The 144,179-nt window shown below is 38.8% G+C and overlaps 1 protein-coding gene across 2 annotated transcripts; it reads right to left on the bottom strand.

Moving 5' to 3' along the window:
* Positions 1-4,808: 4,808 nt before the first annotated feature.
* Positions 4,809-80,529, bottom strand: ELL2 (elongation factor for RNA polymerase II 2). 2 transcript variants are annotated; one of them, XM_082650460.1, is made up of 12 exons: positions 80,280-80,529; positions 60,947-60,994; positions 34,858-34,979; positions 29,732-29,895; positions 22,357-22,616; positions 19,515-19,639; positions 19,265-19,352; positions 16,935-17,502; positions 14,284-14,350; positions 10,801-10,972; positions 8,795-8,839; positions 4,809-8,703 (listed from the first exon to the last, which is right to left on the bottom strand). In XM_082650460.1, exons 1-12 carry the CDS (start codon positions 80,424-80,426, stop codon positions 8,587-8,589), a joined length of 1,923 nt encoding a protein of 640 aa, XP_082506586.1. In that variant the 5' UTR covers positions 80,427-80,529; the 3' UTR covers positions 4,809-8,586. The 2 variants fall into 2 exon arrangements, with proteins under 2 accessions (XP_082506586.1, XP_082506587.1); XM_082650461.1 differs by lacking the exons at positions 60,947-60,994; positions 80,280-80,529 and having other exon boundaries at positions 30,047-34,965.
* Positions 80,530-144,179: the final 63,650 nt, after the last annotated feature.

Below are 144,179 nucleotides of genomic sequence, written 5' to 3' on the forward strand. Positions count from 1 at the left end.
CCTGGTTCTTCAGAAAAGGGCTCTAAGCTGCTAGTTTCCTGCCTGAAGAGGTCGGGGGTGTGCTGTTGGAGATGCCCTGAAAACACCCTGAGAGGCTGGAGAGCTCAGCAGGGTGCTGTCCCAGGCAAGGGGGACGGGCTCTGACAATGCCTAGAAAGCAGCCAAGGGCAGATTTCAGAGGCGCCGTCAAATAGGCCTTTTCCTTCCCCTTATGCCTCCCCCCTGCCCTCTGTTCCTTCAGCCCTGGGAGGTGCCAAGAGGTGGGAGGAGGGGGGAGGGTGGCAAGAAGCACTTGGCTTCCAGCCTAAATCAGGCCGAAGCTGGAAGAAGGGAGAAGATTTAATTTTAAATGCATTTCAGAGTTTTGGCTATTACACCAGACTGGACTTACTAGTTCCTGAAATGAGACCTATGCTAAAAGTGACCACAGGACTTGACCATCTAAGAGTAGCTGTCCTAGAGGAATTGTGAGACTTGCCAGAGATCTCATCTCTGGGGACAGAGAAACAGCCACGAAAGTGGGTTTGTGAGATTGCCCTACCCAGTCCCTCTAGTTGGATGCAACAATCTCTGTTTCATTCTAATATAACCATGGTGTGTAGATATTATCCCAACCTACCAGTGATGATGGAAGGAAGATTCAGGAGTTTGGGCAAATTGCCCTGGGTCTCAGGTTGGTAATCTCAGAACCAGGTCTCAGCCCCGGGGTGTAGGACTCCATGTTCCATTTTTGGCTCTCTACGCTGCAAGGCATTTTCAACTTTACTTCCAGACTTTGCATGTCTTGCTTGTAGGTCCCTGGTTCTGAACTGGCCTTCTCACTATTGATAAGCCAAGTCATCGTTAACCAAAAACAGAGAAGAAATGGTAATACGTGCAGGTTAACAGAAGGGAGGGGCCATAATAGATCATTCAGGTGAGAACAGTGAGTTAAGAGAAGGGAAGTGCAGGTGGGGATGTGATAACTGGCTACCGCAGCAACAAAGGCTTGTCAACAGGGGCCGAGAGGGGAAGGGAGCAGAACGGGGACAGGAGGAGCTTTGCCCACTGTCCCTAGTGCCCCCTCACACTTGTTCTCAACTGCAGAGTCTGTAGCTCCGGTGGCCATGAGAGCCCTGGAGACCCTCTTGGCACCCCTTTGACAAGGCTGCCTTAAATGAACTCTATTCCTTGGGAGGAGAAGGGAAAGCTTACAGGTTTAAGAGGGAGAGTCATTTTCACAGGAGACTTTTCCCCAAAGCATCGGAACTGAAATGAAGCTTGTTAACCCCCTCTGGTAACTAGATGGCAAGAAGCACTTACAGACAAGGCTCTTTTAAAAACTCTCCCCTATGAAGACATGTGGAAAAGAGAATTAATAGAGAGACTATTAAAAGTTAAGCTTTAGTCTGGAACAAATGCATCAGCACTGTAAGTTACTGGTAGCGGTGATGTTAAGAGAAGCTATAATGTGGTGCTTGAAAAGTTCACAGAGAAAACATTCTGCAGAGCAATCAGGAGCAGAGACTTTGAAATGCTCGAGGTTGTGTTTATCTACCACAGGGACTCAATCACGGTTATGCGAAAATCTAATAGGGTTTTCATTTCTGGCTGGCTGTTTGTCAGGTATATTGCTACAAAACTCTCCAAGTCGAAATAAAAGATGGAAAGAAATAATTAGAAAATAAACAGCAAAAAAATACGTATAGAAAACTTACTAGGTGTCAAGCACCACTCCACATATATGTGATCACAACAACCCTCGGAGGCAGGTTACTACCCAACTCAGGGTGGGAAGCTGAGGCTGGAGGGCTTTGCAGGCTCGCCCATGCTCTGCAGCCTGACTGTGCTCTGAACGGCTGGTGGTGTGACGCCTCTAGTTTGGCACTTTCCCCCTCCTCCCTCCCGAAGTGTCTTCGTATCACTTGCCAGCAGTGGTTGCTGGGCTGTTCTCAGCTCCTCCCTAGGAAGAGTGTAAGATCCTGAGGTCTCCTCCTGCTCTGGTGGCTGTCATTTAAACATCTTCATTTCATCATCTACGAAATGAAGACAGTTGTTTGTTCTAGGTGCTGTTGACGGGCCCTGCTAGCTCTATCACTGCAGGAATCCCAAAGTCCTTTGATTATCTTCAAAATGTCAACTGCTTGGAAGGTTATGGAAGTGCTAGGCATTAAAAAAAAGGTCAGGAAAAGCACATGTCAAATTTAAAGGAACATCAGGCTAGAGACGCTTAGACTGCCATCCTCTACCATGTCCCTAAGCAGTGGGGAAATGAAACCAGAACCTATCTGTCAGTTATGATAAACAATAAGTTTTTAAACCATTTCATTTTATGTTCCAAACCATTATAGACCACGTAGATGCTCATATTCCAGAGGTGACTAGAGGTATGAATGCCAGTGCTGGAAAGAGCTGTACCTTTTGAAGGTGTCCAGTTAGTTATTCAGGGCAAAGGGATTCCCAAAGTCAATCTGCCATCAGTAACTCATTCCTTAATCATGACTTCGGGAAGATAAAGTGGCAAGGCACACAAACCTGAATGATACAGCAGTCTTTCGCAGTAATCCAAATCCTCTGGCCACATGAATTTTAAATGACATATATGGATAGCCTGCCTCATTCATTCTTTCAGTAAATTACTATTGAGCACCTTCTCCATGCCAGGCACCAGGCTAGGAGCTGGGGACACACCAGTGAACAGGGCAGTCTCTACTCTCATGGAACTTATTTAATTAATAATACAATTAGTATTTAATTATAATTGTGATAAGTGCCGCAAAGGAGAAGCATAAGATGAAAGAGAACATATACTAGGGTGACCCAAGTTAGTCTGAAAGGTTAGAGAATGCTTCCTGGAGAAAGTGATGTTTAAGGGGGAGATCTTAAGGGTGAGGAGGCCTTAGCTAAGTGAGAGAGGGATGGAGGGTAGAGCCGGTGGTGCAGAAGGACTGCAAGCGCTAAGTAAGGCCTGGGGGTGGGCGGAGCAAGGGTACTGGAAACCCTGAAGGCAGGCCCTTGTGACTGGCATGGAGTGGGAGTGGCAGGAGATGAGACTGCCTATGTGCACCACAGTGGAACTCTGTAAGCCCCGTGGAGTCCACGAAGTATAGAAAGGCAGTCCGTCATTTCTCAAACATGGTGGCCGATAATGTGGGCTCAGGCTTCAGGAAGCACTCTCCCGTATTTCACAGACCAGATAAGGAATTCTTATCATCCTTCTCCAGATGCCCAGATTGTCCCAAGTATCTAATTACAGCAAGACAAACCAGCCTGGCCACCACACTGAATTAAACAGGCAGGAGTTGTAAATAATAACACATCTCCACCATCATACAGCAGAATCATCTGACCCCAACTGGAGAATTAAGCAATCATAAAATATCAGAGCCACCTAGTGCCACAGCCAGCCTCCAGCCCCAATCTCAGAAAGGTAAAACGAGTGGGGCAGGTACGTGTAGGTCTACATCAATAAAACCCCAAACGCTCCACCTCGAAGACTTAAGCTTCTCTCAACCTTTGTCCCCTTTGTAATCAATCAAAACAGACTCCTCCTCACCTAGAAAAATAGTGCTCCAACAAACTGTCCCTGTTGCATTCAGCAGATTGCTGGTCTTCAGAACTCCCAAGTGCTTTACAAACAATAATTGAGCCTCTTCCATACCCCAGTTAGAAGGCATATTTTCACCCTGTAGCTGAGGAAAGAAGTTGAGTTAAAAGACAAGTACAATGTCAAATGTCCAGTGGGGGAGGGAGGGCTGCTGAAGTAATTGCAACATTGGGAACCTCATTCACTCCTGGGGCTCCTCATAAACCCAACCAGAATCATGGCTGGCACTGAGCATTCTGGGTTTTTAATACTAGCGCTTACTTGAGGCTCGCTTCCTTTCCTCCTCCATTAGTCATTCGGAAAACTTGTAGAGACTGCATGCTAAGGATCCAACTAGAATGTTCTTATGTCTGATTCACACTGGATACCCCTTAGAGCTGGAGTCTTTTACTGAGACAGCCTTTTAATATGAAGAGAAAATGATGTGATTCCAAGACTGTAACCCTGCTTCTTCTCTCTACCCGCACTGCCCCGATCTCCTTCCAATAGCCCACTGTTAAGATAGCACACATTTGAAAATAAAGGACACACACGTTTTCTCAAAAAGTATTTTGGCATTCCTTCAAATTTATCATTTCTGACAAAATCAACTCACTGAGAATGATCCATTAGGTATCACTCCAACACCCACATTCTAGTCTCCGTTGAATCAAGAGTCTAGCCCTGTGTGGTGTTACTGGACTTGTCACTTTGTGATAGTTACCCTAACCCTAAATAGGTACCAATATATGAGTGGCAGTATGGAAAAGTGGTTAAGAACAGATACTGGAGTCAGGCTTCCCAGTCTCCACTGTTTACTAGCTGTGTGATGGGCAAGTGTCTTAACTTCTCTAAGCCTCAGTTTACTTGCGTATAAAATGAGGATAGCAGGGTCGTGCTGAGGAGAAATGGGACAATACATACAAAGCGTGTAACCCACAGAAAACCCTCAATAAATGGTGACTGTGATTATTGTTCCCCTAGGAGATACTGCCTTTGGAGGGGATGTCCTCCACTTGTAAAACAGGCAGCAGGGGGTCCTGGAGCAAATACCCTGTGTTCCCACTTCCTAGAGTCACCAACAAGTAATAGCTCTGTCCCAGGAAGATCATTTACATTAGGGCATCAGAGAGAACTTTGTTGTGGCATGTTTTTTTCTAAGACAAAATTAAGAGCCTTGAAATGAGACAAAGGAAAAACGAGTACCAGAATTGCAAAGTTAACATTTTTATTGAACTGAAATTGGTGTAGAACAATAGGGGCCACCACAGCTGCTGAGCTCAGTTAACTGAAAAGTCTCTGTGACATTTTACCTTGCTAACATGGTTTGGGTAGAACAACTGAGAAGCAGCATAGATATATATGTATATATTTTTAACACTTCAAAATATTTTGAAATGAGTCTCATAGCCTTGTTCAGTTGTCAGGTTACAAAGAACATTGATAACATCTTCTGTTGCCTTCATTTAGTCGTGTCAGTTAATATCTTTTCCCAAAAGATTCCTCTCAAACCTGGCTATAATTTTTCCCCATCTGGTATAGAATAAAAGGATTTAGTAACACTTAGGAAGTAATAAACAGTAAGAACTTTAAAAGTAGTAAAGGCAAAAACCACTCATATGTGACTCAACACTCACACGGCTGGAAAGACAAGGAACTGGCTGAAGAGTTTCAGCCAAGTTCCAGAAACAAAGGACGCACTAGTGGAAGGGGTAAGGCAACCAAGCAGAGTGTCGGAACTGATGGACCATTTGTGTCTAAACCTCATCTCAACACCTTGCTTCAAACATGAAAATATGCATTTGTTTTACAGAATAAGGTGAAATATTTTAAGGGAAAAGAAAACTATTAAGGTTAAAAGATCAATCAGAGATGAAGGAAAATTAATACTGGATTTTTATAATCAATGCATGGAGCTATGATATCAACTGACCACACCAATTACTTTTGTGAGAGCAAGTACTGAACATCTATCACTACTTACAGTTGAAAGTTAACCCCTCTAAAGTATTCCAGGGGAAATAAATAACCAACGAGATAGGAAGTGAAGTCCTCACATAAAACAAAACCACATCTAGTTAATGTTATTTTGGGTTTGTATTAAATCAGCTGCTCGCTCATTCTGGAGTTAATTTATGGTTGTTGGTAAAAATCATCAAGAGTGCTTCAAATTACTTAAGATGAAATGTGATGAGCAAATAATAACACAACTCATTGTCTCATCTTGACAATGCTATTTTACACTTACTACTTCTCTCAAAAAACCCCCCAAAAAACAAAAAACTAAATAAATTCTACCAGAGTAACTGATACTAAGTGGCCACCCATTCCTGCAGCAATTATTGGAGAGAATCTAAAAATCTTGCAGTAGGAGATGAAGAATGATTATAAATATCTTAATAGGCTCACGCCCATCTTTAAAAGAGATGCAGCCTTAGGTAATAGCAGAGGCAGAGATTCACAACTCTCAAATTTGCAACTGATGATAGATACACATTTTGCAAGGATCTGCCCAATGTACACGACAAACATCTAAATTAAGGCTTTTATAGGTAGGTGGTCGAGTCTACGGGTGTGCAATGCTGGATTTTCATGAAGCATCTCCAGCTTCCATTATTACCCAATTTGTAAACCAGAAGATGTGCTGATGTAGATGGGTAGGAGCTCCAAGGGCTAACAATTAGCCAACTGGAAGGTTTGGCTTGTTTGTAAACAAGTTCTAAAATAAGCGTTAGCAGTGAAACAACTGAGAGGGTGCCACAAATGATGTAGAGAGGAAAAGTGAGTTGCACCTGCTGACAGGGAGGGGCTTAAAAACCAAAGCCAATAGCCGAACCTCTTCAGTTCAAGACTCTGAGATTTAGAGACCTAAAGGTTTATTGTTACTTCCAAGCCAATTGTTCTCACACTTTAGCTTGCAAAATCACTTGGAGGATACTTATGAAAATGGGGCTATGTGGGCCCTATCCCCAGAGATTCTAATTTGGGTGATGCAAGTGGTCCAAGCACCTTGCTTTTGAGAACCACCACTCATAGCAAGTAGCAGCACACTATCTTTGATTAAAAGGCCATGATGTCTAAGAAATGACACCGATGAGGTCATTACCTACAGACAAATCCCTCAGGAGACTCTACCATATGATATGAGGACCAAATTTATCCCCAATTAAGTTTCCTTTACTGCTTTTTTTTTTTTTCCAACGGAAAGTTTGATATCAGTGAACGCTTAGTAATGATTGTACCAATTCTGAGGTAAAAGGAAGAGCACCAGGGATCTCAATGCTAAAAGAAAATCGAATTCCCCAGGAGGTCCATGCTACGTAGAAATCAAATTGCTGTGGTAATGTTAGAGTTATAGTGCACAGGGTCTTGTTTCAGTCTTTGTAAAGTATACTTTTGTATACTTTTACTATATTACCTACTCTTTCCTGTTAATGTTTTAGAAGAACTCCGAAGAGTAAGTTTCATCTACACGCTCTCTCAGGTTTTCTGGACACCAACATTTTCTGGTTTACAGTGATACACAACAAAGTTATTTATTTTTTTATTGTTTTGGATGCTGGAGACAAACATCTTTATTAAAGATACCACCAAAATTTTGGCAAACATTTCAAAACATATTTGTAAACATAATGCTTCCCTTTTAAACTGGCAGCACTTTGAAAAACAATACGATAAGACAACACAACTTGAATCAACATTAGTTCAAAATCCTTATATTTTTGACCACATAACTTATGTTCCCACATGATAAAACAAATGATAGTTTAAATCAACGTCAACAGATAAACTCCATGAAATGAAAGTTTGTGCTGTTTGATGAATCACAGTATGTTATGGTTAAATATATCCACTCTTTTTTATATTCCTGGCACCCAGGATGAAAAAAAAAAAAATCTTTAAATATACATTTCATGTAGGTAATAGCTTCTTTGCATATCTCTCTTCAAAAAATACTTTATAGCAGTATATAAATAGGTTACCTACACGTTTAATTTTATAATTTTGCCCCAAACTATAGATCTGTTTCATTTTCATAACATATCAATTTTGCCCAACATTAATAAAGTTGACAAACTGTTGAAATGGAAATGCTTTTGTCTTCCACGATAGAAGTAGCAATTTGATAGGAAAAAAAAACCTACAGTAACACTCATCAGTTGTTTCACCTGAGCGTTTGGCCTACTGAGAGTAGCAGCTTTTTTCCTTCACGCACGCTCACATCCACACCACCTCTGCACACATACAGGTCGAGCACACGCTTTCAGACGCTGGTAGGCCACAATGTGCTTCCCATTGCTCGAATCAAGTGGGAAGCAGTGTAGCTAATGATTAACCACACTAGGTACACAACTAGCAAACACCTTAAGGCAACCATTGCAATGGGGGGTTAATTTGCAGGGCAGATTTACTGTTCTAGATCAAGTCAGACTATATATACACATGTGTATATAGATCTATACACATACACACCTTTCTATTTCTTAACCCTCCAAAACAATGTTTTAAGTTTTTTTGTATTTTGTGCAAATTTCTAAATGTTCTACCATTTAAGGCAAAGAGTTCATATTAAGAAAGGTCAGAAAATAGGCTTATGTTTATCCAAAAGCATTTCACCTTGTACATTACTGTTTTTTTTAAACACACATAACTTTGAAGTGTGGACACTAGATCCCCAATATCTAAAAAAAATCATTTCTAATGACAAACACAGTTTTTTAAGGAAAAAAATTGATTTGAAGTACAGACACTGGATCCCCAATATCTACAAAAAAAATTATTTCTATTGACAAACACAAGTCTTAAGTAGGAAAAAAGGACCAGAAAAAAGCAGCTTCAAAAATGCAAGGAAACAAAGTAAAATGCGGCGGGGGGCGGGGGGGGGGGAAGGTAACTCAAGTTTACTAATACTGAAACTTCCAACAGGCAAAGTTTCATTTTTTAGAATTTGAGAGCAATTCATTTGGAATTTTAAATAAATAAGCTTAAGTTTATTCACATCTTCTGGTCCAAGCAGAGCTCTAGTGCCATGACTCTGCTTGCTGTTGGTCAAATTCACCTATTAGTCTTTTGATGTGAGCCAGCTTGTTATGAAGATACTCGCATCTGTATTTTTCTTCATGGTAATTGGGACTAGACTGTGGATGAAAAAAAGAGTGAGGAGTAAGACTGTGGAATTCATAACACTTCTCAACTAAAGGTCAGAAAACTAACAGTGATAATACCTACCTGTTTTATCTTCTGATATTCTTGTAAGACTTCTTCATGAACACTCTAGAAAATTAATAATTAGAAATCAGAAGGGAACTTTTTTCTTTGCAATGTAAACAGATAACACACAATTGGCAAGGGTGTGGGAAATATTAATGATGGAACTGTAGATTGGTACAGTCTTTAAGGAGGGCAATTTGGCAACTGCCGTTAAAATGGCAAATGCAAAACTGACTCAGCACTTATACTTTTCTTTCAGATTTAATTGTGAAATGACACATGTACAGGGTTACTCACTGTAGCACTGTTTGTAAAGCAAAAGAAAGTAAACAAAATCTAAATGTCCATTAATCCATACAAAGGAGTACTAAGAGGCCATTAAAAAAGGGGAAAGTGCTTTATGTGCTTACATAAAAAAATTCTCTAAGATATACATTGTCTAGTGAAAAAAGCAAAGTACAGAACAATTTATAAGTTTGGTATCATTTGTGTATAAGGGAGAAATAGAATATTATATCCTAGGAATTTTTAATGAGATCTGATAAATAATGTATCATACCTTAACTTACTGGAACGTAAGACAATGGTGGATCTTATAAATGATGACATCTTAGATTCAATTACATATGGTATATTTGTGAATTTGCTTGTGTATATATATCTTATAGTCAAACAGACCTCTGAAAGAATACGATGGAAACCAGTAATACTGATTGCCTCTCGGGAGGAAAATTGGGTGGTAGGGGAAGAGAGCTAACCCTTATGTACTACATAACCTGTACTATGGATCTAAGCAGTTTCCAAATGCTAACAGTTATTCTGCACAACTCTATAATCACCTCACTTTATGGATGGGGATTTTGAGAATTTTCAGTCAAGTTAAGTAGCCTGCCCAAGGTCACACAAGTAGAGCTGGGAATCAAATCCAAGCAGTCTGGCTTCGGAGCCTGCTCCCAACCACTAAGCAATTCTTAGAATTACATTTTAGTTTAAATATAATCATGGTATACAGGTAAATAACTATATAGAAAAAAATAAACCCAAAACCATATCACTGACCTCTTGCACTGCCAACCACTCACTCCTCTGGCAAAGTTTTCTATAACTCTAGGCAGCTTGTTTAAAAGATTAAGGCCCACTAATAGAAGACATAATGAATCTCTAGGGCACGGATGCTCCCAGGCTGTTTCCCCATTGTGGGAAAACCCACCCCATTTTCTCATGTAGGTTCCTGTCAGAACAACAGTGGGCTAGGAAGGAGGCACCATTTGCGGCTGTGAAGTGTGACAAAGTTATCTGTCATACACAAGGAGGGAAACATCCATTTATATCAATCCTTTGGCTAAGAACTCTAAGAACAATCAGTAGGCAGGTCAGGCTTCTACTGCTCTTTGTCAGCTGTAGTAATATTACCACTTAATGTAGGCAAGTGAAAAGAGATTAATACCTGTTAACAAATGGCAGTCTCGGGAAGCTGGAAGCACCATGCTTTTCTTCACTTAAACCCCAAGCCTGAGTGGTATTAAGCCCCCTTTATATTCTATGCCAGACTGAGGTTTAAAAAAATTTTTTTTAAAAATTTACTCGAAATAGTAATTTTGGGAAGTAGCACCAGATGTAAGAGCTATAGTCTAAGTTGAGTTGGCAATGCGGTCAAATATTTTGATGCCAAACCTTGCTTTTTGTTTTTCCTATTTTGTTGTCTGTATTTTTCTCAATACACTATATATTATATTACAGTAAGTATGTAAGTATATATTATACATTTTATACATATCATATTGTATGAAAATATCGTTTTTTCACTGGAGGACATATAGGCTCATCATGTTTACTTATTTTCAGGAACTATTTCCAGTATTTATTTTCCTAGCTCATTTTAAATGAAGGCCAGAAGCTGCAGAGAGGCTGGTCTGAGAGAGGACTTGCTCTGAAGGCTAGGAGGGTGGCTCGGGATGGGAAGGGCAGAGAAAGAAAGAAGGTAAAATACAGAAGTCAGTCCATCTAGGAACAAACGTGTTTACCTGATACTCTTTTGAGCCTGGAGAAAGGCGCTTTCGCTGTGCATCCAGTTTGATAAATCTTCTAGCCACCGTCTCCATCCTGGCATGCAAGGCCCTATACTCATCGTACTCAGCATTGAAGTCATCCTTGTAATTCTGGCGTTGCTCATAGGAGACAATAGCAATATATTTTCTAATAAAAAAGACAAACGATAAATGGAGAGGAGCTACAGAATAAACATGATGCAGAAGCCTGAGATTTAAACCAAATATTTAGAAACTATATCTATGCGTGTTTCCCTAGACTGAATGCCGCTCTGCCACTGCTTGCTGCCTTGTCACTCCTTCAAAGACCTTCCTGGTAAAATTATCCCACAGGAGAGTTTAAGAACTTCAGTGAAGAAGAATAAATGTGAAAAAAAACATGGTGGAAATGGAATTAAAGTGCAACTAGAAGACAACACTTACACACATGTAGCTTCCTAAACCTTTCTCTACCCCAAATAATTTACTACCATGCTAGCGGCAGAGGCCAACCCATCTGTTACGAGTCACATGGGGACAGAAGGATTGGAGGGGTAATGTGAAACCGGGAGAATGTCACAGTCACTAAGTGCTGAAGTCAAAGCTCTTTGTAGACCTGCTGCTTTGTTTTATCATTTTTTAAAAATGAGAGACCAGAAAAAATAAAAAAGGGGAAAAAAAGGTATTTCTCTAGTTCTTTTCAAACACTTAATGTCATACTCTGTGTAACAGAAAGCCAGTTTTATAGTATTAGTTTATTTTCTTAATAAAAAGGCCACAAATGTTTTACTTCAGGGTGTGAGTATCTCTCGGGACCTAGTGAATGAAGGCCACCTTCCCAGAGTGTCAGTTTATTCAGTGGTGGTAAGTCAAAACAGCATTTTAATATCAAAGTTAATATTATTTGTTTGTGGCTCTGGGCCTGGGTCTTTTTGTACTCTGTGCTCCTGTCATGGAATGCAAAATTCCCTTCACTTTTTGAGATAAAAATGGAGATTTCAAAGCAATTTCAGGCAGGTGGCAGGAGCTTCAGGGTGCTCCAGTGGGTATACACATACTCTTCATTGTGGAAAACTTTGGGAGTTCAGTCCTCTCCAAAATTGTTTTAGACATTCTTACCAGTTTTATTTAAAATGCAGTAGCACAGATGCCTAGTTGGAAATGTGAGAAAAGTGATGCAGTGAGCAACCTTAATGTCCTCATTAATATTTTTATTCATGCTGAGTTAGACAGTGTGGAGGTTTAATTTTCTAAGTGTAACTGAGACAGTGGTAGTATGCTGATTTAAAGCTGCCCTGCTAGTGTCCTTGCTATAAAAGGAAAACCACCAGCCAAGCAGTGAAACAGGCCTCTCTAGACACGGGCTGTCCTGACTGCAGACCAGAGAGAGCCCGGGGTGGGGGGTGGGGGGGGGGGCGGAGAAAGAGGTTCCTGGGGATAAGCATACATAAGCAAAATGGCTAAACTGATCGTGAAACTCAGGTTCAATTTGTTATATAAAATATGTATCCCACTTTCTCAAAATCACACCTGAGGCCATACCCTCCATATTTTATTTAATAATTCTCTCAGGGAAAAGTACCAAACTGGCCAACAGTTGTGTTGCTGTTGTAGAAGATTATTTGGTTATACTGGCATTTGAATGAAAAGCATGTCACTATTTTTAATAAAAATTGTTATGGTTCTACAGCTGGCTCTTAATGTAGTGATGGAATAAAATGTTAAATACTTTGGATAATTCACAACCACAAGTAACAGAAGTATTCTTATTATATAAAAATTAGGAATACTGTGGTTAAGTATGAATTATTCAGAGGTTGATCATTAAAGGTTTTATAGTATGTCCTTTTGGTTTTCTTAAGAAACAAGTTTAAGTTCTGTATTTTTAGTGATTTTTCTGAAAATTCATGCTTTCTCATCATTTTAAGAAAATTTGCAATGTTTATATAAGATAGCTTTTGTTAAAATAAATTGCTCTTAAGCAAACAATCACATAGGTTATGTACTTTCATGATTTTAAAAGAGCTAGAAAATGACAAACATACAGAAATGCACTGAGGCAGATGCAGCAACCATCCGTAGATCAGTACGTTAAAAACAAGTTATTAAATAAAGAATTAACTGCTTAAGTTGACAAAACACGGCAACACTGAATCCGTGGGGGGAAGGTTAGAATCATTTTTCAGTCTCCCCACATGATTTTGTCCTATGTAACAAGTATACAGCACTATTACAAAAAAGAGAAATTCAAATTCCGTCATAAGAGAATGAGAGCACAGTACTGCAGCTGTTATTTGAGGGGGCCAACTTTCACAAGACTTTTAAGGAAACGCATTTGGAGAGGTGAATGCCCACGTCAGTGGAGCCAGGCACTGTCCCCCATCCAGCCCTTCCGGGGCCAACGTAGTGGCAGCAGCTTTTCCAAGCTCCCCGACAGAACTCTAAAACCATACACCACCTCAGATGAGAGAGTACTCAGCATGGTTTCTTGGGTTCCTTTTAGTTAAGAGATGATAACCAGCATTACGGTTTCATGCTATATCATTCCCCAATAAGTATAGCTTTCACCACTACTGTTAAGCAAAAGTAACACACTTTTAGTATAAAATGTTCTCTACTCTGGAAATGAACATTTCATGGGACATGGAGTGCTAAACTTCATAGTTTAACTTTGTCCACCATGAGATGCTACTGATAGAGAAAAAAATGTTCATACAGCCCAGATTCCATTTCCAGTCTACATTTAAGCTATTTGTATATTTGTTCATTTTCAAAGCTATTGGTAGGCAAATCTGTTTGCTCTTTCACTCTCCATTTTTCCAGGCTTTTGCAACTTAATTATTTTCTTCTTACAGAAGCCTCTGAGTCTGTAAAAAAGCTAGAATTGTGTGTCCAAGTTATAATTTCTGCGATAACCAGTTACAAAAAAGTCCCCAGCTTAGCACTGAGCAACTTGTTGTCATAACAAGAAAAATACTATAACCGATATTAAAGTGAAATGATCAAATTTTACTGCTCCTCTTAAAGTTAATTCGATGGCAAAGCTTTATTTAAATAAAAATCCATCTGTCTCTACTTGTGTTAACTGCAGAGGTTTAAGTACTTTATCACTAATAAACTGTCCCTTTGGGGGGCCCAAGTGAATGACTGTGCATTGATAAACTGTTTGACTTTGAAGAGTCAGATCCCTGAAATCTTCCATAATCAAACGCTTGGCCTGGCCCCGGAACAAAGGACAGGCTTCTCTATACTTAAAGACCACCGAGCGGAGCTCACAGCAGGGAAAGGCACAACCTGCTCAAGCCAACACGGGTGGACTGGGGACGAGCAGGCTTAATGGCAGCCTTTCAGTTGCAGGGGTGGCTCCAGGACTCTATTTCTGGAACTTCCTACTTTTCTGATTTGCAAATTATGAGAAAAGAATTTGCAAACTTTCTAAAATTAAATAGTTCTCTCCCATCAGCAGACATCTGAACTTACATCAAATAATCTGGGAGTTCAACTGTTGAAGAAGCTTCCGTGGAGGCAGTGCAATCCTCTTTAACTCCTACAGAGAAAAAAAATTCAAGCGTTCACCAAAGGGTATGGTTACAAAATGCCTATAATTCTAAAATAGATCAGAAACATCTGGAACACTTTTCCTCAAATTCTATTCTTCCATCTCAATAAGCAATAGTGAGCAAGGAATACAATTGAACAAGAACAATAGAGGCCCTATGACCAGCGCCAGCAGAACCGACGCCAGGCATTGAAAGCACCCTGGCTACTGCAGTGTCTGCACAATAAAGGAATTCCATCTTAACCCAAGGTCAATCTTCTATTCTTTCAACAACAGTTGTGGCATCTGCCCAGCAATTCAAAGATTGTGGTGGCAGATGCAGCCAGACAACGGAAGATACAAACTTTACATCAACATCTACTTTTCATAGGATTCAAACAAGGCAGATAAGATAGTGAAGTCAGGTAGCAGACTATTTCGATGGCTGTATTTTTACTGCTATTCTTTTTGTATGAAGACAGTGGAATTGGGCAGGAAGTTTTCCTATCAGTTTAAAGTAATTCAAAATAAGTTATTAGTGAACACCAATTTTTACTCCTCTAATCTCTAACCCTCATAATACTGCACAGATTTGTTTTTAAGAGGACAAAATAAAGTGCCAGTTGCTCAGGAGTGCACTGTGATAGTGTATAAAACCCCTCAGTATTCCATTTGTTCGAAGGTACCACTTTCCAGAGGGTATGTTTAGACTTTTTTATGAGGTTAATTTTTTATCATTCAAAGTAGAATTAAATTAATAACTCGAACCCAAACCCTGCCTGCTAGCAAAACATACATGTTCAATATAAAACAAGTGAGAATTTAATAATTTCTTGGTTTAATATTTTAAAGGACAAAGCGCACTAAACAAATTATGCAGACTCTGTGGGCTTATTTTGTGTGCGTGCGTGTGCGTGCGTGCGTGTGTGTGCGTGTGTGTGTGTGTGTGTGTATTTGATTCAGGCTTAGGTAAAAGCTTGTTTTTACAACAGCCTGAGCCTTAAAGGAAAAGGCATCAAGTGCACATCACCTGGCTTCTCCTTTGCCATAGACACCAGATAAATTGCAGTAGAGCAGAGGATGTAGGTCTGAATCTATCCTCAGTTTGTGATAATCTCGATTGGCTTTGAAAGGTACTACATCCTCAGTGAAGGATTCAGAGACTAGGCCTGCTTCTCTCGGTTTCCAGCTCTGAGAAAACTCGAACTCTGCTATAGTGCTCAACATTCTGGGATCCAGTCTCTGACTCAGGATTACCATCTGATGGTGGGAAGTGTGGAGAGTGGGGCATACCCAGGAATCTGGCTTACTAACTCCGAACATGAAGTTTTATTATCTCTTTTTCTCTTCCTGATCTGGCAAATTCAAGTACGATAGTGTTTGAGGGAAAAAGCTTACACCTACCTCTTGGGCCACTATATACTACCATTCTGATCTACATATTTCAACAGATATGCTTTGACAAGCAATATCCTCAATCCAGGTCAATAAAGGTACTGCATCATACTATTCCATAATCAAAGCTTCTCTCCTATGGTAAAAATGGTCAGTTAAATCTAAGGATTACAGACTTTCAGTACTGTGGGCAAATTACAGAAAGATAAAATTCCTTAAAGTCTAATCATTAAGGTACTTTTTCTGAAGTTGTATTTTCCTGGGAAATTTTACCTTAGTTATGCTGGGTTTAAAATGGGCAGCAGTCCTAAATGATGGTTTTGAATCTTCTGTATGTTGGTATGCAAGACATTAAGTTCTATATATATAAAATAAGAGAAATCTAATTGTGTCATTAGGTTTTAAAGATCACTACCCTCAGGTAAGCAGTCTTTCTACTGATTAGCTTTTCTTCAGAGGTAAAGCATTATTTTAGGCTTCTTTGGGTCTCTAGATATTTGGCTTTGAAAGCTTCCAAAAGCTTGAAATGGTTAAATTTATTAATAATGGTTGATGTTTGCTAACTAAAACAGTGTTCTCAAAATTGAAAAAAAAAAAAAAAAAAACCCAAGATCGATCAAGCTAATCACCAACAGCCTTGCAGAAGACAAATTGCTTTCACTCTGAATGAAGATGATGTTATGGATCTGCATATATAATTTTACCTCGCCTGTTTTATAAAGAATTTGACATTTCCCCTGTGCTATTATTAATTAAAGCAGGGTTGACCCTGCTTCTTGGTAAAGAAGGACCTGAGTACTTTTATTGCTAATTGTGTGTCTGGTTAAATCAGTTCAAGAATGGCATATAATAGGTCATGTTGAGGTTGCACAATACTGTGACAGCTCTGGAAAAGCACAACAAAGTTCACCTTCTAAAAGGGGGTCTTTGGAGGATGACAGGGTCATTTTCAAATGTCACCATCTTAAGAAACATAGAAACTATGTTTAATAGTTGGCTAAAAAGAGACAGAAAATGACTGCTGTAAAATGCAAGAAAAAAATTTGCTCAAAAGGACAATACTAAGATTAATAACTAAACGGAAGGTCATTTGATAAAAAAGCATTACTAATTATAAGCAGCATAATCTCATACTCAGGATAGTCTGCTCTTCCCATTCATTTAACCCATGTAGTTGGTTTTTACAAATGCAAAATACCTTCATTGGAATCCAGACTGGAGTTGTTCAGCTTGGCAATTTCCTCTTCTCTTTTAAGGTCCTCTTCCTTTTCCTCAATCATCTCAATGTCGTGCTTTTTTATTTGGTCCTTTTCCTTGTGTCTTTTAGACTTCTTCTTGGACTTTTTGTGAGACGAATGGTTTTCTTCCATAAGCTTTGGACATTTTAGTAGAACTGAACCAGGTGGTAAGGTTTCCAGAGAAGTCCTAGAGGTATATTTGTCTTGCTGGTCCTCATAGATACTACCGTTTTGACTAAAACTGTCAACAGGTAGGTCTTGAGTCCCCCGGCCTTCTGGAGTGCTAGGGGAATTGGAGTGAGAATTTACAGTCTGAGGAGGATTGGAGACAGGCAGGTGGGTTGAAGGCAGCGGTGGAGGCGTGGGGATGGCAGCGGCTGCAGGGGGCAGCGGGGGGCCTGCAGCAGATTTTTCACTGGTGGGATTCAAATGACCATTTAATGTTGGCGGCACTCTATTTGTCAGGTGAGATATTCGAGCTTTTTTATTCATTAAAGGATCAATGAAATCTGAATCTAAAAGCCGTTTCTGGGGTGGGGGGGGAACAGGGAAAACAGATGAGCCAGTTTGCACTAAAATTCAATACATGTGTCACTCGTTACTAGAAGAACAACTGAGTAATTTTATTCATACTTAAATTTATAACCAGTTTAAATTCATTACCAGCACTGTGTTAACCATCCTCCAAGCTTAAGCACAAACAATCTACAATAAATTTTCATGTCTAATGTAAAAAAGCAGAATCTGGCAAATATGTTTCTTGAAGTACTTATACTTTCTGATCATACAGCTCCACCCTAAGTTCCTTGAGACACTAGGCCAATTTATGTGGATTATACCACTCAGGAGTATATTAAATAGAGGTGGCCTCCTTCCTCTGCTGGCCACAGCTGACCTAGTTATATTCAGTGAGAGGAAGAAGCAATTTTTAACATTATTGGTTGTCAGAACCAACAAGGGTTAAGTACAGGGCAATAAGCCTACACTTACTTGATCTCTTCGAATGTGCTAACATGCTCCAGTTATACATATTTTGGCTGTCTTAAGATGGCAACAACCAGCACATTCAGAATAATTTCTCTACATATCTCTATCATTGCTGAAATGCCATCCAATTTTTTCTCCCTTAAATATATCTTTTCACTGAATTGGAAGATAAGTCTGAATAACTAGTCCATAAAAATTATATGGAGTTACTATTTCAAAAAATTTCAAAAATCATGCTAATATTAGCCCAATCCAGCAACAACAATAACAGTATTTAAAATAAAAAGGAAAGTCAGATATTTGAAAAGTACAAAGCATACATCCAATGTAATACTGTGGCTAAAACTTCAGCTTGAAAGAAAATAATAGTTAATCATCACATTAATTTATTCTGTGTTGAATTTAGGGCCACTGATCTCACACCTAGTACATAATTAGATCAGAGTATAAGTAGCTTTATAGTAGTTGGCATTTGAGGCTTCTGTAGACAACATACATGCAAGGAAAGAGCTGCTTTTATTTTGTTCCTCCTCTGTTCCTCACAATAGGTTTCTAACATTTTCTGACACGTGAATAGCCTTTTGCCCAGGGCACGCTTACTGTTCTCAACACATCTGTCCTGTCTCCCTAAGCCTTGGGAGGGGGGTCCAGAGAAAGGAGCACTCTGTCAACAGCACTGGGGTAGAGCGGTTTGTCTCACTGCCAGTCTCAAAGACCTGAGAGAGTTCAAGGCTGTCTGAGAACCAGGTGGGCTTGACCTCTTATGTCGCCCAGGATCTCCCCACCTTTTTCCAACTGAATCTTTGGGGGGAAACTCTAAGCTGGAATGGAGTCGCACTGGAATATTCTGATTGGGATCTAATCAAAAAGTACTTTAAGAAAACATATGGAAATAGCAGAGTTTTTTATTTGCTTATTTTAAAAACATTTTTCCCCAAGAACGTGCTTCAGATAAATTTAAATATCTTCTATTTTCTCTATAATCTAAGACTGGATATGGGACTGGATAAGTTAGTGATCAAATGGAAAAGTAGATAATCTTACAACAAAACGTGAACTTCAAGGATTGAAAATCAGAGTAGACATTAAGTACCTTGACTTAATGTAGTGTTATATGGTGAAAAGGAGTTCTGGGCTGGGAGCTGGGACCTGAATTCTAGAGTAAGCTCTGCCGTGAACTTTGGGTAGGGAAGCTGTGCGGCTTTTCTGGGTCTCATTTCTCTCACGTATAAATCAGAAAACCTGAACAAGGTGTCCCCTAAAGTCCATTTCAGGGCTATGATTATATAATTTTATGCAATACCTGAGGAGAAGATGCAGCGTCTCTACTAGAACATACAGGAGATTCTGAACGGCTGGTGCTGGCAGCATTCTGAGATGGATTTAGTTTTCTGGAAAGGACACACATGTTCCAGTTAGGGGGACAATTTTCAAATGTTCATGATAGAAAGCCTACCCTTGCTTCGTTTTTCCCATCTCAATACTAAAATAACAATGACTATAATAATTACTTATTTGCATAATTTTTAAAGGAAAAAAAAATAAGAACGTACCTCGAGAGCACTGACTCTAATGACCGTCTGTCTATTTCATTATATCCAGGCCAATCTCTTTGGAGCTCTTTAAAAACATAATCCTTTAAGGTGTATGAGAGGTCCTTAGGATTCAGATTGGCTACCTGGTACATGGTGTGAAAAGAGAGCATTAGTTCTTTTTGCTATTTCTTAACCTAAAACAGGCAACCTTTTGGATTTATACTGAAAATAACTATATCAAATGGCTCCAAGGGACTGCTAGCTTTGCATATGCCAGATCTCAATAAATGCTTTTTGACTTCATTTGGGGAATTAAATAAAACTTTATATACATAGTTAAATATTTTTTTCCTGGATGGCCACTGCATTTGTTAAATAGTAATCCTACATTATGCAAAAAGTGGAGGAAGATTTTTTCTTTTAATCATTTTTTTTTCTAGTCAAAGGAATCCAAAACAGTTTTCTTAACATCTTCATTATTTATTTCTGGCTATTAATTCCATTACTTTTGAGTTACAAGTCCTTGATCACTTGTATTAAGTAGAAACCAAACAGTGCCCATATGTTGGTTTACAAACTTTCCTATCCAGTAATCAACAGAAATTATCTCCATAAACAGTATCAATTCTGATAATCTTGTCTGTCATCTTCTTGGCTTGCTAAGCTTGCTCGTTATAGCTGCCAGTTCTCCTGAAGAACCACTCTTTCAAAGTCCTTGAAATTCCCCCAAACCAATAAACGGAAACAGAAACGAAAATAACCCCCACATTACTGTTATTATTTGCAAGTGTAATCTTTTCTTATCCCTTAACTACGGTTCTTTGTGTATCCAGGCTCAGGCTCCATTAACAACATGAATGTATGGATTCAGGGGCCGAACCACGAGTCATTTTCAATGCTGGCAGAAAGATATTCTTTTCATTCCCTACTGGAATGGTCTTTTTTAATAACTTCACTTCTTTCTGTGTCTTCTAAAAGTACTATAAAATATAATATGATAGTTTATGCTTTTCCCACAGCTCAGCTGAATACTAACATTAATGTTGATATACAGTAGAAAATGATAGGTTTATCTTAAAATTCAAATTTGCAAATAAATTAACATGAGATACAACCCGATTTCTCAAAGTGGAATAAATACAACCATCTTACAATCTATATTCTGCTAGCTCCTAAGTTATAACTCTAGCTTCAACTGTCCTCTGGACACCAGACTCTTATATATATATAACTACCTACTGAATATCCATCTCCATTTGGATATGTCTAATAGACATCGTCCAAATAGTGTGTATGTAAGACAGGATTCCTGATTCCTCTGCATACTCTTGTTCCTTTTCTATCCCTCCCCATCTCAGTCAATGGCTCAATATCCATTCAGTTGCTCCATTTAGTTGGTCTGGGGCGAAATCCAGGAACTGGCATTTTAAAAAAGTTCTCTAAGGGATTCTAATATGGAGCTAGGATGAGACTATGCTCTAGATTCTATCAAATAAACAATAGTAATGATACTCATATCCCACTTGCTCAGGAATTAAGTATACTTACATTTAAAAATTATATCTATACACATATTCATGATCACATGACTACTGACATACATCAGTAGCAGCCTCTGGGTGAACTGCCTCTGCCATCATTTTGCCCTCTCATCCTCTAACCTAGGAGGTAATTTACAACCTTTCTGGAGATTCAGTCACCAAATATTTTGACTTATAACCTGAACCTCCCCCCTTCCCCAAATAAAAAACTGAACACACACACACACACCTATACCCTCATCCTCATTCATTCTTTCATCCTGTCTCTTGAGCTCTTAAAACTGCTATGTGACACATGGGTTTAAATTAAGTGTTTCCAAATAGTGCTCAAATGACTTAATAAGATCCCTGAAATTGCCAAAGATACCTTGGGGATTGGTTAACCCAGAACTGGAGATTATGGTTTTACTCTTTCATGACATTTGATATCATGTCTTGAATATAAGAGAAAACAGATGAAAAGGACTTAAAAATGTTATTCTTTGAATAATACATGAAAACCTGCAGGTTTATTTTATTTTATTTTTTAATGACAAAATTTAAGAACAACTTTGGAAATGTTACTGCTTTAGAAAAAAATAAAGAAAGCAGACTTCCATTTCTGGTGGACTTGAATACTAATCAACATTTATGACACAAAGTCGTTCTAAAAAATACAGGAAGCTACAGTCTGATGAACTGTTGATTTTAACAAAATTACTTACTTTTATACTTAAGCTTGTGATTATACGGTAACTGATCAGTGCTAATACTTTACATATTCATATCCTTTAATGAAGACAGGTGACTGATTTCAGCATACCCAATGGTTGAAAAAGGCAGAGTATTACAGGCGAAAACAGCATGCAGGGCAAGACACATCCAAAACTATTTAGCAGGTAAAAATAGTCTAGCTTATACCGACCAAAGACTGATAAAAACACATTGTATAATTTCACCTACATAAACCAATAAAAATTATGGCAATAGTTTAGCGGATTCAAGACTAAAAGCAGATAACCAAAACTTCATTTACTTTTTTTTAATGGAATTTCAGGGCAAAGTTTGTTTAACCCAAATGAAGATAATGACTCGAAACTTGATAATTCAGAAGGCTCTAACTTATAAAACCTAGTATAAATGTCTACATTTCAATTAGTTTTTAATTAAATGTTTAAGTCAGGATGATTTAACTTAATATTCATATACCATTGATCAAAACGATCCTGAAATTTCTCTACCTCAGTAATAATGATAACAACAATAACGGCAACAAGCCTTCTTAAATGAACTCCCCAACAAGAAAGTAAGCAGAAGGAACTCTCTCCAGCCGTCCTCACCTGTTGCAGAATTGCTCCGAGGGAGTTCTTGTCTTTCTGATTGACACCGTCTTTCTGCAGTCGAGCTAGCAGCTCAGGTTTCTTATAGGCCTTCAGTGCCAGTAAGTGAATCACCCTGTCCCGATATGGCCGCTGGGAAACACTGCTGCTGCTATGTGTCTTTCGAATGGTATTTGCAGGGTTCATGGGGGTTGATCTTTTCCTCTCAGGCACTGCATCTGAAACAGCTTGAGGTGCTTTCCGAATTTGCACTCTTTTCCCTAAAGTCCAGTAGAAATGACATTGTTACACATTTGCGGGTGATAATATAATGCGCATCTCAATTTCCACAACTCTGATTTAGGTACCTCTTCATTCTGGAAGGAATAAAGACTTCATATTTCAGTTTTCACTTTAAAAAGATATGCAAACAGAAAGCATTCTGAATAAATGGCCTAAAATGCAGATTCAGAACTTTCTGACAGAAGCACTTATTGGAATAAATATGTATTATAAAACTATTTTGGCCACTTAGCTATACACATGGATAATAATTAGTGACACACACCATAGCAACACACTGGAAATTTTAAGGTTGTAGGCATTTGATGTTAAGTGGAAATAAAGTAATCTCCATACTCACCTGTGCTACTTACAGAACTTAAACCTACATATTGTATGTCATTTCGTTGGCAGATAGGAATACAACGAATATGTGAAATGTGAAAAATACCTGTCTATCTCACTAAGGACACACTGTTGGCTGAGCTCAGTCATTAGCTTAATTTCACAGATTCAGAAGCCACAAAGAGGAGAGTCAGGCATAATTTGGGGTCAACATTCACCAGGGCATTCATGAGTGATATTCCTTTTCAACAGATATAACATACTCTAGGAGTCAAAAAGCAAAAACAAAACCAATCAACCAACCAACCAACCACACAGTCTAAGAGGGCCAGACAAGCAGATCTCTCCTCTGTGGTGCTGAGACTACAAGGTGAGTTAGAGGAATGGAAAGTGCTAAAAGCAGGCATTCACACCATTTCTGCACAGGCCAGTGCCATTCACATAATTAACACACTTTCTGTTCAAACTTAACAATGACAAGTGTTTGGCAAGTGGCTATTTCTAGAAAATACTGTGGGCTGTAGTGACCTAAATACTATATGGATGTGTGAAGCCAACAGTACATGGCTGGTCACTGACAATACCTGGTAACCATTCCTTGCTGAAGAAAGAGAGATTAGAATGAAACTGTATTAGACCCTCGCTTTATGATTTCTGAGGTGAAATCTCATACATCACTACTAAAGCTTCCAACTCTATGCCCATTGGTTAAAGAGGGGGAAGAATTGGTAATGACATACAAGGTGGAACAACTGCATTAGGGACAATACTAGCAATTAGAAACAATGGATAAGTAAAAGCAGTCTCTAAAGCGCTGTTGGCTTGGGTGAAAACAGCTTAATGGGGCAGGAGCTTTACTGAATAGTAGTTCTGTCCATGCTGGGTTCCCAAGGCCTGGCCAGAGGGGCTGTTTGTTTGATACAATCCTACCTAAAGGAGAAAGAAAGGTCTCACTGGCTCTTATATTTCTTTACTATCTGGAGGTAACCAATTGTAAATATCAGATCAAAATACTGCACAACAAAGGAACTCAACATTAAAGGGTCACTGCCCAGTGGTAAGAAAAGCTATTAAATTAAGGTACAATTAGAGATTTGGAGATAGATTTAGATCTGTTTTCTGTATTTTTCTTAATTCAGAGATAGTTAGATCAATGTCAGATGTGCAGGGAACTAATATCTACCTTGCACCAATTATGGGATGGAGGAGGGACACCGTGCTAAGAGCTTTACACACATAAAGTCTCATAAAGTAACCTGATGAGGTAGGCCTTGGTCCTATTTCACAGATGAGAAAACTGAGGATTTCAATGGGATAAGCTCAAATAGTAGAGTGCTGACTTAGCATTTGGAAGGTTCTGCGATTAATACCCAAGTTTTCCTACTTGTACTTCTTTGTTGGAAAGGTTTTATGAACAAATGCCTAATGTCTGCCCTTGCTTCATGTTAGGCTGCAAGCTTCCTGTAGGCAGTGCTATGGCTGCTTTGTCTATCAGCAGACCTAGATTTTGATGACTTGCAAAGTGAAATGACCAGCAAAGTGTCAAAGTGAATGACAGCAAGTGAACAAGCAGACAGCAGAGGAGCAGAATCAAGGTGGCCTGTGCTGTATTTTTGCACATTACCAGGCTGCCAGAGCCTGAAGACACAATGAAATTTCTAAAGTGGCAATTGCAAACCTTCCAACCCACCACTTCTCAGTTGCAATAGTGTTAGCAAACAGTACTACTTCCTTGAAATTTCAATAGGAATTTTTGGAAAGAAAGAATAGAGTTAGGTCAGACAAGTTTAGGAAACGCTATCAATTCCACACTCCCCTCCCCCTTGAAACCTGTTTAACTTCTACTTCCCCAAACCAAGCTGACTATGGATCCCTCTCCCACACTCGTCTCTAGGGAGCGGGATGAGCAGAGAATGGTTTTTAACTAAACTCACATACACCATGACTGGTCATTTAGAATGAATTCAGGCCAGCAAGGAAGGCAAATACAAATAAAAACAAAAACAGGACTATCACTGTGTTGCAGGCTGCCCTACCTCTTCTGTAGGTCTCACCAACCTCTGGTCCACAGTCTCAGGAAAGCCCCTAGGTCTCCTGAGTTTACCCCACCCTCCCAAAGTAGACATAGGGCTACCAAATAAGGGAGGTTCACTTTGCCCTTAAAAGGGGTCAAAGTATGATGGCTAACAAGAAATTAGAATCTGGACAGGGATGTGACAGCATTGGAGTCTCACCTGGGGCCTAATGCTAGGCTATCATTGGTCCATGAATCTCCTACCCACAAAACACTCACTTCACCTTTACCTCATTTTAAACAGCAAGTTGTAGGGTAACCCATTTCTTTCAAATGATGAAAGAAGAATCCAGCCACACTGGGCCACAGAGTTTTGCACAAAGATCACTTGCTCCCTGCCTCCCCATCAATTTGTGCCTATTCAACCAGGAAGGAGTCCTCTGATTTAAGGTAAGAAAGGCTATAAATGAAGAAAACATTAGTACTCTAAGCAGTTACAGAATTGAGATGCTAAAGCAAAAAAAGAGCAGGAAAATGTGGTTCAAAGTGGGCAGAAGAAAGGTTTTATTTTTATTTTTTACATTTGCCTCAGAAAAGCCCTTTTAATAAAGCCTGTGGGAGAACCTAATTCTCTTCCCAGACCCAACTGCTAATCAATTCCCTGGGCTCCTTATATAAACAGCAGCAGCGGGTCGGACAGAGTTGGGTAATCTGGGACTACATCTGAACCGTTTTGTTTCATAACAAGGAGTCCACTGCTAGCTTCTCCATTTAATATGAGATGGTAAAAGTACTTAGCCCTCCGTCTAATGACTCTGAGTAAACAATCTGAAAGGAAGGTGTTAAAACAGACAATCAGAAAGAGAGCAGGGACGGCAACCGTCTTCTGCAGTTGTTTTTCTGTTCTGTGGAACCTAACTAAAAACCCTGGCAACACTGACCCAAGGTTTTAAAAACACTGGCAGGACCTTGACAGTGGTGTGACTCTGTCATGGTTAAATACATAATCCACTGCAATGAAATCCATCTCCACTACTTAGCATTTGAGATCACTTCTTCAAAAGGTTTACTATCAAAACATATATAAACAAGTCATAGACTGCTAGAACTACAAAGGACCTTAGATGTTATCTAAGTGCAAAACTCCTTATTTATTTTTTATTTTTTTATAAGTTTATTTATTTATTTATTTATGGCTGCGTTGGGGCTTCGTTGTTGCAGGCAGGCTTTCTCTAGTTGTGGTGACCGGGGGCTACTCTTCGTTGTGGTGCCGGCTTCTCATTGCGGTGACTTCTCTTGTTGCGGAGCAAGGACTCTAGGTGCACGGGCTTTAGTAGTTGTGGCGCACGGGCTTAGTTGCTCCGTGGCATGTGGGATCTTCCCGGACCAGGGCTCGAACCTGTATCCCCTGCATTGGCAGGTGGATTCTTAACCACTGTGCCACCGGGGAAGCCCCAAACCCCTTATTTTAATATTTGAGAAAATTAAGGTCTCCAGGTGTTAATTGATTTGTCCAAGGTCACTCAAACATGTACTAACATCAAAAATAAGGAGGATGGGGGGAAAAGTTGGGAAAACTGGAAAAAGGATCCTAGAAATCAGGTTGTTTGGGTTATTTTATATACCTAAATAGATATTAGGTATATAAAATAACCAAAATTTACAATTCAATAAATTTCCAGAATTTAGATAGGAGTCAGTGAGCAGACTTAAGATACTGGTAAACTAGAAGTGATAAGTTTCTTTTTTCTTTTTTTTAAACAATGGGGAAGGATTATAACAACACAACAATGCTCATCATTGATATCAATGGCATAACTAGAACTGGAAATATTACTGAAGAAATAATAACAATGTTTTCTAGGTTAAAGCTTCTCCTGTGCTCCTCTCCAGGCAAAACAGGCCTTCCCCCATTCCCCACCCCAAGCCCACTAGAAGGTCACAGAAGCTCACATTCCTGGTTGCCTAGGCAAGCTGACCCCTAAGAGCACAGCCTTCCCTTCCTTAAACTGGGCTTGTGCCCTAATTCAACTATCAGAGGACTGGATGATGCCACCATACCCCCCACAGTGAGACCAACATTATTCCTATTTGTCCTCTACTCGGGCTGACACTATTAAAAGAAACCTTGCTCTGCAAAGGCTTCTAAGCTGGCAGAGGTCAGCTTTTGGTATCATTTTATATGATATATTCAATTAAGAACTAAAGAGGTATCTCCTGTTGTATTATGAAAGAAACATAACTTGTTAATGAGGCCAAACTCTTATCATTTGCTATTTGCTGATACCAACAACTTGATATGTAAAATGGAGAGGCAGTCATAACCCAGCTCATGCGGTGATTGTGAGATTTAGATGAATAACTACATGTGAAGTGCTAACCAGTGCCTTGTGCATCGCAAGCACTCAGGAAGTGCTGAGTAATATTAGTATTGAAGGGTGACTGACTAGCGTTTTAAAGAACTAAATGGGTCAGTTTTGAGATACTGAAAAAAGCAGGAGGATACAAACTGCCTGGAAGGAAAGAAACATGGTAAAGGCCTGGCAATGGATACAGTTAGAAGAAAAAGATCAAAACATGCCATAACAAGGAAGAGTAAAAAAATCAAAAAGAAACACCAGAAAAGCCAATCCAGATACTAGTCTTTTGCTCTACTGTATTCAGAATTGATTAGTCTTTTCTTAGGAGTAGTGTGTGCAGTTTGGAATTCTGAGGTGAAGAACTGGAGGCAGTCCAGAGGAGAGCAATAAAAATAATTAAAGGCTTGGGATACAGGCCATATTAAGGAAAGTTAAAAGGAGCTGGGGTTACTTGACCTAGAGAATAAAGGGCTGAGGAGGTTAATGACAAGATTTAAGACCAGAGAAGAACACTGCTGTGATGGTGAGTAGCCCAGGGCACAGAGGACACAGCACAGAGGAGAAGGTTAAACAGAGCACTTGTCTGGCAGAGGTCACTGTGGGGCTCTGCAGGGGGGGAACATATGTGTGCTCTTCTTAAAATGGCATAGATGTAATCTGGTTCAGATTTAAATTTAGATAACCTCAAATTCTATGTGGTCACTCTAAAAAATGTATATAAATTATCTGTAGTGCCTATACGAAACCCTGCAAGTTCCAAAATTCCCATACCATCAGGGCATGTATGGCCTGTGTAATTCTGGGTGTTGAAAAGTCTCTTGTGTAAGCTGGGAATGAACTGTACCGACCCTATCAAAACAAACAAAAACACATGGACATAGGGGACGCCCAAGGATCTTTCAATGGAAAAGTACGGTGATCATTGCTAATTTTCAAGCTTTGGAGTAAATCAAGGTGAAGGTTTTCAGATAGTTATATTGGGAAGAAAAAAGAATCATTTTGATTGCTGGAGTCTTCTATTCCTTTGTCAAACATACCAATTTGTCTTACTGTTTATAAATTGGTAGTATTGGACTTAAAAAACACTCTCAAAGCAACAGGGACGGCAAATTCATAGCGTGCACTTAAATTTAAGAGCAGCAGATCTTGTACATTTTTAAAACAATTTGAGATTTAGCCTACTAAAGTTAATTAAGTTACCTATGAGAATAAAGAAAGAAAGAAAGGAGGTTGGAAGTTGTTACCTCATTCAGCAGGAAAGAGAAGATGAAAAATCTCACTGCTAGTAAGTTACTGGGCAGAAACTGGGCCCCGTGGGTACAGATACCTGGGGAAGCCATGAATTGTTGTTAAACCAAACTAAATGTATCTAAGCTAAGCACCAAGTCCCAGGAGCACTGGCTCTGTTCCAAAGAAATACTTATTAAAGATACTAGTGGAGCTTCTCAAAGCTGAATGTATTGTAGCTGGGTCAGCAATGGGAAAATACAGAAGTAGAATTATACCAAACCATGGAAAGATATTGATTAAGGGATCTGGTTATTCAAGAGACTTTTTGTTAGCATTTACATTTTCAAATTAATATCCTTTCATCATTTACTATCCAGTGACTTGTGTTATTAAACTGACCGAGGCCTCATAGAGCTCATCTTCACTCTGCGTGACTCTATTACTGTTAATAGTCACTGTGAATTAACTCTTTAAAACTGTCAGGGTCACTGCTCGTAAAGGAGAGACTCAACTTGCGGGTCTGGTCTTAATTCCCCTCGATTTGATGGATATTTGAGTGAGCTGATGATAAAGGTGATGGGGGTAGCGCAGGTTCTTAATTAATGGAGAGATGAGGATGAGGATCCATAATTGAGATGACATCACAATTGAGGTACCAAAGAGGCATCACCCTAATGCTTTGCTATAAGCACGTTTTAATACTTTTGCAATAAAAACTCCTTGTTGTGCAAAGATCCTTTGAAATTCTGCTAATAGAAAACTCATAAGTTCTACTAATAGATTTTACTATAAAAATAACTCTCCAGAAGTACAAAATAAGAACTATACTGTCCACCACTGAAATTACATCATCCAGTGACAAAGAAAACACAACAGTACCACTATCACAATCTCACATAATAAAGTAACTTGAGCAGATCCCAGGATTGTAAAGTAATAACAAATGGCCAGTAGAGGATCTGGGATTTATGAAAGAAATAAAACTTTTCAATCTCTTCAATTTATCAGCAGTATGAAGAGAATAAATGACTTTTGACCATGTTTTTCAAAGTGTTCTGAAAACTAATTTCTGTGTTTTCATTAAGTAATATTACCAATATTTACCTAGAGTGATCTTGAATGATTCCAATCAATCAGCAAGAAGGAGAAAGGTATCTATACAAACCTACATATGGTCCACCAGGTTTGATAACTTTTGTGCTTCGGTTGCGGGATTCCTCCTCTGCCTGGGTCATTCTTTCTCGTGTCATCTGATACGAGTCATTTGTTGCACACACTGTAATTTTATCTTGTATAAATCCCAGGCAATTGAGCTGGGATGCTCCAGAGCTGTCAGGTAAGATGGTGCCTTGTTAGATATGTCCCACATTTTGCATAATAAAGGCAAGCAGAAATTGTATAATCCTAAAACCAGCAGCTTTAATAATAACTTTGCAATTCAAAATAACTAATATTAGTCATTTTAAAATGTAAAGCTTACTTAAAAATTTTTAAGTTTCTCCTCTTCATTTGATATCACATTTTTTTTTTCCATATTCTGGATAGAATGGGTGAAATGAGATCTCAGAGACCAAATCCATGAAATGTTGAAAAAAAAAAAAAAAAAAAGAATCAGTACTTGGAATGAAGACCAGAGTCTTGATGGGGACTGTAGTTCTACTGTCATTTTTAAAAGAATTATCTACCACTGATGTGAGAAATGTTAAAAGTTTACTTTTAATGGAACCATAATATGTATGCTTTAGAACTGACTAGATGAAACAGACCCACCATAATAATGCCTTTTATTTTTAATAAGATATTAAGTTTAAGGCTAAAGTACTGCCAAATATCATAGTTTAATTTATTACTATTCACCCAAATACCCTAAAAAATTGTAACTTTATATTTACCATTGTTAAATCTCTATAAGATGATCTTTTGATATAGCAAATACTGAAAAATACTGGACAGGAGATTTTTGCAGAAATATTAAAAAAAGAAACCTTTTATTTACACAATCACGAATATTAACACTGGCCAGGAAGACGGCTCTGTATTCAAAGTATTATGCTAATATTAGGGGATTATGGTAACAGTTATGCTAGTATTTTAAAAAGAAATTATTATGGCCTTAAAACAGACTAGAATGTAGAAGTAATGAAAATGTCACTACAGCTCTGATATTCTATTTCTTAACTTAATTGGAAGTAGCTTTGTTATGATGCTAAGAAATAAGGGTTGATAAAATTTTTGTAAGTTGCTAATAACTGTCTGTACAAATGCTATTTTAAAAAAATCAGTTCGTTCTTCTCATAAATATTTATTGGGCAGAGAGACTGTGTGCCTGGCAATGTGTGAGGTACCTGGGCTGTGACAAGGACTGACAGATGCGGTCCCTCCTTCAAGGAGCTCTCTGTCTAATGGGCGACAAGGATGAGCACACTGGAAATTATGATGCAGTGTGACAAGTGACAGGGAACAGGGAACCCCCAGGAAGGTACTTCACCTGGACTTGTGGGCAAGGCAAAGGCTTCCTAGAGGAAGTGGTGATTGAGCTGATCTAGAGGGATAACTAGACAAGGGGGAAGAACAAAAGTGTTCTAAAGGGATAACCAATGTGTGCAGGCCCAGAGGAACAAGGAGGAGGTTTTCAGCTTGACCAAAGGGAGCTGGCAAGAACAATTAGAGGTGAGGATGAAAAGAGGGTATAAGAAGTGCATCACACAGGGCTTTGGAGGTCATAGTATAAATTTTGGACTTTTCCCCAAGAATAACAGAGACTGAAAATAGTCTTATTTATTCCGTAGAAAAATCAATCTGGATGAAGAACAGATTGGAAGGAAGGGGGCACTCTTGTGAAAGCAGACCAGTTAAGAGGCTACTGAACAATTACAGACAAGAAGCAATGGCTTGAACCAGGGTAGGGCAGTGTGAATGCAGAACAGTAAACAGATTCCAGAGATAGTGAGGAGGCAGCATTGACAGGATTTGGTCAGAGATTAGCCATGGCCAGGGGTCGGGGGTGGGGGTTGGGTGGGTGGTCGTTAAAGACTGTGCCCAAGTTACTAGGTGTGTGGAGCTGCCATGTGAGACACCGGAGTACGGATGGGAGAGAGAAAATGAATTCAGTGTTGGACCTGGTTGGTGACTTTGAAGAAGTAAGGAGCAGTCTCAGGAGGGAATGGACTGTGAATAACACTAATATTTAAAATAATCAATAGGAAGATAAAAAGACCACAGGAGACCAAAGAGGTAGAGGGAAATTAGAAGAGCAGTGTGTCATGGAAGCCATGGGAATAGAATACTTCAAGAATCAGAGAGTGGTCCACAGTGTGAAATGTTGGCAACAAGTCCAGAATAATAAGGAACCAATAAGCATCCCCTGGGTTCATGGGCAAGGAGGTAAAGGCTCTCTTCGAGAAGCATATTTCAGTGGAATGGCGGGGACTGAAGCCAGACTTCGGGTCCAGAAGTGAGTATAAGGGAGGCGGGTTTGGGTTTTTTTTGGTTTTTGTTTTTGCGGTATGCGGGCCTCTCACTGTTGTGGCCTCTCCTGTTGCGGAGCACAGGCTCTGGACGCACAGGCTCAGGGGCCATGGCTCATGGGCCCAGCCGCTCCGTGGCACGTGGGATCTTCCCGGACCGGGGCACGAACCCGTGTCCCCTGCATCGGCAGGTGGACCCTCAACCACTGCACCACCAGGGAAGCCCGATTTTTGTTTTTATTGTCTTTTTTAATGAGGCCTACTTGAGCTGAAAATCCAGTGAAAGGAGAGAAAGGAAGGGGTAGGGAGGGAGGATGAGTAGGAAGAAAAGACTGCAGTAGAGAAAAGTCTGCAGTGTGAAGGTCTGGTGGCAGGAAGTTTGAATTTCAACATCTCCCCTTATGATTTACTAAGTAATTTACATAGTGAGAATAAGCTGAACCTATTGCCAATCACAATGAAGATACAGTTTTCACCATCCAAGGTCAAGAAACAGATCTTTACATGAAAACAAAATACAGCTATAAACCCTGTGGGCAAGAAGGTACTCTCCAGAATTCTCCACTCATCCCTTTTGAACTTAGTTACCTTAAAAGTTTAAATACTTTGACATATGTGCATAAATGTTCCTACAGTCCTTCTCTAGCCTAGCTCACTGTTTCCTATACTTGAGTATGCATTATTTACAGAGCTGTATTATGTATTTTCACTAGGCCTGTGAATGGGCAGATTCAAGGAATTTTTGAGTGTGGGATTTCCACCATCTTACATATGAGAAAAGCGAGGCCCAAGGAGATTTAAAAAGAAAGATAAGAAAGAAGACTAATTGATATATATTTTTTGAACATCTATTTATGGAGCTCAGCCAACACTGTAAGACTGGAAAATGAGTGTAAGAAAGCCCCTGCCCTTAAGGAGCTTGCACAACTGTAGGAGAGACAAGATATATGGAAAATAAAAAATCAAACTGAATAGAAAAGGTGGAGCCAGATTATAAAAAGGTTTTCTTGCCAGGATAAAAACTGAAACTCTGAGTGCTTTTGTTTTTATGATGGCAAATTTCAATTTATATTCATACCACACTTGGATCATACGAATGTATTTATGGCAATGTTCTCACAATAATTGTTTCTTTTCTGTTGGCACATCATGTGTAGTTTTATAAACTGACCTTAAATCTTTCTCCAAACAAGGTAGAAATAAACACACAGGGTATCTGTGATGTAACGGAGAAACCATATTACCTATGATAGGCCTGGTTTTGAAGAGGGAATTAAGTTCCTTAATGAAATTCCTAATGGGACATAGTTCAGTTTGATGTCAAAATGTTCTCACTGTACTAAAATAATTCTCTTAAGACAAGTGTTACAGGTAATGGCACTATTAGAAATCGGTGTGCCCTGTGGTATGTAAAGAACACTGAAGTATGAGTTAGAACTCAGTTCTCATTCAGCCCAGTCACTAACCAACCAGCTATGCAACCTGTGAAGTGAAGGGGTGGAACCACACAATCACCGAGGACCCTTGTACTTGGTGATTCTATGATCTATTACAATGCTGTCCCACAGAAATTTCTGCAATTTAAAATGTTCTGTGTTTGTGCTGTCCACTATGAGAACCACTAGCCATGTGGTTATTTAGCCTATAATATGTAGTTAGTATGAGTGAAGAACTAAATTTTATTTCATTTTTATCAACTGAAATGTAAATAGCCCCATGTGGCCAGTGGCTATCACTGTGGACAGTGCAGAAAAGTCTACAGAGTCTAAAACTCATGCAATTTATACCAAAAAATGTAAGTTTGGGGGAAGGCAATTTTTAGAAAGCAAAATTAACATATACTCAGGGAAAATGGCAGATTAAGATAAAGCAAAAAGTTATTTAGTCACCTTAAATGGGAGAAGAAATTTAGACCTCTCTCAGTGAAGTGTCTTATTTTGTATCTCTGCCTTCCCTGCTTACTTGGAACACAACTTTCCCTTCCTTTCTCCCACACACAGCAAACACTTAAAGTTTCAAGTACGACACAGAGGAGAGATAGGGATGGATGGCCCTGGGGGCCTTGGGGAACTTTCGGCCAATGTCAGTGTTTCTCGGGAGGTTGGGGGCTCTAAGGCCTTGTCTTTATCCACAGGCAGAACAAACTCCCATGAGGGGCCGTTCTTTAATCAGAAACAACCACAGCAAAGAAGAGTGTAACAAGTAGCTTAGTGTTTACAGAGGACCTAAGTAGATAAGGGTTCCAGTGGGTACCCTGGGCTATGGGTGTGTATTTTTGTCTTCCTCCCTCCTTTTTTCCCCTGAAAATCAGAAATGACTGCTATTCTGGGGTTAATTTCTAGTTTCCATTCTGCTGCAGAATAAAGATTTTTAAAAACCTATCTTAAAACAAGCCTTGCACAGCGAAGGAGGAAGGGGATATATAAGACACACGTATATTTTCCTCCTTTATCTATGAGTGTGAGTCCTGAGGATACTATAAACACTCTTATTTATATTCAGTGAATAAAAATTTAAAAACCCCTCAAACTTGTCTTTAATTAAAATAAACAAAATAAACCATGTTTTATAGGTATAAAATCTATACCTTAAAAATTCCTCAAGGGCAAAAATCTTAAAATTTTTGTGATTGTATCCTACAGTGACAAATATAATTTCTAGCACATAGTATGTGCTCAATATTTCTCAAATAAATAAATAAGCCCTACCATTCAAGTCAGTAAATATTTACGGAATGACTACCATGTATTTTATTGTAGAATTAAAAAAGAAAACCCTCAAAGAAAAATCATTTTCCCTTCAGCATACCTTGGAACGCACTTACCTGGAGAAGGTTTGCTGGATGCAGTCAAAGCTGCCTTGAGGGTTGTCTTTACCCACATTTGACAAATAGAAGTTAAAGGTATGCACTTCGTTGGGGGGATCATTTTTAGGGATTTTGACAAGCTAAAAGGGGGACAAAGAGAGAAACACTTCAAATTATAAATTTGCTATAGAATGATCTGATGACTGACTTAACTGTTTTTCAAGCGACATTCATTTTTTACCGAAGCCCTCTTGAGCATCTAAATTTATAGCATTTATATTACCAAATCATTCAAGGAATCTGACAAGCATGCTTTAACTCACCACGTTCTTATTTCCATTTTCTATCCTAAAGTGTCAGTAATCATATCGGCTCAGTAATTAGTTTATAAGAGGAACCCCCTTCTTTTCAAACTAGAAAATGGTTACAGTTCACATGAAGAGTTATTAGTGAACTCGCTAAAAAGCTCTTCCTCTTTTGAGATACACAGGTTCTGCCTTTGGCTACATGACCCGCTGCTAAATAGCTTCTAGATATTTAGATGGTCTCGAGATAGAGTCCATATCCCAATCTTTTGCTGTCTTATTACATACGCATTTCATTTTAATTCTTACTTCTTGGAGCAATATTTTTGAAGAATAACTAGCAGCATAAGGTGACTACTATAATTACATTCCCACCAAAACGCAGCTGGGTGCTTCTCCCTGCCCTATGATTCTTGTACTCATCCTCATGTTTACAGAACAAGGTCAGCAGCCTACAGAGATTATTCTGCAGGGCACTCCAAGGCTGAGCCCCAGGCAACACTGTGGAACAGGCAGATGTTTCCTATGCTCTTGCTCAAGGTCTGGTTTCTCTGCTAGATGGGAAGCCCCAGAAGTGAAGGGACAGGGTTGCTCTCGATTACTGAACCCCTGTACTGGGTACATTTTCCTGGCACATAGGAGGAGCTTAATAAACATTTGTGAATAAATGAGCTGGAAACTTCTGTCTTTCAACTGCTCCACTCTTCCCAGCTCCCAAGACCTTTCTTCCCTTGGGTCTACAGGGGCCACCATGGTGTTAGATAATAATTATGAATAGGATGCATTGGAAAGAAAGTAAAATATGACTTCCTGCTCTCCAGCCTCCAAATACATGGTCTTGGCAATTCAGTAGACAAGCAAGGAGGGAGAAAGTGTTTTCTAATTCTCTTTTGTCTCCTCCAAATCTGCCCTTTACATCAATGGAAGATTAAGACTCAGAGCTAACTGGCTGCCAGATATATATATATATATATATATATATATATATATATATATACACACACACACACACACACACACACATATATATCACTCATGAATATGCTAGTAAGCATAAGCGTGTATGAACTCTACTTGGCCCTGAGGACATCCTGCAACTCTGATTTGCTCACTCTAAAAAGACTCCTAATGTTTTATCTACAGAAAATAATTTAAAGCCACCAACTCCATCCCACACCCCTCCCCCTAAAAGAGTGAAGAAAGCTAAGAAGGGAGACAATTTGCAGTGTCTGGTACATAGCAGACATGCAATAAATGTTTGTTGAAGGAATGAACGAACAAGGAGAAGAAAAAAGAAAGAAGTCAAAGGTAAACATCTTTTCAAAGGAGATTCATTCAGAAGACCCATGTAGAGTTCGAGAGCCTAAATTTCACCAAAAATGTTGAATATTAGATAATACTCCATAGATCCTCCATCACTCATGAATTTAAACTATCTTTGACTCCCTTTTTAAATTAGTTCTAATTGCTAGAGTAACAAGCTTCTACATTAATTATCCACTCTATAAATTATATCTCTGGGGGGCCCTAAAGTTACTCTTTTATTTCCCCAAATTTCCCCTAGTTCTAAAATGCTGGAACTTTGTGAACAAGTCTTAATTTACTCTGTAAGTATTCATCAGGCTGTCTTATTGGGCATGCAAACTGAACACCTAGTCAGCAAACACACACTGGTGAAATGAAATGGAACGTTTTACTTCTTAATCCTATAGAGAGGGAGCAGAGCAGGAGCCAAAGGAATGCTTGTGTGAGATGCAAGGGAACAGCAAGTCTGTCCACAGGCTGGTGTAACAGCATTCACTGACGTCTGCTTTTGTTTTCCTAATAATAGCAGGGCTCTGCTGTCAGAGAAGGGATGTGCCCGGTAGCCCAAAGCTTCCTTAAGGTCTAGGACAGGAGGTAGACAGGTAATGTAGGTGTGAACACTTGAATGACATCCCTTCCTCAGCCATGACTGACTTAACTTCCATTCACTTTCCCCCTCAACTGTCCCTGTAGATCTGCAGAACCTGGTTGGGGAGATTTTCCACAGTGGTTGTAGGCTCATCTCCAGGCCAGGCTCTGGCTTCAGTTTAGGCCTAAGGTCTTCCTTCCTGTGCGGCTCAGGTCTGGGAATGCAGGAGCACTTTACGTACCAGAGTATGAAAGACTGTCCGTTTTGGGAGATTCTAAGTTGTATTTTAAAAGAGTAGAAGCATATAGTTTTTTTGTATTTTGCAGGAGTGACTAGAGTCTGTACTCAAATTCTACAAATGTTCGGTATTCTTTCACTGAAAACTTTTAACTTAATTACTGGAGTCCTTAAGCTCAGACATCTACTAAACAGAGCATTTTATTCAGGAAAGTTCTTAATGAACCTTTATAATATTTAAATGTAGATTTTTCCTTTCTTATCATCTAAATTGTGATTCCTCTTAAGTAATATTTATACTTCTAAAGGTGAAAAATTATCTTCCTATACATTTTTTTCATTTTTAAACACACACACACAGAATGTCTTTGTGTAAATTTGGAGGATTTAATAACAAAAATACCTTGTATGAATTAATTACTGTGCACACCACTCAAAGCATTAGGGTCTGGCCTGATGGTGGGCATAGAATACTTTCATATTCTTATTCTTTAAAAGAATCTTGAATAGAAAAAAGCTATAGTCATTTAAAAAATATCATAATGAACAGAACAGGAAAGAATCAGATCATACAGAAACAAAATTAAAAAAAATACACAACCCATGCTATATACCCACTGAAGTGTTTGAAAGTTTGTATCCCACATAGATTAGAACAGCAGTTTTCAACAAGGGGCAGTTTTGCCCCCCGGGGACATGTGGTGTGGGAGGGTGCTACTGGCATCTACTGGAGGCCAGAGACAGTGCCCAACACTTTACAGTACACAGGACAGTCCCACAACAAAGAGTTACCCAGTCTAAGATGTCAGTAAGGCCCAAGTTAAGAAACTATGGATTAGAGCTAGAGGTAGAAAAGAAGTCAGGGAATTCTGACTTTATTGACTTCTGAAAATTAATGAAGAAGTGGAGGGGGAAATGGTATCTTTAAAGAAATAAAAGTACCCGTTTAAGAAAAAAAGAGGTAATAGCATGGAGAATGACAGCAGGACTTCTCAGAAGTCTCTCCAACCCACTGTCCCACTCTGTGGTGTGTACGTGAGCAGTGAGCAGATAGGGGCAGGAGCAGGCATCAGGGAAAATTATGTTCATCATGGAACCCAAAGGTGAATCTTGATGCATATCATGGTATTTTTCTCCAGCTGAGGAGCTGGGGTGGGGTTGGAGGTTAAGGAATGATGAGAACATGAAGTTCTGAGTTGCCACAACTAAGTTTCTACATCTCCTTTCCTCTGTGGTTTTCAGATCAACAGCAATGCAGATGGTACAGCCTGACCTAATCTCAGGCTTTTCCTGTAAAAGATCTGAGAGCAAGATGTTGCCTAGCAATCTTCATATCTTTAAAATTTCAAAAGCTTAAATTATACGGTCTATAGATTTAGTATATCTAATTTCCTGAAGGAGATGGTATAAATTAGATACAAATTTTATTTGCATTAATATCTGAATATACTCTTCAGAATGAAATGTATGTACAAAAAGTACTCATGTTTATAGCTGGCCTAACAGTTTGGCTCCTTGGGCAAAGCCTTAATGGAAAGAGCAGGTTGTGTATGACAATTAGGGCAGGCAGGAGGGGTGAAGGAGTGGGGGCTTCAGAACTAAACTATGGGGACCTCTGAGTGGACCAAAGCCTGTAGGACTGCTGAGGGTCAGAGCTAAAGTGGGATCAGAGTCCCCACTTCAGAGACTAGACTTTCAGAGGAACTTGTGGATACTTATTGCTCCTCTCTCTAATATACAGGAACCTATTCCACAGCTTGTCTAGATAGTGAAATAGGAGTCAATCGTTTCTTCCAGAATGGTTACGAAGCATTTTCTTATAAACTGGCCTTTGAATATGGAATATGAAGAGAGGGAGTTAAAATGAAATGACTGTTATTGGCGGGCACAGGATCAGCTTCTGGAGACAGGACTAATCACCATGGGAAAAGAAATTCTGAGGTCTGATTTAGAAACAATCGTGGAGGAGCATCCCTTTGTACGATAGGAACTTCTCAATTTTAATTATAATATTTTGAGCTTTTCCTATAAGTCAGTGGGAATACCTTTATATTTAGCAACCCATGGTCTACTGGAAATTCTTTTAGCTAAATATCTTAAGAATGAAATATTATTTTAAAAGTATCAGACTATGATTCTAAACAGTTTCCTATTCACAATGAAAAATATAAAAATATACTACCATGTTCTGGGCAACTCGAAATGTAGATTTTAATTTTCATTCCAAATATGAGAGCCTGAAAATCAAAGGCTTAGGACCACAATCCACAACCCTCCTCCCAAACTCCAGTCTGTCTTTGATAAAAAGCTACGAAGACAAAGTTTCAGGAAACTTTCAGACATTTATAATTAACATAAACACTGTATACCAAGATGTGTAAGTCAAAGCTTCTAATTATTCTGAGACACAAGTTCAGGCATGTGGCACTGGGATCCTGCCTGAAAGGTCATTTCAATATCAAGTCACAGACCTCCTATTTACGTAAGGATATAGGACAAAAGTGCAGTGTGCACACTGCTGCAAATTTCTCACAGAGGCATGCTAACATCTGCTTAAAAGCCACTGGTACTTTTACTGCAGAGGTTGCTCCACTGGACTGAGGTACACACTAGATTAAAAATAGGACCATCAAGCAGAGAAAGCTTTCGACAAAATTCAACACCCATTTATGATAAAAACCCTGCAGAAAGTAGGCATAGAGGGAACTTTCCTCAACATAATAAAGGCCATATATGACAAACCCACAGCCAACATCGTCCTCAATGGTGAAAAACTGAAAGCATTTCCACTAAGATCAGGAACAAGACAAGGTTGCCCACTCTCACCACTCTTATTCAACATAGTTTTGGAAGTTTTAGCCACAGCAATCGGAGAAGAAAAGGAATCCAAATCGGAAAAGAAGAAGTAAAGCTGTCACTGTTTGCAGACGACATGATACTATGCACAGAGAATCCTAAAGATGCTACCAGAAAACTACTAGAGCTAATCAATGAATTTGGTAAAGTAGCAGGATACAAAATTAATGCACAGAAATCTCTGGCATTCCTATACACTAATGATGAAAAATCTGAAAGTGAAATCAAGAAAACACTCCCATTTACCACTGCAACAAAAGAATAAAATATCTAGGAATAAACCTACTGAAGGAGACAAAAGACCTGTATGCAGAAAATTATAAGAAACTGATGAAAGAAATTAAAGATGATACAAATAGATGGAGAGATACACCATGTTCTTGGATTGGAAGAATCAACATTGTGAAAATGACTCTACTACCCAAAGCAATCTACAGATTCAATGCAATCCCTATCAAACTACCACTGGCATTTTTCACAGAACTAGAACAAAAAATTTCACAATTTGTATGGAAACACAAAAGACCCCAAATAGCCAAAGCAATCTTGAGAACGAAAAACGGAGCTGGAGGAATCAGGCTCCCTGACTTCAGACTATACTACAAAGCTACAGTAATCAAGACAGTATGGTACTGGCACAAAAACAGAAAGATAGATCAATGGAACAGGATAGAAAGCCCAGAGATAAACCCACACACATATGGTCACCTTATCTTTGATAAAGGAGGCAGGAATGTACAGTGGAGAAAGGACAGCCTCTTCAATAAGTGGTGCTGGGAAAACTGGACAGGTATATGTAAAAGTATGAGATTAGATCACGCCCTAACACCATACACAAAAATAAGCTCAAAATGGATTAAAGACCTAAATGTAAGGCCAGAAACTATCAAACTCTTAGAGGAAAACATAGGCAGAACACTCTATGACATAAATCACAGCAAGATCCTTTTTGACCCACCTCCTAGAGAAACGGAAATAAAAACAAAAATAAACAAATGGGACCAAATGAAACTTCAAAGCTTTTGCACAGCAAAGGAATCCATAAACAAGACCAAAAGATAACCCTCAGAATGGGAGAAAATATTTGCAACTGACAAAGGATTAATCTCCAAAATTTACAAGCAGCTCATGCAGCTCAATAACAAAAAAACAAACAACCCAATCCAGAAATGGGCAGAAGACCTAAATAGACATTTCTCCAAAGAAAATATACAGACTGCCAACAAACACATGAAAGAATGCTCAACATCATTAATCATTAGAGAAATGCAAATCAAAACTACAATGAGATATCATCTCACACCAGTCAGAATGGCCATCATCAAAAAATCTAGAAACAATAAATGCTGGAGAGGGTGTGGAGAAAAGGGAACACTCTTGCACTGCTAGTGGGAATGTGAATTGGTACAGCCACTATGGAGAACAGTATGGAGTTTCCTTAAAAAACTACAAATAGAACTACCATATGACCCAGCAATCCCACTACTGGGCATATACCCTGAGAAAACCATAATTCAAAAAGAGTCATGTACCAAAATGTTCATTGCAGCTCTATTTACAATAGCCAGGAGATGGAAACAACCTAAATGTCCATCATCGGATGAATGGATAAAGAAGATGTGGCACATATATACAATGGAATATTACTCAGCCATAAAAAGAAACGAAATTGAGCTATTTGTAATGAGGTGGATAGACCTAGAGTCTGTCATACAGAGTGAAGTAAGTCAGAAAGAGAAAGACAAATACCGTATGCTAACACATACATATGGAATTTAAGGGAAAAAAATGTCATGAAGAACCTAGGGGTAAGACAGGAATAAAGACACAGACCTACTAGAGAATGGACTTGAGGATATGGGGAGAGGGAAGGGTAAGCTGTGACAAAGCGAGAGAGAGGCATGGACATATATACACTACCAAATGTAAGGTAGATAGCTAGTGGGAAGCAGCCGCATAGCACAGGGAGATCAGCTCGGTGCTTTGTGACTGCCTGGAGGGGTAGGATAGAGGGTGGGAGGGAGGGAGGGAGACGCAAGAGGGAAGAGATATGGGAACATATGTATATGTATAACTGATTCATTTTGTTATAAAGCAGAAACTAACACACCATTGTAAAGCAATTATACTCCAATAAAGATGTAAAAAAAATAGGACCATCAAGGTTTTTTTTCCCTCATTTAATATAAACACTTTGTTCTTTTGTGGGTATTACAAATGATTTAAACTTCCATAAGCTTTTATTTGACAGCAGTTCTATAAGTTCTAATATCCAGCCTTTTCTACTAAGGTGACTGCAAATGCTCAATGGATGTTCATGACCCAGCAAAACCACAGAGTTTGACATGACAACTCTCGGTCCTTAAAGCAGACCTGCTGGCAGGGCCTTTGAGATCATCTAGCTGAATGTCTTCATTTTACAGATTTGAAACAGAGAGAAGTTAAGTGACTTGCTCAAGGTTACGTCTCTATATAAAATTGTAACCCCTGTACTCCTGACCTCCTGACCCTGGCTCCATGTTTGTCTAAAACACTTAGTACCTGCACTACTTACAGATTTTGTTTGTTGTCTTTCTCTTCTGGCTAGAATATAATCCTTAGAAGGACAGAGGCTTTTGTCTGGTTTGTTCCCTGTATTGCCAGCATCTTGAATAGTGTGTGGCATAGTCACTCCATATGTACTTGCTGAATGAGTAAAAATGGTGATTAAAGCCTCAGACAGGACTAGAACTGAAGTGTCTGCTTTTTTTCCACCAATATAAAGCATGTTGAAAAGTTTCCTTATATTAAAAAGGGGTTCTATCCTCAAATAAGTTTGGGAAATGCCAGCTTAAACAAAAGCATTTACTTTGCTGTAGGTTCTTTCATACTGAATAGCGGTTTCCCAATTTTTATGACCTCAAAACCCACTTCTTCCATTCCTATAGTATCTTAGGAGGCCAGCCTGTCTCTTAATATTATTTGACTAAAATATCTATTATTTTACTATAGATAAACTATATATCTTAGTTTGGATACAAAAAGTGCTACAAACACTTAAACATTAGAATTCTCCATTGTTCTCAAATCCTTTCCTGACTTTTAATCTGTAATTTCTGAAAAAAAAAATCCTGTAATTTCTTAATAATCTAGAAAATTCGGCTTAGCTAGAGAAATGTATTGATATTTGCATGTACTGTTCAGGTTCCAGAGTTTAGGGACAGAATAAACCTAGAATCAGAACAGAAAATAGAAATCTCAACCTGAAAGCCACAAGTCCTATTTTTCAAACTAGAGCTGCGGTTATGAGTTTAGGCCTAACATTATGGGTTTAGGGAAGGAAAAAAAACCCTCTCGGATCAGTCCAGATGTAGAAACCAATGCTGTGGTGGAGGTGGGGGACTAGGGAGGGGAGGGGAGGGTATCTTTCACTGGCAATTGATCAAGTTTAAGTATTAGAGAAATCAGTAAGAGATAAATATTCCTATTGACAAGGAATGACAGGGAGTGGAGAAGATCCCACATATATCATAAACATCTGAAATTTCCACATGATAGAGGCTTTACTGAGAGTAGTGCAAAATGCTAAATTTATCTGCACAAAGGGAACTATCGGCAGTTATCCAAAAAATGCAGGCCATGTACCAATTAATATGAATATTTCAGGACAAAATAAGTCCATTTATCTCCTTGCATTCTTCCTCTTTGGCAAGATGTATAGTATTAAGGAAAAAAGTAAAGTAGCATAGCTTTTCCTATTAAGCTTCATGTAGCTCCTTAAATCCAGTAATAGAACTTATTAAAAAATTCTCGATGAAAGGGTACAGTATAGGCCAGTAACGAGACTTCTTGGTTCTGTTACTTCCATAGGATATAGTCTTATCAGAAAACTCATTCCTTTGAACTGCATTCTCATCCAAAATGTATTCTTTTATATTTATGGCTGTTTTGGGGATAACATCATTGATGGCAACATTTCAAAACTAATTTTAATTGGTTACAAGTAAGCAATACCACCTTACAGGAGTAAAGTGCTAATTTTTAAAAGTCAAATACACCCAAGCTGCTATATAACTGAAACTGAAGAAAACTGCCTTGAGTAATTTTTGGCTTTCTTAATATGGTTCTCTTTAATATGAAACCAACCTTCTAAATGTTGGTATATCCAACATATGTCAATGTCATCCAAGGTGACATTGATTGATTAATTTGTTCATCTAATTCATTTATTCCACAAATATTAACTGACTGCCTGCTGTGTCAGGCACTATTCTAGGTTTCTGTGACACATTAATGAATAAAACCACAAAGATCCCTGCCATTGTGGCATATATGTACAGAAATTCAGGAGCGAGATGATGAGGGCTTCGAACAGGAGATGGGGAAAAGTGGAGGAATCGGGATATATTTTGCACACAGACATACTGACTGTGAGGAATGAAAGAAAGAGAGAAATCAAGGATGATACCAAGGCATTTTCCCCTGGAAGAATGGAGTTGTTTGAGTGTGTGTGTGCATACACATATACATATATACATGTATGTGTATATATACTCATGTGTGTATGTATGTGTGTGTATATTTATTCTTGGATATGATGATGAGTACCTTAATGTAACTGAATCCATACTAGCTAAGTGCACTAAAATACAATTGACCAATGCTGGTTTCACCAGCTAAAAAGGGGCTTCAAAATGAGTTTTGTTATGACTCATTTTGTAACTTCACAGCCAAAAATTATTTAAAAGGGCCCAGGTGGCTGGGTGTAGTTGGCTGGTAGCTTGGTATTTCCAGGAAAAAGGGGGGGATGACAGTTAGTGGCAGGGGAAAGATGCAAATAGCAGATACTAGAGAACAGGGAAAAGGTATACAGACTATGGAGTGTGAGAGAACAGAAAATTTGTATTTAAAAATGACTGCAAAATTGAGCTAAATGCCAAAGTACCTTTTAGAAGAAAAGTGAGAGAGCCACCAAGAGAATCTGAGAAGTTTGTTAAGATTTCATAGGACACATGTGGTTCCTTCCCAATAGACTTGGGCCTCACTCTCCACCTTGTATTTGATGTCTCCACTTCTTGTCTTGGCTTGCATTAGCTTATCCCTTGTTTAATACTCAGCTCAGGAGCCTTTCCCTTCCCCAGTGAGATGGGCTCCCTTTTCTGTCCCCAAAGCACCTTGGGCTCACTTCCACTGCATGCTAAGTACTTGTTTGTGTCTTCCTCCCCACTAGACTATGAGTTCTTTGGAGGCAAGGACCATGGTCTTACTTTCATACATATCTGGAACATGACAGATACCTAATAAATATTTGTTGGATTAATCTGAAGAAACTTGGGACTTAGATTAAATTCACTCTGAAGTGAATACACCAGGACTACTAAAAAATTAGAGATATAACTGAAGTAGATCAGAGGAAAACCAGGGCTCTGCAGAGCAGGCAAAATAAATAGCAAAATGAAAGGAAGAAAAAAAAAAATCCCAAACAGCATGCACTGTGTGGTACAAACATCAGAAAGAAAAAGTTTTTTTACCTCCTTGTGCTATGTTTAGCCCACAAACCTAGGTCAAGTGGTTGCCTGGTTTGTGGAACTTAAATTTATTATATATTATACATTTTTCTTTTTTTAAAAGTATCTCCATCTTTATAAAAATACTCACAGAATACTCTGGCCTTACCAAATTCCATTGAAAATATGATCCAGCGTCTTTAAAACCACTTTGCATTTTAAAGGACTTAGGGAAACCACACTAAATAATTCTAAACTTAGCAATTCTCCTGGTCAAGTAGGAAGCAGAATTTTGTTTAAAAAAATGGTTTGTTTCTCAGAAACAAAGTCCAAACCTGAATTCTGCAAGGAAAAAAAAAAAATCTTAAGTATGAATGTCAATTTCCAAATTCATTGCTAATCTCTCCTTGTTCTACTGGAGTCTTGAGAAAAGCTTTCTGTAATATGCCAGGAGGAAGTGCTGGTGAAACATGGGTGGAATAGAAGTCATGTATGGCAGTCAGCAATGACTGTTTAAACCTAGGAAGGAATACTGGTACTTGACAGATGTGAACACTCAAGATTAACATAAATTCGTAAAAGTGGCCCAGGCCTTAGAGTTTGCAAAACACATGGTTTCATTCCAACTCAATCAATGTTGCCATGAAAACTTATAAGTTCAATAACATAAATTGTATTTAAGTCTGAAGAATATTTCCATATAGATTTGGAAATAAATTCAATTCTTAATTTTCTGTTTTCAACATCAACATATTAAAAAAAAGTTTTTAAGCTACAGAATGCTTTTTTCAAAGTAAATCTTATGGGGAAACCCACCATGTATTACAAATAGAGTCAGAGCCGCTCTGGTTGAGCGGACTGGGACTGGGACTGCTGAGGCAGCCACTGTGGTAACATCACAGAACCCAGGCTCTGGGGACCAAAGACACAAAACCATGGCTGCATGTTAAGGAAAGAGAAAGAGCAACAAGATGTATGATAGTCAGGGGATATCATTTTATTAATTACATTTTAGTCACATCTTAAATGACAATTACAAAAGAATGTGTATAAATATGAGGTCTTATGTGCCATTTCTTGATGGGAATTAGTGCCAAATATTTGAAGGATACCAAAGATAGGAAATGGTGTCCTTCTGCCTTATTCCCTTTCCTTTGTATTTTATTTTATTTTTTTAAAAAAAAAATTATTTGTTTTATTTATTTATTTTTGGCCATGTTAGATCTTCATTGAGGTGCGCGGGCTTCTCATTGCGGTGCGCGGGCTTCTCATTGCGGTGCGCGGGCTTCTCATTGTGGTGCGCGGGCTTCTCATTGAGGTGGCTTCTCTTGTTGTAGAGCACAGGCTGCAGGCACGCAGGCTTCAGTAGTCGTGGCTCATGGGCTCTAGAGAGCAGGCTTGGTAGTTGTGGTGCACGGACTTAGCTGCTCTGCGGCATGTGGGATCTTCCGGGACCAGGGATTGAACCCGTGTCACCTGCATTGGCAGGCGGATTCTTAAACACTGCACCACCAGAGAAGTCCTCCCTTTCCTTTTTAAAATGCTTTCTTTACAATTGGATCCCTTTGTATTTCCAGTTCTAAGTTGGGTATACCTCAATGGTTTGAGAAGAAAAAAGTGAGAACTTCTCTTTTACACACAGATGACAAGGGAACAGGGCAATCAGACTACATCTAGTATTCTAGATTACAGGCTCTGGAGCAATCCTGCCCAGTTTCCAATGCTGGCTCTGGAATCTACCATCTGTTACCTTGGGCAAACAACTTAACCTCATTAATTCTCAGTTTCCTTATCAGTAAAATGTGGAAAATGATATTATTCACCCTATATGATTGTTGGAGTTTAAAGAGATAACTCATCTAAAGTGCTTGCAAATAATGATGCAAATAATGATGTATTCCTCAGCAAATAATGATGTATTTGATTTTTAAAGTAATTTTAAAATGGTAATGGACTGATAAGCGCCCTGTGGATAATCAAAAAAGTTGATAATATACTTATTCTGAATTCTTGGTATTTACAAAAGTAAGGGGCTAGAAACCTTCAAGGTCAAAACTTACGTGTTAGCTTAAATAAAAGCCAAAGAAGCTATCTGAGAAAACAAACAATCCAAAAGACTAGCAATATTTCTAATTGTTCCAAACTCAACATACACAGAGATAAGGTACAAGAATGAATCAGCCACAACAGGTGTCCATGGAAGGCTGAAAAATTACAGATGCCTGCTGCTACTCTAGAAGGGTAGCAAATACTCCTTGCTTCCCAAGTGCCCTATCCTTTAAAAATATGCTGCCTTCAGTAGCTATAGCACAACAAAGAAACAAAATAGAATTAAGAGTTCTTATGGAGCCATTCACTCTTCATAAATGCAAACAATATTTTAAAGTTTGTGGGGTTTTTTTTTTGTGTGTCAAAGCTATAGATAGTCTTGAAAAATGAATAAAACCTATAGTATTCTAATTTTTATAGATTTCTTTCCAAGCATCTACCCTGAAAATACGTTCCTAAGGTAGGATCCATTTCAATAGAAAATTTTTCTTTTCAGTTTTCATACATCAAATTCACTTGCTGATTTCCTTCAAGCCTTCAAGAAGTTTAACTATTTCTGATTTTACATTGATATGCACAGTAGATCAAAAACTAAATTAGAAACTGCAATTCTCATTTCTAAGAGACTTAGTTCTGATGTAAATAAGAGGGCCTGTGAAGTCTCTTAGATCAATTGATTTATTATTGTAAGAAATACAGGACAAAAATGATTCATTTTTAAGGATGGTATGCCTGGGCCATTAGCAAAGCCAGAAAACCCATCCCTTCAAACAGAGAAAGAGACATGTTGGTAAAGGAAGGGTGAAGATATTTTACATATGAACAACTAAGGTAATTACTGTATTTTAATAATGTATATCATAAAACTGTTGATTGATTATCTTCTAGATAGTTATTTGATTCTGCTAGGAGGCAGACAACATGGGTCCCTCTAGAACAATGAAATTATACAAGGTAGCAAAACATTTTATCCTCTTGGCAATAATTCATTGCATTGCCCCTTTAAAAAGATAACCATATCACTAGGTTTCATGAGACATTTGGCTCCTCATGACTCAATCGCCTTAAATATTTTTGAAAAAAGTTATATATATATATATATATATATATATATATGTATGTTACAGATTCTGAAATTGTAAAGTTTAAGACTTTATCCAAAATTAATCCTGGATTCACAATTATCTTATTTTTCAAGTTCTCTAAGGAAGGAACAGAACACTATCTTCCTGAAAAAGTAAAACAAAACACCAAGCATCCCTAGTAGAAAGTTTTTCTTTACAGCCAAATACAAAACGTTTAAACAGCTGTGGAAATATGTCAGCATCATCTTACTGTTCAGTGGAAATGGAACACCTCAAGTTCCTGTCCCTCCTTCCTAATCTGTGAAAACTGACTTTAATGAATTACTAATACAATGAGATTAAGAGAAAACTAAAATGCATTCAGATTAGTATTAAGAATTTCTTAGTATTGATTAGTAGAATATTACTATATTCATAAATACGGCTATGCCTTACATTCTCACTCTAAAATAAGATATCCCCAATATAACTTACTGAGTGATTACTAGACACTCTCAACTTTTTAAGTTCTATAAAAGATTGCCCTCCTCCTATGGCTGCTTAATTAAGTACCAACCCTCTAACACTGTGAGCCCAATTTAGCTATCTTTAATCATTCTCTATTGCATTCTGAGTTTTATTGCCTGAAGCTCCCTAGGAATCTTATCTTTTTAAATTCAACTGACTACTACTATTCATTCCCATAATCTATTCTTTCTAGACTGGACCCATTCCCAGGACACTTCACAAGACCACTGTTCCAAAATGTCAACTGTTAACTCAGAAAGGAAAGTGGCCTCTTCTCCCCTGTTCTTGATAATACCAGGAACTCTGCCTTTACCTTCCTTCCGCTGGGGAGACAGATCACAGAGGGGAGAAAACTTTTTTTCTCCACTGATAGATGACAAAGCAACTCATTAAGTAGTTGACTAGAAAGATATTTAGCTGGTGTCTAGGTACAGATAACTTTGAGACCTGCTTTCTCTTTTTGTCAACCTGTTTTGAAACCTTGAATATTCAGCCTTTCTCCTAGATTCTTGACATATTTAAACTTGGCATCTCAAAACATTTCTTTTATGTTTATAGAACAATTAGGAAATATAGATAAACAAATCTATCTCATTAGTAGGGTAATTAGTAAAGCAATGACATTCTGGTGTATAGCATTTCATTTTTGCAGATTTCTATTTGTGTTTGTGTATTTATTTTTAAAATTACTATAATGGTATATATAATATCTTATTATTAATTAGGAAGAAGAAATGACAACTGCAAAAGTTTCCAACCTAAATCCATGGACAGTCTTGCCATTTACCACTTATATATTCTCTTATACCCATCAGGAAAGTATTACAGCTCTTTAGACAGAATAACTTGACTACACTTAATATTTGGTATTTTATAATTTTTTGTTGCTACCATAGATGAGATCATTTTTACACTGAAACTCCTAATTGCTAGTGCTTAGGGAGGCCAGTGATTTTTAAAAATTATATATATCACTTATTGGGCACTTTCTGTGTGCCACTTTGCTAACCTCTAAGATAAGACTTTGGCCTAGGTGTTTTGACTTTAGGTTTGAGATACGGCTAAAGAAATGGTTTAACAAACAATAAGAATTTCAAAATCTGCACCCATATACATACCTTCCCACTAGCTACCATACAAGAACTTCCTTTGCTCGTATCTAAAGCCAATCTCTCCTCTGAGCAATTAGACCCCATCTCTCCAACCTACTCGAGGACATTGCTCCAGCAAGTCTTGCTCTTTCTCATATCAACTTTTGCTTTCTACTGGATGACTCCCATCAGTTTATAAATATTCTGCTATTTCTCCCATTTTAAAAGAAACTCCTCTTCACTCCACCCTACCACTATTAAGCCAGTGGTTTTTAAACAGTTATTTCTGAACTGACCACCTTACTGAAGGAAATACTGTAAGTTTTTATAGTTTTTCACTTGGTTTATCTGCACATACTGGCAAATTTGCCCCCACTTATCTATTATCCATAGCTTTTAGTTAATTTTCTTTTTCATTACATTAATGAGCATTCTCCAAACAATATTAAACTACAGAGATGAGAGTGGCCATGTGTATTTTATTGCTAACATTAAAAAGGATATTTCTGGGCTTCCCTGGTGGCACAGTGGTTAAGAATCCACCTGCCAATGCAGGGGACACAGGTTCGATCCCTGGCCCAGGAAGATCCCACGTGCCGCGGAGCAGCTAAGCCCACGTGCCACAACTACTGAGCCTGCACTCTAGAGCCCGCGCTCTGCAACAAGAGAAGCCACGACAATGAGAAGTCTGCGCACTGCAAAAAAGAGTAGCCCCCGCTTGCCTCAACTAGAAAAAGCCCATGCGCAGCAACGAAGACCCAACACAGCCAAAAATAAAAACAAACAAACAAGCAAATAAATAAATAAATAAATAAAAGGATATTTATATTTCTGTTGTCTAATTATTAAGTATGCTAACTGGCTATTAGATAAAGATAATTTTCATCATGTTAAGAAAGAATTCTTCTTTCTATTCCCTACTTAACTAAAGTTTTAATCCAGATTTAATATTGAATTTTTATCAAATGCCATTTTGGCATCTATTGAAATATGTTCTGGTTTTTCTCATTTAATCCATGAAGATGACAGATTATAAATATACAAGTATATATATTTATATTATTATATTTAAAGTTAATGATAACAAGAACTTTATGTAACATTTATTTCTTCAAAATCAATATAGCCTGTTATGAAGCTTGACGACATAGTGAACACCTGTGAATTCACTGTCCAACTTAACATTAGCAATAATATATCTACCCATTGCTCCTCTCCTATCTCTTCTACCTGCCTTTCTCTACCAGAGATAACAACTATTCTAATTTTTGTGATTATCATTCCTTTATTGTTTTTAATAATTTTATCACGTGTGTACCCATACAATATATTGTTTGACTTCGCCTGTTGTTAAATTTTATAAAAAACGGTGTCATACCATACATATGTAGTCTTCTACCCAGAGTTTTCACTGCCATATTGCACAGAGCTCTAAGTCACTGCTTTTCACTGTTGTGTACTCTTCCACTAAATCAATATGCCACTGTTTATCTCTATTAGCCTGCTATTGTTCTTAACTAGTGTGAACAAAATTTGGCAAAAAGGGCTTCAAATCTCCTAAATGTTAAGAAGTAAAAAGTATCAACACTCATAAGTATTCACAACTAAACCAGTATTCTTAGAAGTCTTTAAATAGAGCTTTATAACAGAATTCCACTATAAATACACTTTTTTTCTTCTCACTACTGGACTGCCAAGTATAATTAAATACTATAAAATGTCCTTTGGAGCAGTTTCTTGAAACTCCTTTTGTTCCAAATCCCCCAATACCAATGTCTCCTGGACAGCTCCATCTTGATAGAACAAGGTATGGAGTTATTATCTGAACACCTCATGGACATCATGTCCCAAACTAAACACCCCATGAGTTCTGCCTCAGTCTGTTCTTTCATCTATTTTAGATCTTGAATAATGGCCTCACCATCCAACCAAATGCTCATCATAAATATGGTGCCATCCTCAACTCCGCTATTTCCTTTCTCCCCATACAGAAGGAATAACTAAGTTAAGGTAGCTACTGGATAAACACGTTAAAATGCAAATCTGATCACATGACTCCCTGGCTAAAATTTCTAAAATTAAAAAAAAAAAAGATGGTCATCTCCTGTAGTGTTTTTTAAAGCACAGACTGTGACCCATTGGAAGGTTATGACGTTATTTTAGTGGATTGTGATCAGGATTCTTTTAAATTGAAATAGAAAATGTCAGAGTATACTGGCAAAGGATAAATACTGTGCTGTGAAACTTATTTTAGCTGTGTGATGTGTACACTGATATCTGTAAAGGGTCACAATGTAAAATGTTTTTTCTTACTCTGACTTGTTACTAAATGTGTTTGAAAGAATCTACTGTAGTCAGTGGTCCCCTTCAGAAAATGATGAAAATTATGAACCTTCTCCTGAGAAGAGAATGTGTACATACCTACATAAGTGCATATTCTTATCATATTCTTAATTATAGTGAACCTAGCTATTATAATGAAATCTAGGGGGAAAAATTTTAAAAGCCAGACTTCCAGACCTCATCATAGACCCCCAGGGAGACTTTATAGATAAGAAGCACTGATCTCCAAGGTGAAATTCAAGCTCCTTAAGAAGGTGGCAACTTTTGCCACACTTGCTTACCACCTCTCTGAGACCTCCCTGACTGTCCTGCTTCCTCTTGCTAGCGGGGGAGATACTCAACAAATGTTCGTACGAATGTCAGAATAAAATGCCCATTGAACATTTATTATAGGCAGGTAAATCAGTGTAGTGATGAAAACAGGCTCTGGAACTAGATGCCCAGGTTTGTGTGCTGGCTCCTTTACTCACTAATTGTGTGAGCTTTTACAAGTGGTTTAACTTCAGAGCCATAGTTAACACACTAGCAGAACAGGAATATCTGCTTCATGACATCCCTGTGAGGATTAAATGAGAATAATATATATAAAGTGCTTAGTATAGGATTCTTAGCACATAATAAATATTCAATAAATTTTAGTTATACTTATTGAAAAAAGTTGGAATCTATAAGCAAAATAATAGATGACTGTGCATTTCTGGTAAATACAGTACAAAGTATAAGACCAATTAGAGAGATTTGAAAATTCCTAGCCTGATAAGGGCAAATTCATTAGCCTCAAAGCATGTCTATGAGCTTTTTAAGTCTTTTAAGTCAGTAAAACTCTTTTCTTCTAAACTTGTTTTCAAAACAAATTACTTTTGTAAGGTTTTTAGCCTAAAAACAAATTTGAGAACATTTTAATTTCATACTCTTGTTCCTTCCAGTTTTAATCACAAAAATAGTTATAAAAATTTACCTTCCCTATAAATTCTCCAGATTATCTAACATATGGAGCTAAAAAGCAAACCAGTCAAGGGTGGGGTCAGGAAAGAAAACTTTTGAAAAGATTCTAGTTAGATAAAATCTTATTGCAGGATATAGAAACTCTCTAAATACTTCCACTGCATTGCTGTAGTTAAGCTGCCAGCAACTGTATGACTATGTACCATTGCATAATATAAAATGCTGACAAACTATGACACAGTACTAAGATGCTGTTGATAATGAGATATATTCTAATTCCAAAGACGTTAAATGTTAAAAAGAAAACAAGCCTTGGAATCAACAACATATAGTAATTTTGTTGTGTTAAATATTGTTTGAAGTAAGATCTGCGGCTTGGACATATTCTGCTAAATTGTTTTTCCTGCTTTAAATTTTGAATTTTCTTTTTAATAGAGCTCTTATAACCTCTTTAATAAAGCTCTTATAAGGATAAGGCCTTGCACATAGTAAGAAGTCAAAAGATATTTACATACTGCTTGTGGCTCAAATTTAGGGGTGGGTTAGTTATAAGAGCCATAAGTGTTACAAAATGGTTAAAGATTATTATTTTCCAAGCTTAAATAAGTGAGTGCTGTTAAGTGACAATGTCTGTAACATAAACAACTGAATTTCACAAGTTTCAGTTTTTGGTGGGAAACAAAAAGGCAAAACCATCAGATTCAGATTTTATTGACAAACAGATGGTGTCAGGAACAAGAGCTGGAATTTCAAGGTCCTATTTACCTTTGTCCAAACACTGTCTACCGTGGTGCTTGGTACAGTGCAAATATTCACAAACGCTTGTTGAATGAAGATATTAAGCTTAACTGACCGCTAAGAAGGCAGTTAATGGTATTTGTAGCAAATTCAGATTTCAATCATAGTTCCAATGGCTGCTTTCCAAAGTGACTGCAGTTTGGTGAAGGACAGAGCAGGATGATTTAGTCTTCAACTCCTTTATGATCGTGCTTTGGGACGCTTGTCCTGCTGTGGCCCACACTGGAGCCTGTGTGGTATACACTGAGATAGCTTCCTCAGGCAACACAACCATACAGTCAAAGTCACCCTCCCACCCTCACCATTCTGCACGTCTCCTTTATGTCACTGGTGTCTGTAGTGGTACCTGGCCATGATTTGTGAACTTAGCTCTCTACTCTTTTTTATTTAGAAACCCCACAGGTAATTCTTATCCAGAAAGAAAAGGAGAGCAGAGGTGGGTGGCAACATAAAATAGAGAAGTTGGTCAATAGCTTCAAACTATTATTCAGTTATTGTTTGAGATAATAGGAGTTTCCAGAATGTCAGTCCATACCACTGGCCAAATATGATATTTTACATATATATATATATATATATATATACACACACACACACACTGTATATTATACTATATACATAAAAAATTATATAAACTTTGATATATATCAAAGTTAAATATTTCTTTCAAATTGGGTAATTTACCATTGTATTAATACCTTAATAAATTAACATGTGGTTAATGGGTTATAATTCAATGCAAATATGTTATCTACACATGTTAACCACTGTAATATTAAAAGAATTAAAACAGAACTGCCATAAAAGGATTTAATTTTAACACCTTTGTAGTATTAACTACTTTCAGAGCTGAGTGTATAAAGGTAGCTGTTAGTCAGCAACCTTTGAGCAGACTGACTAAACACAACCGTTGGCAAAACCAGTGGACTAGCCAAACCAAAAACAGCAGGGGAAAGCAGAGTGCAGGCATATCATCTAAGAAGGAATGACAGTGCTGGGGATTTATTTTTATCTCTGCTGCTGTTTCAAGCAGATAGTTATCTTTGCTTCCTGAGTATCAAGTAGATTAGAGAAGGGTAGTCTGTGGGAAGTATTTTCAGGTGGGTTGAAATTGGCTACTAATTTCAAATACTGTATAATTTAGTTTTTCAAACCCAATCTTCTCTCCAGCCCCCCAAAAGGAAAATAAATAATTAACAAAATATTTCTGAATGCTTTGCTAAGTTTGGAAGTTAAGAAAAAAAAAAAGAAAATCCAACTCTGTTCTTTAGAGTTAATGGCTCTACTGCAAAAATTTTAACACTATTCAAGCCTTTAAAGTTAGCAGTTAAATGCTGATTTCATCTTCAGAAGGTCAGTGTGCCTTTTTGGAAGGCGTACATTTAAAAGCTGCTTGACTGGCTGTTCCTTGCTCATTCTTAGAAAAATGTGTGTTACTCAGTATTTCACAGGAGACGTAACATGGTACTTATAGACAATATTTTCTGTCCTCATCTTAAGGTTAATTTCTAAATTACATATGCAAAGCAAACTTCTATTTTTTAAAGCCTCTGAGATTGCTGAGTCTGAAGTGAGCAATTAAATTAGAGAGAATTGTGGAACAACATTCTCATAACAAATACTGAGTTAATACTGAGGTCTGGAATCCTATTTACTGTGACAAAGTTAACATTATTTCTCACTGCCCTGGGACAATCATTCCCTGCATGAGTCGCTGATGCCACAGGCAAGTCCACTCTGCAAGGCTGACACAGGCCAACAGATGTGGCCATTATTTGCTGTTGAAAACTTTGCCATTTCAGATTTTATCTGAATTATAAACATATCACAGATCTACCTTTTTGTGTATGAGTGTGTCCATAAATTTTAACAGACCTTCTGGAATTTTACATACCTATTTCCAGGATATAATATTTTGCATCTACCGAAACCTTTGTTTAAAACCCTGATTCATACCAATCAGAAATACATAAGCCTTGTTTCAGAGAGTCTCCTGTATCTATAGAAGTTCTGAAAGGAGGGTTCTGGATAAGCCCTACATTATTAATTCTTTCCTGAGTATTAGTCTATATATGTTTGTCAGATTCTGAGTTCCCTGAGGGCACAGCCCATGTCTTACCCATCCCTGTATCTTTGCACACAAAGCACTCAGCAAAGTACTTGGCACCAGTAAGGGCTAAAAGAATGTTTGTGCAATAAATAAGAAACAAACAGAACAATAAACCTATTAGCACACTCACTGATTAGGCACCTGTTTATAGTTTATTGAGTAATTATGTTAGTAGATAACTGCATCAGTAACAACTGCCATTACTTGAAAATACTGAGTTAACTTACTTCCAATACTTCTCCTTTTACAGCTGTGTGGTATAGTGGGGAGAATTTTCCCTGGCAGAGTGAAGACCTAGACAGTAGTTACAGCTGAGTCTGCATCAGCTGTGTGTCTTTAGATAAGAAACTTTCAACAAACATAAAAATAAAGAGTAATTAGTTTGTTTGTTTTTTTTTTGCGGTACGCGGGCCTCTCACTGTTGTGGCCTCTCCCGTTGTGGAGCACAGCCTCCGGAGGACGCGCAGGCTCAGCGGCCATGGCTCACGGGCCCAGCCGCTCCGCGGCATGTGGGATCTTCCCGGACCAGGGCACGAACCCATGTCCCCTGCATCGGCAGGCGGACTCTCAACCACTGCGCCACCAGGGAAGCTCAAGAGTAATTAGTTTTTAAAATTTTACTGAAACACACATTTTTGGAAAATTTTCACCTGCCACATTTTCGGTATCCAGTGAAATATGAGACAGAACTACCGTGATTTGGATAAAGCTTGCTCAACAATAAAGATGCAGCTTTTGTAAACCATGTGCATTATACCATTACACCCCTCTGAATGTTATAACTTGAACACCTCAATACTGTAGCCATGTGAATCTTACCAGCTACCTTTTCTATTCAATTAGAATGGTCTATAAAAATGTACAATCCTAGTACACCTTTAGTTATGAGTATCCTAGGTATGGATTAGAACTGCAAGGATAATTGGTTGAGCCATACTCTTAAAAATCAACAAGGTATTTTTGGCTGATGTATTCAGCTCCTGATATTCATCAGTTTTGAAAACACAATTAACTGTTCCTATAGATACTTCCTCATCTTTTCAGAATCCATAAAATGCCTTCAACGACCATTCAATTTCCTGACTATGCTTTTCCACTAAGGGAAAAGGGTGAGATGAAGTGTGAAAGACAAATTTTCATTTTTTATGCTATAGAAGCTGCTGCCCAACTGTGATGATAAAAATCCAGGTAATCAATGATTCTCAGAATTTTCACTCTTTAAGAGCATATTGCTATACTTTAATGGTCCAGTCTGCATTTTTTTTTAGAAGAAAACTTCAATTTAAGAGAACATGTTCAGGGCTTCCCTGGTAGTGCAGTGGTTAAGAATCCGCCTGCCAATGCAGGGGACAAGGGTTCGAGCCCTGTCCGGGAAGATCCCACATGCCGCGGAGCAACTAAGCCTATGCGCCACAACTACTGAGCCTGCACTCTAGAGCCCGCGTGCCACAACTACTGAGCCCACGTGCCACAACTACTGAAGCCCGCGCACCCAGAGCCCATGCTCCACAACAAGAGAAGCCACTGCAATGAGAAGCCCGCACACCGCAACAAAGAGTAGGCCCCGCTCGCCGCAACTAGAGAAAGTCCGCACACAGCAACAAAGACCCAACGCAGCCAAAAATAATAAATAAATAAAATAAATGAATTTATAAAAAAAAGAAAAAGAGAACGTGTTCAGGCACAAAAGTAAATATGCTTAAAAGTTGACCAGCCAAGACCCAAATTCTGACCTTCTAAAGACATTATAGAGGGGGGAAAAATCCTATAATTAGTAACAAGGAACAGCATAAACATGCAGTGCTTAGCATCAGGGAAAGAGGAAATAATCTTAACACTAAATGTTCACTTTTGAAATGATATTTTAACAATATTTCAGTTGTATTTCAAATATGTCTATATAGGACACTATCATGATAGTTAATGTATATTTTCAATCACATTTGATGTAAAACCTGTAAATTTGTTAGACTTGCCACATTCTTTCTAGAGAAACTTTCAAAGTATCTGAAACACTATATTAAAAGACAACTAAAATTTCTCATTGAGAAAAACTCTTTTGTGGGAAATCTAAATTAAAACCTTCCAATTTAAAGTCCTAAACATTTTCCACGTAGGAAAACTCTGTAAGTATACTTCTTCAGATAGTTTTTAAAGCAATCAGCACCGGCAATGTTAAATTATCGTGGCTCTCAAGAAAAACAGAGGAACACTGTACAGTAGACCCTCACATTTGTGGCTCTGTGTATTCCCTGTGGGCTGTGCCAACCCACTCTCTCCCCAGTAATGACTCTTTGTTTTTACTAAGTCCCAAAGGGCTGGTGAGAGCGCTGCAAAGAGAAGGGGGGGAGGGGTGGATGGAATGCAGCTGCAGGCTCTGAAACAATGCTGAGTCCATATATTTTGTTCCCAGTTAGAATAATAAAAAGGGGACTGTGGTGGGGGGTGAGGGGATGGAGAAGACAGAATGCAGAATAAGCAAGGTAGGGCCAAGTATCCTATAGCTCTCATCCTGCAGCACTCCCTCCTCTCTCTGCATTCATACTCTCCCAACTCCAATAACCATTCATTTGGTTAAAAAGCTTATCTGTTAAAATTCAAACACCCATTAAGATTTACACCTATCAGTCATTTATATCTAAATTACTTTTATCAGTGAACTATATTCAAACAAAGAATAGAGTAGGAAGAGAGAATGGAGCTTGCAAAGATAAACTGGGGAAGCTTGGACACAGAGATAGGAAAGTTTGGGGGAGGTACGTAGGAGATTTCAGAAAGGGAGGTCCAAGGTTTCAAACAGAAACTGCCTGCTTTGTAAAGGTACCTAGGGCCTGGGGGGTAACTGGTATGCTACAGAAAATCATATTCCTTCTAAGACTGCTAAAAGCTACATGTTTCTGCATCAAGAGCTTGGAAGCCTGCACATACTGGTTCCTCATTATTCAGTCTAGCCTACTGCCTCCTAAGAAAATGTCCTTCACTTGCATTTCCCTGGCCTCCACGTCCCAACTGGGAGAATGAAAGAATTAAGGGAAGAGGGAAGAAGCAGACACCAAACAAGGTGTCAGCTGCTAGTGAGGGAAAAGCAGCTCAAACCCCACTCTTCTCCTCTGGGTACTGCCCTCTCTTCCCAGATAACCCTTTACTGAAATGGGTAGCCCTGCTGAGCTGAAGAAGTCAGGCCTGCCTCTCGAACATCCCTTCAGATATTGTTGATGCCATTAAAATTTGTAAGAAAATTCAAGAAGCCTCACGTAAACAACTGACACTAATACCTCAAAAATAGTATCAGCATGCGCTAGAGACTATCTAAAAAGCTATGAAACAAAATTCAGAAGAATGCTTGTTCCATTTAGGATCCCATTCATGAACACTCAGTTACTGGGGAGAGAAAAAAAAGGACTTCATTGTAAAGCTATCATGTAGAAGCAAACCTCTGACATCCACACACAAACATCTCCTTCAAGTTAACATTCCACAAGATTTAGAAGTACTCTTAGTTGGTGTTGAATGATACAATTAATCTCCTGACTCTTGAAATGTTTTCAAGTTATAAAGTTTAGAAAGACTGTATTTATTCACATTGAATTTTTACATTTTGTGACATAAACAAAAATTCACAAGTGTATAGATTTATAATAAATAGGAATATGATCTTCCCCCCTCAGGCTGCCTTTTCTCTAGAGCTCTAAAATCCATTTACAGATATTCCAAATCTCCATACTGTAGACAGTATATAGAGACAAATTCAGAAATGCATATTAATTTAAATGAAGGAATGAGTCTATTTAATTAATATTAAATAGTAATAGTAATAATTATGAAATAATATTGACGCTACTCCTGAAAAGTTTATCATCTATTACAAATACAAAATTCATAGGTGCATTTTATTAGGAGTTATCATTTATTATACTTTTAAATCCAGCAATAAAATAGACAATACTTTGTTTATTCTGTGTACTAGAAAAATTCAATTTTCTATATATACATTTCATTTCCTAGTATTAAAGTCCATAGACAGCAGAAGTTTGTTAATATTAACAACAATCACATAATCATAACTTGCCTGAAATTAATAATTCTTTATGGTTACTTAAGTGTGGTAAACAAAATATAATCTCATAATACTATGATGTATGTTACACTTCAATAAAAAGGTTAAAAAATCAATTATCTATGACTTGGAAAAAACTACTCTCAATATCTATACCTGAATTACTTAACTAAATCAAGAAGATAATTCAAGTCTTAAAGGTGTCATAAATTTACATTTAGTTACAAAGTTCACAAAATATGAGTGACATTATATTAAGAGGCACAGGTGAAAACAAATTTTAAGACGTAAATATAATAATGTGTAAGATTAGATTTTCTTGCTAAAACAATAAGAGTACTCACCCCTTGGAGCCCTTGGAACTGAATTGAAGGTCGAAAAGGAATTAAATTCTATTAAAAGAAACATAAGAAACAAACACGTCAACCTTGGTTACTGGGACATGGAACTAAATGATTAAACTCTAAACCTATGCACTTGGTCAGTGCTATAGTCTGTGAAAACCTTTTCATTACATACTTAGGTTTATATATCATTATATTAAGATGCCTTGATAAATGATACTGCACTGCTGACATTTCTCTGAATACACAACCGAAGGTATCTTTTGGCAGTGTAGCTAATCACGTTTTTGAAAATGACTGACATGATTTGGCAAAAAATGATCAGTGTACTAATTCAATTTTACATGAAAAAGTATTATGGCTTAGTTTCTTGATATGTTTTTTAAAAAGGTAGGGGAAAGCAAGAGATAGTCAAAGAAACTTTGCAAAACTCTTAAGAGGACGCTAGAAATATAAAATTAAAATATTTGAGAATGAACTGTGGTTTCCATTTTCTCACATTTTACCAGAGATTAGTTTTTAGTTGAGGGTCAAACAGGTTACCAATCTTCTCACAAGCTTCTCACCAGGAGAATATAATTTCTAGAACAATGTTTTGTTTCATTATGAGCTTTGTCCTGTTCATAATTTTTATATTTTCTCATAGAGTTGTGTATTTAGAACAAAAGCTGAAACTGTAAATATCTACAAGAGTCTCAGGCATGATTTCCTGTACCTAAAGTCACCAGTATGGGACCGGTTCACCACTACTGGAACGCTTTTCCAAACTGCTAACAGAAATTCATGGGGAAATCAGATTTGGGTAACATTTTAATAGTAACACATCAGCCTGTAAACTATTCTTCATACCCTCATATCCAAACCCAATGCACAAAAACAAAAGCAGTGGTTTCTGGTCTCAACTCTACCTTAAAGAAAAATACAGAGGCACCCATATGCCCCTCCCTCAGCCACTGCACATTAACTACTACTTACCAGGTACTTCCCAAAACTTCTCTACAGATTTAAAAGTTTACTAATCAGGATTACAATAAACTAAAGAGAAATAAGGAAAAGATAAGTACTTTAAAAGACAGATCATCTGAATATAAAATCAAGTGGTAGCATTAACCATTCTATTATTATTTATAAAAATGGATAAACATCTTCTTGAAGAAAACATAATAGATACTATTATCATTGTTCTACCACCATAAAAAGATTATTTAACTTTAGACTTATCAGCAGAATCAAAGCACTACTGGGTGACAAAATTTATTTCTTGGTGTGGGAGAAGTAGGTAACAATTTTTCATAGTGATTCATTCTAATTCACAGTGTTTTATGATTAACGCTAACTTTTTAGCTTAACTTTAGATTAACGCTAACTTGAATTTCCTTAGAGGGAGAAAACCTCACCCAAACCTACCTTCCATAGCTAAACCTCTACCTGAAGTAATGGTAGCTTGCGTGCAGAAGCCCTGGGGAGGCCCGCTTTGTGTGTAAGTAGGTGGCACTACAATTTAGGTAAGACAGGTGGAGGTTCTAGCTTTCAGAATATTTCAATCAGCCCTGCCTCCTGCTCTCTCTTCAAATCACAAACACTGAACATCTCCTCTGAGGCTGGTTACACTTTCCTCTCTGACTCCTTGCAGGAAGGTTATCTTCAGCTCACCACTGGAATTTGAACTTCTCTATCAAGTTCATCAATTCTTCTTGGCCAAACAAATGCTAACTTTCCTCAATTTTCAAATTGCTCACTTCTTCACTGGATGTCACCTGGAGAAACCACTCCTCCTAGCTCTTTGATCATGCCTTTCACTTTCCTCTTTCTAGATCCAGTCTCCCCTGGAGGCTCACCTTGCCTATTTGGTGATGACTCTGAATCTCTTCCCTATTCCTCAACTTGGCATCTCTCTGCAACTTGCAACTTATCACAGCCTAGGACATTCTGCATTAGAAACTCTCAATGACAGTAAAATTGGCAAACACTAAACCACCTCCGCCCCTCGCCAAACTGGCACCTCTTTCCTACTTTCTGGCAAGGGTGCTTCTATCTTGTTGGTTCTCCAGGCTCACAACCTTAAGTTTAACGCACAGCCTCTTCTCCCTCTCCCCTCACCGCATTCTATTAGGCAATCGCACACTGCTAGAATCACAGAATACCAGGTCCAGAGGTACTCCAGTTGGTGCCCAGCCCCACCCCCCACCCTTAACCACAATGGGCCATGCGTCCCATTAATAACTAAGCTAGGACCAGAATCTAGGACTCAATCTTCCTGTTTTGCCATACTGTTTTTCTTCTACCATCTTGGGCTCCACACACATCTGTTATGGTAGATCCATGGGCACTTGCTCCTTTATGCCAGAGTTCACATTTTAGTTGGAGAACATTTGAAAACGATTAAATATTGTACTAGGCTAAGTACTGCTGGGAGGTGCAGTAAGGATTCTCACAAAGAAGAAAAGTATGGGTTAGAAGAGATACTAGAAAAGAGAAAAGGCTCATGGAAAAGATGGCTCTTGAGTAGCAATTTTGAAAAGACAAACTCCAGGGAGATGGAGTGTCCTAAGCAAAAAAGCAAGGAGACAGGAATGGGTACTGTGCAGGCAGACGGCAGGTCTTTTCACACGTGAAACATAACATAAAGGATGAGAATTGGACCTGGTGATCCCTGGCTAATCTATCCTTGACCTCAAAATTTGTCTTCAGTTTTAGCTTCTATCCACTACAGAATAAATAGGACAGTAATTTAAATTTCAGACCTCATAATTTCTAAAGGTTCATCACCCTGTGAAATAACCCTATCCTAATCCCTTCCATTACCCCTTTAGGGATGGCCTTTAAGTCTTGTCTTTGACATGATAAACAACTGGAGGCTCTTCTGATTTTTGGAATAAGAAAGTGAGCTGCTGAAAGAATGAAGTGTTTCACGGAAAGCAGCTCTTTCAGTCATGTGTAAGAAAGACAGAGATCAATTGGGGCTAGGGAAAAGGATTAGACACCAGCTCCAGGGAATGTTTTATTTAGGAACACTCTAGTGATAAAGGCCTAAATTAGTATGGCTTCGTCTGGAGCAAACAGGAGATGGTGGAATGAGCAGACCTTCCCAAGAAAGAATGATAAAATGTGATGAAAGCTTGAATATCAGGTGTACATGCGCACATATGCACAAAAGAAGCAAAGGTGGCTCAGGGCTCTCAATCATCATCTGGGGCCTTTCTGCCCCAGACTCCCTCATATTAAGCTTAGTCTTTACTTTGAAAGCTCCTAGCCTGTTTCAGGTCCCTATCACCAAGCACCTAGACAAAGGCCTTCCTCCCTTCCTTCAATTCCTTCCAAATGGCTACTCATTCAAATAGCTAGCAGAAGCTTTCTCAGATACCACCCTCAGCATGTAACATAGCCTGCAGTGGGTTCTATCAAAGCAAAACAAACTCCTCCACGTAGAAAGCAGACAGTCCAACTATAGGACCAACCAATTTCATCTTCCACTTCCCAACTGTGGCTAAGCAGTGTTAACCTTTTTCAGTCTGTTTGTTTTGTAAACAATTTCCTCTCTATTTCTACCTCCTATTTATCTGTTCTTTCAACCTGGCATACCTTCCCAAACACTATTTTGCCAATCCATACTAATCACTTAACATTCAAGCTTAAGATTAATTTCCTCAGCTAGGCCTTGTTTTAGATAAATCAGAAATCAAAGACTCAATGAGTTTAAGGACCCAATGCAGGTAAATGTGAAAGAGACTGGGTGTAAAGCAACAGGGCCGTGGCGAGTACCTGGGGAATGAATGCCCAGCTGAGAAAGGACTCAAATTTTAAAATGTTAAACCTTTTTCTCACCAAACAAAACACTGCTGCCACCATTTTGCTAACTCTGAACTATGCCCACTTTAGCTACCATTAGCTATTGTTTTTTCCAGATGCCTGTGTCTATCGTACCACTACACTGGGGGTGTATTTCTTTCATAGGTTTTCTTACTCCTAGTTGTTATGATACAAAAGAGTCTAACACATATTTAACTTACAAGTATTTATCTACATTATGATAGAAAAAGTATTATAAAATCACTTTGGCTATGTTCTCTTTATATATGCGGTATACAACTATATGCATTATATACTTTATAGATTACTATTCTGGGTTGTATGGACAAAACAATACCACTATGCTTTACATCAACTTACGGATTCTCAAGAGTAATTTTTTTTTAATATAAATTTATTTATTTAGTTTTGGCTGCATGGGGTCTTTATTGCTGCACACGGGCTTTCTCTAGTTGCGGTGAGCAGGGGCTACTCTTCATTGCAGTGTGCAGGCTTCTCACTGTGGTGGCTTCACTTGTTGCAGAGCACAGGCTCTAGGCATGCGGGCTTCAGTAGTTGTGGCTCGTGGGCTCTATCCAATCTTTTGCTTCATGACCTGAATTTAGAACCTAACCTCCTGATATGCTTAGAGTTCTATCTGTATTGCTTGATTCCTCAACAAAAACGATAACTTGTTTTTGTTTACATAGTTTTGTAATGTACAGAGTATTTTTATATCCACAGTCTCAAGTGAGGCCTCCTAAAACCAGCCGTGGGTGGTAGGAAGACATCATCATCCCCCATTTCAGAGGGAGATAAACGAGTCTCCAACAGGCAAAGTTCATTGCTCAGAATCACCAAGCTAGTGGTTAGCAGAGTTGGACCTCAAATCCAGACTTCTGAATTTCAAATACAGTACCCTTTCCTTATCTTGCCTCTGTAACAGGTTACCTCCTAGGGCTGAACATGAAAAGCACTTAAATGCTCATTCAATTCTTCTGGCATTTTGTTTCCAAAGAAAATGAATTTTATAAAATCATTATAATTTCCAAGGTTCAGCTTCTGATTAAATAAAAACTAAAAAAAACAGTTTTGTTTTTTTTTTCTGTAAGGACCATGTATAGTAAAGGAACATATATAAATATTTGTGTTAACATTTTTCATTAAAAAAACAAAACCCTCATCTATGGAGTAGTTGTGGGTGCTTATCCAAACAGGATAAACTAGGATTACTGTTGCTGAAAAACTTTAAGATATCTAACAACCTACAAGAGAAAAGTACATAAGAGAACCTCAAATCCTTTATTGATTTTAATCCCAATTTTAGACAAGAAGATGTTAGGTACTATGCTACAGTTCCTGAACGTCTTAAAAAATGCAACAAGAGAGCCAGCTAGAATGCTATACCACTTTTTATGCTTCTGACTACTGTGTCAATGGGAAAGGTACCCGGAATAAGTTCTAAAAGTCAATACCAGGACTTACCTGGTAGTCCAGTGCTATAGAATCCATCTTACAATGCAGAGGACGTGGGTTCGATCCCTGGTCAGGGAACTAAGATCCCACATGCTGAGGGGCAAGTAAGCCCGAGCGCCACAACTACTGACCTCATGCACCTCAACTAGAGCCCTCGCTGCAAACTACAGAGCCCACGTGCCCTGGAGCCTGCGTGCCGCAACTAGAGAAGAGAAAACCCACAGGCCACAACTAGAGAGAAGCCCGAGTGCCACAGTAAAGATCCCGCGTACCGCAACGAAAGATCCTGCATGCCACAACTGAGACCCGACGCAGCCAAAAATAAATAAATAATAAATAAATAAATCTTAAAAAAAACTGAACATTTAAAAAATAAATAAAGTCAATACCACTATAAGCAAATGTCTCAAGCATGTTAGTTTTTCACCTAAATGTTTTTTAGTCTAAGTTTAACTGCACAAACATAACCTCAACTCATTGTTTTTTGGGTTTTTTTTTGCGGTACGCGGGCCTCTCACTGTTGTGGCCTCTCCAGACGCGTGGGCTCAGCGGCCATGGCTCACGGGCCTAGCCGCTCCGCGGCATGTGGGATCCTCCCGGACAGGGGCACAAACCCGTGTCCCCTGCATCGGCAGGCAGACTCTCAACCACTGTGCCACCAGGGAAGCCCTGTATATTTTTTAATGCAATCCAGTTTTAAAAGATAATGTAATTACAGGTGGCCAAATATGATATGGCATGTTTTAGAATAATGTTTAACTTACTAAGTACAGTTCCATTACATATGGAAGTTCAATAGGACTTCAACTTTTGATTTTTAGCTTTAAATAAATATTTGCACCAACTGGCTCTTTTGAAAATCAAGTAACTCTAGGGTTTAACTGACTAGTACTTGAGCTATAAATAAGATAGTGATCTAGTATCTTCATCCATCCAAGAAACAATGCAGACTGGAACTGGCTAGGGAAACCATTTTGATAAATGCTTTCAACAAGGTGATGTTTTATAGTCAAAAGATTCTGTTAAACTCTTGGTTGGTTCACTGATTTTAGATTTCCTTGAATTAACCCTCTGTATTTCTCAGAGAATGTAGGGCATTCTTAAGCTTAGAATAAAAGTGTAGACAATACTAAAATGCTCAAAAGTTTAGTTCCTGACATCTGCCACTATAATAAGCCAATTCTACTGCAATAAAAACTGCTCTATGACCAAAGAAATCTATGTCCACTTATTTCCAGGGACTATGCCTTGTAATATATACGGACTATAAAAGTAATATGTAATTTACTAAGTAATGTTACTAAGTAATTTTAATTGTGCTGAGTAATATTAATTTCTGACACGATTCTTTTAGGGTAGGAGGGAAGAAGCAAAGCTCAGGTTTCTTTGGGGATAAATAAAAGAGAGTTACTTATCCTATAAAAGTTGTTATAACCATCTCTTGATTATTTACATATTGCTTATCCATCCAAATTAAACCTATGGTTACTTTTATTCTATCAACCACTATTGGTTTTGTCAACATACAACCATAAGAAATAGCATTCTGTTCTAGAAAAGAGTGATTTCTCTAAGAAACACTTTATAGAGATCTTTCTAAGTTTATTCTCTAAGGTTAGAGATGTACTTGAAATACCTTCAGCTTCCCTTCTGAACCCATAATGGAGCTTTGACTCAACTTAAAGTGAACTCTTTAGTTATTTAAAATTAACCAATAGGTATTTATTAAATACTTCACATTTTATTTGTGTACCTAAGCTGCATTATAAGTCAAGCTAAAGATAGTGCAAAAAGGGCTTCCCTGGTGTGGCACAGTGGTTAAGAATCCGCCTGCCAATGCAGGAGACATGGGTTCAAGCCCTGGTCCGGGAAGATTCCCACATGCCACAGAGCAACTAAGCCTGTGCACCACAACTACTGAAGGCCGCACGCCTAGAGCCTGTGCTCCTCGACAAGAGAAGCCACCGCCATGAGAAGCCCACGCACCTCAACGAAGAGCAGCCCCCGCTTGCCACAACTAGAGAAAGCCCACATGCAGCAGGGAAGACCCAAGGCAGCCAAAAATAAAATAAATTAATTTAAAAAAAGAATATTTAAAGATAGTGCAAAAAAATTTTCCAAAGTCAAATATAATTTTGGAATTTTGTGTCAAAACCAGAAAACTGTCTATAAATGGTGATGGGTCAGGTGACTGCTTTAAGTGAGATTGTTTTACGAAATGATTATAGCCACCTAGTTACTATTTACTGAGCGCTTAAAATGTGTCAGGCCAGTGTAATCACTTTTACTATCACCTGTGGGAATTCTCAGAACACCCTTGTGGAGTAGATACTATTATTTCCACAGGATTCCACAGGTAAATCCGGTGAAATCACATACGGTTACACAGCTAATAAGTGACCTGGAGCTCAAACCCTGGCCTGTCTCCCTTTAAGAACTAAGCACTCTACACAGCTAGCCTCTCCTGCTCCTCCTTAACAACAGTTATATAAAATGTGAAATATCTGACCGCTACAGAATTAAGAACTGGTAAGAATCAATAGCTCTTTGGGGATCACTTCTTTGGTTTTGCACTACAACTTAAGGAAAATATCAGGCACTTGAATTTCTTTTCACTTATGCAAGTAAATAGTAAAAAGTATTTATGACTTATCCTGGGATACAATTTAAGATAGATCTTTCTTTCCTAAAAGAGGTACTATACCATTTAAAGAACTGTGGTTATAATTCTTTTATTTAAGAAGTCATTTAATTCTGCTCTTTAAAACATCACCTGATAGAGAAACCAAAGACTATCCAATAATTATATTTTAACCACGGTAATAAAAATAAATCTAAGCTGGGAAAGAAGAGGAAGAAAAAAAAAAGATGGAGTATAAGCAGACAGTAGCACAGGAAATCAGTTAATCCTGAAATCAAATATACCCAGCTCTTGTCAAAAGCTGGTAATATGTTTAGTATGTTTAGAATGATAGTATGAATGTGAAATTTTGAGGTAATCCAAAGATACCTTAGTAAACGGTATCTCCTTCTTTGCCCCAATCTTTTATTAGATGCTCCCCCACCCCCCGGGGGAGAGAGAGAGAGGGAGTCATTAAGTTTCACAAAATCTAGTATTTTGCTTTGTCAGTCAATCCAACCTTACACATCGCAGAAACTCCTTCTCTGCAGATTTGGAAGAACCAGATTAAAGAGCATTTGGAATAAAGAATAATTTCTTTCTAGCCTTTACAGCATAGAAAAGAATGAAATATAAAGGAGATTCTCGAAACAGTAGGGAGAAGTCAAAAATCTAATTTATTTAACACAGTCCTTGTTTTTAAAGATAGTTTCTGGAAAACTGTAGCTATCTGCTGCAGGCCAAATTTTAAAAAAATTATTATTGTCTTAAACGTTACTATTCCATACAACTCTTTAAAGGAATATGGAAGGCAAAAATCCAAACTGAACAACCACCTAAAAAGTTACTTACTGTGAACAAGCCCTTATAACAATATTTGAAGCATAATATCCCATCATTTTTTTCCAAGAGAGCGCTTAATGTGGACTTTATAATTGTGTAATAAGCTTACATGTCAAATCTGATTATAAATACAAATGAAGATTTGTTCTTTGGGATCATGATCTCTAGTAAAGTATAAGGAGAAACAGTAAAATAAACTTGGATTGGAAGATGGGTATTATTTTTAAAATAGTAGAAATTTGTAAAATGAAGCATCTACAACAAAGGGAGCCATTAGAAGGCTTGAAACTTGGAAACTACATGATCACACACACTTAGTGTTTTAAAAAGATAGCTTTGGCTGCTGTGTGGAGAATGGACTATTGGGGGAAGAGTGGAAGCCTGGAGGCTAGATGGAAGTCCATGGCAGTGGTCCTCAAGAGAGATAACGGTGGCTGGGACTGGAGTCGTGGTGATGGATGAAGTTAGATTTCAGATTTTTGAAGACTGACAGAACTTGCTGATGGATCAACTAAGCCAAGAAAAGAGGATATAAAATCAAGGAATACTAGTCAATTACTAGTCAACTGGTGATGAGTACTGCCACTTACTGAAATGGGGAACACTCATGAAGATGTAGGTTTGAAGGGTGAAATCAAGAGTTGTGCTTGGCAAAAATAAACTCAAAATGGATTAAAGACTTAAATGTAAGGCCAGACACTATAAAACTCTTAGAGGAAAACATAGGCAGAACACTCTATGACATAAATCACAGCAAGATCCTTTTTGAGCCACCTCCTAGAGAAATGGAAATAAAAATAAAAATAAACAAATGGGACCTAATGAAACTTAAAAGCTTTTGCACAGCAAAGGAAAACATAAACAAGATGAAAAGACAACCCTCAGAATGAGAGAAAATATTTGTAAATGAAGCAACTGACAAAGGATTAATCTCCAAAATTTACAAGCAGCTCATGCAGCTCAATATCAAAAAAACAAACAACCCAATCCAAAAATGGGCAGAAGACCTAAATAGACATTTCTCCAAAGAAGATATACAGATTGCCAACAAACACATGAAAGAATGCTCAACATCACTAATCATTTGAGAAATGCAAATCAAAAATACAATGAGGTATCACCTCACACCGGTCAGAATGGTCATCATCAAAAAATCTACAAACAATAAATGCTGGAGAGGGTGTGGAGAAAAGGGAACCCTCTTGCATTGTTGGTGGGAATGTAAATTGATACAGCCACTATGGAGATCAGTATGCAGGTTCCTTAAAAAACTAAGAATAGAACTACCATATGAACCAGCAATCCCACTACCAGGCATATACTCTGAGAAAACCATAATTCAAAGAGTCATGTACCACAATGTTCACTGCAGCACTATTTACAATAGCCAGGACATGGAAGCAACCTAAGTGTCCATCGACAGATGAATGCGTAAAGAAGATGTGGTACATATATACAATGGAATATTACTCAGCCATAAAAAGAAACAAAATTGAGTTATTTGTAGTGAGGTGGATGGACCTAGAGACTCTCATACAGAGTGAAGTAAGTCAAAGAGAAAAACAAATACCGTATGCTAACACATATATATGGAATCTAAAAAAAAAAAAAAGGTCTGAAGAACGTAGGGGCAGGACAGGAATAAAGACGCAGATGTAGAAAATGGACTTGAGGACACGGGGAGGGGGAAGGGTAAGCTGGGATGAAGTTAGAGTGGCATGGACATACATACACTACCAAATGTAAAATAGATAGCTAGTGGGAAGCAGCCACATAGCACAGGGAGATCAGCTAGGTGCTTTGTGACCACTTAGAGGGGTGGGGTGGGGGGAGGGTGAGAGGGAGACGCAAGAGGGAGGAGATATGGGGATATTTGTATATGCATAGCTGATTCACTTTGTTATAAAGCAGAAACTAATACACCATTATAAAGCAATTATACTCCAATAAAGATGTTTAAAAAAAAGGAATTGTGTTTGGGTCTGTTAAGTTTAGATAACCTATTAAACTTTGATAAAGAGATCAGGTGTTGAAAATTAGTGCCTGGAAATGGAGGAAGGTCAGAGCTGGAGATAAATATTTGGAGGTCGTTAACATATAGATGACATTTAAATCCACAGGACTAGATGAGCTCACCTAGGGAAGTGAATAGATAAAGAGAAGGGAACTGGGATCTCCAACTTTCAGAGGCCAGTCAAGCAGCGGATAATCAGCAGAGGAGACTGACAAAGAATGGCCAGGGAAGTGGGAGGAAAATCAGGAAAGTGTTTCTAGCAGGAAGGAGTAGTCAACTGGATGGCATGATGCTGAGGTCAGGTAAGACAGGAACAGAGAGATGACCACTAGATTTGACAACAAGGGACCTAGTCAGGTGCAATCTCAGGGATGTGATGGACACAACCCAGCTGGAGTGGGCTGAACAGAGGATGGGAGATGAAAAAGCAGACACTATTTCTCAGACATATCCTCAAACATAATCCTCTCTTTAGGTGTCCCCTTGCACAGAGACTTTATTGTATGTATGTATGTATGTATGTATGTATGTATGTATTATGTCTGCTTGTTTCTACTAAGGTACGAGCACTTTCTGGACCATCCCTGACTTATTCAACTTTATATATACAGTGCCTAGTACTATGCCTGGCACATATCAGAAGATAAACAAACACTGGCTAAATGAATAAATGCATATTTGACAGTTATAGGTATAATTCCTGTTCCTACCTCTTAGTCTTTTATTAAAGAAAAATACATCTCAAGACACTCAACTGAGTTTTTACCACATGGATGTGTTTTCTGGCTATCTGAGGCATCATGGTTTCCAACAATGAAAACCAAAAGCCATGATACTAAGTAAATGTCTTTTAAAAATCTGCTAACATGTAAATTTACAAGTAAGCATATTTAGATCCTAAAGTATCTCAAAGAATCTTATTTGAAAGTTCATGCCTGGCTCCACCCTTGAACAAGCTCACTCTTCATGGGAAAAGTCTTCTAGCTAAGGTTATCTCCATGGACCATGAACCAAGTACCCATAACTAGTCCATGACAATGTATATGTATAACAGAAGTTTCATGTACTCATGATTATTTTTTGGTTTGTTTTTCACAAACTGTCAAACAAAAAAAAGAGAATCAAAACACCAAAACAGAAATGAAAGTAATCTGGAAGTGAAAACACTGACCCTTGCAAGGCCTTTAGGAATCTTTTAAAAATGATGCTTGAAATGTAAATCCAGGCACATTGTAGAGAGTTACTTAATGTTTCAATAATCACTTGGGACAGAAACCATGGAAAGTATGATCTTCACGTTAAAATCAAATTCAATTTTCATATCATCTGTACTCTACGACAGTCTTAAGTGCAATTTATAGAGAACGTTATTGGATAAGGGAAGCCTATAAAAATCCGAGCAAAATTTGAAAATCCCTGTTCAAAACCAAAATTTCTTCCACCTAATAATTTCAACTTCCCCCAAAACATTACCAATCCCCAAAATTTCCATCCAAATGGAAAAGTTTGAGACATGTAAATAATATGGCATTGTTCTAGTCTAGCCTCAGACCCAAATATACTTCTCAAATATAAAACATCTAATCAAACCTAAGTCTAGTCACCAAACAACAGACTGAGTGAACGTCCACTAAAATGGTACTTTATCTCCCCCACCCCACCCCACCCTCCCAATAGCTTCTGATTTCCCTTTTTTTTACTAAGGGTACCCCTCCTAGTGCTGATGGCTAGAAATTTCCATTTAACCCTGTTCCTTTAAAATCTGTTATTGAGTTCTATAGATTCTATTCATCTGTAATGTCTTGTCTCTCACTAGCATCAGTTTAGATCCCACTCATCTCTGACCTGGACCACATACTTCCTCCTAACTTGTCTACTGCCTTCCAGATTCATCTTATACTCATCATGCACACTGAGGCCAGTATAATCCTAAAGCATTAGCTCAAATCACCTTAAATTTCTACTCAGTGTCTCTCCAGTTTTGAGAGAATAAACTCCAACCTGCTCCAGTCTCCCTTTCCTCTTAAATCCAACTATATTTTCTCCAACACTCGAGGTTAAGTGGAACAAGGGTCTTCCTTGCAATTCTCAAAGCCTGCCTTAGCTTTTCTACTGCTGTCCTTTCCTTTCCTGTGCCATTCCTTCTGCTGGAGATGTGATTCCCCTCATCTAGTCTCTGCCTGTTAAAATCCTAAAACCCAAAGATGTTTTTTAGACCAATAACATATAGGATCCCCAACAAGAAAGAAACTTATGCTCTTTGTCTAACAACCTAGTTATTATTGAACTAGTAGCAAATGCTCTGACTACTGAGTTCAATTCAAGGTGCTAATTTGATTCATGGATCTTTACGGAGCATATAGTCTAATTAATAAGATTCTCTCTTTTTATATCCTATATTAAATTGCTAGCCATGAGATTCCAGGTTTGGCCTTTGCTGGCAAAATATTAGTGGAAGCCCTTAAACCAGTTCTTCCTAAAGATTTAACGTGGCTCTAAAGTGCCATAATGCCACAACCAAAACAGTTAGATAGGTAGATAAATTGAAAGGAAGGGAGGGAGGGAAAGAAAAGAAAGCAATTCTCCATAAATCTGACCTGATTTATGCCATGTTTTTCAGCTTCAATTTGGCTGTAGAGACACAGTCATTAATTTACTGTATTCTACTCCAGACCTGCTTTTCTAGATTTTTGCATTAAGTCATGGGAAATGTCCTATGGAGCTGAGGTATGCAGGAGAGTCAAATGTGCTGTGGTTATATACATGCTCTTTTCTTTATTCTAAAACTCAGCTCACCTTACATGAAGAAATGCCCATATCATCACATTTTAGGGACATCTTCTCAAATACTCCAAATACATTTGACTCAAACTGGCAAATAACTGGGCTGAACTCTGGTGCCACGGTCCTGAGCCTCTCTGTAGTCACAGCAAGTTGTTAAAAATGACCCAGCAGTGGTTCTCCTGAAATTCTCATTTTTCTCACTTTGCCGGCTTTATCACAAATTACCTAATAAGCGCTATGTGCACAGCTTCCATAGTTTTTCACAAGTGCAAATGGAGCAAATGGAAAAGTTGGATCTGGTGACTGTCCTTGATAAGCTTTCCTGTAAATCATTCCGAGAATTTTACACCCCTTTCCTTTTAAATTCTTTTGTTGAACATGTTCCAATCCTTCACATATGTTCTTTCTTTCTCCTCTCAGTTCTGGTGCCAAGGTTCCCTGTCTATCTCTTTAGGCAATCTGGCTACTGCTTTTCACTAGGAGGAGCACCCTTCTTTGCACTGAACACCTGATCAGCTGAAAAAACTTTTCAAACACTTATTGCAAAATGGGGCACAAACTTGACTTTCCTTGATAAAAAGCATTTTAATATCAAGTTCAGCCTGAAGATGGGTCTAAGTTAAAGTCAATAAGATTAACTTATTTTAATTAAAACTGGCTATATTTAAAAACTGCAACAAAAGGAATCTGCTAAGGCAAACCTCATTGTTTTACTTAGTAAACATGTCAGCAGCAGTGGCAGCTCTGTGCTGGCAGGTCTGGATGCTTGAGTGGTTCCTTAAGGAGAACAGGGTCTTCTGTATTTGTAAAAGCAGATTATTGAACACACATGTACACACTCAAAATTGTTTGAGGGCAGGCACAAAAACGAAGAGATAGGAAAAAGTAAGGTATGAGTCTTTTTGTGCCTTAAACCACAATGAGTCAAATGCTGATATGTTCACGAGGTAAAAAGAAAGGAAAGGAGAGGATATCTCCTACTCCATGACCTGTGGGATCGGTGATTTTATAAGATCACGGAACACATTAAAGGGAGCTATTGTGAAGAACAGTAACTTTAGAGGTTTACATAAGACTTTATGCTTTGACTGGAAATAACAGTATCTAGTAATACTGAAAGAGACTGAATTCCTCATGCAAAATTAAACGTAAGTATATTTGTACAAATTTTCAAAACACTACCATTTTCCTAGAAGACACTAATCAAAGCAGGGAAATTTAAAGCCAATAATTGGAGTTGGCAAGAGAATGTGTTAACAGAATCCTTCTTAAAGTCATCTCCTTTCTCATCTCCAGGCATAGAGAATGAATGGCCCCTGCTTCCAGATGCATCTATGCAAGACTTTTTATGTAATAGTTGGATAAACATGACAGTATTATTTGAGCCACCACCTTTGAAACTTTGAGTAAACATTTAAAAAAAAATCAACAGGCTCAGCAATAAGAGAATCTGAAAACAAAATTTTGATAAGATTTTTGTTACTACCAAATGAGTTACTCAAATGTCAAAATAAAGCCAGCTACAAATTACTGAAGGAATTGGCTAAAATAAATTTTAGAATTTTGAGGTTTAATTTGAAATAGTTTTAGGATACATTTGGGAGAAATATGTAATTATAGTAACATATGCTCATTTAAAATATGTGAGGCTTATATAGACCACAAATTCAGACATCAGTTTAGAATGACTATAAAGTTGTAATATGTGATTTTTATTTAGTAACCTGTACCTTCATTCAAAATAACCTATCTATAGGAAAAAAAAAGTAGTTTTGCAATATATACTAAATATCTGTGTAAGTATTCTGAGTTCATTCTGCAAACCATGAAAATAACTTTCCAGTTAACACTTTTTTATATATATAATCAACTTGAAACTGTCTCTGTATTCAAACTGAGTGGAAAACAACTTTTAGAAGATATTTACTCCAACTATAACTCCCATTCCTGGAATCACAATGTCTCTATCCCGCACCCCAATCTCTGTTTAAAAGGTTCCCAAGTTAGCTTTCCTCATTTCTTCTCTAAAAATAGAAAACTTGAGTAATGAAGGTCAATTAGGTTTGTTTGTCTTTCAAAACAGTGAGGAATTGTTTCTAATTAAAAGATTCTGTTTCCATGAACTCTAATAAGTTCAGATACTTGCTCAATTATATCTAAAGAACATCTGTATTTAGCCTAAGTCATAGTTTCCTAAAATTCTTAAATTTACCTCCCTGAAGTCTTAGGTCAAGTGGATTAATTTAGGACAGTAAATCCAATGGACAAAATAATCTAGATAAAAATAACTCTCTGATGCTTAATTTAGGAAATTAACCTGTTGAAATTTCTGGCTCTTAGAAAGTCATCAGAAGAGGAGGCATAACAGTCATAACATTGCATGGGCCAAAGCCACTTGGAGGCCACTTGTCAAGCATCAAGCACCTTCCTATCTAAGCACAGGAATGGTAGGAGCAGTTTTATATGAGAAGTTAAAGCCATCCTGCCCCCCTCCCCAGGAGAGAATAGAAACTTCTCCCTGACTAACCAATGCATTCCAACATTTTTCCAAACGCAGCTACAATTTAAAGTTAGGAGCCCTAATTTGATAAGGGTGGAAAGTGAAAGCGTAAAAGACCAAGTATGTATCCTTCTACTGGAGGAGAAAAGCTCGGCCATATGCCCACTGCTGGCAACTTTACCGTGTTGATGGGGGAGCCGTGGTCTGGCCCTAGTCAGGAGGTGGGACACTGAGGACACATTGTGGGAGACTTGGCTGAACACACCAGAGGATACTGTAGTAAGTTCCAACAGTACCTCATTTCTTTTTCTTCTGTCTCTTCCCACTTTTCAGCTGTCTGAAGTTAACAGTCTCACCCCAAATCCTGCTTTTCCAAGCCCCTTAAGAAGTGTTTCTGTGGCCAAAGTGACAGTGAGGCCTGGGGACAGGAACTGGTTAAGTCGGAAACAAGGCAGTGTCCAACTGCAACGGCCAAGTCAGCTTATTTCTTCCTCCTCTCCCTGCATAGTACTGCTTCTACTACCAACTTTTAGAAGAAAAAGAATCCACGGATTGTCTCAATCTACCTGGGTCCAACTCAGAAGGGTAGAGGGAGTTGGAAAAGTCTTCTCCCTTTCCCTTTTCTGCCTCTGTACAGATTGACTAGATACATTAATTTGCATGCACAGAGATGGAAACAGATGGTAATGATATTAATAGGCAATAGAAGTAGTCAGGAGCAAGGAAAGCCATTGACTTTGGTACCTTTGACTGTAAAAATAAATAAATATAACTTAAAAAAAATCAAGAACTAAGTGGTGGGTTGGAAGAGGAAGAATTTTTGATCTGCTGTTTCTTAAGACAGTGGTATATATGTGGAGCTTTTAGAATCCAAGCATTCCAACTTTAATCCCAAGCACGTAAACACTAAGGTGCAGGAGGCAGAAATGAAGGGAGAAAAACAAACAGCATTCTCAGTGAGCACTGGGGGCTTCTCTGCCACCTCTCTCTCCCTGGGTACCATCCCTTCCCTGTGCGGGCCTCCTCACCCACCTCTTCCGGGTCAGTGTCTGTCAATCTTGTTGTGATCAGCTAGCTGTACAGTATGCCAGTTGTCCCCCCAAGGTGGCTGGTTGACCTACTGTCCCCAGAGATGCCTCTCCCCACCCCTGTGTGTCAGTCTTTATCTGCTCCCTGGGTCTGTTTCTGACTGGAGGTTGGCCTCCTCCTGCTGGCCTCTTCCTCTCCGGTGTTTTTCTCTTTACATACCCTGACCTACCTTCTTCCCACTGTCATTCCTTCCCACACCCTCCTCTTGGAACAGGCAAGCTTATCTCTCCATCTTGCAGGGCTGAGTTTCTCTCCAGTGTCTGCCCCTGTGTCCCTCTGCCTGCCTATCTGGCTTCCCCCAGATGGGCCTCCCACTCCATGCTGGTGCTGGTCTCTTCCCTGCAGATGCACCTGTCTGCGAGTAGCTACTGACACATGCAGTTTTTATTTCTTGTATTTCCTCGCATTCCTATTGCTGTGTGACTTCCCAGTCATACATGAGACCCTCTTTCCCTGAGACTTCATGGTGTGTAGGAAAAGTATCTTTCTCCCTGTGCATGCACTCCTCCCTCCACCCCCGAGTCTGAGTGTTTTTCGCCTATGCTTCTCTGGTGGGTAACTCATATGTCCTGGAATGTACATCCATGTGTCCACTCAATTCTGTGAGTGCCATCCTGAGGGCATGCTCATTTCTGAGTCTCTCCTGCTGTTTACATGTACACTATCATGTGAGCTCATGTACTCCTCAAGCTGTGCACAACTGTGTGCCTCCTCCTGTGTGCATGCTTATGTAGGGGCCCCCTGAAGGTAAGTCTCCCTTGGCCCAGGTTCACACCTCTCCTGCGGTTTTGCCTCCAACTCTGAGCCTTCCTTCCAAGCATTTAAAGGGCCTGGCACTAGTGGGAGCTCAACAGATGTTAATTCCTTTCTCCACTTTTATCTGAATAACTATGAGCGTGTCTGGGTATCCCTCTGGCCCTGCTTTATGAGATCAGTTAATCGGAGCGTGTTTCCTTGACATGGACTTGGCTATTTGTCGGGATACCCTGTGGGTTCTCTGCTCCACGGACGGTCTCTCTTCTCAGAGTGACTGTTACCGGTCCCTCATATGGTATATCCCTCCCCTTATGCGATGCGTCCACTGTCTCCCTCACTCATTCACAGTACTGCATCTCCATAAACGGCTTCCCTAGGCACTCCGGTTGCGGCGTTTCTTCGCTATGCCTCCCACTCTATCCCTCACTTTTTTTTTTTTTTTTTAAACGTGAAAACGCGTCCCTGGGTTTGTCCTCCAACTGCCGAGTACGTGAGCCTTCGCTGTGCTCGAGTTGTGTGTGTCCATGGATCTCTCTCCGGGACGCGGTGCGGGGTGAGAAACCCGAGTCTGCCCGGGACGCAGTGTATCCCCGCCCCCGCCCCCGCCCCGGACCCTCGATCCAAGTTTCCAAGTCTGTGAATCCGCCTCAGACGCGAGCGACGCGTCTTTCGGGTATGAGGAGCCACGGAGACTCTCTCTCCTCAGTAACCGATATCTCTGCTCCCGGGTGAGCGCTGGCTGTGCGTGGCTCTCGCTACGCGGTGTTGTGTCTCTGGGAACGCGAAGCGCCCGTGTGCCCGAGTCTCTGGAAGTGTAAGGTGTGTCCCCCTCCTCCCTCATACGCGGACTGTCTGTGCCTCAGCCTTTCCGAGTACACGGTGTGCCCCCCGCCCCCATAAGCTCAGCGCCTGTATCCCCAAGTTCTTGCGAGTACAATGTGTATCCCACCTTCATACGCGGAGCGCCTGTGTCCCGGTCTCTGCTGGTCCGCGGTGGTACCCCCAAAACGCGGACGATTAGTGCCCGCCGGTCCTCTCGGGTTCGTTACCCGGACGCTGCCCTCTGACCCCTCCCCACCCCCCCGACACGCCGTGGGCAGAAGAGCCATCTCACTCGTCTCCCTGTTGCCTTTCTCCCTCACTGGGACAGAAAAGGCTAGAAAACCCGGGCGCCGTCGGAAAGTCCCGCAGCGGCTGCGCAGCCGAGCCAGGGCTGCGGCTGCCTCGGCCCCGCCGCCAGGGGCCGCCCGCCCGCCCACCTCCCAACGCCCAAGCGCCCAGCTGGCCCGGGACGGCGGCGTCAGCGACCCTGCCCGGCCCTGCCCAGCCCTGCCGCCGCGGGCGCTGACGGCGAGCCCCTGCTCCACCGGCCTCAAGCCAGGTGCCGGTGGCAGGGAGAGGCGCGGCGGGGCGGCGAGGGACGCCCTCTTCCTTCCCGAGCCCGGCCAACTGCCCAGCTCACCTCGTGGCTCTGGTAGGTCTCGAGCGCGCGGATCGCCGTCTCGGTGAGCTTCACATGCAGTACGGTGGTGTTGTCCTGTCCCAGCCTCCCGCACGACAGCCCATAGCGCTGCTCCTCCCGCAGGCCCGCCGCCCCCCCTGCCGCCATCTTAAACTCCCCGGGGTGCCGCCGCCGACGCCGCTCGGGCTCTAGCCTCCACTGCGGCCGCGGCTGCTCGGGCTTCTGCAGCCGCCGCCACAGCTACGGCCATCCCGCTGCTGACGTACTGTCATATACTGCGCGCAGCCAGACCTCGGGCTGCCACCGCCGCCACCCGCCCCACCCTCCGGCCTCGTGCCCCGCCCCGGGCTCGTCTCATTGGCCCCGGTCCCCTCAGAGCCGTCCTCATTGGCCGCCCTCCACTCTCACGGGGGCGGAGCCCAAAGTCGCTGGAGTTTGCTCCCGGGACGGGACGTCCGAGAGGTAAGAGGCTGACGTCGAGGTGACGCGCCAACTTAATCGCACCTGACGTCACGTCTGGTCGTCTTGGCCCACTGGCCGCTATTGGCCAGGCTGGTTTGGGGGATCCCCTGCTAATTGGGTGTCCAGATTGCCTGGTCTGGTTACCTGGGGTCGAAGCCCCGCCCCTTGGGGGTATAGTAGTAGAGAGCCGGAGTGTAGGGGGGAGTCTCTTCCTGCGCTGGTGGTCCTTGGAGAGGAGGATTCCCACCCCGAATGTGAGGCCAAGTAAGGACTTCGTCCCCCGACGGCTGCGTTAGTTTGTGGAGTAGGATGTGTGCGTGTGAGGGAGGTCGCTGTAGGCTGAGTCACTGGAGAGTCTCTCCTCAAAACTCATTGCTATTGCTGTGCGACCGAAATGGGGGAGGGTGCCCTTCTCCGTCATTTCACCCTAAATTTGAAATTAGTGAGTTGGCCCTTGGTTTTAAGAGTTTCTGCTAGATTGTGTGGAGCATCTTATGTACAACACCATGCCTAAAGGTTAAATCCCTTTGGTGTGGTGGGCATAGTACTAAAGAAAACGGAATTTAAAGGTTTTTCCCACGCCATGCCCTGTTGTGATCCCAGAGAAACGGTATTCCGTTCCTTTGGAGTTCGCCATAGGAACAGGGTTGTGCCTTTTTATGGGACTTGGAGCGGCAGTTAGGATTTTCCTTTCAAAGGGCAGTAGAAGAGTGTAAGCGTCCCTGACCTAAATTAAGAGAAACAGCGACATCATTCTCCGGTTCGTTTGGGTTCTGTCCATTTCATTTGACAGGGATGTGGGAAAACCTAGAGTTTAAGCTATTGATGTTAACCGTAGGAGATGGGTGTGTGAGGGGCTGCGGAGGCTGGGCATACTTTCCGTTCCTCGCGATGCTCCATGTGTAGGCGTGGCTAAAGGAGGAAGCCTAATCAGGAGCCCTCTTCAGGCTGTGTGTGGAGGGACTGACAGGCTTCCCGTCAGAGGGGATGAGTTAACAGGGTGATCAGCACCACCAGATAAAAACAAACCGTTCAAAGGCTTGAAACTGTTGCAAGGCAGTTTTTAAAAATGATTATTATTTTTAAATTTGAGACGATTTTTGTTTCCCTCAGATTGTAAAACCTTGTTGCGTTTTACAGGGATTCCCCAGAAAAATTATAGGCATTTAATCAGTATTTCCCATACTTTTTAATTGGATAGGGCTATGATTTTCCAGAAAGGTCCAAGTGGGATTGTTTTCATGATTCACCCCCTCCCCTTAATAAATCCTCTAGCCTACATGTACACCACCTCTTGATTCAGACCCTCAAGCATTGTATGTGTATAATACAAATTACAGAACGAATTCTCCTTCCACAGAATATGGGTTAAGTGGAAACATCTGTATTAAGTGTTGTTACATCACAGAAGAACATTTTTAAAATTGATTTAACTTCAATCCACTAGATTTGGCTAGCTGTTAAGGCGTGATTAACACTTCTTAATTTAGTTTACTAGTGTTAATTATCTTAAATTCATTGAATAAATTAAGGCAATCACAAAATTTTTTTTAAAGTCTTATACTTGAATTATTCTTTTTTCCTGTTTGCTTTGCTCTTTGATAGGGAAGGACTGACTGACCACATATCTAAAGTTTTAATTATTTCGGGGTGGGGAGGAGAGTTTGACCAGAACAAGTAAAACCTGTATACCATTGCTTTTCTGGTGAAGGTGGGTAAATCCCCGCCCACATGGCATCTTAACTTGGCCTCCTCTTACTCAGAACTTCTGATGACATCCAAGGGGTGGGGGAGGAGCAAGGGTGGTTTTCACTGTAGTTTTTAAATGTCTGACCCACAGCCCCTTAATAGAAATTGATTTTCTTTTCTTAGTTGTGGTAGGAAAATTTTTCTCATGCTGTATTTTAGTGAGTAACCTAATCTTTCAGTGAGTAATACAGTATATTATTGTAGTGAGTTATTGTTTGTATTTTTCCTCTTTTGAGCATTTCGACTATGGAAGGAAGCAATGAACATGTACAAGACAATAGGGTAGGGGCTTCCCTGGTGGCGCGGTGGTTGGGAGTCTGCCTGCCGATTCAGGGGACACGGGTTCGAGCCCTGGTCTGGGAGGATCCCGCATGCCGCGGAGCAACTGAGCCCGTGAGCCACAACTATTGAGCCTGCGCGTCTGGAGCCTGTGCTCCGCAACAAGACAGGCCGCGATAGTGAAAGGCCCGCGCACTGCGATGAAGAGTGGCCCCCGCTTGCCACAACTAGAGAAAGCCCTCGCACAGAAACAAAGACCCAACACAGCAAAAATAAATAAATTAATAAACTCCTACCTCCAACATCTTAAAAAAAAAAACAAACAATAGGGTAATCTAGTTGTGTGTCTCTTCATTGCATAGTACACATTATGCCTGCCTGAATCAAATGGGCAAGTTGTGACGCTGATAAGGTTAATTCCTTCTCAGGAGGCTGGTGAAAGTTGCTCTTTGGGAAGTTTGCCACTTTATAGATATTTTCTGTATCATTATTCAGTTTAATTAACAATTATTGATTGCTAAATAAATGTAAAATGCTGTGGAAGATTTAAAAAATAAACAGTGTAGTCTCTTATTTAAAGAGATCTGTTTGAATATGGGGAATGAACCAACAAACTCAAAGTGATTAGAGAATTAGTAAGTGCTAATTTGGGTGGTAGTGTTTATGAGCTTAAAACTTCAAAGAAAGGAGAAGTCTGCAGAAGTTTTGTGGTGGTGTGGAACTTGAACAGTTTTTGAGGGTTGAGTAGATAGATTCTAGATAAGCAGAGGTGGTATAGATGGGAAGAGGCCAACTAAAAGTGATCTTAATGATCATTCTAGCTAAACTCATTAATTTTACGAATGAGGAGACTGAGACACTTAATTTAAAAGCAACCTGTTTAGGGGCTTCCCTGGTGGCGCAATGGTTGAGAGTCCGCCTGATGATGAAGAGGACACGGGTTCGTGCCTTGGTCCGGGAAGATCCCACATGCCGCGGAGCGGCTAAGCCCGTGAGCCGTGGCCGCTGAGCCTGCGCGTCCGGAACCTGTGCTGCGCAACTGGAGAGGCCACAACGGTGAGAGGCCCGCGTACCGCAAAAAAAAAAAAAAAAAAAAAGCAACCTGCTTAACTCATTACAACCAGGAGAGGCAGGGTCTGAATCAGCTTTTTAAGTGTCATTATAGTCACTATATACGTTGCGTAGCTATTGTTTGGACTTAATAACTGAGAAGAAATCTGTCTTATATGATAATTCAGTGGAAGAAAAAAGTGAAAAGGAAGTAACCTTGTTCAGGACTTGCTCCATCTCTGATGTCTAGTGTGCGGTGCAGACAGAGGTTGTGTGAATATCAAGGCCATCGCTGGTCTTCAAGTGCTGGGCCACCCTTCACTCTGGGTTGCCACGTATTTAATGAGCATTTCTTACTTATCCTTTGGAACTGAGGTCACCAGTTCAGATGACTTCAGGGACCATTAGGTACCCGAAATGAGTGAAGTGGCCAGTTTGCCGCAGGGACTGAAGGTGCTGGACTGTGGTGAGCTGGGGGTGTTTAAAGGGCTCAGTGATTTTCTGGTTTGGCTGATTGTTGCCAGGTGAACCTGCAGGGACCCAGTGTTGTCCGATCTTCTAATTTTTCAAGAAAAGCTGTAAATCGAAGATTTTTACATGGGCTTTCTGAGTTTATTTGTTGGCACCTTACTAAAAATGTCAATAAATGTTTTGTGGACGTTCAAAAAGTCTCTTGGCCTGAGTTAGGCCACAGCTTTCTAGTTTTCAGTCTCTGCTTTAGTGCTTTTCAGTGCTGAAGGCCATTCTGTCTTATACACGTCTTAGTAGTTTTGTGAGTTATTTCTTAAAGCCACTTATAAAATAGTTTCTACTAATGTCTTAATACAAGGCAGTGGCTTCTGTTATGAAAAGAGAACACAGACGTTATGGAGTTACAGCTGAGAAGCAAAAATCTCCTTTCCTTGGACACAGCTGAAGTAGGAGCTTGATGGTTTTAAAGGAACTTCACTAAATGTTCATAGAGAATAAAAGTGAAATACCTACAGAAGGGACATAAATATTTGTTGCCTAAACACAAATTTTAAGCTGAGCAATTGTGTCATGTGTGATTGTTTTTACTGCATTCCACTCAAGTGTAAGAAATGTCATATTGCATTATTTATCATCATCATCATCATCATTATTGGTAAATGTGGTTCTGAGCCCCCTATCTCTGTGTGGTAGAACAATAAATCTACAGGTGTTACAGAGGTCCCAGAATATATGGGGAAGGCTCTCTGGTCTATGTCCATTGGTGCTGGTATAATCCATTAGAAGCTCAAGAATTTCCCGTTAGGAAGGGTTTAAGATTGGGTGCAATCTGGATGGAAGGAACCAGGGAATGTGAATTAAAACTGGGTTTACATAGCAAACATACTGGTTTTACTTTAGATTGTATGTTTATATGGCCATTGCGTTGAGGGTGGCGTTGATAGGGATTATGAGAAGGGAGGCTGAAACTTTCCCTAGTCACTACTTAGCACTGAAACATTTATGATGGTGGTCTATGTGATTTCCTGAGAGGTATAGCTCATCTGGGAACTGGGGTACTAGGTCCAACTCTCCTCTCCAGGCATGTCCTTTCCTGGGGAGCTGAAAAGACAGTGGACTTGGGCCGAACCCTTCCTGGGATTGGCAGCCTCTTCCCCTTCCCAATCTTGGGGGAAGCTATCCCAGCTCTAGACTACTCTCTCTGCAGTCTCTTAGTCTCCAAAGTCCTTTCCTCCTCCTAGGACCCTCTGGTTCTTTTAAAAAATTGTAATCTGGGAGTAAGTATCCCCCTGCCCCCAACCCCCTCTCACTTCCTCCCCTCCAGTTCAAATTCCTTCTTTCTGTGGGTGGTGCTGTGTAGAAGGTGAGGTAGGCGGGGTTCTCTCTCATTCTCTCAGCTATATGGAAAATACAGCTCTGGCTTCCTAAGACAGATACCCAGTCTTGACTGACACTTTTCTGGGCTTCTCTCCCTCTTTGTTCCTTGCCTTTCCCACTTGAAGAGCAGTCTCTAGGAAGTTGTATGTCTTTTGAAAGCAAAATGACTTTGGTTTAATTCTCCTGCACACCAGTAAAACTCTTTCCCTCTGTACCGACTGAGAAAAATGTCCTGTCCACAGAATTGCACAATATAGTGACCAAAATGTCCCTTTCTCCCACATGATAATTGTTTTTGTGGCTTTTCAGCATAGTGCAAAGTGCCCTGAAAGGTGTCAAATAAGCTCTGAGAATGAGAAGCATGGTAAAGAGTGACCTCACAACTCTTAACTGTTTCCATGCTGTTTTGTACTGAAAAGGAGCACATGCATTTCTGAATAAACTGAGGAAGTAGGAAGATTAGATGGGGCAAAATGACTGTTTAGCTTTTCACTTTAAAACATACTAATAGTGGACCAAATGCCATCAACATCTAGAACAATATTGATAATTAATAATAGCTTGAATTCCTGATGGGATTTGCATTTTAAAAACAATTAAGTTATATTATCTCTTTGAATTTTCTCTGTACTCTGTGAGATAGTCATTGTTTTATACTAATTTTACCTTTAAAGTAACTGAGGCTCAGAGAGGCTGTGATCACCCAATTGGTAAGTGACCGAGCTTAGTCAGAACCTAAAATTTCCTTTTCCAAATCTATCACTTCTGTCTTTGAACATGGCTCTAAGGTCTGAGGAATTACATTGAATGTGTCAGGTTGTCACAGTAAAATTAATAAAAAGGAATGGTTGGTTCTACTTTGGGGGGCAGCTTGGGGGTTGGTTTTGTTGTTGGTCTTTTTTTTTTAGTTTTTTAATTTAATTTAATTTATTTTTTTATACAGCAGGTTCTTATTAGTTATCTATTTTATATTGTTGTTTGTCTTGAAAGAAGGACTTAAGTTCATTTGAATCACCCCTTCCACACAAACACCAAATATTCTGTTAAATAGTTAGAAGGTAAATAAAATGTTTCATTTAGCTTTGGTTTATTATAGCTAGCATATTGACTTTAGTGAGATTTATGGAAGCTAATTCTATTTTTATGTGTGGCATAGATAATTTGTGATATATTGGAACCCTTGGTATAACAAATGTGTGCACAGGTGCCCATTTAAAATGCTCATCTTGGGAATTCCCTGATGGTCCAGTGGTTAGGACTCTGGGCTTTTACTGCCTAGGGTGCAGGTTCAGTCCCTGGTTAGGGAACTGAGATCCTGCAAGCTGCATGGCACAGCCAACAAGAAAAAAAAAAAAAAAGAAAATGCTTGTCTTATAATTTTAAATTATAAGAATTTATACTTGTTATATCTTTGCTTTTATTGCATATTGTTCATATCTATGATTTATTTGATAATGAGTCTTTGGTCAAAAGCACAATTCCCAATGATATCACTAGTTCCAAAAGCAAAATACCACTCACTTTATAAAGTAGAAAATATATATATCACACATATGAACACAGAAGCTTCTGTTTCTACTTAGAGAATTAGAATTGCATTTGCCCTGATCCCATTTTGTTTTCAGTCAGCAGTTTATTCAAGTATCATATTTATCATCTTTGACCTTTTGATCTGTCATGGCTTTTGCTGTTGCTTTGGATTTTGGAAATTTAAGAACCAACATGATCCTTATAGGTTAGAATATTTACAGAATTCAAAACAGGGCAGTATAGTCTTAACAGGGGATGTAAGATATGAGAATAAGGGATATTAGATGAGAAGCACCATTCAGGCACTAATTCCTAACCAAGGGGGGAAAGTGGCAGGGGGAGGGGGGTGATGAATTGGGAGATTTGGATTGACATGTATACACTAATATGTATAAAATGGATAACTAATAAGAACCTGCTACATAAAAGAATCAATAAAATAAAATTCAAAAAAAAGTGATTATTTGCAAAAAGTATTTAAGAGTAAGAGATTGTTGCTACCGGTAGTAGTCACATATTTACTGAATAAAGTTTCATGGCTGTACATTGACTATTGTCCATCCTGAGTGGATTAAAAACTTCAGTTCAATTGTAGGGAATATTGTAAGCCTGGAAAAGGAAAGGAATACATTTTTCTCCAAGGGCTGATATGGTTGCATAGTACTGCCCCCTTCAAATTGTTATAGCAAATTAATTTTAATGGTGACTAATTAACAGAAATGTGCTTATAATCTGTAATCTGGGGACTTCCCTGGTGGTCCAGTGGTTAAGAATCTGTCTTGCAATTCAGGGGATGCTGGTTTGATCCCTGGTCAGGGAACTAAGATCCCACGTGCCGCGGGGCAACTAACCCCGCATGCCACAGCTACAGAGCCCATGCGCTCTGGAGCCCTCATGCCACAACTACTGAAGCCCATGTGCATACCAGAACTAGAGAGAAGCCCATGCACTACAACGAAAGATCCACGTGCCACAACTAAGGCCCAACGCAGCTAATCAATCAATCAATCTGTAATCTGGTCTTGGAAGCAGGGCCATTAACTGAGAATGAGGAGAGCTGCTCTCTGTTTCTGATTCTGTACCTCTTGATTCTCTATCTTTGCCTTGAATAAATCACTTCTCTTATGTGTAAAATTATTTTAGGTAATTTAAATACTCTGGTTATTTGAATTGTGATAGTTCACTTCAATATTTCTCAACTGAGGGACTTCCTGGTGGCACAGTGGTTGGGAGTCTGCCTGCCAATGCAGGGGATGCGGGTTCGAGCCCTGGTCCAGGAAGATACCGCATGCCGCGGAGCTACTAAGCCCATGTGCCACAACTACTGAGCCTGCATGCCACAACTACTGAAGCCCGCGTGCTTAGAGCCTTTGCTCTGCAACAAGAGAAGCCATCTCAATGAGAAGCTCGTGCTCCTCAAGGAAGAGTAGCCCCCGCTCACCGCAACTAGAGAAAGCCTGCACGCAGCAACAAAGACCCAACACAGCCAAAAATAAATAAAGAAAAAAAATAATAAAAATCTTAAAAAAATATTTTTCAACTGATCCAACATAAAAAATATTAAAAGTATAAAGTATGATTTGATTTACCTGCAAGAGTATTAGCCTCATATTGTAATATAAATGTATCAAAATCAATATGTTGTACACCTTAAGCTCACACAATGTTGTATATCATTTATATATCTCAATTTAAAATTAAAGTATTAGTCTCTAACAGGGATAGTCACATTTCTTAAAAACAACAGTCCAGAATGTTAATGATCTATTGTAACTCTGACCCGTGGTAAAAAAAATTGTACTGGCATCAGCAGATTGTATTAAACTTCAATAGTATAGAAAGCCAAGCAGCATGATTTAGCTTTGTCAAATGTTGACATTTCTTGTATTCTGCATAGAGGAAGAGGTCTGTCCTATGTAGATTTTGAATTGATCAGTATCTTTGCTTCATTTTTAGTTTCCTGAATCTTTAAAAAAAAATGTTTCTGTCTTGTGGTTTTAAAATTAACCTGTTTTTTACACACTCACTCTAAGCATATCGGTTTGAATAGATCAAGTGAATGTTATTTTTGACTGTTTTCCAAAACAGAGCATGGCATTGGAAATTTACTTTAAAAATAGAAAATTTGAAGCATGTCTTCGTTTGCAATGGCAATTCCAGAAGGTTTGCTGTAAAATATTCAAGTGTTAGCTCAGAATAAACTCTTTAAAATTTATTTTTAATTTACGTACAGTAAAATTTACTTTTGTTTTAGACAAACAGAATAGTTCTATTACTCCCAACAAACTCCCTCATGCTGTTCCTTTGTAGTCAGACCCTTCTCCCCTCCCTCTTAACCCCTGACAACCACTGATCAGTTCTCTATTCCTACAGTTTTGCTTTTTCAGAATGTCACATAAATGGAATCATACAGTATGTAGGCTTTTTGATCTGGCTTCTTCCACTTAGCATAATGCATTTGAGATTCATCCATGTGGATGAATATATCTGTAGTTTCTTTTTATTGCAAAATAGTATTCCATTATGGATGCATCACAGTTTGGTTATCAGTTGAAGGATATTTGCATTCTGTCTAATTTTTGGTGATTCTGAATAAAACTGCTATAAACATTCACAAGTGGTTTTTATGTGAACATGAGTTTTACCCCTTTGGGCAAATACCTAAGAGTGGGATTAACCGCATATAGTAAGTGTGTATTTAACTTTATAATAAACTGCCAAACTATTTTCCAAAGTGGCTATCCCATTTCCTTTTTATTTATTTATTTATTTTGGAGTTTGGGCTTCTCTATGTACTTACCAACACTTTGTGTTGTCAACTTTTTGTTTTTAATTTTAGTCATTCCAGAGGATGCATATTAGTGTCTCATTGTGGTTTTAATTTGAATTTCCCTAACGACTAATGATGTAGGGTACCTTTTCATGTGCTTATTTGCCATTCTTATATCTTCTTTTTTGAAGGATCTTTTCAGATCTTTTGCCAATGTTTAAAATTGGGTTGTTTGTCTTCATATTGTTGAGGTTTGAAAATTCTTTGTGTAATCTGGATATAAGTTCTTTGTCAGGTATGTGATTTGCAAATATTTTCCCCCAGTCTCTGGTTTGTTTTTTAATTCTCTTAAAGTACCTTTTGCAGAGCAAAATGTATCATTTTGCAGAGCAAAAAAGGTTTTTAATTTTGATGAAGTCCAATTTATCAATTTTTTTAAAAGACAATACTCTTAGTGTTAAATCTAAGAACTCTCTGCCTATCTCAAAGCCATGAAAATTTTCCATATGTTTCCCCTAAATGTTTTACATTTACGTTTAAGTCTGTGGCCCATTTTGAGTTAATTTTTGTAAAAGATGTGAGATAAGTGTCTAGGTTCATTTTCTTTTCCCACATAATAGATTTACACCATTTCTTAAAAAGGTGGTCTTTTCTCCATTGAAATGCCTTTGCACCTATGTCAAGAATCAGTTGGCCATAGCATTGATGTCAGTCTATTTCTGGACTCTTTATTGATCTATGTGTCTATCCTTTTCCCAATACCATACATTGTCATGATTATTGTAGCTTTACAGAATTAACTTTAAACACCTCTGCTATGAAGAAACAAATTCTCTATAGCATTCTAGTCAATTTCCTTTTAAATCTTATTATCTAAGCAAATGGATTATTTCTCAACAATTTCAATGTCTTCTGTCTTCATTCAGTTTATATATTGATTATAAATTCAGCATGGGCTGTAGCCATACTTTTTATATTCCTTCCCTGGATAGAAAAAGACCCCAGTGGACTATGACATTTAACTAGAGCTTTCTCTGCATCACAGTCTAAATGCAAAAATTTGCGAAAGAACCATTTACTAAGCTACTACCTGCAAAACTTCCCTAGATGGGCTTCCCCTCGTCTCACGGGCCCCACCACCACCCAGGCTGAGCTGCCTGGACAGTGACACCCTACCACCCAATTGACAACCAGCTTCCTGTCTGGTGGAGTGGCAGTTGGTGGAAGCCAGCTGTTATGATTCATATCATTTAAGATTTCTGCCTTTTGAGAAGTGACGCTAATAGAGCCATGCTGAATGGTGTCTGATTGGGAGAATTTTCTTTATGAAAGAGGTTTGATTTCTAGTGCCTAAGCAATTGAACTTTTTTTTTTTTGACAGGTACGTTTCAATTTCTAGTTTCTGTGTGAGCTCAGTTAGGTAGATAAATGTTGTTTTCATCAAGTGTTTGTACTTGCTGTATTTCTTCCTGAAAAACAAACGAACACGGAAACTTCTGTAATAAAAGGTTCTTGCGTGTTACCAATTCTTTAATAGTTTTATAAGTTTTCAGGCTTCTGATATTCTCCAAAAGGCAAAGAATTCTCTGCCCACGATAGGATTACACGTTGAATTTGGTGAAATAATTCTCATGTGCCTGAGGGGATAGCTTCATATATCTTGCGGACATGGTCTTTCTCTTAGGCTGCTGAACCCAAAATCCTGGGTTTTTTGGTTTGTTTGAGTTTTTTGTCATTTTGTTAGCTCAGATAGACTTATGAATATTATTTAAAAGCAGAATATTTGTTAGGAGGGCAAAGGATTTTGCCACCATAGGGACAAGTTTTTGTGCCATTCAGTCAGTAAATATACTGAAAAGAACAATATAAGAAAAACTTTTAAATATCATTAAGGGAAAAGTGTACTGGCTTTTACGTGATACCCCAAATTAACATTGTCCTTACTTTAGAGCAACAGAGAGAGCATGATGATGAAGGAAAAAGACAGTGATGAAGTTTGGGTCATACCGATCATAGTACCAGTCAAGAGGTGGGGAGGGAGCCTGTTTGCAGCAGACTTGTACAGGATGGGCCAGATTTCTATAGGGATGCTGATGGCATCTTTGCTACCTGCTGAATCATGCCCCTAAATATGAGAAAGTCAAATTGTGACTGGAATTTTTCTAATACTAAGAAGTGCTGATTCCCTATAGCCAATTAAAGTTGTGCTAAAAGTTCAACATTTTATAGCATTTGGTAGTGAGAAGTGATATTTAGCTTTGGTTTAGTGATACCCTAGGGCAGAAGTTCTCAAACTTTGCAGTATATAAGGATCCCCTGGGGAGCTTGTTAAAAATTTAGGTCCCTAGACTCCAGCCCGGAAGGTTTGGATTTAGCAGGTCTGGGGAGTGGCCAAGAATCTGCATTTTAACAACCTCACTCTGTTTGGCACCCTGAGTCATCTCTCAAGAAGTTACAAAATTCTCCTAACAAAAACTGTTGTCACTCAACTTAATTTTTAAAATACTATTTCACTTAGAACAAGTAGGTGTTATGAAACCTAATGATTGATCTTCAGAGTTCCAAAGCGGTTAGCCATACTAGTTTGGATTGCCTAGGTGTGAACTAAGATGTAACATGCAATGAGCAGTATACAGAAGCTTATATTAGATTTCTTTCAATTAGAAGTTATTAGTTACACAACTTCCATTTCCAGGTCATCTGTGCATCCACAGATGGTATTAGATAAGAGAGGTAGACCAGGCATAGCTACCTAGGGAATTTCACAAGGTTCTTAATAATCATTTATTGCCTACTGTGCCCTTAATGATGTTGCTCAGGATCCCATTAAGTTAGCTGTGAATATAGTAATTGGTCCCTGGACAATAGCCAGAGGGTGTTAAATCCTGTGTCTCTACCCTTTCTGGTCATGTTAGAGACAAGATAGAAATTGTTGCATATATTCCTTTCTGGGGACAAGGCTGCCTGTGCTCCAAAGGAGATTTCTTAAAACACAGCAGGAGTCCCTAGAGAGTCTTCCTCTAATTCAGGCAGGCACTTATGACCTACTTTTGAAGGTAATTTGAAAATCCCATCAAACACAAGCAATCAAAATGCAGCTTCTCCACAAGGTATTTTGTAGACCTAGCACTGCATCCTTTCTCTCTGCTCACACCAACAGCTTGAATATATTTTGGTTAGGATTTTCCCCTCCCTTTAACGATAGTTAAGTAAGATGGAGAATTTCTAGTTTCTGGACACAATGCAACCGCACAAATGAATATGATAATGATGTAAATTGGTTCTTCCTGTATGTAACAAAAGGAATCAGATTTGTTGACTTGGTGTTCAAATTCAGACAAAGTTCTGCAGATTGCAGAATGATAACACCCAAGCCAGAGGTTCTTTCTCCTCCTTGGAAGCCCCATGCTTGTGGTTTATGTAGTACCTTCTGAAACTTTTCAAAGCACAACTTTGGTAAGGCAAAAAAGAGATTCATAGGGCTTCCCTGGTGGCGCAGTGGTTGGGAGTCCGCCTGCCGATGCAGGGGACACGGGTTCGTGCCCCGGTCCGGGAGGATCCCACGTGCCGCGGAGCGGCTGGGCCCGTGAGCCATGGCCGCTGGGCCTGCACGTCCGGAGCCTGTGCTCCGCAACGGGAGAGGCCACAGCAGTGAGAGGCCCGCATACCGCAAAAAAAAAAAAAAAAGAAGAGCGATTCATAGAGTCTTCCAGAGTTGGAAGGTACTTTAAAGAACATCCAATCCTGTCTCTTACCTAATTTTTTTTTTTTTTTTTTTTTTTGCGGTACGTGGGCCTCTCACTGCTGTGGCCTCTCCCGTTGCGGAGCACAGGCTCCGGACGTGCAGGCCCAGCGGCCATGGCTCACGGGCCCAGCCGCTCCGCGGCACGTGGGATCCTCCCGGACCGGGGCACGAACCCGTGTCCCCTGCATCGGCAGGCGGACTCCCAACCACTGCACCACCAGGGAAGCCCTCTTACCTAATTTTTGAATCTCATCTTGCTCTACTTTAACTCTCCCACTTAATTGTCAGCCTCTTAAGGGAGAAGTTTCTATTTTACTCATGCATTGTTATTCAACATGAAATTATATTAATAATCAAGTTTAGCTTCTTGAGAAAGAAGGCTTCATTTTGCACAGTTGGCCTAAATAAATATTTGTGAGCTTCATCACTAAGTTGGCTTGTTTTTCTCATTCCCTGTTTTCCGGTTGCCTGGGTTTGGCTGCCACGTTTCCTCAGTTTAGATCCTTGCCCTGTCACTTACTAGTTGTGGTCCTCGGCAAGTTACTTATCCTCTCTCTGCCTTAGTTTTCTTTTCTCTAAAATTGCACTCAGTAAATGATAGCATTATCCTGATCACCACCAGCCAGACTATGCTGTCCTAATTTTCATTGTTTCAAGGTGTCTTTTACAAAATTTATGTCATCGCCTCTAATCTACTGGTGCTTTTTGCTCTCCCTAAAGTCAGTCTGCATTTTATACATTTATTCATTTCTGACTGTTTCTTCTGAGTATATATATCCTGGGTAAGAATTATATGGCAGCGTTCTAGTCTTTGGGAAGATAGCTTGAAGGGTTGCGAAATTCATAGCATAACTCAGGTTGTGATGCAGCCTGGAATGATCCTAGATCTGTCGCTTACTTCAGTTTACCTCCTTAAACCTCAATTCCTCACAAGTAAAGTGGAGATGATGATAAATTATACCTATGTTATGAGGTGCAGTATTAAATGATTGTGTAAAAGCATTCAGAATGGTGACTAGTATATAAAATAGATTGCCATGCCTAAGCCCCTCTCTAAGAGTCTGATTTAATTGATCTGGGGTTGGGCTCAGGCATCTGTATATTTAAAAAACTTTAGGGGACTCTAAGGTGCAGTGAGGATTGAGGACCACCAGACTGGATTATTCTCAAAGTCTAGCCTCATTAGCAGTGTTACCATCTTAAATGCTTGTGCTTCCTGTCCTTTCATTTTACAGTTTAAGTTCTATCTAAATAATACTGTGGGAAGACAGAAGTTATTTGAAAGCTGTTGAAAGTAGGACAAATTAATAGTTACAATTGTTTAGTTAGTACATACTGAATATACTTTATTATGGTAGTTTCCCCATAATTCTAAGACAGGCAGTTTTTCAATTGAAAATATAATAAAGAGTTTTTAGGCTGCTTTGACTCACTGCCCTACAACATAATATGGAAATCACTGGTTTAAAAAAAACCAAACTTCATGATTCAGTTAACAGAGTCAGGATATGTATGCTCATGTAGAGCAGAGGAGTTAATTAATTGGGTGTTTGGAGTCTGATATGTTGTAATAAATTGGGTTATCAGGTGGTGACTCAATTGGGCTGTTGAATGAATTAGCTCCCCTTGAATGTGGGAAGTTCATATTTAACTTTATCACTCCTGTTAGTGAACGGATGGCTGCATCCAAAAGATCAAAGTACATTTCTGAAAAAAATACTAACAAGTATTAACAAAATACTAACAAGTAGTTAGTATCAAAGAATAATGAGTATCAGAGGCATTATGGCCCTATCATGTAATGTTGCTAATGCCCTCTATAATACTGACTGCAGACAAATGGGGAAATAGTAAGAGGAAAACTAAAATCACCTGTAGTTCCATATCCTAAAACAACCATTACTAAGAACTTTCTACAAGACGATAAATAATAAATGATGTGTTTTATTTCTGAATATCACTGTTTTATTCATAAATAAATTATGGGGAAGAGTTGAAAAAGGCAAGGATTTAAATTTATTTACGGAAAAAGTGCAGGATTCCAAAAATGCTTCAGAGGAAATTAAATTCACTAGTGATCTTTTAGGGCGTGGCTCAATGAGTAATTAGTTTTTGAATGAATTAAGGAAGAACTAAACATATAGGCATATAAATATAGTCTCTAAAACCTTAAGTCCTTTCTTTCTCTCTCTCTTCCCAGACTTATTCCAAAATCCCACTTTTTTTTTCTGTATTCTTCCACTTGGGAATTTTAATTTTTAAAAGTGGAAGAAAATTTACTGCTGATGATGTCTTCTTTTCTTACAATTAGAAAATATGGAAGCGTGCCTGGGTAGAAGTAGGCATACACAGAAAGAATAGGGAGAGCTGTGCTTACGATTCTTGGTGCTGGCTGATGTTTTCCGTTTTGTAAAGTCTTCTTTAAAGAGAGGGACAAGCACACCTTATGTTGCCAAAGTATTCCTGGAGCCATCTTACAATGAAGGCTGCTTTTGGTACCCATTAGAGTTCACCATTGGGCCCAGGTACTTACCATGCAGGTGCTGAAAGTTCATTTTTTGATTCCCAATCCCTCTGCGGCACTGATTACACAATTTGCCAGGCCTAGTACAAAATGGAAATGTGGAGCCCCTGTTCAAAAAGCAAGAAAAGTAAAATCTAAAGCTTTTTTCTTTCTTCCACAGTCTTTCCAATTTGTAACGTTGTTTTTATTTGCTATTTCATGTTTCACATCTGCAGGCATAGGGACACTTAACCTGGCAAACGCAGATTCTGAAAGAGTCCCATCCTGTGACTAAACACATATACCACCCACCAGCTGCTGGCATCCCCCTTCCACCAGCCATGGGACAGACCCATGTCCTGGAAGGAGGCAGAGAATTCTTGCCAGATATCTCCCTTTCCCCTGGGCTTACTGCCCACAGGAATCCATGGCGGACGGGGGACCGCTGAGGGTAGTGCCACCTCCGTGCTGGAACTTGCTAAATACCTTGATCAGAGGTGGGTAAGAGTCTCTCTTTCACCCACAGTTACATTGTGAACGCCCTGTGGCACTGCCAGTCTGGGACTGGGATGCCTGCCACATGCCTCACCCTGAGATGTCTCAGGGAGCTATGCAGCCCTACCATCTATGCTCACACCCCTGCTGGGTCTGGAGTTCAGTAGTAATACCTGGGTGAGGACCAGAAGGGTTGAGGTGAGGGTTCTAAAGTGCCAGGGCAGCTGAGAACCCATCTCAGTGAGGCAGGGAAGTGGGCTGGTGGGTAAGTTGAGGCTCCAAGCTCCTAGTGCATGGGCTGTGGTCTCATAGGACTTCACTTAAAAAACACAAAGGCAAAAAAAAAAAACAACAACAAAAAACACAAAGGCAAAGATAAAATTATTAAGAATTTCAACATAGAGTATTAAATCTCATGGCAGGGAGGAGGGTCTTCTGAGCTGGTACCCTGTGTGACCAAACTGGTTGAACACCAATGAAGCAGGCCTGGACCTCTGGAATAACCTTTCTGACACTGAAATGAAGAAACTTTTTTGAAAGAGTGAGAAATACTTGAATATGACTTTTATTTCTTGTATAGCAGTGCTTCTCAACTTTAATGTACATATGAATCATCTGAGGTTCTTGTTAAAATGCAGATTCTAATTTAGTAGGTCTGGGGTAGGGCCTGAGATTCTGTTTTTCTACCAAGTTCTCAGCTGATGGCCAGAGCTGGTCTTGGAACCACTTTTCCACCCTCTCCACCCCCACCATTAAAACATTTTATTTGAAAATAACTGTAGACTCACAAGAAGTGGGAAAAATAGTTCACAGACTCCTACGTACCCTTCACCCAGCTCCCAGGGGTGACATCTTGTATGTAATACAATAGGTAATAAGATTGTAATATAATATCAAAACCAGGAAATTGACATTGTATAATAATGTTAACTATACTACAGACTTGATTCCATTTTCATCATTTTATACTTGCAGACATTTGCGTGTGTGTGTGTATGGGATGCAATTTCATTCCATGTATACATCTGTGTACCTACCGCCATAATCAAGATATGGAACTGTTCTCTCACCACAGAGAAACTTCTTCATGCTACCCCTTTAATTCATGCCCCCCAAAGGTGTATATAGTACATTGGAAATTCTCAATAATTCATATAATCATAATGCCTATTCTTTTCTTATAGTGAGAATTGGCTCTAGAATGCAGCAAACCATGAGGTGGCAGTTCCAAGTTCACTGAAGCAGTGAGGTAAGATGAAGCTTAGGGAGCAAAAATAACACTGGTCATTGGAGGGAAATAGAACATTCCTTGTCCTGGTACCATCCACTCATCCTGGAGTGCGCCTTGCATGACCAAAGTCAAATGCAAATTTGGGAGAATCATTTTACTTAAAGGGGCCATGATGAAAATAAGAACCAGGTACACCCAGTTGAGCTCCAGGATTTAGTATAGAAATTGATAAATATTAATTGATAATGATGAAGTAAGATGTTTGTCATAATGTTCAGAGGACTTGCTAATTGCCTTATCTGTGTATCAGACAGCCTCCAACTTCCCACAGAAAAGTTGTTACCTAAGAAATACCCTGTAAAAAAGGCAATATGTATCAGAACTTTGGTAAATATGACTCATAATTATCAGTAGTCCCAAGAGACTATGCCTGCTTCTCTTTTCATGTTGGTGGTATAGGCTAGTGGTTAAGCATATTACTCTTATCAGCCGTGTTACCTTGGCCAAGTGACGTAACATCTCTATGCCCCAGTTTCCTTATCTGTAAACTGAAGATGATTGATTAGAGGCCCTAACTCAGGGTCGTTGCAAGGGTGAAGCACTTAGAACAGTGCCTTACAGAGTATAAATGCTCAGTGTCAATTAATAGTATCATTAATATTAGGACTGGGCCAGCCTTGGGTATCATCTCCCAACAATTGCCCCAAATTTTGCTTCTTTCTGTCAAAACTATTAACATCAGTAAATTTTATATTGAACATATATAGATTTTAAAGGATAGATGTTCTTTTAAATGTAATGCTTCACTGTACAGACTAAGGTTAAGCACATAGGCTCTGGGTTCAAGTCCCAACCCTTACTAATTATAGACTAATTGTACAGCTTGGTCAAGGAAATTCCCTAAGTCATAGTTTCCTTATCTGTAATCGGGGGGGGGGGGGTAGTAAACAGTACCTTAAACTTGTTGTAATGATTACATGAAGTAATTCATGTAAAGTTCTTGGTATATAATTAGCACTTTATTGATATTAGCTTTTTAAAATTTTTTTTAAAACTGATTCCTGGTTTTCTTAGTAAGTGTAGATAGCTCACGAAGTTCCAGGGGTACTTGGGAGAAGTGACCTTAAACCAAATATAAAAGAGCATTTCTCCAGCCCAGTGACCGGTCACACCTTGAGGACAGAGGACTTGGAGCACCTAACAAAGTAGATTTCCAGGTGCTGCAGAGACTAATTGCACACCCACCCACCCCCAATATCCATCCTCTTCTTCCTCTTAGTAATTAAACCCTGCCACTTCCAGTGTTAGGAGGGCACGTGGCCAGTAGAGCCAGAAGCCAGCTATTCCCAGCTTGCCTTGTAACTAGCTGTGGCCATATTTTTCTGGGAATGGAATGTGCACAACTTCTGCACTTCCTGACAAATTGCTTGCCCTCTACTTCCTTGCTTTTCCCTTCCCTCTGATGAGAATGTGATAGCCCATGGACATGGTCAGGCACCAGCTTCTACCATACAAGCAAGGCCATGTCCCAAAGATTGGCAGAGTAACAAGACAGCATTAATTTGATTCTCTGGACAGCTTTGTGGAATAGAGCTGCCTTCTCCACATTGACCAGCCTGTGCTGTACTGAACTGTTAAATGAGAAGGACGTAAACTTCTGTCTTGTTGGTACCACTATATTTTGTAGTCTCTTGGTTATAGCAGTTTAGACTGTATCTTAACTAATTTATCAGGCCCATCTCCAAAGATATTGAATGCTGGGAAATGTGCATTTTAATAAGATCCTTCAGTAACTGTGGTGATAGCAATTTAGGACTATACTTTGAAAAACACAACACCAATGTGCTCTAAGCAAAATGTTAAGTTTTGGAAAGCAGTCTAGAATTTAGAAGACAGGATCATCCCTTGTTAAAATTTTATTGTATTGGAACTGAAATTTGTTCAAGAATTCTGAAATAATTAACATGCCGCCTCATTTCATTTTATATTAGCAGTAAGATTACTTTTTGAGTTAAAGTAGTTGATTTGTGAAAATGAATGCCCAATGTGCTATTTATAATGTTATTCATAATGATCAAAAAGAGTGAAAATAATATGGTATTTATCAGGCCATTTGTTCAATTCTATATCATGGAATTAAAAGGATGAGGTAATTCTCTATATATTGACTAAGATTCCCAAGATGTATTAAGCTAAAAATAAAAAAATATTGCAAATAAAAGAAACAAGACACAAAAGAATACATATGGTATGACTTCATTTATTTAAAAATCTGAAAATAGGAAAAGTTATAGTCCTTAATGATGTGTGCTTAGGTGGTAAAATTAAAAAGAAAAACAAGGAATTGATTACCCTAAAAGTCAGGATAGTGGAAGTCTTTGAAATGGAGGGTGGGAGAGGGTAGTGATTAAGAGTCATAAAGAGGGCCTCTAAGAGGCTGGCAATGTTTTGCCTTTTCCATCTGGGTTGTGATTGCAAGGGGGTTCACTTTGTTGTTTTGTATACTTATCTATGTATATACTGATTTCACAATAAGAACCTATTTCATATCTACATTAAGCATACATATATTTTATATATATTCAAGTGTATATTGGGCATATATATGCATATGTGTATGTATATGTATGTGTATTGTTGTGTATTCATAGAAAATTTCACAAAGGAAACACACACGGAAAGAACTATGGGCATTTTTTATTCCCATATTTGGGTAGTGGGACTGTGTGATAGGGAAATTTTTACTTTGTATTTTACAACTTGCTTTTTACCATAATTTGCATTTTCTCCATAATCATGTGTTACTTTGTTTTAAAATTCTCCCTCAAATATTCTATGTGCATATGATCACTCCATTTTTATATGCTTCTGTATTATTGGCATTTTCTTCATAATCATGTGTTACTTTAAAAATACTTTCTCAAAAGTTGCATATGTACATGTCTGTGTATACATATGTGTATACATATTTATATATGCTTGGAGAGTTCTGGGATGATATTCGTAAAATTCTCTATGTGGTCACCTCTGAGGGGTGCACCTGGGAATAATGCATTGAGAGAGGGGAGAATTTTCACTTTTTACTTTATATACTTCTGAGTTGTTTGAATATTTTCTTTTACAATGAATATGTAGTACTTTTAAATTTATAGCACACACCCAAGGTGGTATATAGTATATTTCAGCATATTTTGTTTTATAGGCAGAATAGACTTGGAGAGATAGAAAGGGTTCTATTTAAAAATGTGTCTGACTTGGCTGGGGGCGGGGTGGGAGTGGTGGAAGGCTTGTCTGTAGGAAAAGATACCATAGAATACAAACTTACACTCTTACCCCAATACATAAATTCCAAAGCCTCTGATAATGGACTACTCTGCTGGAATCTTTGAAATTAAACCACCAAGGTAGGAATCCTCAAAACCAAGCACAGGTCTTGGCCTATGGAAGGTAATCAAGTGTTATTTGTTGAATTTATTAATAAACAGTACAATGTTTAAGTGATATTTCACTTGCTAGACTTTCATTGCTTGGTAATGCTATATGCTTTATAATATGTTAGGTTTTTTTTTTTTTTTAGTAAGAGGATTGAGAGGTGGAGAACATTATTGATAGGATACAAGTGAGTGATTTAATCTGCTTTTAAAAGCATAGGGTACTTTTCAAATTGTTAATTAACAATGATACTGTATCCTAATTGTTCTGTGAAGCTCAGGGTAAGTGATCTAAAATTCAATAGGAATGACTTAGCCAGACAAGAAAAATTCCCTTGAAGACGAAATGTATTATAGGGAAACAGCACTAGAATTAGTCAAAGCTCTGATACTGAAACTCTATCTGTAGTCTAGGTAGGTTGAATACTTTTTCGTTGATAATTAGATATTGCCAACAAATGATAATCAATAATAATGTTTTGTTGGCAACAGCGGCAATCAAGTGTAGAGATTCAGAAGTGAGCTACTCACTGAAATAGAGCTTTTCTCAAATAACGTCCAGCACTGATATAAAACTGTGCTGCTCAAACAGTAGCAATTATCCACGTGTGGCTTCTGAGCACTTGAAATGTAGCTAATCTGAATGGAGATGTCTTTTGTCAAATACACACTAGATTTTGAAGACTAAGTTTGAAAAATAGAATGTAAACTGTTAATATTATTGTTAAAATTTTAATGTTTTAATATTGATTACATGTTGAGATGATAATATTTTGACTGTATTGGGATGAAATTATTAAAATTACCTTCACCTGTTTCTTTTTATTTTTTAAATGTGGTTATTAAAAAAATTAAAATTACTAACTTGGCTCACATTTGTAGCTCATTTGTGTTTCTGTTAGACAGTGCTGGTACAGAAGGTTTGAATTCAGAATGAACCAAGAGCCAGTGTTTTCACTTTCCTTATTTTCCAGACAAGGAAAAGCATCCCAGGGAGGGAAATGCTTTGCTCAAAGGTGTAAAAATGGTTGGGAAGAAGTGAGGAGTAGAGCCTCCATCTTTCGATTCTCTGTCTCCTGTTTTCTAGCTTATGCAACTGACCCCTAATAGAAAATCTGAGGCTGGAGAAACAGACTCACTACACACTGGACACAGTGTTCCTTTAACCTTTTATGAGCTAGACAATGATTTTTTTAAAAGTTCTAGGTATTTGGAATAGGATTGAGGGTAGATAGCGGTTATAAGATTTTAACACTTTATCTTACATACTTTTGTGTTATTTTTAAGCCTTGGGCATATATTACTATTAAGAAAGTCGGGGGAAAGGCCTGGAGTGGGGACAGGGAGTGAGGTAGGTGTTAGATTCAAAAGAAACCTTGGCTTATAATTCAAGTCTGGAGATGTTTGAAGTGGCTTTTTTCTACCATTATCTTCTTTCACATCTCTAACATCCTTAGCTAATTCTTTCTGCTCTCTTTGGGGTGTTTTACTTTTTATATTACTAAAGCAAAATCTACTGGGACTAATTTTTGAATCCGCAGCTGTAGCTCAAAAAACCTATGTTTTGTAACTTTTGTAAGCAGCAGGCCACAGTAATGATTGGTGTTTTTGTCTCAAGAGAATTCAAGTCCTGCCTTCTAAAAGGCACTTGCCAACAGACTAGATGTTTCTATTTGAAGGCATTTGCTACAATAATCCTTGAGATTTTTTTGCTCATTGCTTTCAGAGCTGTTAGTTCTAAAGGCAGATTCTTGAACACAATTTCGGTTAGCTTCAGAACATACACAGCCTCCTTATTGGCACAGCTGTGCTGAGTTCCTGAATGAAGAGATGATTTCCATTGTGCATTTTATAGCCACACACCATTCCTAAGGATAATTTAAACCACAAATTATTTTTATTTGTTATTTCTTTATTGTAGGAGAGAGAGGCATACTTGGCTAGTCTGAAAGGTAATGTTTACGGCAGCATTTTCTATTTTTGTGGCGGTTTCCTTTGCATTGTTGACTTTCTTTTCAACCCCCAGAACACAATTTAGTGGTCTCCTAGCCCAAGACTAGGATAAATGCAGGTTTCCAGTGCTTATTAGGAAACTTGGAGTACGTATGAGTATGGTATAAATTCCTCTGTTCCACTTTTGGTCAATATTCTCATTTTCTCTTCTTATTTTATCACTTTCAAGCCTTTACAACCCCTGAAACAAAAAATACATGCATGTCTAAGAGATTTCACCACAATGAAGAGACTATCACAATAAAGCGAGTCACACGAATTTTTTGGTTTCCCAGTGCATGTAAACGTTGTGTTTACACTATATTGTAGGCTATTAAGTGTGCAATAGCATTAAGTCTAAAAAATCAGGGTACATACCTTAATTTAAAAATACTATATCTCTGGACTTCCCTGGTGGCTCAGTGGTTAAGAATCCGCCTGCCAATGCAGGGGACATGGGTTCGAGCCCTGGTCTGGGAAGATCCCACATGCCGTGGAGCAACTAAGCCCGTGCGCCACAGCTACTGAGCCTGAGCTCTAGAGCCCGCGAGCCATAACTGCTGAGCCTGCGAGCCACAACTACTGAAGCCCATGCGCCTAGAGCCCATGCTCTGCAACAAGAGAAGGCACAGCAACGAGAAGCCCGTGCACTGCAACAAAGAGCAGCCCCCACTTGCTGCAACTAGAGAAAGTCCATGCGCAACAATGAAGACAACACAGCCAAAAATAAATAAATAAATAAATTTATTTTTAAAAATAATAAAAATAAAAATACTGTATTTCTAAAAAAATACTAACCATCATCTGAGCCTTCAGCAAGTTGTAATCTTTTTGCTGGTGGAGGGTCTTACCTTGGTATTGATGCCTGTCTTAAGGTAAGACAGCAATGAAGTTTGCCACATCAATTGACTCTTCCTTTCACAAATGAGTTCTCTATAGATTGCAATGCTGTTCAATAGCATTTTACCCACAGTGGAACTTTTTCAAAATTGGAGTCAATCCTCTCAAACCTGCCTCTAATTTATCAACTAAGTTATGTAATATTTTAAATTCTTTGTTGTCATTTCAGCAATTTTCTCAGCATATTATTCTACCAGGACCTGCTTCTACCACAGAACCTACTTCTACCAGGAGTAGAATCCATCTCAAGAAACTACTTTCTTGGAGAAGCTCCCTGGAGGCCTAGTGGTTAGGATTCAGTGCTTTCACTGTGGAGGCCTGGATTTGACCCCTGGTCAGAGAACCATTCCACATGCTGCACAGAGTGGCCAAAATACCAAAAAAAAAGAGAAACCGCTTTCTTTGCTCATCCATAAGAAGCAACTCCTCATCTGTTCAAGTTTTTTTTTCATGAGACTGCAACAATTCAGTCACATCTTCAGGCTCTAATTCTAATCCTAGTTCTCTTACTATTTTCACCACATCTGCAGTTACTTTCTGCACTGAAGTCTTGAACCCCTCAAAATCATTTATGGAGGTTGGAATCAACTTCTTCCAAACTCCTATTAAGTTGATATTTTGACTTTTCCCATTAATTACTAATGTTCTTAATGGCATCTAGAATGGTGAATCCTTTCCATAAGGTTTTCAGTTTACTTTGCCCGGATTAATCACAGGAATCACTATCTATGGTAACTGTAGCCTTATAAAATGTTCTTAAATAATAAAGACTTGAAAGTCAAACTACTTCTTGATCCATGGGCTGAAGAATGGATGTATTAACAAGCCTGAAGACAACATGAATTTCATAGTACACCTCCATCAGAGTTCTTGGGTGGCCAGATGTCAACGAAGAGTAATATTTTGAAAGGAATCTTTTATTTTCTGAGTAGTAGGCCTCAAAGTGGACATAAAATATTCAATAAACCATGTTGTCAACAAATATACTTTCATCCAGGCTTTGTTGTTCCCTTTATAGAGCACAGGCAGAGTAGATTTAGCATAATTCTTAAGGGCCCTAGGATTTTTAGAATGATAAGTAAACATTGGCTTCAACTTCAAGCCACCAGCTTCTTTGGCCCCTAATAAGAGAGTCCTTTGAAACTCTAAAGCCAGGCATTGACTTTTCCTCTCTGACTGTGAAAGTCCTACAGGACATATTTTTCCAATAGAAGGGTGTTTCGTCTACATTGAAAATCTGTTGTTTAGTGTAGCCACCATCATTCATGTCCTTAGCTAGATCTTCTGGATAATCTCCTGCAGCTTCTACATCAGCACTTGCTGCTTCACCTTGCACTTTGATGTTATGGAGATGACTTCTTTTTTTAAACCTCATGAACCAACCTCTGCTAGCTTGAAACTTTGCTTCTGCAGCTTCCTCACCTCTTGCAGCCTTCATAGAATTGAAGAGAGTTAGGGCCTTGCTAACTTACGGTTAAGGTTTGGCTTAAGGCAGGGGTCCCCAAGCCCTGGGCCATGGACTGTTACTGGTCCACGGCCTGTTAGAAATGGGCCGCACAGCAGGAGGTGAGCAGTGGGTGAGCAAGCAAAGCTTCATCTGCCGCTCCCCATCGCTCGCATTACCGAACCATCACACCCCGCCCCGGCCGCCACCACCCCGCCACCTCCATGCGTGGAAAAATTGTCTTCCACGAAACTGGTCCCGGGTGCCAAAAACGTTGGGGACCGCTGGCTTAAGGGAATGTTGTGGCTGGTTTAACCTATCCAGACTACTAAAGCTGTCTCCATATCAGCAAAAAGGTTGTTTTGCTTTCTTATCATTTGTGTGTTCCTTGGAGTAGCATTTTTAATTTCCTTAAAGAACTTTTCGTTTGCATTCACAACTTGGCTGTTTGGCACAAAAGGCCTAGCTTTCAGCATATCTCAGCTTGCAACATGCCTTCCTCACTAAGCATAATCATTTATAGCCTTTTTTTTTTTTTTTTTTTTTTTCTTGTGGTACGTGGGCCTCTCACTGTTGTGGCCTCTCCTGTTGTGGAGCACAGGCTCCGGACGTGCAGGCTCAGTGGCCATGGTTCACGGGCTCAGCCGCTCCGTGGCATGTGGGATCCTCCCGGACCGGGGCACGAACCCATGTCCCCTGCATCGGCAGGCGGACTCTCAACCACTGCGCCACCAAGGAAGCCCGAGAAAATTCATTTTTAATTCTGTTCTGGAAAACCCACTACATTTGTTTCTGTCAGGTAAACAGCAGGCCTTCTGGCTTGAACAGAGAAGTGAAGGCAATCCAGGAACCAGCTGTTCTGTGGAGACTTTTTTTCCTGTTCCTATATACCTGTAAATGAGTTTACCTAGAAGTAAACAAACAAGTGGGAACAGCTAATCGATTGTTCAAATAAGGATCTCTCTTCCTCTCCCTACCCCATAAGCTCTGAGGCCCACTTAGCATTGAGTCCATTTTTTTGAAGTAGAACATTAACTTTTTCCTGCCCTATTTTTAAGTACCACAGGTACTATTAGTGAAGCTGTGTGTGTGAGTGTGTGTGTGTGTGTGTAAATGTGTGAGTGTGTGCATGCATGCATGTGTGTTATGGAAGAAGAAGGGGCAGAGGGGGAAGAAAGAATTAGCACTGGTAAGGGAAGTCACTAAATATCTGTCAGCAGGAAAAGAAAGGCCATAGGTAGGATGTGTTTTATGATTTTATTATCAGTAATGTTTATTTCAGGTATTTTGATATATCTTCTATTCTAAAAATTCTTTAGTGTCATTTTGATTTGCCCACAGTGGGTAAGAGCGCAGGCTCTGAAGTCAGACCTCATGAGTTCAAACCATGTTCCAGTATTTCATAGCTGAGTGACCTTAAGTCTCAGTTTCTCCATTTACAAAATTAAGATAAATGTTAGTATCTACACCTCATGGGATTGTTTCAAGGATTAAATGAAAGAATACGTGTAAAGTTCTTAGTACAGTGTCTAACACCAGATAGATGCTAAGTTAATTTAAAAAAATTATTTAGAGAAAAGAAAGGATATTTTATTTTCAATAAACAAGTGATATGATGCTTTTAACTACAAGTTTAAGAGATATATTCCTCACAGGAGTTCTAAATCTGTTTGAAAATGTAATGCTCTTAGCCCTTTGTCATATCTTCTAGAATGAGTAGGCCTCTTTGTTTCTCAAAGAACATTTATAGTTTCTGTGTTACATAAATGTTCTACTTGTTCTACTGTACTTGTTTAGTTAAGGACAGGCCTAGCAGCTGGGGAAGTGTCAAAGTCTGAAGAGCAAATGAATTGTTGATTTGAGCTACTGTCTGTTAAAAATTGCTAATAAAACCAAGCAGTCTTACAAACAAGGAAAGTAGTGGTTCTTGAAGGCAAAGGGACCACAGCCTACCTCTTAAATTCACTTTGTATTTGTTTTGTCTTCCTGCAACGATGTTTTTGTTGGCAAAATTACTTTATTATTTTTTAAAATCTGAAAACATGGCATGTCTTTTGGGTTTTTTATTATTGAGATATTTCACACTCTTTGGTTTCGTTATGCAGTGTGACAGTGTAACATACTTAAAAACTAACTCCTCAGTGAGTGGAAGGTGTTATCACTTAATTTTAGTAAGGAAACTGTATTGGTTCATATAGCTGTTTTCCCAGCTGAAATAACATAGCAGATAGGTGCTGTTTGAATACTGTTAATTGCTGAAAGTTCTTAAACTAGTAAATAGGCCGGATTAGCTGGAATCCAAACAGTAACCCAAAGAGACCAGACAACTTTTGATAAGATAAACACTCTACTAACCTTATACATTCCCTTTGGATTATCTTCCAATGGTATGAAATGTTAAACTAAAATTTAGTTTTTATATTTAGAAAGACTTCAGGAAAAATTGTTTGGGATATTTGAAACCAAGTTAAAAGTTGTTATGTCCAGTGTATGATTTAGTAGATAATTATTAGTAATTCTGGCCCAGTATCATTTAGTTCATGAGAGCTGAACAGTAAAGGTGAACCAGTTCATAACAGAAAGTCCTGATTTATAAGATCACATTGTACCCTGTCATTTCTGTTTGGGCAATTGCAAACAAACAGTAGTAACTCTAACAAGGGAATGATGAGCTTTTAAGAAATAAATATAATATAGGTTCTTTATTAGGCATCTTAAATCTCAAAACTAAAAAGCTTTCTAGGATAAAACTCCACTTTTACTTAGCATTTGAAATAGTCATTGGAAAAACAACTCTAAAATTCCTTCCATTTCCCAGGTTCTAGAGCATTTATATTAAAATTAACCTTGTTTGGGGTGTTTTATTTAATAAATTTTAAATTGTTTTAATTAAATATTGCTCTTGTGAACCATGCCATCCCCTTAACCCTAGAAATGGAGGCTGGGACACAACAAAAATGACCAGAATGTGATATCATATTCCAAAGAGTCAGGAGACAATCAGTTTTAGAGTACTACCAACTCACTTTGTGTACTTAGACAAATATTTTTAACTCTCTGTGCCTCCTATTGATAAGGAAATTTTCTTATCTATGAAGTACAGGGGGTCAACTAGTTTTCTAAAGTTTTTTCCAGCTCAGAAATTCAATAATAAGGTAAATTTTTTTTAAATTGAAAAAATTTTTGTTGTTTTCTTGCCTCACTATTAAAAAAAAGCAAATAGGAAGAAGAAGAAGAAAACTACAGTCTCACTATCCACCATTAAAATTATGGCATATTAACTTCTAGTCTTTTGTTCTATGCTTAAAAAAAATAGAGTTGAACTCATATAGCATATACATATGCTTAATATTATAATACTGAAAGCTTTTCATAAAATCATTTTTATTTAATTAATTTATTTATTTTTGAAGTATAGTTGATCTATAATACTGTATTAATTTCAGGTGTACAGCATAGTGATTCAATATTTTTATAGATTATACTCCATTTAAAGTTATTACAGGTTAAGGGTTATAATTCCTTGTGCTATACAATATATCCTTGTTTCTTATCTATCTTATACATAGTAGTTTGTATCTTTTAATCCCATAGCCCTAATTTGCCCCATCCTCTTTCCTCTCCCCACTGGTAACCACTCATTTGTTCTCCATACCTGTTGAGTCTGTTTCTGTTTTGCATATACATTCATTTATTAGTTTTTAGATTCCACATATAAGTGATATAATATCTGTCTTTCTCTTTCTGACTTATTGCACTAAATAAGCATGATATTCTCTAGGTCCATCCACATTGTGGCAAATGGCAGAATTTCATTCTTTTTTATGGCTAATATTCCATTGTATATTTATATACCACATCTCCTTTATCCATTTGTCTGTTGACGGGCACATGGGCTGCTTCTGTATCATGGCTGTTGCAAATAATGCTGCTGTGAACATTGGGGTGCATGTATCTTTTTGAATTAATGTTTTTTTTTTTTCTGGATCTATACCCAGGAGTGGAATTGCTGGGTCATATGGTAATTCTATTTTTAGTTTTTAGAACCTCCATACTGTTTTCCATAGTGGCTGCACCAATTTACATTCCCATCAACAGTGTCCAAGTGTCCCCTTTTCTCCACATCCTTTCCAACATTTGTTTTTTGTAGACTTTTCAATGATTGCCATTCTGACAGGTATGAGGTGATATTGTTGTTTTGATTTGCATTTTCTAATAATTAGTAATGTTGAGCATCTTTTTGTGTGCCTATTAGCCATCTGTACATCTTATTTGGAAAAATGTCTATTCAGGTCTTCTGCTCATTTTTTGATTGGGTTGTTTGTTTTTTTCATATTGAGTTGTATGAGTTGTTTATGTATTTTGGATATTAACCCCTTGTCAGTTATATCATTTGCAGATATTTTCTCCCATTCTGTAGGTTGTCTTTTCATTTTGTCAGCAGTTTCTTTTGCTGTGCAAAAGCTTTTAAGTTTAATTAGGTCCCATTTGTTTATTTTTGCTTTTATTTCTTTTGCCTTAGAAGACAGATCCAAAAAAATATTGCTATGATTTATGTCAAAGAGTGTTCTGCTCATGTTCTCTTTTAGGAGTTTCATGGTTTCAGGTCTTACGTTTAGGTGTTTAATCCATTTTGAGTTTATTTTTGTACATGCTGTGAGGAAATGTTCTAATCTCATTGTTTTACATGTAGCTGTCCAGTTTTCCTAGCACACTTGTTGAAGAGACTATCTTTTCTCCATTGTATATTTTTGCCTCCTTTGTTGTAGAATAATTGCATAAACATCATTATTAAATGGCTGTGTGAATATAATTATTTCTTTTCCTATTGGACATTTAAGTAGTATCATTTTTTTTACATTATAAAAAACTGTTTTAGCGAAAATATTTGTATAAGGGTCACTTACGTCTGACTCTATTTAACATTGTTTTCATTGGATGGAGTGTCAGAAGTGGAATTACTAGGTCAAAGATAATAATTTTAATGCTTTTTGTGTTCCAAAAGAGTTAACCAGACTGTATTTCCATTAAAAATATATTACTCTACAGAGTTATGCCCATTCTACCACAGTGTAGGCAGCATTGAATAATTTTACCAAGATTTTAATATTATTCTCCCATGTTTGATCTTTTAGGATTTGAAATTTCAACCAAGTATAAAGCCATCAATTTCATATAGTCAAATTCATTTGCCTCAGAGAAAAAGTCTGTTTCATGATCACAAACTATCTATTGATTGTTGGTGAACTTTAAGATTGCAGGTTGGGTCAGCACAGATTGTGATTATGACTCTATTATAAGGGTATTTTAAGGATAATAATATAAATTTGTCTGTCCACTTTTCCCTGTCTACCTTTAAAAAGTATTTGAGGCAATGTTGGGCTCTGTTTTCAGTAATGGCTGAGTTAGAGCTTACTGAACTGACCTTATTCTGGTTAACAACGGTAGACTCTAGAACATGTGAGTAATAATAATAATAATAATGTAGCTACTTGAAGGCACAGGGCAATGAACGGAAGCGGACAGATCCTGGTAAGAAATACATTCTTAGAGGAGGTGAGAGAAATTAAAGAAGACCTAAATAAGTAAAGAGATAAACCATGTCCACGGGTTGGAGAACTCCATGTCGTTAAGATGGTAACTCTCCCCAAATTGGCATGTGGAGTCATTGCAATCTGAATCAAAATCAAAGCAGGTGAGCTTCTCTGGTGGCACAGTGGTTAAGAATCCACCTGCCAATGCAGGGGATACAGGTTTGAGCCCTGCCGGGAAGATCCCACATGCTACGGAGCAACTAAGCCCGTGCACCACAACTACTGAGCCTGTGCTCCAGAGCCCGCAAGCCACAACTCCTGAAGCCCGGGCACCTAGAGCCCATGCTCTGCAGCAAGAGAAGCTACCACAATGAGAAGCCCATGCACTGCAACGAAGAGTAGCTCCCGCTCACCACAACTAGAGAAAGCCCGCGCACAGCAACAAAGACCCAACGCAGCCAAAAATAAATAAATAAAATAAATAAATAAATAAATAAAAAATAATCAAAGCAGGCTTTTAAAAAGGAAATTGACTTCAAGGTTAACATCATTAGTGATGCCATGTGGATAGTAGGTCTCCCCTGATATTATGTGATGAGAAGTACACTTAACCTCTGTGGCATTTTTTTGAAAACCCATAACCCCAGTCTAATCATGAGAAAATCATTAGATAAACCAAATTGGGGGACTTTTTTTTTTTTTTTTTTTTGCAGTACGTGGGCCTCTCACTGTTGTGGCCTCTCCCGTTGCGGAGAACAGGCTCTGGACGCACAGGCTCAGTGGCCATGGCTCACGGGCCCAGCCGCTCCGCGGCATGTGGGATCTTCCCGGACCGGGGCACGAACCCGTGTCCCCTGCATCGGCAGGGGGACTCTCAACCACTGTGCCACCAGGGAAGCCCTGGGGGACATTTTACAGAATACCTGACCAGTACTCCTCAAGACCATTAAGATCACGTGTGAAAAACAAGGAAAGTCTGAGAAAAAGAGAGAGGGGAAATGTGATGACTGAAAGCAATGTGGTATTCTAGATTGGATCCTGGAACAGAAAGAGGATATTCATAGAAAAATCAGTGAAATCGAAATAAAGAGTTTAGTTTAGTTAATAGCAATGTACCAATGTTGGTTTCTTAGCTTTGACAGATGTACCACAGTAATGTAAGATGGTAACATCTGGAAACAGAAGCTGGGTGAGAGATATATGGGAGCTCTCCATACTACCTTTGCAACTTTTCTGCAAATCTAAAATAAAAAGTTTATTAAAGAAAAAAAGAAATTGACAAGCTTGTTTTAAGATGCATGGAAAGGCAAAGGACCTAGATTAGCCAAAACTTTTTTAAAAAAGAAGAATGAGGTATTTAGACTACATAATTTCATGATTTATTATAAAGCTACAATAATCAAGACTGTGTGGTATTGGCATAAGGATAGACATACGGAAATGAAACAGAACAGAGAGCTCAGTAATAGATCTCCATTATAAGATCAAATGAGTTTTGAATAATGTGCCAAGGTAGTCCAATGGGGAAAAGGATAATCTTTTTAACAAATGGTGCTAGAACAATTGAATATCTGTCTGGAAAAAAGGAATTTTGATTCTTACATTAACCTTACACAGGAATTAACTTGACATGAATTGTAAGCCTAAATGTAAGAGCTAAAGCTATAAAACCTCTAAAAAAATAGTAGAAAATCTTTGTGACATTGGGTTAGGCCAGTGGTTCTCAACCAGGGGCAACTTGTCCTTCAAGGGACATTTGGCAATGTCTGGAGACATTTTTGATTGTCACAATTAGGGTGGGGAGCATGCTATTGGTATTTAATGAGTAGAGGCCAGACATGCTGATAAATGTCCTATGACGCACAGGACAACCACACAACAAAGAATTATCTGGTCCAAAATGTCAATAGTACAGAGGTTGAAAAAGCTTGGGTTAATCAGAGTTCTCAAATAGATCACAAGAAATCAGAATCATAAAAGGAAGCAATTGACTTTATGAAAATTTAAAACTTTTGTTCCATGAATGATGCAGTTAAGAAAATGAAAAGGCATCACAGACTGGTAGGAGGTATTTGCAAAACATATATCTGACAAAATGCTTGAATTCAGAATATATAAAAAAACCTCTTATAACCAATAATAAGAAAAAAAAACAACCTAATACAAATAGGCAAAGGATTTGAACAGATACTTCAAAAAAGAATGTAAGAATATGACCAATAAGCACATGTAAAGATACTCAGCATCACTAGTCATCAGGGAAAAGCAAATTACTACACATTTGATAGAATGACTAAAATTAAAAAGCCTGTCAATATCAAGTGTTGATAAAGATGTGGAGTAATTAGAACTCTCATACATCGCTCGTGGGATTGCAAAGTGGCTCAGCTACTTTGGAAAACAATTTGACATTGCCTTATACAATAAGCATTTACTTACCATAGGACCCAGCAGTCCTACTTCCTAGGTACTTACCCATGAGAAATGAAAACATATGTCCATACAAAAACTGTGAGAGTATGTGAATGTTTATAACCCCAGTACTCATAATAGTCTCAAATGAAACAATCCAATTGTCCATCAACTAGTTAATGGATAAACAAGTTGTAGTATAACCATACTATGAAATTCTATTTGGTAATTAAAAATGGAATGGAATATTGGTACAAAATAACATGGATGGGGCTTCCCTGGTGGCGCAGTGGTTGAGAGTCCGCCTGCCGATGCAGGGGACCCGGGTTCGTGCCCGGGTCCGGGAAGATCCCACGTGCCGCGGAGCGGCTGGGCCTGTGAGCCATGGCCGCTGGGCCTGCGCTTCCGGAGCCTGTGCTCCGCAACGGGAGAGGCCACAACAGTGAGAGGCCCGTGTACCGCAAAATAATAATAATAATAATAATAACATGGATGTATTTCAAAAATCTTAAGCTAAGTGAAAGAAGTCACAAAATTATATTCTGTATGATCCCACTCATATGAAATTCTAGAAGAGGTAAAACTGTAGTGACGGAAAATAGATCAGTGGTTGCCTGAGGCTGGTTGTCAAGGGAAGGGATCAACTGCAGAGACGAAATGTTTTGGGGTGCTGGAAACGAGACATGCTGGGACCTGGGACCCTTTGCTGCAGAGCTTGCACCTGGACAAACGTCTCCTCCAGCAACAATGTATAAAGAAACTATAAGGGACTAAAAATAACTGCATGCATGTGCAGTTGGGGCAAATTATGGACAACAAGATACAAAAAGCCCCCACAAATCCAACTGCCACTACTGAAGAACTGGCAGCAAAAACAGGGTGTCGGGAGCAAAAGTAGGGTACTGTGCCTGCCCCCTGCACTCAACACCAGCAAAGAAGTGGGCAAACCTAAGCCAGCCCTTCTGGCCTGACCCCTGGACATACCCCTATCCTCACCCCATATAAGGAACCAGCTTGCACCCGCCATGGGGAGCTAGCAAAGGAACGTGTTACTTGCTTTCACTACCCTCTGCTACAGCAGGGGCCCCAGTAAAGCCTTGTCTGAGTTTCTTGTCTCACCTCTTATCAATTTCTGTTGATTGGGAAAGGCCAAGAACCCTGATCGGTATCAGAAATGTTCTATAACTTGATTGTGGTAATAATCTGCAATTGATTATATGCAATTGTGAAAACTTATCAAACTGTACATTTAAAGGGAGTGAATTTTATGTTAAATTTAACCAATAGAAATATAAACTGAAAAAAATAACTTGAGACTTTGAAATTAATAACACGCTAGTAAGAGAATATGAACCAAATAATAAAGGAAAAAATTAATTATACCAAAAAAAACCCCAAAACAGCTAAAGGTAATTATTGCAATTGAGCATTAAATTTAGCTTCAAGGTTCCTGGTAGATAATAAAAAAATGAAAACTGCATGTTCTATGTACCTTTCATTATGTCATAAATGGAAGAGTATTTGCCTGTCAGAAGACTACACATTTTTACAATCGGGAGAGTAATTTTATGTGAGAATCTTCACATAAGAACGTTAAGTACCACACTGGGCAATATTTTCTAAAGGACTTTAAAAAGTTAGAAATATTCTTCATACGGTTGATTCTTATAATGACCATGAAGAAACCTTTTTTTTTTCTGGAAACAAAAGTAAAGTACAGAGCTTCCCATTGTTCAACCCCTTGGAACAGCTTTTTGGATGTCAGTAACCTGAGCAAGACAATTGATATGAGCTCAAGAACAAAGGAGGTGTGGTTTAAGCGCATGGAGAAGGAGTGAGGTATGATCTAAAAATGAAGCTTGTAGGTGTCGACAATTTTATAAGAATAGAACACCCACCCCAGTGGAACTCATCCCACCCCACATAGGGTTTTATATGCTTAAATGTTTAGACAAGCATGGTGTTGAATTCCTAAATTTTATATCACAAGCAGAAAAGACAAGTTCCATTGTTAAGTATCAATAGTTACCTGATGCTTCTATAGAACTTTAATATGAATCATGTACAATGTTTTAATTTGAGCTGGTCTGCAGCCTGATAAGGCTGCCAAGTTATCTTCAAGGTATAACCTCAGATAATTACATTAGTTGACCTATTGAATTATTTAGTATTTTCCACCTGAGTGATGCTAAAATTTGTAGGTGGAAAATGAGTATTTGGGTCTTGGCATACATGACACTGGATTATTAATTTCTGAAGCAATTGATCAACAGATTCAGTTACTTCTTGTGGTCTTAGGTCGTTAGCAAAGGGGAGGATTTTTGCGTTCCCATTTACTGTGCCAGTTCAGATTGCTTAGGTATTATTAAAGGAGAGGGGACTTTGGAAATAGTTATATTAAGTCTTTTTGGGGGTTAGACTATCTGCTGTGAAGTGCTCATCCCTTCCTATTCCAAACACTTCTGCAATTGACCGAATGTTTATGCCTCTCCAAAATTCATGCATTGAAATCCTAATCCCCAAGGTGAAAGTATTGGGAGATGAGGCTTTTGGGAGATGATTAGTTCATGAGGGCAGAGCCCTCTTGAATGGGATTAGTGCCTTTATGAAGGAGACCACAGAGAGATCCCTTAGCCATGTGAGGATGCAGGGAAAAAGACAGTCTATGAAACAAGAAGTGGACCCTCACTAAACACCGAATCTGCTGGGGCCTTCATATTGGGCTTAGCATCCAGAACTGTGAGAAGTAGTATGTCTGTTGTTAGTAAATCACCCAGTTTATGGTATTTTTGTTATAGCAACTGGAACAGATTAAGACAACCTCCTACATTCTATGCAAGACTCAGATCTGGGCAATAAGAGTACTGCTTACCCCTGGCCACAGTACGAAGCAGTATAGCAGAGTGGCTAAAACCCTAGATTCTGGAGTTAGACTCTGTGGTAGACATATGACATTCATAGCAGCTCAAAATCTCTTGACCATCCACTCCATGTTTTGATATCTCCCTCCATTGTGAATTTCACCTTCCCAAGGTCGCATAAAAACAAAACTAAAAAGCTACATTTCCCATTCTCCCCTGTAGCTAGTGTCTAGATATGTGGCTTGAATGATACCAGTTTGCTGCATCAAGGAAGACCTTGACTCAAAAGTGAGCTAAGGGAGGAAACAGCCTGGTCACAAGGCATCATTCTACTGGTTCCAGAGTGGATGGTAGAAGCCAAGTCTTTTTAGGATCAGCAGTGGCAACAACAACTTGATTCATCCAGTTCTTGAGTGTGATGCTTAGAGAATCCTGACTAAGACAAAGGTTCAAAACTGGTTGACCCAGCTTAAAGTTCTAGCCGTAAGACCCAACTCAAGTATTTCCTCTATGATACTTTTCCTGGCTCTGGTGGATCAATTTCATCCTCCTTTGTGTCCTCCTTTAATAGTGATCATTATTTTCATGATATCAATAATTTTATAGTGGTTTCTTTAGAGACTGTTTATTCTAGAAGATTATACGTAAAAATTATCATGACTGAAAATATTATACAAGAGCACTCTGGCACATAATTACCAATGAACCTAATGGAGACATCCGTTATTCTACTGTGTTACGTTTGTTTGTGATGTGGATCTCTCTAGGAGCACAGCAATGATTCTTATTTTGTGATAAGTACCTTGTTATTATGGCACATGTCTGATTGTTATTACTATTGAGGTCTACAGTTCTGTATATAAAGTACTGCATTTCATTAAAAATTAGGCTTTCAAAAAAAAAAAAGATTACCTGTAGAGCTTGTTAAAATGTGTATTCCTGGGCTCTACTCACAAAGATTCTGATTCATTTCGCCTGAGAGGGGGCCAGGAATCTGCCTTTTAAAACTCTTCAGGTTATTCCGACGCAATCGGTCCACTGGCCATACTTTTATAAACACTGAACTATACTTGAAATCCTTACACATCTTTCATCCTTATATATCTCATTCGTCAATGTTAGCCCAGTGTCTGGTATATTGTGCGTATTCTGCATTTGCTTAATAACTGAATTTGTTCATTGCATGATAAATAGTAAAGGACAGAAATATTGAAAACAGTGACACTTTACCTGTTTTGTTCAAAATCTAAGAATTCTTTGTAACCAAAGAAGCAAATTAAGTAATATTTTTCCATACAGTGATTCAGCAGCTTCTCTAAGGGTCAAACTTCTGGTTCATTGAGTTTCCCACTAAAGCCAGGATTCATTTTCTGTAAATGGTCAAACATAAGATACTACATACTGATTTTTGATTCACATTTATCAGGGGAAAGCGTACCCTTCTGACATGTTTATCACTTAAGAAGGTGTCTTTTTCCAGAGCTTTAGTGCTTGTGTTCTGGCAGAACTTCCCCTTCTCTTGCTCTTCTAGCCCTCCCCTCTGTGGCACCTTTTTTAGGAGACAGGAGCTTAAATTTGAGAAAAACAGCATTTGTGAAATAGTACCTTCTAAGACACAATTATGTACTGAGGATGTGGAGATAACAATCACAGGGCTCAAATGAAAGCTCAGTTATTTGCTCTTTGTCTGCCTGAGTTTGAGTAGTTAGGCGTGATAACAGAGCCAACAGCAGGTGAACATGGTTGGGCAAGAAAAGAGGAAGATCAGGAACAAAGATCTGTAGCTCACAGCACTCAGAAGAGAGGTACTCAGCCACTGGCCCTGGTCAAGGAGGTCTTGCCCTGCTCATTTCCAGGTGTGGGAGTTCTGACTGTCAGGCAATGTCTCGTTTGGATGACACCTCTTGCAGAAAGACTTTCTCAGTTTTCTCCCATCCACATCCAGTAGGATCTTGCCATCCTCAGAACCACTATTTCATAGTTGTTTATGCGAATCCTATCTTTTCTGTCCAACTGTCAGCATTCTGGGGGCCAGAGACCTGTACTGAATAGAGAGGCTCTATAAAAATGTGGCTGAGCCATTGTCAAAGGACACATGTTTCCCTGTGAATGGAAGGACTGAGGCAAGTGTGCTAAAATATACTAAGGGATTTTGAGGGAGTTTTGTTGGGGGAGTGGGGAAGGGTAAGAATCTTAAAGATAAGGAGAGTAGAGAGCTTCTAGTAATTGGTGGTATATCCGTATAATGGAATACTGAATGACAGTGAAGAGAACAATCTTTTCAAGGGATATAAGTGGAGCAGTGATCCATTCACTTGTCTTTTTCAAAAACAACATAGAGATATATATTTTACATATCATAAAGTTCATCCATTTCAAGTGTATAATTCAATGATTACTAGTAACTTTACCAAATGGGGCAACCATCATTATAAATCAGTCTTTGAACATTTTCATCCTCCCAACAAGATCCCTTATACCCATTTGCAATTATCTCCATTCCCATTCTCTGGCCCAGGCAACTACTAATCTATTTTATGTCTATAAATTTGCCTTTTCTGGATGCTTCATATAAATAGAATCATACAATATGTGGTCTCTTGTATCTGGCTTCTTTTTCTCTGCCTAATGTTTTTGAGTTCATCTGTGATGTAGCTTGTCTTGATAGTTCCTTCCTTTATCTTGTTGAATGGGATTCCGTTATATGGATATACCACATTTAGTATATCTAGTCACCTGTTTATTGGGAACATTTCTATGTCAGCCTTGGTGGAGACATATGTTTTTATTTCTCTTGTGTAGGTATCTAGGAGTAGAATTGCTGGTTCTTTTGGTAGTCTTATGTTTAGCTTTGAGAAACTGCTAAACTGTTTTTTTTTTTTTTTTGCGGTACGCGGGCCTCTCACTGCTGTGGCCTCTCCCGCTGCGGAGCACAGGCTCCGGATGCGCAGGCTCAGCGGCCATGGCTCATGGGCCCAGACGCTCCGCGGCATGTGGGATCCTCCCGGACCGGGGCACGAACCCGTGTCCCCTGCATCGGCAGGCGGACTCTCAACCACTGCGCCACCAGGGAAGCCCCTAAACTGTTTTTTATATTTTATATTCCCAGTAACAATGTATGAGGGGGTCCCATTTCTATACACCTCACCAACAATTGTTACTGTCTGCCTTATTTATTATAACCATCCCAGTGGGTGTGAATGATATCTCATACTTGTTTTAATTTGCATTCCCCAATGACTAAAGATGTTGAACATCTTTTCAAATCTTTATTAGCCATTATCTGTTTGCATATCTTCTTTAGTGAAATATCAGCTCTTATATTTTGCCTTTTTGTTTTTGTTTTTGCGGTACGCGGGCCTCTCACTGTTGTGGCCTCTCCCGCTGCGGAGCACAGGCTCCGGACGTGCAGGCTCAGCGGCCATGGCTCACGGGCCTAGCCGCTCCGCGGCTTGTGGGATTTTCCCGAACCGGGGCACGAACCCGTGTCCCCTGCATCGGCAGGCGGACTCTCAACCACTGCGCCACCAGGGAAGCCCCTATTTTGCCCATTTTTAAGGAAGTCATTTGTCTTTCTATTATTGAGTTGTAGGAGTTCTTTATATATTTCGGATGTAAATCTTTCATCAGATATGTGTTTGCAAGTATTTTCTCAGTCTGTAGCTTGTCTTTTTATTTTCTTCATGATGTCTTTTGTAGTGCAAAAGTTTTAAAGTTGGTTGAGGTCCAATTTATCAATTTTTTTGTGTTTTTGTTGTCTATCTAAAAAAAAAAATCTTTGCCTAATTTAATACCTTAGAGATTTTCTTCTATTTAGCACTTATATTTAAGTGTAAGATCCATTTGAATTAATTTTCATGTATGGTGTGAGGTGAGTGTCTAAGTTCATCACCTTGCATGTGAATATCCTCACTTGTTTTATAAACTGACATCTACTGAGTGCGTGGCTTTGGGGTAGGCACTGGTGATACGAAAATGAATGATATAATTTCCAACTTTAAGTACAGTCTAGAGAGGTATATGTACATAACCAAGGAGCATAAAACAGAGGGACACACCAACTCAAGATCTGGTGACTTAAAGAAGAATGACTCTGAGGTAAAATCAAGCGGGTGGCTTCAGGGAAAATGACCTGTACATATTAGTCTAGTCTAGTTTAATGGTTTCAGCTTGTTTGGTGTCTGAACACACTAGTTTGTCACCATCTGTTTTAAGGCATATCTCTAAAATTTTATAATTATTAAGAATTCACGGGCTTCCCTGGTGGTGCAGTGGTTGAGAGACCACCTGCCGATGCAGGGGACACGGGTTCGTGCCCCGGTCCGGGAAGACCCCACATGACACGGAGCGGCTGGGCCCGTGAGCCATGGCCGCTGAGCCTGCGCGTCCGGAGCCTGTGCTCCGCAACGGAAGAGGCCACAACAGTGAGAGGCCCGCGTACCGCAAAAAAACAAAAAATAAAAAACAAAAAACAAAACAACAACAACAAAAAAAGAATTCACGGGCTTCCCTGGTGGCGCAGTGGTTGAGAGACTGCCTGCCAATGCAGGGGACACGGGTTCGTGCCCCGGTCCGGGAAGATCCCACATGCCGCGGAGCGGCTGGGCCAGTGAGCCATGGCTGCTGAGCCTGCGCGTCCGGAGCCTGTGCTCCACAACGGAAGAGGCCACAGCAGTGAGAGGCCCGGGTACCACAAAAAAAAAAAGAATTCACATAATGATGTTTGCTAGTGATCATTAAAATAAAAACAAAACACTTGATATGCTTAGAGTGGAGACTATAGTGATATTTTAGAATTGACCATGTACCAGGCTATGCCCTGAGAACGTGTCTCCCAGGTACATATTATTAAAAAATGGCTGAAAACTCTTGTTTAGTGGATGAAAATTAGGGATCAAAAAAACTTAGTCCTGAGATTCCATTAATGGCTTTGTGTTCTTGGAACATTACTTAACATCTCGGACCATCAATTTTTCTTCCATTATAATGTGGCAGCTCATTTCTAATGTCTTTTCCTTGGGATGCTCTATTTGCTCGTTCAGTCAACAGTTTTTGAGTACTCACTCTGAGCCAGGCACTGTTAGGCACTATCAAGCAAAGGTAAGACAAAGATGTCAGATAGAGAGGGATGTGAAAACAAATCATTAAAAGATTATGTTGCACATTTTATGCTAGTTCTATGATTCCCTGGATCTAGAAGTGCATTCTTTTGACTGGGGAGTTAGCTGAGGAGAATGAAGCAAGAGGGAAGATGACCCAAGTATCAGGTTACAGAGCGTGCTCTGCAGGAAAGAATTCACACGTCAGACGTGTGACAGGAATTCCTGCCTATACAGTTGCAATCAAACTTTGGACAATGAGATTTTTTTTTTTTCACATTGTGGGAAAAAGATATGTTTATTTCCCTAAGAAAAGTAAAAGAGAAAGATATATAACACTTGGGACTATATAAGGAACTTAGCAGATATTGGGTATCCAGTTCTCTTTATTGCACTGAAAATTATAAAGGCTATTTTTTATGTATCAGGTTTTCCCAAAGAGCAAACGTACAGTATAAGACATTTTGTTAAGAAGTATGTTTTTAATATATTGCAGGAACATGAATCTGCTAGAAATCAACTTCATGCCCCCATTCCCAAGACTTGCCTTTCAGATTCTGAGTCACATTCTCTAATACATTTTCTGAACATCCTTTTATAACTACAGCACCTTCAGACTTGAACCTAAATAACCTAATAATCTTTCGTGTAATGTACAAGACACTGAGCCTATGACTTTTGAAGCTTTTCGGACCAGGGGAGTCTGTGCTCCTTTGTCTTAAGTTCCCCTCTGATTCTCCCCTCTTTACCTCCACAAGCTTCATTTACTCTTCTTGTCAATAGACAGTCTGGAGCTGCTTATATGCGAGTAGTGGAACTGTTTGCAAAGTTATAAGAAAATTAAGCTAACATTACATTACATTCATTTAACTCTATAATCTTTATTTGGTAGGAGCAAGTGTTGTTCAAGTGTACTTATATATACCTTAATTATACATTGTGTTTTGAAAAGGCCTTGCTTTGGTCTATTAGGATGCTTTGTTACAAGTGACAGAAATCCAACTCAAATGAACTCAAGCAAAAAAGAGAATTTATTGGCTCTTTTAACCAGAAAGTCCAGGTGTGGAACTGAATTTAGCACAGCTCTATCTAGAGACTCAACAGAATTCCTGGCTCTCTTGCCCTCTGTCTCTCAATTCAGCATTCCTCGGGGTATTGGCATCATTCTCAGATAGATTCTGTGTGTGTGATAGTTAAAGATGGCCACTGGCACCTCTAGACTTATCTGGTCTTTATAAGTCGAGATCAGAGAGAGAGAGATCCCATATACTGGATTTCATCAGGATACCCTGTTGGTCCTGTGTTAGTCATATGCTCACCCTTTGCACTAACCTCTGTGAACAACAGAAGAGGGTATAAAGATTTAGCTAGCCTAGGAACTGTCCCAGCTCATGAAGCCAGAGCTGAGTGAGGCCCTCTGATTGACAGTCTCCAGATCCACATGGGGTAAAAGAGGAGCAAGTGCCTAGTGGATGCTGGGCAGACACAAACAACAGATGTCCACTGCATTTGGTAAGGTGTTATTAAACACTTCTAAGTGAAAGGAGCACTGGCTTTCATTTGCCACAAAAATGCAGAGCTGCTATTAATAATATTGCTGCATTTATTTATCTTTGTAACCATCTCAAATATTCTAGGGATCTATTTAACTCATTCTCTCTTAATCTTTCTTATGGTAATATAATACCTTTTCACTGAATTAACATTCAGTGTCAACTCTTAATATCAATTTTTTAATTTTATCAAGTTTTTGTAAATATTCTCATTGTGATTGCTTGCATAGACTGTGTTTATTTCACAGTAAAAATCACAAGTGTCCTAGTTAAGAGAGATCATTTAAGAAGTGGTTCCTCTTTGTTAAGTTAAATGTTGTTGATGGTGTTTGTTTACCTAGAATTAAAAAAATTTTTCTGAATGGAATTTGTCTCAAATTCTTGCTAAAGACTAGAAAACAGTTTTTAAGTGACCACCGTTATAAGCTTCAAGTAAACCACATTTCCCTTGTATAGGACATTTTCCATTCTCAGACCTTGACCCTGATAAACTTTCTGATGGGGGAAAATTCTAAAACACATATGAAGGAGAGAATTACATTCAGGTGTTTTAAATAGCAAGTCCAAATACAGTAATCTTTTTTTTTTTCTTACTCATAAATTAGGACAGCTCCAGCTTTTAAAATAGAGTGAGAAGAAGGGGTGGCATACATACAGAACAAACCAACATTTAAATATAGCACATTAGAATTCTTTGCATATCAAAGACAAGTAATAAAATGTAAGTTGATTTTGGCTTTAGAAAACATGTTCGATGTTGGCTGGTTATACCACGTTGCTATCCTCTAGAGCTTGGCATGGGCCCTCTGTCACAGGGAGAAAGAAAAGGTGAAATCATTACAAAAAGGCCCTGCTGTATTGTTATCATTAAATCTCTTTGGACTATGTCCAGTGTAGATACATTATATACAGAATTCCTATGCATGTGGTTAATTTTAGCAAGAGCATATCTTGTTCCCTCAATCTACTGGCCATAAATTAGAAGCATTATGTGATAGAGTGACTTGTTCTTAGGAAATACATACTGAAATATTTAGTGGTAAAGGGCACGATGTCTCCAACTTGTTCTCAAATTGTTTACAATAAAAACATGATGTTCTACTATCTAAATGTTTAATAATTTATTTAATCAGTCCTATGTGGGTAACTACATGTGAAGGCAGATGAGAAAACTGGATAACTTCAACTCAGGTGACTGGGTTTTCTTCCAGTAGCTTTATTATTTGGCTTGAAGTGCTATACATTCCAAAATTTTAGACCCTATTCCAAAGACAATATACATGCTATTAGAGTTATAATTGAGTTGACTATATACTTAAAGTATCCCCTCAAATGACTTCTGATAAAATGTGGGAATGGTGTCATTAATAGATGAGAGATTTCAACACCATTTTAGAAGATAGCAGAGAATAAGATGCTAGAACCTGAGTCTTCCTTTTGAAAAGGCCCACTGAGTGCCTAGAATAGTGAATGAAAAGAGACTCTTATAAAGCAAGTCTTCATAAAATTTTAGCACCCTGTGATTAAAGAGAAAATGCTGGAAGATCAGGTCATTTGTCATAGGTAATAGAATGGCATAGTACATCTTAGTAGAAATTTTGGAAGGTAGATGACAATGAAGCAATGCCACTAGAATTCTGAGAAAAATTGGTTTTCACCCTAGAATTTTATATTCAGCTGAGCAATCAATTGTAAAGGTAAAGACAATTTTAGGTAAGTGAAGTTTTAAAAAATTAACCTCCCTTGAGCCTTTTCTTAGGAAGTGACTGGAAGGTCAATCCCAACAAAATGAGGGCACAACCCAAGAAAGATAAAGTCCCAAGGCCCAAGAAACGCGGGATCCAACACAGGAGATTGGTGAAGGAAGTCTCAACTTTGCATCAAACCTAGAGAGCCACCAGTTGCAGACTGGAGCAAGAGTGTAGGACTTCCCTAATGGAAGTAGGGAAGAAATGAAATGGATGGATTATCTGATAACACTAGACTGCTCAGAAAATGATGTTGATAGGTCTGTGATAAATCTGCTGAAGCATTTGGAAAAAATTGTCAAAATTTCTAGTATTGATGAACTAAGGAATTTCAGTATAAATAGGTTACTTAGAAGCACAAAGGTTAAATAACTAGAGAAATAGCTATACAGATGAAAATAGGTATTCATGGGGAAGAATAGAGCAGGGTCTGATGAATTTGATTATCAGCTTTTTAGTACCCTGTGATTATATTATCAAGTATATCAGTTATATTGATTAAAAATCAAGTGGAAATAAAAACAGTTCAAACTGAAATAAACCATTGAAAGATGTTAGGGGAAACTGGGTGTGGGGTATATAGGAACTCTGTCTTCACAATTTTCCTGTAAATGTCAATCTGTTCTGAAAGATAAAGTCTCAAAAAATTTAATTGGAGAAACAAGAAAGATGAAACAAAGAAAAGAGTACAATATAATATGCACTATATCACATATTAAATATAGTATAAAATTAATGAACATCCAGATATACAGAAAATAAAATTAATTTTATGATTGATTTTCAGAACAATTAAGATAAAATATTGCATTATTGTTAATAAATATTTTTTATATATCTATGTCTTCTATTTTGAATCATTCAATATTACCAGTTTATTCTTCTTCATGGAAACATATATTTTAAATAATGAATGACTCCATGTTTAAGATTAAGTGACTAACATTTTTTTTTCATCAGTGGATTACTGTAGTTTTGGATTATGACTATTTAAGTTCACTTCTTCTCTCTCGTTTAATCATCCTAAATCACTAAGAGTAGATCACTTTGGAAGCTGTGTAGGATGAGTTGGGGGTGGGGTGGTCAGTGGGCGTATGTGGCTAGGACACATCTTCAAATATTGCGCTATCTGTTGTTGAGCGTTTAGCTCCCCCGTTCTTTTCCATGTGTTTGGCTAAATGGTAGACTGAATTCATAGGAATTATGTGACTTATCTGCTGATCTACTGGTACAGTGGGGCTTAGAAATCAAGATTCTGATGCCAGGAGCAGGAGTGCAACTGTCCCAGGGCACCAAAGATATATGCTGTTTACTGTTGCTGTCATCAGAACAGGCACTAAACTTGCAGGCATAAACCCCAGCACAGTAAGATTGACTTTGAAGCAAAACCATGGTGAGCTTACAGTGCCTACATTGGGCTCTCTAGCAAGTTTTAAGGCAGGTGTACTTATTTCCTTACTACTTTCTATACTTTTAGAATCACTTTTTATATTTTGAGAACTAGATATTGCAGGAAACTCCTCTCAAACCTTGTTTTCTCTCTGTAGATCCAGCAAATGAAAATGACAGTCCTGCAATAGCTAAATATCTAAGCTTTAAAAATGTTTTAAAAGCCCTAATTGACATAATAACCTGCAATTTTCTTCTCTATTTGGCATTACCCATTTTATATCTTGCACTTCCAGTTTCCCTCAATCACATAATTATCAGATATTCTTGTGGATTGTAAAAGATGGTTTTAATGTCATATTCTTTAATTAATTGACCAGTTTGCTTCCATTTTCTGTAATCTCTTGTTGCTTGGGCTTCCTGCCTATGGGACATAGTTTAATTTGTAGTATCCTTTGAGGCCTTTTTCCTTGATTTATTGACTTCTATACTAGTTTCTGATCCAAGTGAGAAATCTTAGAAGTGCTACAGAGAATGTTTTTCTCACTGTATGTGCAGATTAAGCTTCCTTAAGAGTAATACCATTTCTGGGTGCAAGACTGAATTGACCATCTGTTCTGTTGATTTTTAGTGTGTGAATAATTGTTAAATAAACTTCATTCTCTTGGTCATTCCCTTGACTTTTGAACTTGTTTGCAGCTCTTTTGCTGGTTGTTATATACTGAATGTGTGTGTTCCCTCAAAATTTTTGTGTTGAAGCCATACCCCACAATGTGATAGTATTTGGAGGTGGGGCCTGTGGGCAATATTTAGGTTTAGATGAAGTCAAAAGGGTAGTGCCCCCATGACGGAATTAATGCCCTTATGAGAAAAGACACAAGAGCTCTCTCACTAGCACATATGGAGGAAAGACCATGTGGACACACAATGAGAAGGCAGCTGTCTACAAGCCAGGACTGCCCTCACCAAGAACTGAATCTGCTGACACCTCGATCTTGGGCTTCCTAGCCTCTAAAACTATGAAATAAATGTTTGTTGTTTAAGCCACAGATCAGTCTATGGTATTTTGTTATAGCAGCCCAGCTGTCTAAGACACAGGCGTTCTCCAGCTTCTACAGTTTGGGGATTCAATATGAATAGACTAAGGAAATTAAACCTTAGGCAGTTATTGAACATGTGGAGGTGATATTCTCCTACTTCCTTTAGACCTAACACTCATTCATTCATTTTTCCTGGGACCATACTCTAAAACCAAATATAAAAATAAATTATTTTTAGAGATAATATCTTTATGTTTGTAAGTATCTTATTTATCCTTTCATTTGGCCATGTTGAGCATTTTTTTTTGTCAACAACCTAAATGACAGCTGTAGTGTAAGTATCTCATTTTTCCTTTCTCTGGTGTCCATTCCCCTACAACCTGGTTACAACGTTTTGTTTTCTTTGGGAAATTACCTTTCCCTATTCTCACTCCCCAGTCCATGTGGTTGGATGGAGGCTTACCTCATTCATGGCTCCAGACATGAGTATGTTATTCAGATTATTCAGACCAGGACATTCAGAGAAATACATTCTCCTAACTCCACTGATTGGTTCTGAAAAGGACATGTGACTTATTTCAGACAGGCCAATGGGAGATAGGTCCAAGTCTTTTGCTGAAATCACTAGGACAGAGGCTCTAGCCATAAAGAGGAAAGCAATGCTGAGAGGTGGAGGGAGGGAGAGCAATCAGGTGATATTTGATTACTTGGATACAGTTGTATCTGAATCCACACCAGATTTTTTGGTCATGTGAGCCAATAAATATCCTCTTTGGCTTAGGTCAGTTTTAATTGGATCTTTATTAATTATAACTGAAAGAGTGCTAAGTAGCATGATTACTAAATTCACAGACAGTAAGAGGCATGAAGAGATGATAGAGAATCTGTTAGATGACAGACTCAAAATCCAGAAAGATCTTGGCTAAAAAGAAGAGTAACAACTAATAAAACAAAGTGTAATAGTGATAAATGTAAAGTCCCATACTTGCTTCAAATCATCAGCTGGGCGAAATGAGGCGGGCATGGATAAATAGTTACCCATATGAAAAAAATTTATTGGCTTTAGTGAACTGTCGGGTCAATCACAGTTATTAATGTGATGAATCTGCTAGGAATATGTTACAGTCTGTTCCATCAACCTATTCGCCTGTCCTTGTGCCCATGCCACACTGTACCATACTGTCTTGATTACTATAGCTATATTGTGAGTATGAAAAATCAGGTGTAACTCTGTCAACTTTGCTCTTCTAAATTGTTGGCTATTCTATATCCTTTGCATTTTAATATAAATGAAATATTTTGAGTTTCCTCAAATCAAGATGAATTATATAAGAATTGCATAAGTTTTCAAGCTGGTGGGCCTAGTGAATTATAAATTGTTTTTAATGCCATTTGACACTTAGGTGGTTAAAAAAAAAATACCTGCTATCTTTTAAAAGTCCTATGGGAAAATAAGTATTGAAATATGCCAGGTCTTTATATTTATCTCTATAAACCTATAATGCATAGTGTATTTATGGAGTAACACATAAGATACAGCTAACAGTATTTTGCTCTGGTGCAGGGAGAGGATGGAATCAGTGTCTGGTAGAGAAGGCTTACTTTTTTGTGTACCCTTAAAATCTTTTAATTTAAAAAATGTAACAAAAAATTTCAAAATAAATATGTAATATACGTTATTATTCATGTATGTTTGAGATCTATCTCTAAATCAGAATTCCTTTGTATGCATGAAATCTGTTTATATTTGTGACTGTGGGTGCTGTTTGTAGTTAATGTCACGGTAGTTCGCCCTCTTTATTCTGCTTTATTCCGTCGGTCAGCCAATCACCTGGACTTTAAGGACTTTAATCAATTGATCTCTTATATTATGCATCTTTTTTTTTTTTTTTTTTTTTGCGGTACGCGGGTCTCTCACTGCTGTGGCCTCTCCCATTGCGGAGCACAGACTCCAGACGTGCAGGTTCAGCGGCCATGGCTCATGGGCTTAGTTGCTCCACGGCATGTGGGATCTTCCCGGACCGGGGCACAAACCCGAGTCCCCTGCATCGGCAGGCGGACTCTCAACCACTGCGCCACCAGGGAAGCCCTATTATGCATCTTTGATGTACCTCCTAAGCTTTTTATGACTGCTCTTTATTCCAAATACAGAATTATGCTTTAGGGCTTACAGCTCTTTTTAAGTGCTTCCTGTTGTTGCTCAGCTTATCTTACAGTTTCTTGTGTACCCTAACTTTATTTAATTTATCCTGGCCTCAGTTGCCTCATCTGTGAAAGTTGTTGGGTAAAGTGTGATCCAAAGTCCCTTCTAGTCCTGTGAGTTCCTAAGTCTGTCTTCCATTTCATTTCATTCCATTCCATTTGTGACCCAGATAGATGGGGATGACACAAATCTTCAAGACAAAATGTGACTGACTTTCACAGAGTGTTCAAGCTTCAGCAAAGTTATGTCACTCTTTGCTACGCCTTAGGCCTATGATTCACAGTTCTAGTTTTAGGATGTCCATAGTTATCAGCAGGTGTGATATATTGAATCATTGGCCCCTCCTTGCATCCACAGTGTTGTCATGACTTTGTTGTGGGCAAACTGTACTTCCTCAACACTTGACTTACTTTGGCTCATGACATATGGGCAGAAGTTGTGCCATTTTTCAGCCTAGGACTTAAGAGGCTTTACATACTTCCAGCAGTTATCTTGTGCTTCTGTTTCTGCTGGTTCAAGGAGAATGAGACTTACGGGGAGCAGACTTACAGATCCAAGTGAGAATCAGGGCTATCCTGGGCACTGAAGCCTGAAGCAGAGCCTCTCAGTTGAGCTTAGTTTGGATCAGCTGACTCCCAGCCGACCTGTAGATCTTCAAGAATAAATGATTATTATGTCTTGGCGTGGTCTGTGACAGCACTTTTGTGACAACAAACTGATACAACAGGCACCATTGACTTACTTCTCCCAAAATGTATTTTTAAAATAGGAAGCATACCCACATAATTCAAAAGTAAAAATATAAAAATGTATACAGTGAAATGTTTGCTCCAAGCCCTGTTGTCCACTCACCTAGGTCCCATCAATGTCCTGTCACCACAAATTGCCCATTTTTTTTTGTTTCTTTTATATCCTTCTAGAGTTTCTTTAAGTAAATACAAAGAGACATGAATTTTATAATCTTGGCCCCCATCCTCACCCATTTACACTGTTTTATGCTTTGCTTTTTTCATTTAGTATATCTTGGGTATATTTACATACCAGTATATAGAAAGCTTCCTTATTCCTTTTTACAGCTGCATTGGACAGACATACCTTGGACATATTGTAGGTTTGGTTCCAGACCACTACAATAAAGCGAATATTGCAATAAAGCAAATGACATGAATTTTTTGGTTCTCCAGTGCGTATAAAATTTGTTTACACTATACTGTAGTCTGTTAAGTGTGCAATGGCGTTATGTCTAAAGAAACAAGGTACATACCTTGATTTAAAAATACTGTGTTGCTAAAAAGTGCTAACCATCATCAGAGCCTTTAGTCTGTTATAATCTTTTTGCTGGTAGGGGGTCTTGCCGGGACGTTGATGGCTGCTGACTGATCGGGGTGCTGGTTGCTGAAGGTTGGGGTGGCTGTGGCAGTTTCTTAAGACAACAGTGAAGTTTGCCCCATTGATTGTCGCTCTGTTTCATGAGCAATTTCTCTGTAGCACACAATGCTGTTTTATAGCATTTTACCCACAGTAGAACTTTTTCAAAATTGGAGTCAATCCTCCAACAGATTGTGTGAGTTTCTTTGCCTTTAAGTGACTTTTATTTGCTTTTGAGATCTTTTGTAACTTTGGTTAAGGAATAAGTATTGTCTCATAGTGACCTATGATCTTATTTGACCAAGTGTTTTAAAACTTTTTGACAGACTTCCCAAATATAAAATTTTAATTCAGTTTCTTTTGATTTTCAGCTAGCTTTGGGGTACTTTAGAGGTCCCCTGAGGTATCTTAAAGAGAAATACTTAGCTAGGATTATTTGGTATGTTAAATTAAATGTAATCATTCGTAATTTTGGTTATTGTAACCAAGTTTCTTTATCGGTTACACTGTAATCAGATGTTTAACCATGCCTTTTAAGTCTTTTGTCATTTATAGATATTTTTGTACTCTGATGCTGTTACAAAAAGTGCTTCATCATCAAAGAGATTCATAGAAAGGCTATGGAAACAATTACAACAGTTCCACACCAAGATGATGGCTATGCGAGGATTCCAACCCATACTGACTTAAAACAAGGAGCTGCCCTGCCCTTAGGGCCCCTAGATCAGGCATCCAGAGATTTTTACTCCCTGACAGGCAGGGTGGACACCCCTACTCAGCCTTGAAACAGTTACAGAAGACAGACCATGGCCTTTCTGCTTCTCATAAGTATATGGGAGTAAAATCTCTGAGGGGGGTATGAAACAGGAGGGAAGGAGGCAGGGAACAACCTTTGAAAGAATGAGATAGCCCAAGGACATGACAAACTAATTAGAATCAAATGGGTCCAAGATGGTGGACAAGTCGACCTCCACTAGACCTTGAGCCTCAGTATACGCTCACATCAGTAAGCTAAATGACACTCCCACAGGCACCATGACAGTTCCAAGACTGACCATAAGGATCAAAAAGTGGGTGGTGGCCCAATTCTTGGAAATCCCCACCCCTTCCTAAAGTAACTGGAATAGTCCTCCCACTCATTAGCCTATGAAATTACCCACTCCTATAAAAACTGACAACCCCATACCCTGGTGCCTTTCTCACCTTCTGAGATGGCTCACACACTGTCTGTGGAGTGTGTTTCTCCCAATGCCGCTCTTGCCTTCTGAGATGGCCCACAGTCTGTCTGTGGAGTGTGTTTCTCTCTAAATAAATCCACTTCTTACCTAAAAAAAAAAAAAAAAAAAAAAAATCGGAGTTAATCCTCTCAAACCCTGCCACTGCTTTATCAACTAAGTTTATGTAATATTCTAAATCTTTTGTTATCATTTCAACAATTTTCACAGTATCTTCTTCTACCAGGAGTAGACTCCATCTCAAGAGACCACTTTCTTTGCTCATCCATAAGAAGCAGCTCCTCATTTGTTCAAGTTTTTTCATGACATTGCAGCAATTCAGTAACATCATCAGGCTGTACTTCTAATCCTAGTTCTCTGTTTTCACCACATCTGTAGTTACTTCCTCTACTGAAGACTTGAACCCCTCAAAATCATTCATGGAGGTTGGAATCAACCTCTTCCAAACTCTTGTTAATGTTGATATTTTGACTTATCCCATGAATCACTATCTATGGTAACTGTAGCCTTATAAAATGTTCTTCAATAATAAGACTTGAAAGTCAAAACTACTTCTTGATCCATGGGCTGCAGAATGGATGTTGTATTAGCAGGCATGAAAACAACATGAATTTTGTTGTACATCTCCAACAGAGTTCTTGGGTGACCAGATGTCAATGAGCAGTAATGTTTTGAAAGGAATCTTTTTTTCTGAGTAGTAGGTCTCAACAGTGGGCATAAGCTATTCAGTAAAGCATGTTGTCAACACATGTGCTTTCATCCAGACTTTGTTATTCCATTTATAGAGCACAGGTAGAGCAGATTTAGCATAATTCCTAAGGGCCCTAGGATCTTTGGAAGGGTCAGTTAACATTGGCTTCAACTTCAAGTCACCAGCTTCTTTGGCCCCTAATAAGAGAGTCCTTTGAAACTCTAAAGCCAGGCATTGACTTTTCCTCTCTGACTGTGAAAGTCCTACAGGACATATTTTTCCAATAGAAGGGTGTTTCGTCTACATTGAATATCTGTTGTTTAGTGTAGCCACCATCATTCATGTTCTTAGCTAGATCTTCTGGATAATCTCCTGCAGCTTCTACATCAGCACTTGCTGCTTCACCTTGCACTTTGATGTTATGGAGATGACTTCTTTTTTTAAATCTCATGAACCAACCTCTGCTAGCTTGAAACTTTGCTTCTGCAGCTTCCTCACCTCTTGCAGCCTTCACAGAATTGAAGACAGGGACTTGCTCTGGATTAGGGTTTGGCTTAAGGGAATGTTGTGGCTGTTTTGATCTTCTATCCAGACTACTAAAGCTGTCCTCACATCAGCAATAAGGCTGTTTTGCTCTCTTATTATGTGTGTGTTCACTGAAGTAGCACTTGTCATTTCCTTCAAGACCTTTTCCTTTGCATTCACAACTTGGCTCTTTGGCGCAAGAGGCCTAGCTTTTAGCATATCTCAGTTTTCAGCATGCTTTCCTCACTGAGCTTAATCATTTCTAGCTTTTGATTTAAAGTGAGCCTCTGGTGTGACTTTCTTTCACTTGAACACTTAGAGGCCATTGTATGGTTCTTAACTGGCCTAATTTCAATATCATTGTGTCTCGGGGAATAGGGAGGCCATAGGAGAGTGAGACCTGCTGGTCAGTGGAGCAATCAGAACACACACATTTATCCATTAAGTTTGCTGTCTTATGTGGGTGTGGTTTGTGGCACCCCAAAGCAATTATAGTAGTAACATCAAAGATCACTGATCATAGATCACCATAAATAATAAAATAATAATTTAAAAGTTTGGAATATTGAGGGAATTACCAAAGTGTGACATTGAGACAGGAAGTGAGCAAATGCTGTTGGAAAAATGGTGCCAATAGACTTGCTCTACGGCAGGGTTGCCACAAACCTACAATTTGTAAAAAATGCAATACCCGTGAAGCACAGTAAAAAAGAGGTGTGCCTTATACATAGGAGGGATAAACAAGGTCCTACTGTATAGCACAGGGAGCTGTATTCAATATCCTGTGATAAACTATAATGGAAAAAAATATATATATGTACAACTGAGTCAATTTGCTGTACAGCAGAAATTAAATGCAATGTTGTAAATCAACTATACTTCAATAAAATTTTAAAAAAAGGTGGGAGGGTGCCTGTATACCGTAATAAAGAGAATCCAGTCCCCTACTGATGGTCATTTGGTTTGTTTTCTATCTTTTACTGCAATGCAAGTATATCTGTATGATAAATTCTCAGAAAAAGAAGATGTATGTAAATGGAATTTTGATAGTTACTGCCAATTGTCCTTCATAAGGGAACAAATAAATTTTAATTTGGAAGAGATATTGTAAATATCTAACAGCCTTTTTCTTTAATCTGGAGGAAGAGTGTAATATTTCACACAGGAAGCCATCCCATTGACCTTCCAGGAGGACATGAGATGATCTTTTCAGAGAACTGACATCAAATACCAGAAAGTTCTCAACACTTTACAGGTATCAGCTTTTTAAATCCTCACAACATCCTATGAAGGAGGTACTGTTACTACCCTCATCTTAAAGATGAGGAGATTTATATGGAAGGAAGCTGAGTGACCTGCGTGAGTTCACTCAGGTAGAAAGCAATAAAGCTAGGATTCTAACTTATGTAGACTTACTCTAGGGTAAGACAGCTAAGCCATAACTTCTGTAAAATTGCTTTTAAAATAAAGGCATAATTAAGCTAATATTACGATAATAGCCTAAAATATTTTTTCTCACATGTCCTGTTTTGATAATATCTTTCAAAATGTAATCCAGGGACTTCCCTGGAGGTCCAGTGGCTAAGACACCACACTCTCAGTGCAGGAGGCCAGGGTTTGATCCCTGATTGGGGAACTAGATCCCACATACATGCTGCAACTAAGAGTTTGCGTGCCACAGCTAAGAAGTCCGCATGCCGCAACTAGAAGATCCGCATGCTGCAACGAAGATCCTGAGTGCTGCAACTAAGCCCTGGTGCAGCCAAAATAAATAAATAAATAGTTAATTAATTAAAAAAAAAAGTAATCCGTAGGATTCCCTGGTGGCACAGTGGTTGAGAGTCCGCCTGCCGATGCAGGGGACACGGGTTCGTGCCCCGGTCCGGGAAGATCCCACATGCCACGGAGCGGCTAGGCCCGTGAGCCATGGCCGCTGAGCCTGCGCGTCCGGAGCTTGTGCTCCACAACGGGAGAGGCCACAACAGTGAGAGGCCTGCATACCGCAAAAAAAAAAAAAAAAAAGTAATCCGTAAATTTTGTGTGTGTGTGTGTGTGTGTGCATGTGTGCATGTGTGCATGTGTGCATTTGGATGTTATTTGACTGTACCTATAGGACTGTGGGAAAATTCCACTTATAAAACTGAAGGTACATTAGAAACCATTATAAAATGGCCTCATTTTTAAAAGTCCGTGATTCTAATTATTGGTTGAACTTCTAGAAACTGTGTTTTCTAAAACATGTTTTGGAAAATGAATATAAGTTTCTACAATTTGCTAAGTGGCTAATTTGCCTTTGGCACAGTTAAAAAAAAATCACATCCTATATATTCATTTAACATTCATATCACTTCTGTGAATTGTAGGTGTTAATATACTGATTTCACAAATGAGAAAATTGAAACTCAGAGTCAAGGGTTGATTCGCCCAGATAGGATGATAATGATGATGGGTGAGTTTTCTGAGTATTTACTATACGCCACGCACATTGCTAGACCTACTTTACATGGACCTATTTAATCTTCACAACAATTCTGTGAGTAGTTACTCTTTTTTTTTTTTAATAGATTTATTTATTAATTTATTTATTTTTGGCTGCGTTGGGTCTTCGTTGCTGTCCGCAGGCTTTCTCTAGTTGCAGCCAGCGGGGGCTGCTCTTCGTTGTGGTGCGCGGGCTTCTCATTGCGGTGGCCTCTCTTGTTGCGGAGCACGGGCTCTAGGCGCGCGGGCTTCAGTAGCGGTGGCGCGTGTGCTCTAGAGCGCAGACTAACTAGTTGTGGCACACGGGCTTAGTTGCTCCGCGGCATATGGGATCTTCCTGGACCAGGGCTCGAACCCGTGTCCCCTGCTTTGGCAGGCGGATTCTTAACCACTGTCCCACCAGGGAAACCCTGAGTAGTTACTCTTAACTCTCCATATTTTACAGATGATAAGATAAGGATTTAAAGAAATTTAGAAGCTTTCTCAAGGCCTGTGTAGCTAGGAAGTGGTAATTAGGCACTTAATCCAGGTTTGTTTTGATGGTCAGTTTAATGTATCAATTTAGCTAGGCTATGGTCATCACAGTAATACTCATTCAAACACCAGTCTAGGTGCTATGAAGGTATTCTGTAGAGGTGATTAAAGTCCATAATCACATGACTTAAGGTAAGGGAGACCTAGAGAATCTGTGAGGGTCTGACTTAACCAGGTGAAAGGTCATAAGAGCAGAGCTGAAGCTTTCCTGAACCAGACATTCTGCCTGTGGACTGGAGCTTCAGCTGCCTGAGAGTCTAGACTGCCCTTCCTGATGGTTTGCCCTGTGGACTTGAGCCTTGCCTAGCCAGTCCTCAAATCTTTGCAATAAATCTGTTAATATAAATCTCCTACTGCATCTGTTTCTCTGACTGAAACCTGACTGATCCATTTGTCTAAACCCAAAGCTCAAGCACTAACCAGAATGCTATACTCATTCTTTGTATATGGCAGGTTAGGAATTTGAACCTGAGTCCAGAGCACGCTAGCTTTTATATTTTGTACCCTCAAGCTTGATAAGCAATTTGAAGGCAGACACTAGATTTTACCTATCTCCTCTTTCCTATATGTGTATCATGCACATAAGACCCACAGCTCTGTTTTCAAAATGATTTCTGTCACACCTGCACACAGCCATTTGTCATTTGTCTTCTTGCTTTTGTCCTGTCTCAAATTTGGAGGCCATCGTTATTTTTCCTTTTCTAACTTTTCTTTTACTTCTTTTTAAATTTCTCTTTAATTTCTCTTTAATTTCTCTTAAACTTCTCTTTTAATTCTTAACTTACAAGCTTTTAGGAACTTAGAACTTTAGTCAATATTGCTGCACTCTGTCTTATCAATTATTAGGGAGTGTCCTTGCTAATGCAAAACCTTAATGGGATCAAGAGGTGATATTCTCTGAGAGTTGGGTGGTGATTTGATTTAGCTGTTTGTGTTACAGTTCTTCCAGGGCTGGACCTCTGACAAATATTTTTTGTTTTAATAAATTTATTTATTTATTTATTTATGGCTGCATTGGGTCTTTGTCGCTGTGTGCTGGCTTTCTCTAGTTGCAACGAATGGGGGCTACTCTTTGTTGCAATGTGTGGGCTTCTCATTGAGGTGGCTTCTCTTGTTGCAGAGCATGGGCTCTAGGTGCGCGGGCTCAGTAGTTGTGGCACACGGCCTTAGTTGCTCCACAGCATGTGGGATCTTCCCGGACTAGGACTTGAACCCGTGTCCCCTGCATTGGCAGGCGGATTCTTAACCACTGTGCCATGAGGGAAGTCCCTCTGACAAATATTGATAAGCAAAATTCAAAACTTTTAAATTCCCTAATGAGTATAGTTGGAATGGGAGGAATATGTTCCTTACTGTAGATAAGCACTAATTCCAAGGTCAAAATGTTATCAAATAGCAGATCCTAAGGGTTGATTAAGGGATAGGTCCCAAAAGACAACACTCTTTTGTTTTTCTTTTTCTCTATCTGTATTTTGTCTCTTAAGTAAGATCCTTCTTTAACATTTTCTCATCTCCTGTCAATTAGGCTCAAAGTAAATCCTTTGCTAAGAGAGTAAGAGGTCCTCCTCAGAACTTTTTATAACTTAACTGACCCATTTTCAGTGGTAATAAATTCCTTAACTTTTATGTACTGTGGTCACATTTTTTCATAGTTCTTAAAGATATTGCTGATATTAAAAATAATTTGTAGTTATGTAACACTTCATGTTATTATTATGAGTCAATAAATCTTTTCTTTGGGGCACCAGAAAAAAGATCTGTGTGCTTGTTGCTATTGTAAATACTAAGAAAACACGATATAAAAATAGTAGGTCCCCTCTTAGCATTTACTTCAGTCATAATAGAATTAGACTAGAGCTTAAATTTTTGACTCTGGTTAGAGATTAAGGCACTAATTTTATTTGTTTACATGGATCACAGACTATGTAAGCTGAGCCACAAAATGTGGAATGTGTCTCACTTTCCTAGTTTACAAAAATTTATGTTAAATTTTATTTAGGCTACATTTATTTTATATAGAAAGTAAAACCACATACATGTTTCGAAAAGTCCTGAAGTCAGTATAAAAGCCAAGTTAATTATTTAAGTTTACTCCAAGTAATTTAGTTGCTGGTACTGTGTAGCCTTCCTTACTTTGCCCTGTGGAAAACGTAGGTATCTATGCACTTAGTCCCCTTGCTAATCTTTCTTTTCTTCTGCAAGAAATTTGTAAAGAATATTTCCCTACATTGGAGTCATGCAGAAGATATGTAAACATCCAACACACTTCTGCAAATTGGTAAAGTATAAACTTGGGCATGTTCATCTTCTCCCAATAGAGGCTACCAAGGGAAAAGTGCAGAAAAACTATTTTGAAATCTAAACCAGTAAGATCCAATGCAACTATCAAAAGACAAAGAAGGAATCAAACCTCATTTGCTTACTTTCAAGCACAAATTACTTGATAAGGAAGCTTGTTTAGATTAAGTAAGCATAAACATGCTCCAGGGAGGTCAGTGATTATTATTGTTGATCATGCAAGGTTATAGAATGCTTCATTATACTAAAGCCAGTTTCTTTTCCTAAAGGAGCTCCATTTGTGTTATCCCTAGACAATGCAAAAGGAGCATTTCACCCCCAGAAAGTAAATAAAAATGATTATTCTGCATTTTTTCCATTGGCATTAAAATGTAACTGCTAACCACATGACTTGTACTAAGGGCAAGGCTGCCTTGAAACTTTATAATTTCTCCAATGTGATAGCATTTAAGCAAGACCTGGTAAAGAAAACTTTTGCAAAGAGAGAATGGAACTCTCTAAAGGATGTGACTGCCTTCTCCTACTCACTCTCCTTGGTAGGTACACAAAACTTAAGAGACCTCTCATTTTTTTAGGATGCCTGAGTTTGAATCCTGCTCCCCAACTTTCTAGTTATGTGTTTGTGCCTAACAGTCACTAGGACTATTCACTAATATTCTGGTCTCCTCCTTTGGGCACAAGGTAGGTTTGTATTTTTCTTCTTTGAAATAGGTCATGGGGCTTCCCTGGTGGTGCAGTGGTTAAGAATCTGCCTGCCAGTGCAGGGTACATGGGTTCGAGCCCTGGTCGGGGAAGATCCCACATGCTGCTGAGCAATTAAGCCCATGCGCCACAACTTCTGAGCCTGCGCTCTAGAGCCCGCGAGCCACAACTACTGAGCCCGTGTGCCACAACTACTGAAGCCCGCTCGCCTAGAGCCTGTGCTCCGCAACAAGAGAAGCCACTGCAATGAGAAGCCCGCGCTCCACAACGCCCCACTCGTCGCAACTAGAGAAAGCCCACACGCAGCAACGAAGACCCAACCCAGCCAAAAATAAAATAAAATAAAACAAAAAGAAATAGGTCATGGCCACATGACTTGTAGGGAGGAGTCAGGGCATAAGTCGCTATCTTTCTCTTCTCCCTGCATGGCAACTAACTTTTGTTTCAGACAGCAGATGCTCCATCATTCTACAAAGAGCAGAACCCTTGCCACGTCACATGGATAGATAGCATGAATGAAAAATAAAACTGGGGCTTCCCTGGTGGCGCAGTGGTTGAGAGTCCGCCTGCTGTTGCAGGGGACACGGGTTCATGTCCCGGTCCGGGAAGATCCCACATGCCGCGGAGCGGCTAGGCTCGTGAGCCATGGCCGCTGAGCCTGCGTGTCCGGAGCCTATGCTCCGCAACAGGAGAAGCCACAGCAGTGAGAGGCCCGCGTACCGAAAAAAAAAAGAAGAAAGAAATAACATAGTTTCTGACCCTTATTATCTATCCAGTATGTGTGATCATTCTGAACTATAAGGGCATGTGATTTCTGAAAAACAATAAAAGGCAATACTTTTGTACATATAGGGCATTTGTTTTCTCATTGGCACCTCTTTGTCCTTTCTATAGAACAGCCGTTGGACTTTGCTCGTGGGGAGCAAAGCAAATGTGACTGTGGAGGTTCTATTTTGCTTCAACCAGTCTAGAGTGCTTAGATGTTAGGAATTTGAATCATGAGTGACAGAATGACTGAAACAATTGGAATAGAATTGTTGTAGCAGCAAAATCCTGAAGAGGAAAAGAAAAGTCTGTTTAGACCTCCAGAACTGCCTGATTCCTGATCTTTCCATGGTTTCTCGGGGTATATCACACCTTCCAGAAGTTCATTTTCTACTTTAGTCCATTTCTGTTGCTTATAACCAAAAAAGTTTTGTGTTTTATGTTTCACAGTGATGACTAAGGCTAAACACACATTTTGTATGTTATTTAGTTTTAAAATATATTGAACAAGAAGATATATTTTCTCAGAATAGAACTTTAATGATTTTGGGTACAGACAATTTCTAAATTGGGAGGATATCTACCATTTATTGAGCATATACTACTTGCCAAGTACCATGTGAAATGCTTTATGTATGTAATGGGTATGTGTGAATAGTCACTTGTTTTTTTGTTTTTTTGGTTTTTTTTTGCGGTACGCGGGCCTCTCACACTTGTCGCCTCTCCCGTTGCGGAGCACAGGCTCCGGGTGCGCAGGCTCAGCGGCCATGGCTCATGGGCCTAGCTGCTCCGCGGCATGTGGGATCCTCCCGGACCGGGGCATGAACCCGTGTCCCCTGCATCGGCAGGCGGACTCTCAACCACTGCGCCACCAGGGAAGCCCTAGTTACTTGTTTTTAAATATATATGTATAAAGATTTATTTGTCATTACAATGATTCGGCGAGTAAGATATTACTATCCTTATTTTTACATATGAAGAAGCTGAAGCCTAGACTAGTTAATTTGGCAGTCTCACAACTGGAAAGTGGTGGAGCTAGGATTTATATCAGGTCTGGTTGCCTTAACGACATGATAAGTTGCCTCCCATGTCAGAAATAATATGATTTTTTTTTGGACTCAATTATAAGCCAATACCTGCTCAGAAATTAGGTATATATTCTCTCTCTTTTTAAAATGGCTCTGAAAGCAAAGAAGACTAAATGCCAATAAAAATAAGAGCAGATTTACAACACATCTCAAAAGTAAAATGGTTGTAAATAGATCAGTCCTCTAGTCTTGTATGTTACTACATTTGTTTCACATTTATTTTCAAAAGAGAGATATTTAATTCAGTTACCCTAGATGATTCTAAGATTAGTCAGAACTTTATACTTTAAAATGTATTTAAATTTTAATTAAATTAGAATTTCATATCCTATTTTGTAGGATCTGGTATTTTTTCCTGTTTCTTTATAAATGATTGCAAATTTAGAATGTTCATAATGCAGTATAGAGCAGGGAAGCAAGTGAGATTGTTCAACTAAGAATCATTAGTAACTTCAGTATCATGGAATGAATGCAGAGAATTTTATCAGTATAACTGTGTACTTTCTGAAGTTCCTAAACATTTTATGATGGAAGATTAGCTGACATGACAGTTTTTCATACAAAACAATAATTAAAAAAAATCATAGCTGCCTCCCCCTATTTAGGGTTCTAGAAGCATGCCACAAGAAACCAGCTTTGTGCATAAAAAATCCTATCTTTCAGTTGTTTAAAGCTAGTATTATTTACAAGATCCCTGTTGATCAGTATTTTCCACTTTCACAATTCAGTTAGTTTTTGAAGTTTGTGCAAAAATTTCCAGGAAATGGCTTTTCATATTAAAAGAATGACTGATTTTCAATTAACTTGAATGATCTAATTAAATATAATTAGATCAAATACATCTATACCCAAACACTATTAAAATGAAATATTTAGATGCCAAAATATATGTCATACTGTCAAGAATTATGAGTTTTTATAACAAAAATAACTGATTTGTATTGTAAACATTTGCCAAAAAATTGAGGCAGAATTGTGAGACCTTGCCTGTAGTGCAAATACAATAACATATTTAAAACAAGGCAAACAAAGGTATAGGAAAGGCATCTAATGCAGTAGTACCTCACATATACATAGTCAAACATGGGGGAAAGCTTTGTTCTAGTTTCCTCCAGGAATCCTCCCGAGTATTAAGCATAGTTTTTAGAACTGTAGTTCTCCAACATGAATAGTCTTGTCTGTTCATGACTCCTTCTCTTAATTCACAATATACAACCCAATAAGAAAGGAGCAAGAATGGAATAAGGTTCTGTACCAGTCAGGGTTTAATTAATTAATTGGAATTATGAGATTGTGGGGACTGACAAGCCTGAATCTGTAGGGCAGACAAGCAGGGCAGCTGGAAACACAGTCAGGAGTTGATGTTTCAGTCTTGAGACAGAATTCTTTCTTCCACCGGAAACTTCAGTTTTTGCTCTTAAGGCTTTCTAACTGATTGATGAGGCCCACTCACATTATTGAGGATAATCTCCTTTACTTAAAATCAACTGATTGTAGATATTAACCACATCTACAAAAATACTTTCACAGCAACACCTAGATTAGTGTTTGATTAGATAACTTTGTACTATAGCATAGCCGAGTTGACACACAGACCAACCATCACCAAGTCTCTATGTGGCAATAGTGATGGTGGAAGGAAGTCTCTGGAAAATTTTCAGATATAGCCCAACCTGTTCAAGGGTAGCTGGGGGAAGGAGGTAGAACAGGTATCATCTCTTGCCCTTTCTTCCCTCCAGGCATCTCCCACACTACTTCCCATGTGATTGTGCAGCCATGGTGGTAAGCAGAGGGGAGGATGTGCTCTAGATAAAGTAGGGAATGATGGTTTAATCATTTGTGTGAAACATGGGTTAAAGGGTCAGTATCTAGATGATTTTATGATGGCTCTTGACAAATAACTCTTGTGGGGTCAGGGTGAAGAGCATTATGTTTTGGTGAAAATGATGTTCTTGGTTTCACTTTGCTGATGAGAGTCTTAACTTTTTACTTTGAAATACCACTTGTGGAAGCTTTTGGGCCTCCCCTCTCACCTTGGCCCAGTAATAAATTAATACTATCAGACTATAGGCTCAAGACTACTGGGGGGATTTGAGATTTCCAAATCTCTCTTGCTTTCAGAACCTCTGAAATATGTTTTCTTCTTATGGCTGCTTTATGCTAAAAACCTATGAACTGGGACACAGAAAACAGGAACAGTAATGGAAAGTTTGGGTCCTGGATAAGCATAAAATTATTCACTATTTAAAAGTCTTGAAGGTATAATCCAAAATATGGGTCATGGAAATTTTTAAGGACATAGCAATGTTATGAGACAATCTTACAATCCTATTTTGTATAACAGGCCAGTTAAATAATAAAGGGTAGGAATAAAAAATAAGACTTAAGCAACATGATAAAGAGAAGAAATTTTGTTTCCAACTTTACCTTAGAAACTGGATATTTGATAAAATCTCTTGGAAATTACTTTCCTCTCTCCCCCTAATAAAACTGACCAATGAGAAAATGCAATATATAACCCACTAATGAAATCGTTACAAAATAAACACAGACTTTCCTTTATTTCAGAGTAATTTTAGCCAAGAAATGAAATAGCTAACGAAAGCCACAGAGTTATTATCATCCACTGGAGGCAAAGTATTTACTAAAACCATAATCCCTAAAGTTAACACTAACTGAAAATACTGCAGAAAGATTGTCCGGTATTTGCCTCGTGACCTTTTAGCAATCTATACCTCTAGTATATCATCAAAGTTTATTTTATTATTTTAAAGGAAAGGATTTCAATTTACTACTCATATTATATCAGGACCAGCACTTAACAAGTTCAGTCATTTCTTTATTTACCCATGGTTAAAAAGTAACTGAGAAACAACTAATCCAAAGGAGGGGGAAAGAGGAAAGAAAAGCATACTTACATGATGCTTTTGTAAAGGCAAAAAGTTAAA

Source organism: Grampus griseus (assembly GCF_964374135.1).
Source record: "Grampus griseus genome assembly, chromosome: 3".
Taxonomy (NCBI): Eukaryota; Metazoa; Chordata; class Mammalia; order Artiodactyla; family Delphinidae; genus Grampus; species Grampus griseus.

Bases quoted from the DNA above. Each gene is read 5' to 3' on its own strand.
- ELL2 (XM_082650460.1), bottom strand. From the start codon at position 80,426: ATGGCGGCAGGGGGGGCGGCGGGCCTGCGGGAGGAGCAGCGCTATGGG. The intron at 19,640-22,356 runs GTGAGGACGGCT...ACCATGTACCAG, and splicing joins TCGGAGCAATTCTGCAACAG to GTAGCCAATCTGAATCCTAA. The intron at 8,840-10,800 runs GTAAACACGTTT...TTAATTTTCTAG, and splicing joins CAGGCTCAAAAGAGTATCAG to AGTGTTCATGAAGAAGTCTT.